This window comes from Cotesia typhae, unplaced genomic scaffold (assembly GCF_013202065.1).
Source record: "Cotesia typhae breed Kobodo isofemale line unplaced genomic scaffold, CoteBio_Ctyphae contig_30, whole genome shotgun sequence".
Lineage (NCBI taxonomy): Eukaryota > Metazoa > Arthropoda > Insecta > Hymenoptera > Braconidae > Cotesia > Cotesia typhae.
Window position 1 is genome coordinate 456,502 of NW_027423739.1, and position 136,287 is coordinate 592,788.

At 29.3% G+C, this 136,287-nt stretch overlaps 7 protein-coding genes across 15 annotated transcripts; 5 read left to right on the plus strand and 2 right to left on the minus strand.

Moving 5' to 3' along the window:
* Positions 1-206: 206 nt before the first annotated feature.
* On the minus strand, positions 207-56,934 carry LOC141526016 (zinc finger matrin-type protein 5). Of its 3 annotated transcripts, none has more exons than XM_074240739.1 (4): positions 56,685-56,934; positions 50,661-50,794; positions 15,828-15,965; positions 207-568 (listed from the first exon to the last, which is right to left on the minus strand). In XM_074240739.1, exons 2-4 carry the CDS (start codon positions 50,785-50,787, stop codon positions 330-332), a joined length of 504 nt encoding a protein of 167 aa, XP_074096840.1. In that variant the 5' UTR covers positions 50,788-50,794; positions 56,685-56,934; the 3' UTR covers positions 207-329. The 3 variants fall into 3 exon arrangements, with proteins under 3 accessions (XP_074096840.1, XP_074096838.1, XP_074096839.1); XM_074240737.1 differs by lacking the exon at positions 56,685-56,934 and adding an exon at positions 50,867-50,930; XM_074240738.1 differs by lacking the exon at positions 56,685-56,934 and adding an exon at positions 50,903-50,923.
* LOC141526012 (uncharacterized) lies at positions 27,567-32,407 on the plus strand. 6 transcript variants are annotated; one of them, XM_074240730.1, is made up of 8 exons: positions 27,567-28,651; positions 28,741-28,857; positions 28,954-29,175; positions 29,252-29,382; positions 30,852-31,056; positions 31,131-31,505; positions 31,789-32,249; positions 32,308-32,407. In XM_074240730.1, exons 3-6 carry the CDS (start codon positions 29,002-29,004, stop codon positions 31,299-31,301), a joined length of 681 nt encoding a protein of 226 aa, XP_074096831.1. In that variant the 5' UTR covers positions 27,567-28,651; positions 28,741-28,857; positions 28,954-29,001; the 3' UTR covers positions 31,302-31,505; positions 31,789-32,249; positions 32,308-32,407. The 6 variants fall into 6 exon arrangements, 5 of the variants coding, with proteins under 5 accessions (XP_074096831.1, XP_074096830.1, XP_074096829.1 ...); XM_074240729.1 differs by having other exon boundaries at positions 27,575-28,651; positions 28,741-29,175; XM_074240728.1 differs by having other exon boundaries at positions 27,577-28,857.
* On the plus strand, positions 32,402-33,929 carry LOC141526015 (uncharacterized). Of its 2 annotated transcripts, none has more exons than XM_074240736.1 (3): positions 32,402-32,458; positions 32,700-32,876; positions 33,092-33,440. In XM_074240736.1, the coding sequence occupies exons 1-3, from the start codon at positions 32,435-32,437 to the stop codon at positions 33,407-33,409; spliced, it is 519 nt and encodes a 172-aa protein (XP_074096837.1). In that variant the 5' UTR covers positions 32,402-32,434; the 3' UTR covers positions 33,410-33,440. The 2 variants fall into 2 exon arrangements, with proteins under 2 accessions (XP_074096837.1, XP_074096836.1); XM_074240735.1 differs by lacking the exon at positions 32,402-32,458 and adding an exon at positions 33,456-33,929 and having other exon boundaries at positions 32,631-32,876; positions 33,092-33,358.
* Positions 55,117-106,273, plus strand: LOC141526008 (uncharacterized). The gene is given in 13 exon segments (XM_074240718.1): positions 55,117-55,515; positions 86,259-86,390; positions 94,437-94,610; positions 95,488-96,718; positions 96,891-97,833; positions 98,363-98,736; positions 98,812-98,915; positions 98,918-98,961; positions 99,441-99,844; positions 101,151-101,280; positions 103,540-103,707; positions 105,258-105,515; positions 105,608-106,273. Coding segments are annotated over 12 exon segments (4,149 nt in total). The 5' UTR covers positions 55,117-55,515; positions 86,259-86,260; the 3' UTR covers positions 105,797-106,273.
* A 7,610-nt stretch (positions 106,274-113,883) lies between these two features.
* On the plus strand, positions 113,884-114,799 carry LOC141525996 (uncharacterized). Its single transcript, XM_074240705.1, has 3 exons — positions 113,884-114,103; positions 114,179-114,630; positions 114,699-114,799. The coding sequence occupies exons 1-2, from the start codon at positions 113,884-113,886 to the stop codon at positions 114,628-114,630; spliced, it is 672 nt and encodes a 223-aa protein (XP_074096806.1). The 3' UTR covers positions 114,699-114,799.
* A 4,006-nt stretch (positions 114,800-118,805) lies between these two features.
* On the minus strand, positions 118,806-124,784 carry LOC141526037 (uncharacterized). Its single transcript, XM_074240768.1, has 5 exons — positions 124,739-124,784; positions 120,708-120,902; positions 120,017-120,338; positions 119,641-119,911; positions 118,806-119,407 (listed from the first exon to the last, which is right to left on the minus strand). Exons 2-4 carry the CDS (start codon positions 120,867-120,869, stop codon positions 119,757-119,759), a joined length of 639 nt encoding a protein of 212 aa, XP_074096869.1. The 5' UTR covers positions 120,870-120,902; positions 124,739-124,784; the 3' UTR covers positions 118,806-119,407; positions 119,641-119,756.
* A 3,423-nt stretch (positions 124,785-128,207) lies between these two features.
* On the plus strand, positions 128,208-135,834 carry Chd64 (transgelin calponin-3). The gene is made up of 4 exons (XM_074240771.1): positions 128,208-128,416; positions 133,899-134,035; positions 134,312-134,516; positions 134,750-135,834. Exons 1-4 carry the CDS (start codon positions 128,363-128,365, stop codon positions 134,918-134,920), a joined length of 567 nt encoding a protein of 188 aa, XP_074096872.1. The 5' UTR covers positions 128,208-128,362; the 3' UTR covers positions 134,921-135,834.
* The last annotated feature ends 453 nt before the right edge of the window (positions 135,835-136,287 follow it).

Genomic DNA, 136,287 nt, shown 5'->3' on the forward strand with positions numbered 1-136,287 from the left:
TGATTTATTAAACTCCTATCAAACTTTTGAGCTCAGAGAGCTCAAAACTACACGAAAATTAGATTTTTGAGCTCTAAGATCTCAAAAACACAATAAGTGCAATTATGAGCGCTTAATTACGGAAGTAGCGGGAAGTTGCAGGGATGGCCTTCAAGATCAACCGTTTTCCTAATTTTTTTTTTTTTTTTTTTTTTTTTTTTTTTTTATTGAAAAAAGACAATCAGAAATTAAAAAGAGATTTTAATTTGTTATTTTATATTAAAAAAGTAATCAGTAAGAAAGTTTTTTATTTGTTTATAATAAGGGTATCTGTCATATTGAAATAAAAATTATTCTTTAAAACCCCATTTTTCAAAGTTTAGATCAGTGATATGTTCAGGTGATATTAATGACAGAGATGGTGACATATTTTCGTAAGTTTTTAAAGCAGAAGTAACATTCCATGTTGGATAAATGACTTCTTTGCAAGCTGTAACGACTGGATGTTGAAAATATTCATTAATTATATCTTGCGCTTGACGTCCATCTTCGACATTAATTTCACATTGTGTTTGACTCCTCCATGTTACTGAAAAAAGATTATAATTCCGAGTTAATCCTTCCCTCGCAACCTTGAGATTTAGTCCATTGAAATGTTACATTTTTTAGGCCTAACCTTGCATTTTTTAGAGGACGCAATTTTATTTTTTGGATGTGTAGGGGGGGTCAATGTAAAGCTAAAACTAAGTTTGTGGGGTCACCACCCTTGTCCCACGGCCGCCATCTTGAAAATAGGGGTTGAAATGGTTTTTACGATATATCTTTTAAACTATTTATTTGATAAAAAAAATTTGTTAACATTTTTTGTTGCAAATTGAATTCTCTACAACTTTGGCCTAGTAACTTTTTGTCGTAGAACTATAAATAAAAAAGTTATAAGTGAAAATATTCAAAAATTCGACAAAAAAATTTCTATTTTTCGAAATAACTTTTTTTTTTTATCATTTTTCGAAAAAATTAAATCAGACCATTTTTGTAGATCGTTTCTTGAGGAACAACTTTTATACACAACATTTTTTCATTGAGGCAATAGCTAAGGTTTTACAGCGCTCCGAAGTGAGTACTATTTTTCAGTATTCTTAACTATACCTATATTATACAATGTTTTTCAATAATTCGTACCGGTCAAGAATTTTCCGGAAAATGGAAACATTAAAATTTGGGCAACTCTAAGTGAAGAAAACAATAAATAAAAAATTTGGATAAATAATATATTGGAAATAATAAAAAAAATTATTTGTAAAAAAAAAAGATGATTTAAAATTTCGATAATAAAAGAGGTAGTAATGTAAAAATTCAGTTACCAAAAAAAATGCAATTATTTCAAAAAAGATAAGCATAAAATTAGAAAATTTAAAAACAAGATATCCGTGCAATTAGACAAACCATAAAACAAACACGTAAAATGACAGAGATTTAAAAAAATGGAAAATAATAAATTTAAACAAGTCAATAAGAAGACAATTGAAAAATTTAGAAATTTAGAAAAATAGACAGTTCTAATTATTTGTAAACTTAATAAAATGGACATCTCTAAACATAGACAAGTAAATTTAGATATCTTTACTTTTTGACATCTCTAAATATTTACAAATATAAATTCTTACAATTTATAACAATGATGATTAAAAACGTAGTAATCATACGAAATAAGCGCTAAGAAATTTAAAATACAAAAGATAACTGAAAATTAATTAATTTTCTTGTAATTGCTGCTCCCGGAAGCTTACAGTTATTTTTGATCGATTCCCGGGAAAAAATGATCAGACCTGATCAGACATGAACAGGCATGAGTCTTCAGCCCTGATCAGACATGAAAAATGACCATGCCTGATCAGGCATGAATTGACCTGATCAGGCCTGATCAGACATGGTCAGGTCTGAAAACCCATTACTATTTTTAATTAATTATTTTGCTTAATTTTATGGTTGTAGTACTTGATAGAGTCGTACGCAATTCTCTATAATAAAATAAAATAAAAAAAAAAATAATTACATATTATTGTAAGGATGTAACACCAGCGGTCAACCATCCAACTACCAACCATGCTCAATGCTGTTTAACTCTGGTGTTATCCGTTTGCCTTGAATTTCCCGCCTGCTGTGCTGCTATATTAGATGTAACAATTCTATGAAGTACATAGAGTATCGAATAAGTTTATGATAAATATAATGTTAAAATTGGTTTTATAATATATTTTGATAGTCCTAATTTATTTATGTAACCGAATCTCATTATAATATCACATTTATTTAAATAATATAATAAGTAATGATTTTCATATTAGGCAGGAGCAGAGCAGACCATAACATCCCATAGAAAATGTAATAAAATTTTTTATTTCAAAATTATTTAAATAAACGTAATGTTAAAAATAATTTTGCACTTTTTTAGATGACCAAAAAATTTTTTTCGTCAAAGAAAAATTTTTATCATATCTCTGACTATAGTCAGAGAGGAACAGTCATAAACAGGCATGGTCAGACATGAATAGACATGAACAGGTATGAACAGGCCTGAGCGTATTTAACACTTCAGACATGAACAGGCATGGACAGGTCTGATCAGGCATGGAGAGGTCTGATCAGGCATGGACAGGCCTGAACGTATTTAACACTTTAGACATGAACAGACATGAGCAGGCATGGATAGGTCTGGTCAGGCATGGACAGGCCTGATCAGGCCTGAGCGTATTTAGTACTCCAGATATGAGCAGGCATGAACAGAACTGATCAGGCATGATCATGTATAACTTCAGGCCTGGTCATACATGAACAGGCATGATCAGGTCTAATTTCAGGCCTGATCATACATGAACAGGCATGGTCAGGTCTGATCATTTTTTCCCGGGTTGTCTTTTAATTATAAAAACACACCAAGATTTTGCTTTTAATCGTGGTAAAAAATATTTTTGAAGACCAGGAACTACTAACAGCTTCTGTGACCGCTGTTCCAGGAAGTTGTAAAGTTATTTTTGACTCTAAAAAATGCAATCCTAAATGTAACTTTTCAATGGACTAATTACTGTGGAAGCACCGTGGAAACTCTACAGGCTCACCGTAAATGCACTGTGGAAATACCGTGGATTTGTTCCATTTCTACACGATGAATCAACAGTATTTTCATACCAATGCAACTACGTTTCCATAGCTTTTCTGATATGTTTCCACAATGTTCTCACAGTAATTTCACAATAACTTCACGGTGTAGCAATGATGAAAACTCGCTTAATGTACAATGATTACGTTGAAGTTTGTCAACGATAAGTCAATGGGTTTGCAATTATTATGCGATGAATTCCCCGACTAGAAATTACTTCGGGAATACCCAGAGTATATATCTGGACCCTATTGGGTTCCAAGGAGGCATTCCCAATAGGGAAATCCCTACAAGAGCCTAATTAGCCCCAATTGGGCAATCCCAATGTAAAAATTATAATTTTTATTAAATTTTTCCCAATAGGGTCCTGTGTGGAACTTAAGAGGGATAACCCAACGAAAAATAAAAATAAAAATTATTTGTTAAGAATAGAAAAGAATTAGAAAAAAATTCATCTAACATTGAAAAAAAAATTTTTTTTTTTGACACAAGAATTTTCACTTATTCCAACAAAATTAATTCCCTTGCTTCAAGAAATACATATCTAGATCCAAAAAAATTTATTTAAGTCAAGAAAATCTTGTTTTAAGAAAATTCTGCCTCTTGCTACAAAAAATTTAGTTCTTGATAGAAGTAAATTTTCATTAATATTTTTATTGATTAACATGTCAAATGGGAAGATTTTTTTCTCAGCTGAATTTGGTGGCGCTATTTCCCTAAGGTATCTAAAAATCTTGATCAACGATAAGAATTTTTTGTATCAAGTATTTATGATGATTTGAATTAATAAAAAATTACTTCCACCAAGAATAGAATTTCGAGAAAAAATTTTACTTCGAGCAGCAAGCTTCGGTCTTCTTTCCGGTACCCAAAAATTTTCTTGAGCCAAGAATTTTGTTCTCCAGTCAAGAAATTTTTCTTTCTGTGCTGATTAAATCCAAATACTGAGTTTTTAGACTGAAATACATTTTAATGTTGCTGAAACAAAATTCATACTCCAAATTTTTTTCTCAGTATGAAAAGAAATTTTAATTGAAAAAAAATTTTCATTATCGGTATTTTTCATAATTAAATTTTTATCCATATAAAAAATTTTTTTATATAATATGCATTTCAACAAAATTTTAATCTTGAAAATAAAAGTTCTTTATGTTAGCATAAAGAGGATCCCAAATCAAATCGGACAGTTTTAAGGAATTTTATTTTTAATTCTTTCAATTTTTTTGGATTTTTCAGTTGTTTTTTTTTTTTTATTTTAAAATTTTCTATTTAATTTATACAAAAATTGTATTTTCACGCCAGAAAAGTGAATAAATAAAAAAAACAATTTTTAAAGCTTGAGCATAGCATGAATAGTGTCAGTTAACCGATTAAATTGATCAGCATTCCTGCTTGGACCAGCGGTAACGTGAACGACTAAGGACCCTAAGGACGCAAGTTCGAGCCCAACTCTCGACAAGGATTTTTCCGACCAATGATTTCGTTTCAATTCAAATTAAATAATTACTAATGAGTAATGTAACATGAGTATCTAATTCTATATTATTTTTAATCTTTTCGAAGATCATAATATTTTTTCTTTAAAAATTCGGATTGGGTTCTGATGGGGTTTTCCCCATTGGGACCTGAGAGGAATTTCCCAATGAGGGCCACATAGGACTTTGCGTGACATCCCTATTTGGGGTCCCTATTAGGCAGCCCAATGAGGACTCAATAGGTCTTACATTAACATTTTTAGTCGGGATCACCGTAAAAACATTCAATCGAATTCAGACAGCCATACTCTTGTGTAAACAATTCTTTGAAAAAACTTTTCCCTTAGTATATTTAATATCATATTTTTTTTTTCAAAAAATTTACTAATCATAACCCGACCAGAAATTTAAAAGTAAAACCAATAGGGTCCCCATTGGGATCCCCTGTTGGGGCCCCACATTGGGATGTAACGCAAAGACCAATGGGGTCCCCATTGGGCAATCCCTCGGGCCCAATGGGAAAATCCCCATCAAAGCTCAATTTAAATTTTGGAAATAAAATAGTACAATTTTTGAAAAAATTAAGAACAATTTAGGATCCGATACTCATATCATATTTGAACTTATTTACGATCTTTATTTGCATTGATACAGACCTATCGATTGAAAAAATCCTTGACGTGGGTTGGGCTCGAACTGGGGTCCTTAGTTTCGTCAGTCCTTCACGTTACTTCTGGTCCAAGCAGGAATACTGAAGAATACAATACTCATTTGGTGCACATCAACTCGATCGGTTGACTGTAATATACTTTATGTTATGTTCAAGCTTCAAGAATGTATTTTTATTTATTTAATTAACTGACTTGAAAATACAATTTTGTAGAGGTTTTCTGTTGAAAATTATTTTGGTAAACAATTTTTTTTCAAAAATTTGAATTTTTCGAAAATTTTGATTTTTCCTCTAAGTGGCATTTTACGCGAATTTGAACAGTTTTCAGAATTTTTATTATCATCTACTGGGTGCTTTACCTTTCTTAACGATTAATTTTTATTTTTATTTCTATTTTACTTATGACAAATATATACAACTAATATAAGCACACACATATTTGGATGATTGTTTTTATCTAAATTAACGATTGGTTAAATTTACAGATTATTTATGAATTTCGCAATCCAGTTTTTCAATAGATCTCAGATAAAATAAACTTTATGCCATGGCAATTATTTATTATTTCTACGTTAGGTTTTCCCAATGAGGTCCCACAGAGATCCCAATTGGGAAAAACTGGCAATCATTTATTATTTTTACGTTAGGTTTTCCCAATCGGGTTCTCATTGGGTCCTCGTTGGGTTTTCCCTCTTGGGCATGCCCCGTTGAAACCCAATGGGGCCCCAATGTATACCTTGAGCATTCCCAAAGTAATTTCTAGTCGGGAATTGGAGGAAATTGAAAATAAAACTTTTAAAAAGAATTAATGCAATTGTTTGGCAAAAAATTTTTTGTATTAATATTTTCATCACAAAAATACTTGGATGCGCATCGAATTACTCATAGATGAGCAAGTTAAAACATCACAGCAAATGATGTGCACTTGCTTTTAGAAACAAACAATACTCAAAGTGTAAATCCAATCCGAACAAAAACAGTTTCACTGTAAAAAATTGCGCCAAGTCCACGTTCATAAAACTCATCTCAATAACATCTGCACTTTGCAAAAAAAATAAGACTCGTTACAATAATTTTCATTCTATACAAAAAAAAGTTAAATACAAAAAAATACCAAGAAACCGTCATAATGTTGAAAAAATTGAAAAAAATTTGTTGAAAATTTAAAAATTAAGAAAAAATTTTTTTATCGTACTTGGCGCGCGTCATTGAGTACCCCAAATTTTTTCAGGATACATGGACATCCTTTTAATGTTTCAACATTTATAAGTAAGTCAACCTATAAAATGCATAAATGTAATTAATGAAATATTATTTTATGATACGTTTAACAAAAGTTAGGTAAAATCAACATGGCATACGTATTTTATTTGAAATTTTTAAATTCTCCGCATATCGTTTATGATTTCAATAAAACGCCCTCTCCTGTTCGGTTATGTAATTTGCTAACAAGTGAATACACCTGTGTACGTTGACTCTGTAGTGGAATCACTGCGAAAATTGAGTTGACTAAAAAATAAAACATATGGCCGACTAAATTGAGAAAATGCGGTGTGATTGCCAATCAAAATGTTTTAATTACAATTAAACGAAGCACGATCAAGTTTCTTCATGAAAGCTTAATGACGGAACTGAAAAAATTGAATTAAAAAATTTTGTGTTATTTCAGATATCTTCACCAGACTACCATATTGACAGTTATTTTCACTAAAAATCTGAAAAAAATTTTCGAAACGGATTTTTTCACTGAAACTGATATTAATCCAGTAAGCAGTGTTTTTAATTCGTTGAGTATACTTCACTGATGTGAATCTATAAACATAACAATGTATGAAATCAAATATTATATAATTAGAGCTGATAAGATATAATATATATATATATATATATATATATATATATATATATATATATATATATATATATATATATATATATATATATATATATATATATATATATATATATTATATTATATAATTATACATATTTATATTACATAAATTCAAGCGAAATCGTTTTTTCTCGGGTTGAAATTCGTTCGACAAAATTTGGGGTACTTAATGACGCGCGCCAAGTACGATAAAAAAATTTTTTCTTAATTTTTAAATTTTCAACAAATTTTTTTCAATTTTTTCAACATTATGACGGTTTCGTGGTATTTTTTTGTATTTAACTTTTTTTTGTATAGAATGAAAATTATTGTAACGAGTCTTATTTTTTTTGCAAAGTGCAGATGTTATTGAGATGAGTTTTATGAACGTGGACTTGGCGCAATTTTTTACAGTGAAACTGTTTTTGTTCGGATTTCATATCTTTTTGTTAAGTGTAATTTTTTGCTCGCCTCTTAATTTTAAAATTAAACTTTTCCCGCGTAAAATTAGAAATATGTAAATAAATTAATTAATGCAGGTAAAGCTATTATCATATAAAAGGTTATTTGTTCGTTAATTTTGAAAATCAAATCCTAACAAAAAATTAAAATTCTGTTTCTCTCATAGTAGCTAGTAGCATTAAAAAACTTAACGTGACTGACCCGTGTAAACTCTTCGGTTTCAATCAATTAACTAGCTTATCAATGGGGATTTTAAATTTTTTATGTATATATAGTTAAAGTTTAACATTTTTTTGAATTAAAAAGTTGTTAATCTAGATTTAATGCTCTACTACACATTAATTTAACAATAACAATAATTATTTTGGTAAAGATAAACAATGATAATGATACTTTTAACATCAATTTATCATTACCGATATAATAAATTTCATTTTTATAATGATTATTATTGTTATTGTTACAATGACATTATTGTTAATAAAGGGGACAATGCATCATACGAATAATTGTAATACCTATGGCCTAAAAATTACAATTATTTGAAATCCGCTCGATTGAATAACAATGCCACCTACAGGCAACGACTATAAAGTCGTAGAATGTGTACACTATCCAATGAGAATTGCCAAAATCTTGAACTGCTGGCCTGAAGGAAGAAAGTAAAACTCAAACAATCTTTAGCCTGTTGTGTATTTAGTCTAGTTAATAAATGAAATTCAATAGAAAGAATAGGTTTGAAAACCATCCACATATGAAGTTGTTTGATAGTTTGTTCTAGAAATTTTGTATTTATAAAGTATGTTAACATTCTTAATTTCAAAATTAAATTTTTCCCGCGCAAAATTGAAAATTCATAAATGAATAAATTAATGCAGGCAAAGCTATTCTAATATGATAGGTTGTTTATTCATTAATTTTGATAATCAAATCCTAATAAAAAAATTGAAATTCTGTTTCTCTCATAGTAGCTAGTAGCATTAAAAGACTTAACGTGACTGATCCGCGTAAACTCCGCGGTTAAAAGCGATTAACTATCTTATTAATAGGGATTATACATTTTTATTTATATACACTAAAAATTTTAACATTTTTTTGAATTAAAAACGTTGTTGATTTGGATTTAATACTCTAATACACATTAATTTAATAATAACAATAATTCATTCAGTAATAATAATGATAATGATATTTTTAACCTCAATTTGGTATTACCGATATAATTAATTTCATTCTCATAATTTTTATTATTAGTGTTATTGTTATTATGACATTGTTGTAAGTAAATGACACAATACACCATGCTCATAATTGTAAGACTTTTCACCTAAATCCATTTGATTGGATAACAATGCAACCTATCGGCGACGACCACAAAATCATAGAATGGTACACTATCCAATGGGATTAACCTCTGATTATGATTGTTCATGTACAAAAAACCTTAATTAAACTAGAAATAAACAATTTGAAGTTGGAACAAACATTTTTAATAAGCTGATTATTTGTATTCTAAATATTTGCACTGCGCATGCGTCAACTTTACGTTTAGACTTTCAGCGCGGACTTTTGAAAATTATATTGACCAGCACAGTGATTAGAGTAAGTGTATTTTTCTTGTAATTTTAATTATAGAGGTCACAGGACAAAAGGGCAACGTGTAGTTTTTAATAATTTTATAATAAGTTTTATTTTAATAAAGTATTGAAATTTTTGTTAATTGTTATGGATTTTTTTTTTTTTTTTTTTTTTAATAGATCGTAGTATTGATGAAAATAGAATTGATGAAAATAAAAAAAAATGTACATGCATTGATTAACAATTCTCTCGATATTTTTAAAAAATTTAGAATGAAATGAATATTTATTTACTTAATGACATTGATATTGGCTGACGTCTAACAATTTTTTTTTAATTATTTGAATTAATTAAATGGTAATTCCTAAAAAATTACACCCGTAAATTTTTTAATTTTTTATACATGAGATGTGCTTGTTACTATAATTTTCAAAAGACCGCGCTAAAAGTCTATATACGTAAAGTTGACGCATGCGCAGTGCAAATATTTAGAATGCATGCATACAGCTAATTAAAAATGTTAATTAAACAACAAATAAAAAATGTGAAGTAGGAACAAATGTTAAATATACATGAACAATCAAAAATAGAGGCTTGATGACTCAAATTGCTACCAAAATATTAAAAAATGCGACAGGGGGGCTAACTTAAAGGTACATTATTAATAAATTCTTTTTAAAATAAATGGAGAACGATCAAATGTTGAGAGTGAATAATAAAGAACAAACGAAAAGCTGAAAACGTGATAGAAAAAAAAATCAAAAATTAAAAGAAAAAAATTTGGGGTTCTAACTTCAGTGAGCTATCCCGTTGAATCTACAGTTTATATAGAAATAATTCCAGTGCACTCTGGTGGTTGTAGATGCAAGCTGTGAATTAACTTTTTCAGTGTAGTTGCGTATCTATAGTAAGATTACTACACATTTTTATTTTATCTAGTCTGTGGCGGTGACTTTTCTCCATGAAAAAAAGTCAGGATCGAAATTTCTGGGCTTACTATAGTTTGTGCTGATAAAATTTAATAATTTTAAGTGAATTAAATGTTATAATTGATTATAATTAATTAATATCAGTAAAATAGAGTATGACTTATTTTTATGATATATCATTTTGGAAAAAGGAGTACCATATAATTAAATAAAATTTTGCAACCTTGAAATACCATTCTGCTTACAGTAAACATAGTCGGTAGTCTGGCGCTCCGTTTACAACGGAATTTTTGAACGGAACTTGGCGCCAGATTATACCGAATCTGTGGATAAACGTAAAGTTGACGCATGCGCACTGCAAATATTTAGAATAAAAATATTCAGCTAATTAAAAATGTTGATTAAACAACAAATAAACAATGTGAAGTAGAAACGATTGTTATATATACATAAACAATCGAGAAGAGAGGTTTAATGAGCCGTATTGCTAAAAAAATATTAAAAATCCAATAGGGAGGCTAACTTAAAGATATATTAATAAGAAATTTTTTTAAATAAATAAATAGAGAACTAACAAATCAAACAAATGTTGATAGTAAGCGATGAAGAACAAACGATGAACTAACGATGTGATAAAAAAAAGTTCAAAATTAAAAAAAAACTTCTGGGGTGCTATCTTAAATCTCGCATTGGTTGTATTGTTTACCGCAAACTGTCTACAGTTTATGTGGATATAATTCCAGCGCACCCTGGCGGTCGTAAATGTAAGCTATGAATTACTTTTTTAACTGTAGTTTCGTATCTTTAAAAAGATTACTACACATTTTTATTTTATCTAGTCTAGGGCGGATATATTTCTCCAGCAAAAAAAGTCAGAATTGAAAAATCTGAGCGAGCTATAGTATGTGCTGATAAAATTTAATAATTTTAAGTGAATAAATTGTTGCAAGTATAAATAATTGATTAAAACGGTAAAATAAGTGATTAATTAATTTTGATGATAACAAATTAAGTTAAAAAAGTACCTCAGAATTAAAATAAAATTTTGTAACCCCGAAAAGCCGTTCTGCTTACAGTAATAACATTCGGTAGTCTGGCGCTCCGTTTTGAACGGAACTTGGCGCCAAATTCTACCGAATTTGTTGATCGGTATGTAATTTGGACTATCACATATTTGAGTTAACTTTCTCGGTAGGAAAGAATTATCTAACCATACGCCGTCTATTAGAAACTAAGAATACTCAAAGATTTTGACCGTAAATTCGTGGACTAAGATACGTTTAGTATCAATTAATTCTAGCAGCATTTACGTCCAAAATTATGTCCAACAGCAAGTCCACTTTATTAGCTGTTGATGTTTTGACTTGTTCAACTATGAGTAATTCAATGCGCATCGAAGTATTTTCGAGATGAAAATATTTTTAAAAAAATTTTCACAAAACATGTATTAATTTTTTTTTTAGTTCTATTTCCAATTTTTTCCAATTATGATAAGTAAATCTTTTATAAAGAAATATTATCTTAAACGTAATGATAATAGTAACAGTTATTCTTATGATTATATTTCACAACTAAAACATTAATCATTCTGTAATTTTAAATTTGAATTATATCCAGTTAAAAATAAATGAATTCTAAAAATTTCAATAGAAAGTAGAAAGAAATCGAATTATAGGAAAAATAGTTCAATACATTTTTATTAATTTTAATAGAAATTGTTGAACATAAATATATATAAGCTGTACATTAAACTATTATAGGTAAGTGCTCATAACCGCTTTGATTTTAATTATTCAATCAGATAATATTGATAAAAGCCTGCTCAGTCAGTAGATGCCACACGTTTGATTTTTTATAAGTTAATTTCTTATAGACAGAACATACCATGGATTCTTCGTGTAATCATTTGTAACGGAGTACACGAGACCTTCTTTATCCGGTGAAGGTCTTCGATCCGAGCTAAAATTATCGACCAATTCCCCAGGGCGCTGTGCTCCGAAGTACTCGCGCCAATAGTCTTATGCTAGTGAGTAAGTCCCCGAGAGGGTAGCGCCGGCGCTGAGAGAGAGAGAGGGAGTGGGGAAGACAGAGCCAAGAAGAAACGAACCCACAAATTTTGAATAAAATATTTCCTGAGGATTAAGTTACGAAGTGGCGATTCAGGACCGTGCTGCCAATAAGACCTCATCGAGGAGAACATCAAGGAAAAACGAAAAATTTAGGAATAAAAGCGTCGAGGGATTTTGAGAAAAGAAAAACCCAAGAAGACTCCAGGTACAATAAATATGTCTAAATAGATTCTCGGTGAAGCGGCATCAGCCAGGTCTTAAGTCGGCTGGAGGTTATCGCCATTTCGCGTTCGATCACAATCGTTAGTTACCCAAAATTTAAGTAATAAAATCAAGTAGAATATTAAGAACAATTAACGAAATGTTTAAGAACAAAATTTGGTAAACTAATCAGAATAAAAGTCCGAATAAAATTAAGAATAAATTTCAGAACAAGTCAGAAATAAAATAACTAAATATTTAATTAATAATACCAGGAATTATTTCGGGTTATTAATTAAACACGTAGGCAGAGTCTGGATTAATCTTACTAGGAATTATTTCAGTTTGTTAATTCATGATTTTGGTGTCACGTGAAAATTTTATCTCTGGTAATTGGGTTTGAGTAAAATCATCAGAAGTTAAAATTAACTAAAGTCAATATAAATAATTTGGAACGAATTTTAATTGTGTGAAATAAAATAGAAGTAAAATTAGAATCGTAAAAAAAAAAATCGTTAGAATAATTGTTAAAATCATTTACATAAAAGTAGAAAATAAATCAGTTGTAAATTTCACTTGAAGAAAAATTCAACAAAAGTTGGGAGAGGGTCTGCCATCTTGTTTCGAGCTAAAACGCTGAGTAAAGGGCGTATAAGGTCGAGACTAAAAATCTCAAGGCGTTGTAAGGTGAAATATAATCCTCAAAATTAATATAAAATAAATTTCAAGTTTCAAACAACACAAAAGTAAAATAAAGTAATTTAGCAAAAATAAAATAAACTCAGTTATTCAGAGACAAGTAAAATAATTTAGTTAAAATTGAGTGAAATAAAACCAATTGTCAATTTCTTAATTCAGAGATTAAAACTAAATAAATTAATTAATTAACTCTGACTAATAATTTGGACAAAATTAAAACAATTAATGTAAATAAAATAAATTACAAAATTCGGCAAATTCAATTCGAAGAAAACAATTAATAAAAAGAAGCTAAATTAATTTTAAGGAAATCAATTAAATAATTAAGTAAAATCATGTTATAAAATTTGGCGAAAATAAAATTTGCAAAAGTAAAATAAATTCGTAAGATACTAGGACGTAGCGAATAGTTTGTCGGCAGATTATTTAGACCTCTGTCGTCAAATTTTAATCTATTAATACGAGATACGAAGACCTCTTAGTATTAAATATTTATTGTTGTATTATTAAGACCACGGCAGTAAATTAGTTAAGAATTTTAAAAAGGAAATTAATCTCTATAGGAATTTGGATTGGGAATGAATGGAAAATTTATTCAAGAGAAAATTTAATAATTGAAATTTAATTTGGATTTAGAAAATTTAATAATCAGATTTAATTTGGAAAATAAAAGTAAATAATAGTCTTGGAAAATAATTAATAAAGTATGGAAATTTTAATTAGTGTGTTTGAATGATAATAATTATATTGTGGGTGCGTGTGGAAAATTATGAAACTATGAAACTATAGCAAATTATGGAAAATGGAAATTATGGAAAATTATGGAAAATTGAAAAATGGAGGAAAATAATTAGAAACCGCGGTATGGTCGCTCCATAAGAGGGTATCGTCGGGATTAGGAGCTTTGATAGGAAACCGTCTTATAAACGGGAATAGGACTTAGGATTAAGTGTTAATTAATTGTAAGGGGAATATCATTGTAATGGGGTGGGTTAAATAAAATTTCTTGAAAAATGAATTTCTTTGATGGTTTCTGTTTTCTCCCCAGCAATCTCTCACGACCCTGTAGAACTTACAACTTACTCCATGCTCTGGTCCAGTTTCTGGATACTGTGTCTAAAAATCCAGTGGCGCCCTAAATAAATTTAAGGGTGACCAAAGAGGACGAGTGGGCTTTTCAAAAGAGTCACATACCGTCACACATTGTGAAAACTAATTGCATACCCATAGTAAATATATCGTATTTTCACTGTGGATCAAATACTTAATCACAATGTAACCATCGTTGAGTGACTGCGGGTTCAAAGTGTAACAAACGTGGATTTAGTATAAAAACGCCGTGGGTGTTAGGACTTCACTCGAGCCGAGACAAGACAAGATTTGGAAAGTCTTGTCTTGATCTCGAAATTTTTAATCGTGTGTTGATTATGACTTTAAAATTCAAGTCTTCTATTGATCTTGAAAAATATGTAATTTTGACTTATCCAGACGATATTATAGATGACAATTCAAGACCAAGAACAATATTATTTAAAATATCTTGCTACGTCTTGACAAGACACATAAATACAATGAGTATTAGTATATGGGAATTACTCTTATTGAGACTTCATGCTTTAAAAAAGTTGTGTTAGTCTGTGGAGGTCCATTTTTCCTGGCATCTTTTTAAAAATAGTTGTAGTTTCTGGAGCTTGAGTTGACCATAGGTGCCTATTAATGAGCCTAAAAACTCGCAGTCCGAGACCTCGTGTGGGTTCCCGAATTCTTCCCGAATTTCAGATAGATGAGGGCAACGAGCGATGACGTGCAGTAATGTTTCAGGTTCCTGTAGTTGGCAGTAAAAGCAGGGCTGGAATGGCAGCAACTTGAGTGTAGCTTTGCGATCTTAAATTGTCTGTTTCACAGAGGTGACTGGAGTATTTACTAATCATACCGCTCACTTGAGCTTTCCACAGTTGAGGGTTTAAATTGTCCAGAAGATGGTCTTCATTAATGGTGTTGAAAATGTCTTTAAACTGCTGAACCCAGTTGTGTTTGCTGGAGCCTTTTGTAAAACTCCATTTGGGACGATTCTAGCTTGTCAACATTTTTCTAATATATGAACCGACCGATTCATATGACTTGACCACTTCAACCGGATCTCCCTTGTATGTGAATATGTCGTTTTTACCAGACCGGCCGCTCGAGCTTTCATTTTGAGTATTTTCGTTTTATACGTATTACACTATATGAAGAATTGATTATTAATAATCTTAGGTTATTAATTTAAGCTTATGTAATTTTTATTTTGTTGTCTATTGGGATAAAACAGTTTTATAATTATTCAAAACAATAAATTATATAAGATTTAAAAAATAATAAATTTTGCCTACTTTATTGAAAAATTAATTATCAAATTGTATATTAAATTTTGACTCGGTTAAAAAAAAAATATAAGTTATTCAAAACCAAGGCGAGATCTTAACAAGACAATACAAGATGTTATTGCAAATTACTTATTTTTCAAGATCAATACAAGACTTAAATTTTAAAGTCAAAATCAAGACACGATTAAAAATTTCGAGATCAAGACAAGACTATCCAAATTTTGTCCTGTCTCGGCTCGAGTGAAGCCCTAAGACTAATAACTGACAATCTGTGAGTAACGTAAAAAAATGAAATTTTTCAACGCTGAAAACTCATATTTAGATGCGAGGTTAATGCAAATATTTTTTTATTTATGATGAACTTACCGATTTTTCCGAGTGCTTGAATTTCTGAAGACGAATAATGAGAGAATTTGCAGTTATTTCCAAACGCACATTCGCCACTAGTGAAGAACTTTTTGCATGGTATTTTACAAACCTCATCTTTAAGAATATCTTCAGGTTCTGGATTGAGAAAGTAATTAAATAATTTCATAATAACAACAAAAATATTTCATGAAATTTCTATTAAGCAGCCGTGTTTGCTAGCATTTCGAATTTGGTGCATTCATTTTTTTTTCCTATGCATGTGCAACAAAAAAAAAAAAATAAAAAGTTAAAACTAATGGAATTAGAATTTTGAACTCCCCGCAATGAAAATGATCGATTTTCCAAAATTGGGATTATCGGTATCGGCCAAATTTTCAAAAATCAAGTTCATCAGATCGCCGCGAGTTGAGATCCTTAGGCTGTTCTCACTAATTCTACAGCTCGCATGGAAAAATATATATCTATCCATGCATATATATTAGGTCGGGCCAAAAAAAACTTTTAATTTTTTTTTCTTTAGCTACCGCGAAAATATCGTCCAAGATGACAAAAAAAAAATTCTGGTAGAGTTTGAGCTCTTAATATTAATATCTAAAGGTGTCATGTGGTGATTTTTGATATCCCATTTAAATAACACGGGAATTTTTTTTTTTTTTTTTAAATTTTGATGTATCTCAACGAGTTATTGTGTGGTAAAAATAAATAGATATTTTTGTAGGTAATTGAACGGCCTACAAAAAAGGTCTGATATAATTTTTCGCTAAGTCAACTCGGTTACAAGTTATTCGCAGTTAAAGTTCAACCGAAAATAATATATGATGACTTTCACAATCTTTTATAGTTTTTTTACAAAAAAATGCCTTAAACACATAAAACAACATATTGTTCATGATTTTTATTATTTTTATTTCCCAAATTTGTTACTCGCAAAAAACGATCCACAATTCATTATTGCTTACAATTAAGGCAAGCGCGTAGCGATATTCAAATTCCCAGTTCTTATTTAAAGTTGATTATTAGGTAATGTAAAATAATAAAATTGGCTTCATAAAAATTATAGACGCAATATGATATTAGTGAAGTTTTCTGATACTTCTCGCCTTTATTAAATAATATAAGTTAAATTTTCTATGGATTCTTTATAGGTTTGTCAACCGAGAGACGATTATAAGGAGCTTTTAGAGCTCATTAATTTTTTTAGGAGAAACGCCAAAAAATAACTTTTCATTTAAATATATCCGGGTCCAGTTCGTCATGCTCGTTGGATGGCAAAAGTAATTTATTCTCTAAAGATATTTCTTTTTAGAGAAGAATTCGATTTAACACGGCGAGAAAGCAACGGTTTGCGTGAAATATGTATTTTCCTTGTGAAAATATATTTAAAAGCTTGGTTCACTGCTCCATCAGCAATTACGGCTCCAAACAATGACTTGACCTTCATGCAAGATTTAATTAAGTACAGAGATATTAACAGTGCCGTATCGAAAGCAACTTGTTTGAAAATGGTGAATCATCTCTGGTATTTAAGTGAACATTTAGCAATTATTTCTCTTTTTGATGAGAATGTGCCACTAATCGTCAAACAAAAAATAATTCAAGCTTTGAAAAAGGATGGACGCACCGATTCAAAGAAGAAATTTGAAATTGAGCCAACAAATTTAGATACTTTACTATCACAAGATATAAGTAATTTTATTTCGAAAAGATCATTGATTACATTTCAAATATTTGATTTACCTGTTGACTTTATTGATAAAGACGTACAATTTTGGACTCATGATGAAAGTTATCAAGACAATCTGGCATTTTTTAAGCATCTTAGTGTTGTCAATGATGTAGCAGAAAGAGGAATTGCATTGATAGAAGAGTACAACAAATGCCTCACTAAAGACGAAGAACAGCTGCAATAATTATTGCAAGTGGTTAAAAATCACCGTCAAAAATATCCTAATTGTAACTAAAAAAATTTGATTTGATTCTAAAATAATGCAAAAACACAAGTCATGAAAATAAAAAATTTTATTTTGATTGAATAATTGTTTGAAGACAACTTTCGTTATTTTACATTACCTAATAATCAACTTTAAATAAGAATTGGGAATTTGAATATCGCTACGCGCGTGTTAACATATATGCGTGCATACAATTGTTTAGATATACACAGAAAAAATTTTATTTTGAATCAAGTAAATAATTTTTAAGAACTTCACTTTCTTGATTTGATTAAAAAAATTCTTAAAATAAGAAATTTTTTTTCAGTGTATGCTTACTAGGTTGGTCCTTAAAAGGGGTGTTTTTGAATTTCTTTGCTCCCAGGGGCTCAAATGCTTCCAAATTGATAAAAAAAATTAATTCCCGCAAAATTAGAACTCTTAATACTAATCTTAATTTCTCACTTTAAGAATATTTTTCTTTTGAATATTTGATAGCTATTTTATATTATTTTAGCGTGCAATTATAAATATTGAATAAAAAAATCTGATTTAATATTATTTGATCTTCCCATTTGACATGTTAGTCAATAAAAATATTAATGAAAATTTACTATCAAGATACTTAATTTTTTGGAGCAAGAGGCTGAATTTTCTCAAAACAAGATTTTCTTGACTTAAAAAAATTTTCTTGCATCAAGATACATATTTCTTAAAGCAAGAAAATTAATTTTTTTGGAATAAGTGAAATTTATTGTGTCAAAAAAAAAATTTTTTTTTCGCTCAAGAAGATAACTAGAAAGAAAAATATTTTCTTGGCTCAAGTGAACCTTTTTTCCGTGTGCATTTCACGATGAACGATAGATGTCAAAAGCAATTTATTCGCTGACAATATATATTTTTCGAGACATTTTCGAGTTAGATCTTAAAACATAACAAAATCTTTGGGATATTTGTTCATTTATACACGGATAAAAAATGTAACTCGACTCAAGATCAAGAATCTTGAACCAAGAACACTATTTTGAAGAAAATAACACTCTTGAATGAAAAAGAAAAATTCTTAAATCTAGAAAATTTTCTTGAACCAATTATATCTTGACTAGAGAATTTTTCCACTTGACTCAAAAGAAATTCTTTTTCTCCAAAATTGTTTTCTTGGTTCAAAATTCTTGCTCTTGAATCAAGTTAAATTTTTTATCAGTGTAGTAGTTATTTATGTGTCATTTTGGTTTGTGGCACCTCTTGCAGCATCAGCTCCATACCAAGATTTAAATTATATCAAGACTGTGTATCAATATAGGATGACTGATAAGAAAATTTCTGACGCAGTATTGCACAAAATCAAAAACCATCGGTGGTATTTAACTGGTGAAAAAACTGCTTTGGCTTTTTTTGATCCAAATATATCACTTCATGCAAAACGAAAAATGATTAAGGTAAATTATATGCATCACTCGAGTGATGCAGAAAATTTCAAACTAACGTTACTATCTCTCTAAGCTTCTGCATGTAAATTGTGCAATTTCGAAAATTAATTACTCAAAAACGGTGGGGAAAATTGATTTGAAATTTTGGTGGTGAATTATTAAAATATTTCTTTCAAAAAAAAAAATTTATAATTTTCTTGACATATGCCTTGCAAGATTCAACTACCTTGAAACATTAAAATGTGATGAAAATTTTAATTTTAATTCCCCCCACTCGCTGTATAGTTAATCCGAACAAAAACAGTTTCACTGTTAAAAATTGCGCCAAGTCCACTTTTCATAAAACTCATCTCAATAACATCTGCACTTTGCAAAAAAAATAAGACTCGTTACAATAATTTTCATTCTATACAAAAAAATACCAAGAATCCGTCATAATGTTGAAAAAATTGAAAAAAATTTGTTGAAAATTTAAAAATTAAGAAAAAATTTTTTTATCGTACTTGGCGCACGTCATTGAGTACCCCAAATTTTTTCAGGATACATGAACATCCTTTAAATGTTTCAACATTTATAAGTAAGTCAACCTATAAAATGCATAAATGTAATTAATGAAATATTATTTTATGATACGTTTAACAAAAGTTAGGTAAAATCAACATGGCATACGTATTTTATTGGAAATTTTTAAATTCTCCGCATATCGTTTATGATTTCAATAAAACGCCCTCTCCTGTTCGGTTATGCAATTTGCTTACAAGTGAATACACCTGTGTACGTTGACTCTGTAGTGGAATCACTGCGAAAATTGAGTTGACTAAAAAATAAAACATATGGCCGACTAAATTGAGAAAATGCGGTGTGATTGCCAATCAAAATGTTTTAATTACAATTAAACGAAGCACGATCAAGTTTCTTCATGAAAGCTTAATGACGGAACTGAAAAAATTGAATTAAAAAATTTTGTGTTATTTCAGATATCTTCACCAGACTACCATATTGACAGTTATTTTCACTAAAAATCTGAAAAAAATTTTCGAAACGGATTTTTTCACTGAAACTGATATTAATCCAGTAAGCAGTGTTTTTAATTCGTTGAGTATACTTCACTGATGTGAATCTATAAACATAACATATATATATATATATATATTAGGGTGGGTCAAAAAAATCGAATAATTTATTTTTTACTTTATACTCTGAAAAATAGGTTCGTAGACACCTAAAAAGAATTCTCTCCAAGTATAAGCTCTTAATTATAACGGGAAGGTCCTCCGCTTTGCGGGTTTCTATTTTTTTCGAATAATCAGATAAAAAAATTTATATCTCGCTTCCAACTGCTTGGAAAAATATTCCGTGGCATAGATTTTGTGAGAAATTGAATGCTTTACAAAAAGGTCTCTTATGACTTTTTCAAAAACTCAACCGATTAAAAGATATTCATAGTTGAAGTTTGGCTATTTTAAGGAAAATATTCGTTTTTATTATGAATTTTATAAGTCGATGAAAAAAATTATTTCGGATTGCGGAACTCATGATTTTGTAGGAAATTTACTGCTCTACAAAAATGGTCTCTTATGATTTTTGATTAAGTGAAGCCGTTACGAGATATTCATCGTCAAACATTAACGAATATCAATATTTCCAGTTTTTGATCAGTAATTCGATAAATTTTAATTTAAACTATGAGTTTCAGGAAAATTTACATAAATTTGAGTTTCGATCGATAAAGAAATGTTATAATAAGTTAGATAAAGAATTATTGGAATTATCATTGATTTTCCTTGGAGAAATGCCTCAAGAAAAGATTTCTTTCAAACGTCCTGGTGCTGTTCATCATGCTAGATGGATGGCTAAGGCCATTTATAGTTTGAAAATGTATCTATTCAGAGATGAATTCAAACTCTCTCAGAAAGAATTGCATGGTCTTCGTCATTTCTGTATTTTTATAGTCACATTGTATTTAAAAGCTTGGTTTTCATCAACTTCTGCAACAACTGCTGCTTATCATGACTTGCAGTTTATGAAAAATTTATTGGAGTACAAACATATCAATCCTTTGATTTCTTCAGCTACGTGTGAAAAAATGATTTCGCACTTATGGTATTTGAGCGATGAACTTGCCATTTTATCACTGTTTGACGATGGCGTTCCATTAGAAGTAAAAAAGTATTGTTGAAGCTGTTAATACTCGTGAAGGTACAGATTCTAAAGCTAAAAGATTTGTAATTGATAAAAAAGATTTGAATTCATTGGCGCAGAGAACTCTGAGTGACTTTGTGTCTAAAAAGTCATTAAATCTTTTCAAAATCTTCGATCTACCGTATGACTTTCTTGATGTCGATGTTGAATTATGGCCTACTAATGAGAGTTATCGCGAAAATAAAGAATACTTTCAACAACTAAAAGTTGTCAATGATTCAGCAGAGCGAGCTGTTGCATTAGTCAGTGAATATAATCAATGCTTGACAAAAAATGAAGAACAATTCCAGTACTTATTGCAAGTTGTCAAAGAACATCAAAAACATTCCCAAATTGTAATAAAAGAAATTATTTATAGTAATAGCGTACTGTTATGTTAAAAATATAGACAATTATATTGCAATTGATAATTCAATAAAAAATTTATCTATAAAAAAGTTAAATACTGGTTGTTTCTCACTTGATTCAATACTTTTCATATTAAATTTGACAAAGAAATATGTCATTCACTTCAAATTAAACTAATCATTGGCTATATGTCGAAAAAATGCTCTAATTTCTTGTTTTAATGCAATCAAACAAGCTCAAGACTGAAAACAATATTAAAAAAATTGTTTATAACATTTCTTTATCGATCAAAACTCAAATTTATGTAAATTTTCCTGAAACTCATAGTTTAAATTAAAATTTATCGAATTATTGATCAAAAACTGGAAATATTGATATTCGTTAATGTTTGACGATGAATATCTCGTAACGGCTTCACTTAATCAAAAAAAAAATCATAAGAGACCATTTTTGTAGAGCAGTAAATTTCCTACAAAATCATGAGTTCCGCAATCCGAAATAATTTTTTTCATCGACTTATAAAATTCATAATAAAAACGAATATTTTCCTTAAAATAGCCAAACTTCAACTATGAATATCTTTTAATCGGTTGAGTTTTTGAAAAAGTCATAAGAGACCTTTTTTGTAAAGCATTCAATTTCTCACAAAATCTATGCCACGGAATATTTTTCCAAGCAGTTGGAAGCGAGATATAAATTTTTTTATCTGATTATTCGAAAAAAATAGAAACCCGCAAAGCGGAGGACCTTCCCGTTATAATTAAGAGCTTATACTTGGAGAGAATTCTTTTTAGGTGTCTACGAACCTATTTTTCAGAGTATAAAGTCAAAAATAAATTATTCGATTTTTTTGACCCACCCTAATATATATATATATATAATTATACATATTTACATTACGTAAATTCAAGCGAAATCGTTTTTTCTCGGGTTGAAATTCGTCTGAAAAAATTTGGGGTACTCAATGACGCGCGCCAAGTACGATAAATAAATTTTTTCTTAATTTTTAAATTTTCAACAAATTTTTTTCAATTTTTTCAACATTATGACGGTTTCTTGGTATTTTTTTGTATTAAAAATTTTTTTTGTATAGAATGAAAATTATTGTAACGACTCTTATTTTTTTTGCAAAGTGCAGATGTTATTGAGATGAGTTTTATGACCGTGGACTTGGCGCAATTTTTAACAGTGAAACTGTTATTGTTCGGATTTCATATCTTTTTGTTAAGTGTAATTTTTTGCTCGCCTCTTAATACATTCTTAATTTTATAATTGAACTTTTCCCGCGCAAAATTAGAAATATGTAAATAAATTAATTAATGCAGGTAAAGCTATTATCATATAAAAGGTTATTTGTTAGTTAATTTTGAAAATCAAATCCTAACAAAAAAATTAAAATTCTGTTTCTCTCATAGTAGCTAGTAGCATTAAAAAACTTAACGTGACTGACCCGTGTAAACTCTTCGGTTTCAATCAATTAACTAGCTTATCAATGGGGATTTAAAATTTTTTATGTATATATAGTTAAAGTTTAACATTTTTTTTAATTAAAAAAGTTGTTAATATAGATTTAATGCTCTACTACACATTAATTTAACAATAACAATAATTATTTTGGTAATGATAAACAATAATAATGATACTTTTAACATCAATTTATCATTACCGATATAATAAATTTCATTTTTATAATGATTATCATTGTTATTGTTACAATGACATTATTGTTAATAAAGGGGACAATGCATCATACGCATAATTGTAATACCTATGGCCTAAAAATTACAATTATTTGAAATCCGCTCGATTGAATAACAATGCCACCTACAGGCAACGACTACAAAGTCGTAGAATGTGTACATTATCCAATAAGAATTGCCTAAATCTTGAACGGCTGGCCAGAAGGAAGAAAGTAAAACTCAAACAATCTTTAGCCTGTTGTGTATTTAGTCTAGTTAATAAATGAAATTCAATAGAAAGAATAGATTTGAAAACCATTCACATATGAAGTTGTTTGATAGTTTGTTCTAGAAATTTTGTATTTATAAAGTATTTTAACATTCTTAATGTCAAAATTAAATTTTTCCCGCGCAAAATTGAAAATTCATAAATAAATAAATTAATGCAGGCAAAGCTATTCTAATAGGATAGGTTGTTTATTCGTTAATTTTGATAATCAAATCCTAATAAAAATATTGAAATTCTGCTTCTCTCATAGTAGCTAGTAGCATTAAAAAACTTAACGTGACTGATCCGCGTAAACTCCGCGGTTAAAAGCGTTTAACTATCTTATTAATAGGGATTTTACATTTTTATTTATATACAGTAAAAATTTTAACATTTTTTTGAATTAAAAAAGTTGTTGATTTGGATTTAATACTCTAATACACATTAATTTAATAATAACAATAATTCATTCAGTAATTATAATGATAATGATATTTTTAACCTCAATTTGGTATTACCGATATAATTAATTTCAGTCTCATAATTTTTATTATTAGTGTTATTGTTATTATGACATTGTTGTAAGTAAATGACACAATACACCATGCGTATAATTGTAAGACTTTTCACCTAAAGATTACAATTATTTGAAATCCACTTAATTGGATAACAATGCAACCTATCAGCAACGACCACAAAATCATAGGATGGTACACTATCCAATGGGAATAACCTCTGATTATGATTGTTCATGTGAAAAAAACCTTTGTTTCAACTTCAAATTGTTTATTTCTTGTTTAATTAACATTTTTAATAAGCTGAATATTTGTATTCTAAATATTTGAACTGCGTATGCGTCAACTTTACGTTTAGACTTTCAGCGCGGACTTTTGAAAATTATATTGACCAGCACAGTGATTAGAGTAAGTGTATTTTTCTTGTAATTTCAATTATAGAGGTCACAGGACAAAAGGGCAACGTGTAGTTTTTAATAATTTTTATTTTAATAAAGTATTGAAATTTTTTGTTAATTGTTATGGATTTTTTTTTTTTTTTTTTTTTTAAATAGTTCGTAGTATTCATGAAAATAGAATTTATGAAAATAAAAAAAAAAATGTACATGCATTGATTAACAATTCTCTCGATATTTTTAAAAAATTTAGAATGAAATGAATATTTATTAGTTATTTATTTATTTACTTACTGACATTGGTATTGGCTGACGTCTAACAATTTTTTTTTAATTATTTGAATTAATTAAATAGTAATTCCTAAAAAATTACACTCGTAAATTTTTTAATTTTTTACACATGAGATGTGCTTGTCACTATAATTTTCAAAAGACCGCGCTAAAAGTCTATATACGTAAAGTTGACGCATGCGCAGTGCAAATATTTAGAATGCATACATAAAGCTAATTAAAAATGTTAATTAAACAAGAAATAAAAAATGTGAAGTAGGAACAAATGTTAAATATACATGAACATTCAAAAATAGAGGCTTGATGACCCAAATTGCTACCAAAATATTAAAAAATGCGACAGGGGGCTAACTTAAAGGTACATTATTAATAAATTCTTTTTAAAATAAATAAATGAAGAACGATCAAATGTTGAGAGTGAATAATAAAGAATAAACGAAAAGCTGAAAACGTGATAGAAAAAAAAATCAAAAATTAAAAGAAAAAAATTTGGGGTTCTAACTTCAGTGAGCTATCCCGTTGAATCTACAGTTTATGTAGAAATAATTCCAGTGCACTCTGGTGGTTGTAGATGCAAGCTGTGAATTAACTTTTTCAAAACACATTTTTATTTTATCTAGTCTGTGGCGGTGACTTTTCTCCATGAAAAAAAAGTCACCCTGATAGCCACCTTACCTATAACTTACTGTCAATCTACGTCCGCAATTTGAAGCAAACTTGACGGAAAGAGTTGGCAAATCGAGCGATTTCCTATTAGTTACCTATAACTTAGTCTGCAAATAGACGTCAAAACTTGCTGTACAAGTATTTCCTTCAAATTGTAGTAAAGTTGAAAGGAAATTTAACTACAAGTTTGATTGTTAACTTGTATTCAAGTTGCGGCCGTAGATTTCCGTCAATTTGCTTACAACTGTTGTTGAAAGAAGAATTACCGCTAACTTGATGTATAAATTAACCGTAACTGCTGGAAGTCAACACTTACTGAGAAAGTGCTGGCTATCAGGGCAGGATCGAAATTTCTGGGCTTACTATAGTTTGTGCTGATAAAATTTAATAATTTTAAGTGAATTAAATGTTATAATTGATTATTATTAATTAATATCAGTAAAATAGAGTATGACTTACTTTTATGATATATCATTTTCGAAAAAGGAGTACCATATAATTAAATAAAATTTTACAACCTCGAAATACCATTTTGCTTACAGTAAACACAGTCGGTAGTCTGGCGCTCCGTTCACAACGGAATTTTTGAACGCAACTTGGCGCCAGATTCTACCGAATCTGTGGATAAGAATGTTTATTAGTTTATACGAAAAATTTTGTATTCATATAAAAATTTTAACATTATTAATTTAAGGTTTGTACTTTTCCCGCGCAAAATTAAAAAGTCACAAATAAATGGATTATTGCAGGCAAAGATATTATTATATAAAAAGGTCGTATGTTCGTTAATTAAAGAGCTCAAATCCTGATCAGAAAATTAATTTTTTTTTTATAGTACTAGTAGCATTAAAGAACTTAATATGACTAAGAATCGTTTAATCTTCAGTTTTAATCAATAAACCAGATGATCAATGGGAATTTTAAATTTTTTATATACACAAAGAAATTTTTAACGCTTTTTTTTAATCAAAAAAATTGTTAATTTAGATTAAATACGTCAATGCACAATAATTAAATAATAACAATAATTATTATAGTAATAATAATAATAATAATAATAAATATTAATATTACTATTATTTGTAACATCAATTTATTATTACCGATATAATTACTTTTAATATATTGTAACTATTATTATTTTTAGCTTTGTCGATATTATAATTTTAGTATATAACTATTATTACTTTTGGTTTTGTCGATATTACCATTATTATAAATATTACTATTATTATTTTTATTTGTTATTATGATATGATTACAATTGAGGAGCTGATTTTCAAAAGGGAATCTTTTCATATTTTAAAAAAAGCAGTTTTTTGAATTCTTAAATATTTATTACTTCAAGAATTATGAAGATTCCTAAATCAAAATCAAATTGTAGCTTCATAACCGATAGCACTTTATAGCAAAATTAAAAAAGTTCGATAAAAATATTTAGAATTGGAGATAATCAGTTCTGTGTCTCGATTAATCAAAAATGAAAAGATACCATTTTAAAAATCAGCTCCTAAATTATCATTTATTATTATTACGATATTGTTGCTAGTAAATAAGACAATGCATCAAACGCATAATTACAATACGAATTATCTAAAAATTATGAATATTTGAAACCCACTCAATCGAATAACAATGCCACCTACAGGAAATGACCAAAAGATCATAGAATGTACACACTGCTTAATGAGAATTCTCGAGACCCTGAACAGCTGGTATATCGGAAGAAAGTAAAACTCAAACAATGTTTAGCGTATTATCTATTTGGTCTGGTTAATAAATTAAATTAAATTAGAACAATATGTTTAATAACATACACATAGGTTGTTGGATAGTTTAGTTAGTATTTTACTCTGTAAATTTTTTTGTATTCATAAGAAATTTTTTTACATTCTTAATTTAAAGTTTGTACTTTTCCCATGGATATGAAATGTTCATAAAATTATTATAAAAATAAATTAAACTGTTATTTTCCGTAAAGAAAGTAGTAGCATCGATAAAATTTCATGAAAATTAGTCGCGTATATCTTTTGAATGAGATTGATAGACTTGAATTATCAATCATAATATTTATATTTTATAAAATCGTAGGAAAAATTTTTTATATTTTTTGTACTTTAGGAAATTGTGAATTTGGATTTAATACCACAATCCTTAATAATTTAATAAAATAATCGTATTGTTCAATATTATGAATGCAATTATTTTTAACATCAATCTATTGTTATCATTATAATAACTATCAGTATTATCTTCATTTTTATTGTTATTATTAGCATGATCATTTTTATTACATATTATTATTATCATTATTATGTTGTTAGTAAATAATACGATTCATCAAACTCATAATCACGAAGGCTAGATAGAAGGAGGACGCTCGCGATAGGATTTTTAGCTCTATCGGAGTCCCTACATTTGCGTACAGATTTTAGTTCATAATTGATCACAAGATGACAGTTGTGTTGCGGAGGTCCCCTTGAGGCTTCAACTGCGCATGGTCATACATGAAAATTTTTTTTATCTCAATAACAAAGTTGTTATTAAATTCTATGAGTTTTATAATATTTTACACTTAGGTATATTTTAATTTAAAAAAACATGGTGAAAAGTTGTTCAGTGCTTAATTGCCACAGTGGGAGAAAAAGTGAACGCAAAAAAAAATGATAATGGCAATCTTCGTCAGACTTCACTATTTAAAATTCCTAAGGTAACCTAAAAAATTATGCTTTTTAATTTAAATAACAAATGTATTTATTTATCATATACATTTAAATGAAATTATTTAATAATGTTATACTTTTACGACGATTAAATTTAAAATAATGAAAACATTTGTTTTTATATTTTACATAGGATCCTGAAAAATTAAAGAAATGGAGCTCAGGATTAGGTCAAAATTTAACTGCTAACAAGTTCATCTGTGAATTGCACTTTTCCGATAATGATATTTTAAAAAAAGATACTGTGACGATATTTAATGATAATTTTATATCTGATAGGAAAAAATATTCATTAAAACCAAATGCGATCCCGACACTAAATCCAAATAATACGTCTATAGAAAGAGATGATTTACTGTCGAAATCGAATAATGTAAGCAAAAGATTTGCTTTAAGATCTTTATAATTAGCTGAATCTATGTAATTGATATTATTAAAATAGAATATATTGATTAATTTTAGAATGTCTCGACACTTGGCAAAGAAACTGCTACACTTTTTGACAACGAAACTTGCATAAGTACTGCAGATCATGATAAAGATTTAAATAATCAAAATACTTCCGATCTCAACGATAACGTTAGTATTAATTAATGGTGACCTGTAAATTGAAATTTTGCCGTTTTTTGTTTGTTTTGTAATGATTTTATTTTATTTTTTTTTTTTTTTATGTAGCTGCCATGTGATTCTCTAAACAAAACTTCATCTACGGAGGACACTCTCATGATATTAAGCAGTTCTCAATTATTGGAAATTTTAAAAACTCAAATGTTACCCGAAAAATGGAGTTGGGCCAGTGATGTAAAAGATTGCCAAAAAGTTTATTTATTTTATGCAGATCCTAAATCTCTTTCTCTAAAATTTCATACCCAAATTGATGAGAAGTTTAACATTATGGTAAGCATTTTAATGATTTTTATTCATTAAATGCATGTTAATTTAATATTTTAGTAAAACGATATTTTTAATGTAGGTAACAAACATTAAAACCAACAATTCAACTAAGATATCGTTTGATCTGCTGATTGTTGAAGATTTTTGGGATTTGTTGAAACAGTTGGAAAATATTATTTTCTGTGATGGCACAGGATTTGATTGTGAAAGGTAATAACTATTTTTTGAATAAGGGCTATGAAATTTTTTTAAAATGGAACTTTTTTATATTATCATTGATATTCCTTACTGGAAAATGTTTGAATAATTTACTGATGAAAAATTATTCTGTGATGTTGCGAATTTTTTCAATTTTGGGCTATGCTTCATTAAATCATAATAAAGTATACTAAATAATTATATTTAAAAAAAACATACTTCTTAGTTGAGTAATTAGCAGTACTTAAAATTTACTTGTTTTAAAAATAAATGAATTATTCAATAGCAAATACAAATACTTGCTGGTGAATTATCGATTATCAATTAATAGTTTAGTTTAACATTAAAAAAAAATATTATTTTCATTATCATCCATAATTATTAATTATAATATGTATATCAGGAATGTGGACTAGATAGGATCATAATAACAAATTACATTATTATTTCTGCGACGTTTCGGTCATTTATTAGACCTTCATCAGGCATCTGAAAATTACACAAATTAATAACTAACAAAATAACATAACGATTGATATAAATTACAATATTTACCATAATACGAATTCTAACAATCACTATCTTACATTGCACAGTTGCCTTAGTCATATAAATCATCACAAAATTAACAAAATTGATAGATTCATTAATTATTCTTATTATTAACTCAGAAATAAAGTATACACGACACTTATAAAATTGTTATTGCGTGGTAACAGTTAACTCAAATTCAAACTTTATGTACTATACTAAAAGCAATCGTCATACAAACTAGTGACTGTTGTGTGAAATATTCAATTCAATTCCATATATAAAATATAATCCCAAATACCTCAAATAAATTAATCTCGAAGGTCAGCAGATTAATTTATTTGAGGTATTTGGGATTATATTTTATATATGGAATTGAATTGAATATTTCACACAACAGTCACTAGTTTGTATGACGATTGCTTTTAGTATAGTACATAAAGTTTGAATTTGAGTTAACTGTTACCACGCAATAACAATTTTATAAGTGTCGTGTATACTTTATTTCTGAGTTAATAATAAGAATAATTAATGAATCTATCAATTTTGTTAATTTTGTGATGATTTATATGACTAAGGCAACTGTGCAATGTAAGATAGTGATTGTTAGAATTCGTATTATGGTAAATATTGTAATTTATATCAATCGTTATGTTATTTTGTTAGTTATTAATTTGTGTAATTTTCAGATGCCTGATGAAGGTCTAATAAATGACCGAAACGTCGCAGAAATAATAATGTAATTTGTTATTATGATCCTATCTAGTCCACATTCCTGATATACATATTATAATTAAAAAAAAATGTAGGTTAATTTTTTAATTTTCTACATAACTAGTTTTCATACTTACAATTTTCTAATTTTTCTCGATATTTCATTCTTTTTATTTTTTCTTCTGTATGATTTTATACCAAGGAAGTTTTACAAAGATGAGATTTTTCTGTAATAGATGTGCTTCAGATTGTGCAAATATATTAACTGCTGGAAAGTATCACCATTACCAAGGTATTAGTAGATGCCAGCCTTGTCGAGTTCTCAGACGTCAATTGCAAAATCGTGAAAATAAATCGACTAAAGACGTGAAATTACAATGCAACAGTTTGAAGCATCAATTAAAGTTGCAAAAACGAAAATCCAGACGCCTGCTGCGAAAGGTAATACATGTCATCCATAGTGTGTTCTAGTATTTCAATTATATTTTAAATGTCTTATTTATTTTGATGAAAAGAATATCGAATTGTCTCAATTGATCGATGAGCAAAAATTAAAATGCGCTGCTGTGGAATCTAAAGTAATTGAAAAAGCAGTAGCAGATTTGCCAGAAATTCAACAAAAAGCTGTACAAGCCTGCTTTGATTTTGCTAAACTAAAAATTCAAAACAAAGGCGGTATGATATAGAGTGGGTCTATGAATGTTTATTGATGAGAATTAAAAGTCCTGCGGTGTATGAGCGTCTTCGAGAACGACAAATTTTACCTCTTCCCTGCAAAGATACTTTGAATTCTTATATTCAAAAACTAGATAGTGCGTTTGGCTTCCCTAAAGCTATTTTCGATACCCTCTCTTATAAAGCTTCACGCATGGAAGCTCCTTCTAAAAGGGGTAATGCGAATTTGATTTTTATCAAGCTACAGCAGTAACATTAATATTTTATGAGCACTCGTAGTTACTAACAATAAAAATCAATTGACTTCGCCTAATTTCAAAAGCCTAAATTATCTTCAAAGCATCCAAAATTTTCTAGCTTCGTTGAAGTTTATGCTTATATTCTCTGCTTGCTACTATAGAAGCTTTTAAATAGTTTCCTGTATTGCTTCTTTTACGCTTTTTTATTATTTCTATTAATTATCATGAGTTAATTATATTAAATATATTTTTTCATTAGGTACACTTCTTATTGATGAAGTTGCCCTAAGTGAAGGAGTTAAGTTGAATTCGCGAACAATGAAATTAGATGGTTTTGTTGACTTGGGTGAACACACACCTCAAAAGTTTATGAATACAAGAGCTGATCATGCTCTTGTATTCATGTTTCAACCCTTTCAAGGCAACTGGGTACAAGTGGTCGGAAGTTTTTTAAGCAAGAATTCTGTCACTAGTGATATTTTACATAAATTGATAACAGAGTGTATACTCCTGATTGAAAAAGCTGGATTTCAAGTTGACTGTGTGACTACTGATGCTGCGCAATGGAATCGGGGAGCCTGGAAACTATTTGGAATAGAAGACCAGAAATTTAGTTGTGAGCACCCTTACAATAGTGACAGAAGATTATGGTTTGCATCAGATTTCTGTCATTTGTTGAAAAATTTCAGGAATGGAATCATCAAATTTTCTTCTTTTTGGGTAATAATAATTAAATGTGAAAATCATGTTAATATGTATTGATAAAAATATTTTTCAGACTCCTGATGGTATCGTCAAAATGCTACATTGGCAGGTGCTCCTCAAGATTGAAGCATATGGAAAAATGAATCTCAAAATTGGTTTTAAATTATCCCCCATCATTTAAAGCCTGAAGGGTTTCAAAAATGAATGTGTTGTTGGCAACGCAGGTATATTTCATATTATGATATTAAAAACTATTGAAAACATCATAATTATTCAATTGTAAATAAATAAATAAAATAACTAAAATATAAAAATAAAAAAATTCACGTGTAGATTTTGGAATTTTCTAAATGTGCATCTTTTTATGTTTTACTTATTTTTATTTTAATTAAACAAATGTACAAATGTCTACTAAATTCATATTCGTTAAAATTAATTTTCTTTATTTTATTCTGTGATTTTCAGTTATTTGCGCGTCAATTAAGGGTAGCAATGTCGATGTATAAAAGTGAAAATCATGAACTTCATGACTGTGAACCGACCATTGCTTTTATGGAGAAAGTCGATAATTTAATAAAAGCTATGAGCTCGCGGACATTTGAAAACGCTTTACGACAGGATACTGATTGCCCCATGAGAAAGGTATTTAAACTAATGTTTAATAAATATAGTAATCACATTATTTCAGTCTTATGACATCACATTTGAGTGGGTTAAAACGAACTTGTTCGGATTTTGAGGACGAACTCCCTGTACCTCCTAAAATAAAAAAAAAAAATTTGATAGAAAATTTACAAATAAATTTATTAAAAATAAATATTATTCATTCATTTACATTAGACTAATTTCTTTGATAGGCTATTATTGATTTTGACAAGTATCTTCGTGATTGGGAAGAAAAAGTTAATGAAGAAAAAGCTAAAAAAAAATTGCAAAAAAAAAAAAAAAATTCTGATGCAGATGATTATAATACCGATGAAGAATTCAATTTTCCTATTACAGCTAGTACTTTAAGTGGTTTTAAAGTTACCTTAGGAACCACTCTAGAGTTATCGGAGTTCTTGCATAATAAGTGCAATTATAGTTATCTTATGACATCTCGTTTAAATCAAGATGCTTTGGAAGTGAGATTTGTCATTTTATCATTTCTTTCATCGATCTTTTTACCACGTTAATTACTGTTTTATACTTATTATTTATATTCGACTTTTTATATTGCAGAAATTTTTGGAATCATGAGATCAGCTTGTGGGTGTAATGATCATCCGGATCCAATTCTGTTTGGCCAAATTTACAGGCTACTCTGTAGTTATTCGTTAGCTACGCCTCCGAGGGGTTCCAATGTTACTGGCGGTGAATTATTGTCATCACTAATGCAAACCAAGGAATCATTAATTGCATCAAACAGTAATAAAAAAAATTGGCTGCAAAAAATTGATTCCATAATCGAGAAAGGTATTTCGGATGAGCTTCGAGGTTTCTATAATGACAAATTTAATGATGGACATTTACCTTTTGAGCACTGGGTCGATGAGTCAACTAGTAGTGACAGTGATGACAGCACTGAAACTTCCGATAAGCTTTGTACTCAATCAATTGATAATATTGACAATAATAATAATAATAATAATAATAATAATAATAATAATAATAATAATAATAATAATAATAATAATAATAATAATAATAAGATGTCGGAATGTCTTTTGGGTTGGACAAGTGTGCGGTCGTACATCTGGCGAGGGGTAAGTGCTCTGATACTGGTGATGATGTCGAATTAGTGGATGGGAGCGTCTTAAGCCAATTAGACGCCGGGGAGTTGTATAGATATCTAGGAATGGAAGAGCACCGCATGCATGCGGTCTCTGAAGTCCGAACAACTCTCCAGAGCGAGTATGTTAGGAGACTCCGGAAAATTTGGTCCTCCGAACTTTCCGGCAAAAACAAAGTCTCAGCTACTAACATGCTCGCTGTCCCAGTCTTACTATACTCTTTCGGTGTCCTGAAATGGACCCGAAAGGATTTACGAGATCTCGACATCAAAACCCGTAAGATCATTAATATGAATCGGAGCATGCACCCCAATTCATCAGTCGCCAGATTATACCTCTCCCGGTCCATCGGTGGGAGAGGTTTGCAGAGTTTGGAGCGGCTTCACGACCGTTTGGTCCTGGGTTTAACTCACGAAGTTGTCAATTTCACTGCAGACGAGGATGACTTTCTTATGCAAATTGTACATAAACATGAAAATGCGCATAAGGGGTCATTCTTGTATAAGGCAGCAATATATGCGGCAAGAACCCTTGGTCTTGGAGAAATAAACGCTCTTATGGAACTCCGAAAGGAGGAATTTAAGAGCGTCATCAGGAACGCCGAGGAAAAACTACTCCTTGGCGAACTGATGGACAAGTCCATGCACAGCGTGTTCTTTAAACACGTGCGTGATCATGGCTTGTCCATCCAGCTGACGTTTTCCTTCTTAAAGTCAGCGGGCCTGATGTCCGAGACTGAAGGGTTCATATTTGCCTGCCAAGATGGTGTCATTAACACTCTTGAGTACCGTAGCAAGGTGCTCCAGGTGCAGCTTCCGGACACGTCCTGTAGGAGGTGTAGACAACATCCGGAGACGCTTATGCACCTTTGTCGGCATGTCCAGTGCTGGCGAGAGGTGCATATATCCAGCGTCACAATGCTGCCCTGAGAGTACTGTACTACTATCTTCGTCATTGCTACGGTATTGACGTGACACCAGTGCTGCCTTATTTGCCAGGAGATATTCCCCAGGTTGTTGAGAATGACAGTTGCAAAATTTATTGGAACATGCCATTTGCAACAACCCGGCGGATAGATCACAACAAACCTGATATTGTGCTCTTCGACAAGGCCACTCATGACATTTATGTCATTGAGTTCTCGGCCCCGGCTGAATACAACATCTCAGCCAAAGAAGAGCACAAAAGACAAATATATCAGGATCTCCTGTTTGAAATTGGTAAACTTTACCCAGGTTACCGTGTCAAGCTTGTCGTCCTGATTGTTGGCGTCCTAGGAGGGATGAAGCAGTCTTTTGTATCCTCACTTGCCAAAGTTCCAGCTTGCTCATCAAAAGCTGAGTTCTTGGCAGTTAGGATGCAGAAGGCTGTTTTACTTGGTTCTCTCCGTCTCTTAAGGGAAATGACTTTGGCCTGCTGTGATCACTAACCGCCTTGTTGTGCGGAGTGGTCCAGCAGTAACGGACGGAGCTCAGGCTGGGCCCTCGGAGAATCGGACTCCGGGGATAACCCCCCTGAGCATTTAATAACAAAATAATAATAATAATAATCAAAGTGTTAATGATCTGATAGAATTAGATCACGATTATGATATAACACAAACAAGTGATTATGTCATATCATATATTTCTGGGTTCATGGCACGAAAAGTTAATCGTTTCACAAAGTGTTCTAATTGTAAGGAAATGTTAATTTCTTCAAGTTGCACAGATCGTGACAAATTGATTCAAGAAATGAACGATGGAAACTTAATTTTTCCTAGTGAAGCATTATTTAGGTTAATTAAACAATTAGAGAACCAGGTGCTGAGAGTAGTAGGAACAAAAAATTTTACTTCTAATACCATGTTTCAAATTTTAGAAAAAATTTCGGCAATTGACGATTTACCTCTTTTGGGGTGCAAAGAACATACTAAACAGTTTATGAGTAAAATTATTGATAATTTCATTGTAATGAGAGGGCATTTTTTGGCAGATTTCTTCAATAGAAATGTAAATAATCGTCAAATAATGACTAAACGAATGCGGAAATTCGCAAAAAAGTAAAATTGCGTTTTGTCGTAGTTTGAAAAAATGTGTTTTATATTTTGTAACTCGTAATTTAAAGATCTCAATTTTATAACATTCATTTTCTGTGATAGTGATTCGCATTAAGATTTTATAATTATAATTATTTGATTATTGTTATAATAAATATTTTGTCAATAATGTTAGTTTACAATTTTCATAATAAATTTATTAGTCATAAATTTAATATAAAGATTTCAAAAGTCTATTAGTACGATTTTCGGAATATTTTTTTTATTTACTAATTGAAATAAAAAAATTGTTAATTTTTACTAAGATTTATGTTACTATTTATTATTTTGAAAAATTTTTAAAGTTTATCTATCAAAATAATATTTGCTAGAAAAATAAATAAAATTAATTTAGAAATATTATGGCTCCATAGGTTTTGTTTATATTTTAAATCTAAGGGGACCTTCGCAACAACAGCGCACTCTACCATCTGTATCCGTTTTTCGTACCACAACTTTAACATTGCGATCGTCCTCCTTCTATCTAGCCTTCGTGCTCATAATGAATATAAGCATTATGTACAGAATATTGTCGTTTTGAATGTCCGCGCAGATCGGTCGCAGTATAGCAGTGTCACCTATATCTGTAAAACACTCGACCAGAATTACTTAGGCAATGATCAGCTGACTATTACATAGAAACTAAACCCAAACAATGTGAGCTCTTGTAGATATTGACTCTAGTTAATAAATAATACTTAATTTAAAAAAAAGTTAATTAAAAAAAATTCATATGTAAAGTTGATAGATAGTAAATTCTAGAGATTTTATTTAAAAAAAAAAAATTTCAACATTTTATGTGATTGAAAAAATTTTCAATTCAAATTATGTACTTTTGCCGCAGAAAATTAGTGCACAAACAATTTTAACAATAAAATCACGTTAAACTTTTATTTCTCGTAGAGTAACTAATAAGCATTAATAAAATTCCATCAAGTATATCTTTTGGTTTAGATTGATAGACAAATTATCAATCATAATATTTATATTTTATAAAATCGTAAAATAAATTTCCATGGTTTTTGTAATATTGATGATTGTTACTATTTCTTTTATTTTCGATTTCGAAGTTTCTAACTACAGTTTGTGTTAGAGTAACATTGACGAGCCCTAGTGAGCATCGACGCAAGCTCATATCTTTTTTTTTTAACTGTAGTCTCCCATCTAGTAGAGAGTTACCATACATTCTCGAATTATTTAGTCTGTGGCATGTCACTTTCTCCATAAGAAAAAAGTCAAAATCTAAAAATCTGGGTCGCTATAGTTTGTGCTAGAGAATTTAATTAATTTTAAATAGAATTTATTATTTTCAATGACCATTATCAATTAATATTGATAATATAACATATAATGTATAATTATAGAGTAATATTGGAGAAAAAAAAGTTCTGTAGAATTAATAAAATTTTACAACCTAAAAATATCGTTCTGCTTACGGTAAACACATTTGGTAGTTTGGCGCTCCGTTTTCAACGGAATTTTTGAACGGAACTTGGCGCCAGATTCTACCGAATCTGTAGATTTAGATAATAAAATTATCAATTTACAAAAAAAGGATATTGATTTTCTCATTAAATAACTTAATTTTTGTTAATTCAAATTCGATTGAATTTTTTGTTTGATTCAACATAAATAAAAATTTCCTAGAGATTAACTTCGAGTTGTTATGTCCGAAAAATATAATCTTAGAATTTGGTAGCTGGACTATCGGAGGTTCGGATAACAGATGAATTTCCCTAACGAAAGAATCGTTAGGTTTTTAATTTACGGGTTCGCGAAGGTGAAAACCCCGGAGAGGGCCCCTTGGAATAGACAATCGACCTCGGAAATAGTGATAATATCCTCCACTTACTATTGCGAATGTTAATTCCAACGATGATTCGGTCTTTGATTGGATTTTGTACCTTTGAGTTCCGCTGCTTGGCTTCTCTCTTCCTTCTGCTGACTGGAGATCGAAGGTTGAAGGTTGAAGGTTCTTAATTTAGGAATGATGATACACTTCGATTCAGGGTTTTAGTTTATATATTCTGTTTAACTGGCCCTATGGGCAAACACGTCTTAACTTACACTGTTCACTTATTAACTATTAACAATATAGAACAAGGATTGAAAGTTAATGAGTTCGTAACCGGAGTAACGACTCCGGCAAACAAAAGTTCGCCGATTATAAATTTACAGACGAAGAAAATAATTTGAGAGTGGTACCAGGTCACTGGAACTGCGGGAATCTCGATTATCGTCAAAACGAATCGTGGCTCGAAGAATCACTATCACAGAACTCAGAAATACCGTTAAGGAAATCGAAATGAATAATTAGGGAAAGGATGACTAATTAATTTAATAATTGAAGTCTGCCTATGCGTGTCGGGGTATAGGACTCACCCGGGCTTTAAGGCAGAACTGTTACCTTGTAAAATAAGCTGGTGAATTATGGTGTTCGCGGTTTTTATCACCTCGGTCGCGATTTGAAAGAGGGGCTACTAATTAAACAATTGGTTCTTTTGATGAGGTGACAATGCGCGATAATGTGTATTCTTCAGCCACGAGTGAGTTGTCGCGCAGTCCTGGTTGTGGTTCCCTAAATATGCAAGCGCTGCACTTTTCGGCGGGAATGGGAGGCCCTGTATTATATACGGTATGCCGGATATAACAGAGTCATGGGCTACCAAAAACGATTGTTTGGGAAGATTAGACATCGTTACTAATTTACTAATGTAGTAGAGCGCTTCGAGTAACTCAAGAATATATTAATATTTTAACTCATGAAAAAGAACTAAAACAATATTCTGTAACGGGTTAAAACCGTCCCTTGGTCACCCCTTTATTTGAAATTTATAATTAAGGGCGCCACTGGAATTTTTATCACGGTTTCCAGAACCGGTCCAAGCAAGAGAGATATCACAAGGTCGAGAGAAATCGAAAAAGTTTGACATAAATAAAAACAATTAAAATTGGCATCAATTATCAATTTATTTTAACAATCTGACAACAATTAAGTCTTATTTCAATACTCACACACACACTCATACTTATAAAAGTTACTTATTCCTACGATACCCTCATATGAAGCGTCTATATCACAGTTTCTATAATAGTTCCCTATTCCTGACGGTACCCTCATAAGGAGCGTCTATACCGCAGTTTCTATCAAAATTTCCTATTCCTACGATACCCTCATATGGAGCGTCTATATCGCAGTTTCTATCAAAATTTCCTATTCCTACGATACCCTCATATGGAGCGTCTATACCGCAGTTTCTAACTAAATCGCGCTGTCCACAGGACCCTCACGCTCTAAGACTCTAGATATGACCCTGGGTGGTCGCCCGGACCCCTGCCCAAGGTTCATACCGTCCTTAGCCCTTTCGCTGTCGCCCAGACCCTCACTACGGGACTAAGGAACCTGAAGTCGACTAGGACAGAGGAGGATACCATGACACTAGTCGACAACCTGCTAATACTAACCTCCTCGACAGCCCGTGAACGAGGAGTAAATACTGTAAATTATTTTTCCACACACACACACACACACACACACAATTCTCAATAAAACCATTTTTATCCAATTACATACTTGACTCTAATTTACAATTATTTTAAAATCCAGAATACTTTTTACAACATAACTTCCTGGGAATCAAATCTCCCGGTCCCTAACTTGACTTCGATAAATAATTTTATTTAAATTCTGGTTGCTTAGTTATTAATATTACAGTAGCGTTTTGTTCAACCAAAATGTTAGATTAATTAAAATTTACTCGAATTCAAACTGCCTGAATAATCGGCTTATGTCTATTTTGAATTCCAGTCAAGATTTGAGACTTAGTCTTCAACTTGGTAAAATTTTCCAAGGCTAAATTTTCTACGTTAATTAATTTTGAAATCATCGTACTGGAATTTGACAAATTTATTTATCGAAGTTTATTGAACAAATTTTCTTTTGTTGATAATTTTACTTTTGTAATTTTGTTCTATAAATTAATTTACTGCTTAACAATTTTAATATTCTAATTTAAGGAATTTGTGTCTATGGTAATTTTATTTTATAATTTTTGATAATTTTCCAGAAGTAAATTTCAATTATTAGTTTTAATTTTAAATTTTAATTTATCTTTACTTGTTGATTTTATAGGTCAATTTTAATCTAACTTGGACAATTTTCTAATTTTAATTCCCTTTAGTTTTATTTTAATTTCAAATTTGTTAGAAATTTAATCGACAGAATTTTACTTAGATAAATGACGCAGTTCAACTCAAATTGTCGATATTAAAATTTCTGATTCGTAAATTTTAATTTAATTTTATTTGACCGATTTTATAGTAATATTAATTCTAAATTTAACCTCCTTTATTCTTAAATTTGAAATTTTCAACTTATTAAATTTCTATTTGTTGGAATTTTATTTTAACTAAATTTTAACTTCGACTTAAAATTAAGATATTTTAATTAAATTCGAATAATTAATTAATTAATCAAGTAGGATGATTGGAAGACGGAACCTGGCCTGTGCCTAGAGTTTCCGGGGACAACGCAATAATTTACCGAGGTTAAACTTTTGTACCTGAGAATTTTTTGACGATTCCTTCTCTTAAGTTCGGCTCTCTTTGTTGTTCTCGTAGATTTCTATTAGAGGCAACTCTGTCAGCCAAAATCACGGTGTTCTCGGTACTCGGTTCGCTTGCGTCGCAGTTCGGGATTTTCAGCAATATTTTGTCTGGGATTTCCAAAATCTCGTGCTGGTTGCTCGGGGTCCGGCTTCATAATAACGTTTTTCCGTGCGGCAACTTCACTTGTCCCTCGTGTGGGATTATCCCCACCCGCGGAACGTTTATTCCCTAGGCCCCGGAACTTATGTAACGTTTATTTCTACTGCGCGAGCATCTGTAATGTCATCAGCGGAATCCGTAAGATGACGCTGCAATCAGGAGGCGCGAATTTAAATTGTCCGATAATATGTAAAACTATAATTGTTAATAACAAATAAAACATCCGGTTAAATCAACGTCCAAAAAGGAATCTTTATGGCTCATAAATTTTGGGTAACACTCTTTTGGAGTAAACAATAAATAAATAAATCCTTGTAAACCTCTTCAAAACGAAAAAATATACACTCGAATATGACCCACACGTGTCGCCTAACAATTAGACCTTTGTGGAAACACAAAAAAAGAAAACACATGTTGAACCTTTCAAGGGGTTCCCTTAACCATTTAGATATCCTACAACAACATTTCCCAAAAGCAATAAAATATAAATACAAAATAAGAAAACTTAAAATTATAAAATTCAAATAACAATGGCACGGTTGTTACATGAATAATTAAGGAAATATTAAAATAACTTTTAAATATTCATCGTAAATTGGAAATTGTACTTCTATAATTAGTAATATATTTTTATAATCGATTCATTTTTATACATATATGTATCGACATGGGTTTTCTCTGTGGTTTCCCCGTGTTACTGTTCCAAGAGCCTGAGAGAAAGGGGTGAGGAGCAGGGCAAATGCGATACACCATGCACAAGTCGGACCACAGCCGCAACAATAGAAATTAATTAATGAATAATTATGTTATTATAATAATATCACTGTTGATAAGTAAATGATAGTATTCAAAATTAACAATAATAATAATAATAATAATAATAATAATAATAATAATAATAAGTTAGTATAGTAGTATTATAATGTTAACAATAATAGTAATTACAAAATACAAACATACGAATAATTGTAGTAACAATAATAATAATTAGTGTTGATATTAACGATATTTAAAGTAGATATGATGATAGTAATCTAAGTTAATTAATAAGATAGAAACTTAAGGTATAAGAAACTTGGTGTAATAAGACAACCCCTACTCTAATATATATATATATATATATATATATATATATATATATATATATATATATATATATATATATATATATATTTTTTTTTCAGTTTCTTATATTGTAGTTATACATGTAAAAAGCAATAAGCATAAGTGTATTTCGAGATAAGTTTAGTTGTATGTATTAGTGTAAGCGTCAAGCGAAGTACGAATTGTAATAGTTTGAGTATATATGTGTGACGTATGGAGGGGAGACGTGAGGTCGGAGGTTTCAAGCCGACATTTTTGTAACTCACTTCTCCTTGAGAGCCCAGAACTGTATAATCTACCCTCTGTAATTCAAATCATAATCTTATATTTAAATGTTTAGTCAATAAATGAAATAAGTACATTTTACACGATTTAATAACCAAATAACAAGTCGTTCAATATAATTAATTTAAATTCTAATTACCTTTTCCCGCACTGGAACCGAGTATTTTAAGACTCCCGGGCGAAAAAACGACGGTAGGTAACGCTCGAGTCAATAAAACAATTCGCTACTAGATGGAGGCATAACACATCTTAGACCACAGCGCCCTGTGATCCGTCGATAACTAGCCGCGGCTAGGGTGAGGACCTTCAACGGGTAATGAAGGAGCCCCGTGACAATTCAGTGCAAATTATTTATACAAATAAAAATACTTATCATAATGCGACTAAAAATTGCTCAACAAATAAATGTGAATAGAGACAGAAAAAATACAAATACGCAGCAATATTATTTAGAATGTATTAAATACATCGGATTGTTAACGTTACTGTAACTATTAATCATTCTAGTAAAAGTTTTGGAACATTTATAGACGGAATAAATGATTATAACACCCCGGGAAAAAATGATCAGACCTGACCATGCCTGTTCATGTATGATCAGGCTTGAAATTAGACCTGATCAGGCCTGTTCATGTATGACCAGACCTGAAATTAGACATGATCATGCCTGACCAGGCCTGTTCATATCTGAAGCGTTAAATACCTCAGGTCTGCCCGGGAAAAAATGATCAGACCTGACCATGCCTGTTGATGTATGATCAGACCTGACCATGCCTGTTCATGTATGATCAGGCCTGAAATTGGACCTGATCAGGCCTGTTCTTGTATGATTAGGTCTGAAATTAGACCTGTTCATGCCTGCTCATGTCTGCTGATGTCTGATTTTTTTTAGTTCTATTTTTAAAATTAATTTGTTCCGTATGACGCATTAATTTCTATCCCCTTATTAATTTTAAATATACAACTTTCATTGAAAATATCGGCTTAAGCATAAAGTTTTTGATTTCCCATGCCAAAACAATGATTTTTAACTATGATTTTTGACAAAATGACACAAAATTTCTTACTGTGTTCCAAAGAATACGCGAAAAACAAGATTTTGAGTAAAAGTTTGAGTTTGATTGCGTATAAATACCAAAATAGATCAGTTGATATCGATAGGCGATAAGTCCTTTCAAGGTGTCTGTTATAGTCTTAAGCTACGCCTTGGTTCATTGCTGTAGTATGAAAGATTATTGAATTGTAGAACACACAGATAATTCTTAGTTGACTATACGTTTTGAATAAAAAAAAAAAACTTTCAAATTAAAAGAAAACAACAAAATTATAATTCTGGAATAAACCTTAAAGAAATTTTTTTTTATTACTGTGCATAGAGCCACATGTTAATGGAGCAAAAAAATACATAGCCGTTTTAAACAAATAACTCTGATATATAATAAATTATTAATAATTAATAAACTAGGCATAGTTAACTTCCTTAACTGTAAAGATAAATCATGTATGAAATTTAAATTACTTGAAGTAGTTTGAAAGATACCTTTACTATGAGAATAAGTCATATGGTCAGGAGGTAAAGTAACAGTCGGGAGAGCGCGGCGTCTACGTTTCGAATCCCCACAGGTACAACTTCTTTTTTTTGGACCTGATCGAGTCAGACATGAACAGATCTGATCAGACCTGACCAGGTCTGGTCATTTTTCATGCTTGATCAGGCCTGAAGACTCATGCCTGTTCATGTCTGATCAGGTCTGATCCACAGATTCGGTAGAATCTGGCGCCAAGTTCCGTTCAAAAATTCCGTTGTAAACGGAGCGCCAGACTACCGACTGTGTTTACTGTAAGCATCACGTTTTTTAGAGGTTGCAAATTTATTTTTAATTCTACGGTCCTTTTATTCTTTAAATTTGTATTATAACGGTAGTTCATACCTTATTTTCCTGATATTAATTGATTATATGCAATTATAACAATTAATCTGCTTAATATTATTAAATTTAATCAGCACAAACTATAGCAACGCAAAAATTTCGATCCTGACTTTTTTTCAATGGGCAAAGTGATCTGCCACAGACTAAATAATTCGAGAATGCATAGTAATCCTTCGATAGATGGGAAACTACAGTTAAAAAAAGATATTTGGCAGCTTGGATCTACACTCGCCAGGATGCACTGGAATTCTTTCTACATATACTGTAGCTTCAAGTAAACTCCAATCTTGAAGGGACTCACACACATATGTTCTAATGAACTACGGTGATTCGCTTACAATTACCTTCTTATTTAATTGCTTTGATTTACTTTAAACTTTTATAGATAAAGTATTAATAAATTCAAATTGAATGTGCCTAAAGGTACGGCAAATGAACGATACGGCTCCGGATGTGTACGGAGCAATATAAATTCCCGGGAAATTCAAATTTTACTCGAAAAACTTCGCATGTATACGGAGCCGTATAATAATAATAATAGTAACGATAATACTGAAAATAATAATAATGGTAATACTAAATTAATGACAAAAATAATAGGAATAAAAATATTTATCTCTATTCTTATCATGATTGTTATTAAATCATTAATCATTGAATTATTAAATTCAAATTTACAATTTTCTTAATTATAAAAAATTTCAAAGTTACTTAATTTTCTTTTAAAATTTATCTGAAATGGAAAGCTTCTAATTGATAATTTAGTTCATCAATATAAACTATTCTTCATTTCATACTTATATTTTTTCGTGAAATAAGTTTATATTTTATTTTGAATGATAAGTATTCTTCTTATCACAGAAATAAAAAATGAAAAACAAAAAATTATCTTTTTATTACAAAAATATAAAAATTAAAAAATTAAATTCATCTTTTGATTTTTCAATAGCAAAAGTGCTAGGGAGAAATTTTTTTATGAAAAAATGATTTATTTTAATAAATCAGAATTATTTCGATTCAGACAACGTTGAATATAACTGTTTAAATTAAATTTTTTTATTCAAAAATCTCTGCATAGAAACACTTCTTAACTAAAAATCTAATTTCCAATGTTTCATATTTTTAGACTACACTTAAAAATGAGTGTGATATTTTTCGTCGCGCTCAGATGTCACTACCTACGTTGTCATCTACAGATTACTACGGTAGAATCTGGCGCCAAGTTCCGTTGTAAACGGAGCGCCAGACTACCGACTGAGTTTACTGTAAGCAGAATCGTATTTCGAGGTTACAAAACTTTATTTAATTATATGGTACTCCTTTTTCCAAAATGATATATCGTAAAAGTAAGTCATACTCTGTTTTACTGATATTAATTAATTATAATCAATTATAACATTTAATTCACTTAAAATTATTAAATTTTATCAGCACAAACTATAGTAAGCCCAGAAATTTCGATCCTGACTTTTCTTTCATGGAGAAAAGGAGAAAAGTCACCGCCACAGACTAGATAAAATAAAAATGTGTTTTGAAAAAGTTAATTCACAGCTTGCATCTACAACCACCAGAGTGCACTGGAATTATTTCTACATAAACTGTAGATTCAACGGGATAGCTCACTGAAGTTAGAACCCCAAATTTTTTTCTTTTAATTTTTGATTTTTTTTTCTATCACGTTTTCAGCTTTTCGTTTATTCTTTATTATTCACTCTCAACATTTGATCGTTCTTCATTTATTTATTTTAAAAAGAATTTATTAATAATGTACCTTTAAGTTAGCCCCCCTGTCGCATTTTTTAATATTTTGGTAGCAATTTGGGTCATCAAGCCTCTATTTTTGAATGTTCATGTATATTTAACATTTGTTCCTACTTCACATTTTTTATTTCTTGTTTAATTAACATTTTTAATTAGCTTTATGTATGCATTCTAAATATTTGCACTGCGCATGCGTCAACTTTACGTATATAGACTTTTAGCGCGGTCTTTTGAAAATTATAGTGACAAGCACATCTCATGTGTAAAAAATTAAAAAATTTACGAGTGTAATTTTTTAGGAATTACTATTTAATTAATTCAAATAATTAAAAAAATTGTTAGACGTCAGCCAATACCAATGTCAGTAAGTAAATAAATAAATAACTAATAAATATTCATTTCATTCTAAATTTTTAAAAATATCGAGAGAATTGTTAATCAATGCATGTACATTTTTTTTTTTATTTTCATAAATTCTATTTTCATGAATACTACGAACTATTTAAAAAAAAAAAAAAAAAAAAATCCATAACAATTAACAAAAATTTCAATACTTTATTAAAATAAAAATTATTAAAAACTACACGTTGCCCTTTTGTCCTGTGACCTCTATAATTGAAATTACAAGAAAAATACACTTACTCTAATCACTGTGTTGGTCAATATAATTTTCAAAAGTCCGCGCTGAAAGTCTAAACGTAAAGTTGACGCATGCGCAGTGCAAATATTTAGAATACAAATATTCAGCTTATTAAAAATGTTAATTAAACAAGAAATAAACAATTTGAAGTTGAAACAAAGGTTTTTTGTACATGAACAATCATCATCAGAGGTTATTCCCATTGGATAGTGTACCATTCTATGATTTTGTGGTCGTTGCTGATAGGTTGCATTGTTATCCAATCAAGTGGATTTCAAATAATTGTAATCTTTAGGTGAAAAGTCTTACAATTATGCGCATGGTGTATTGTGTCATATACTTACAACAATGTCATAATAACAATAACACTAATAATAAAAATTATGAGACTGAAATTAATTATATCGGTAATACCAAATTGAGGTTAAAAATAACATTATCATTATTATTACTGAATGAATTATTGTTATTATTAAATTAATGTGTATTAGAGTATTAAATCCAAATCAACAACTTTTTTAATTCAAAAAAATGTTAAAACTTTTACTGTATATAAATAAAAATGTAAAATCCCTATTAATAAGATAGTTAATCGCTTTTAACCGCGGAGTTTTCGCGGATCAGTCACGTTAAGTTTTTTAATGCCACTAGCTACTATGAGAGAAGCAGAATTTCAATATTTTTATTAGGATTTGATTATCAAAATTAACGAATAAACAACCTATCATATTAGAATAGCTTTGCCTGCATTAATTTATTCATTTATGAATTTTCAATTTTGCGCGGGAAAAATTTAATTTTGAAATTAAGAATGTTAAAATACTTTATAAATACAAAATTTCTAGAACAAACTATCAAACAACTTCATATGTGGATGGTTTTCTAACCTATTCTTTCTATTGAATTTCATTTATTAACTAGACTAAATACACAACAGGCTAAAGATTGTTTGAGTTTTACTTTCTTCCTTCAGGCCAGCAGTTCAAGATTTAGGCAATTCTCATTGGATAATGTACACATTCTACGAATTTGTAGTCGTTGCCTGTAGGTGGCATTGTTATTCAATCGAGCGGATTTCAAATAATTGTAATTTTTAGGCCATAGGTATTACAATTATGCGTATGATGCATTGTCCCCTTTATTAACAATAATGTCATTGTAACAATAACAATGATAATCATTATAAAAATGAAATTTATAATATCGGTAATGATAAATTGATGTTAAAAGTATCATTATCATTGTTTATCATTACCAAAATAATTATTGTTATTGTTAAATTAATGTGTAGTAGAGCATTAAATCTATATTAACAACTTTTTTAATTAAAAAAAATGTTAAACTTTAACTATATATACATAAAAAATTTTAAATCCCCATTGATAAGCTAGTTAATTGATTGAAACCGAAGAGTTTACACGGGTCAGTCACGTTAAGTTTTTTAATGCTACTAGCTACTATGAGAGAAACAGAATTTTAATTTTTTTGTTAGGATTTGATTTTCAAAATTAACGAACAAATAACCTTTTATATGATAATAGCTTTACCTGCATTAATTAATTTATTTACATATTTCTAATTTTGCGCGGGAAAAGTTCAATTATAAAATTAAGAATGTATTAAGAGGCGAGCAAAAAATTACACTTAACAAAAAGATATGAAATCCGAACAATAACAGTTTCACTGTTAAAAATTGCGACAAGTCCACGTTCATAAAACTCATCTCAATAACATCTGCACTTTGCAAAAAAAATAAGAGTCGTTACAATAATTTTCATTCTATACAAAAAAAAAATTTAAATACAAAAAAATACCAAGAAACCGTCATAATGTTGAAAAAATTGAAAAAAAATTTGTTGAAAATTTAAAAATTAAGAAAAAATTTATTTATCGTACTTGGCGCGCGTCATTGAGTACTCCAAATTTTTTCGGACGAATTTCAACCCGAGAAAAAACGATTTCGCTTGAATTTACGTAATGTAAATATGTATAATTATATATATATATATATATATATATATATATATATATATATATATATATATATATATATATATATATATATATATATATATATATATATATATTATATCTTATCAGCTCTAATTATATAATATATGATTTCATACATTGTTATGTTTATAGATTCACATCAGTGAAGTATACTCAACGAATTAAAAACACTGCTTACTGGATTAATATCAGTTTCAGTGAAAAATCCGTTTCGAAAATTTTTTCAGATTTTTAGTGAAAATAACTGTCAATATGGTAGTCTGGTGAAGATATCTGAAATAACACAAAATTTTTTAATTCAATTTTTTCAGTTCCGTCATTAAGCTTTCATGAAGAAACTTGATCGTGCTTCGTTTAATTGTAATTAACACATTTTGATTGGCAATCACACCGCATTTTCTCAATTTAGTCGGCCATACGTTTTATTTTTTAGTCAACTCAATTTTCGCAGTGATTCCACTACAGAGTCAACGTATGCAGGCGTATTCACTTGTAAGCAAATTGCATAACCGAACAGGAGAGGGCGTTTTATTGTAATCATAAACGATGTGCGGAGAATTTGAAAATTTCAAATAAAATACGTTTGCCATGTTGATTTTACCTAACTTTTGTTAAACGTATCATAAAATAATATTTCATTAATTACATTTATGCATTTTATTGGTTGACTTACTTATAAATGTTGAAACATTAAAAAGATGTTCATGTATCCTGAAAAAATTTGGGGTACTCAATGACGCGCGCCAAGTACGATAAAAAAATTTTTTCTTAATTTTTAAATTTTCAACAAATTATTTTCAATTTTTTCAACATTATGACGGCTTCTTGGTATTTTTTTGTATTTAACTTTTTGTTGTATAGAATGAAAATTATTGTAACGAGTCTTATTTTTTTTGCAAAGTGCAGATGTTATTGAAATGAGTTTGATGAAAAGTGGACTTGGCGCAATTTTTAACAGTGAAACTGTTTTTATTCGGATCATTTTTTCCCGGGACATGAGACTTCATAGGAAAATTGAAAAACTGTAATTATAACCGTAAACACAACTTAAACCACAAATCACTTTTAAAGAATTTATTTTATCGAAAAATTATAAGAGAACTTTTTTGTAAAACATTTAATTTTCGATCAGAATACGCATCGATCATAGTTGTAGTGGCATTTTTTTCGAAGTAAAATAATTAATTCCAAACAGTTCCAAATTCCTAGGTTATTTAAATGGGAAATGTAACTCGATTTGGGCACCGTTTAATTTGGTAATTAAGAGCTTATTTATGGCAGATATTTTGTTTTAGGTTGAGAACTAAAAATCTAGGGGGCGGCAGCGAAAAAACAATCAACTTTTGGGAAATAACGGATACCCTAGTGTATATCTATAGCACGGAGCTTAGATAGAGCTCTATCTAAGCTCCGTGATCTATAGGATAAAAGTGCTCTTTGTGGCCAATGTACCTTTGATGGCCACTTCATTTTCAAATTATTGGATAAATATTTTTGAAAGCGCAAGACTTTATGAATTCGATCCGTATAAACGTACTAATTAATAAATTATATAATATATAAATTAATAAAAAATACTACTTGAATAGTTAAATTTTTTACAAATTTACTAAAATATCAAGTGACCAAAAATGGTCTTAAGCTGGCCAAAACCGGTACTTAGAAGTACTATAGGGTACTATAGACCCTCTAGTATTAAAAATAACATCTTTTTCAAACATTTTAAATGATTTTAATTATTTTGAATGTTTTTTTCCAATTAGGGAAATTTTTTCACTTTAGTAATGGTTTTGAGTATTGGTTTTTTTTTTTTTTGACTAATTAATATTTTAATAAGTTTTTTACGATAATATTATAGCGTATATGTTGATTTATATCAATAAACTTATGATTCGTTCATATTTTTATATAACCTGAAAATTTTCAGCCCATGAGGGGTCAAATAATAAAGATTTTACGACATTCATCTTTTTATTTTCAACAACAAAAGTGCTCAATGAATTATTAACGAAATCCAAACGCAAATCAAACACTCTAATATCATTAACTTATTAGGAGAAGAATTTTATAACGAACCTTTAAATTGTTGATAATATTGCGAATGTTTGTTTATATGTTGTGAGCTAGATAGATGTTTCTTTCTAGCTTCTGAATCATCTTTGAAGTGGCGATCACAGTAATCACAGTAATATCTTTTTCCCATCTAGCTTCTAAAATAGAAAAATAATGATTTTCTCTTTAAAAATATTACTAAACATTAAATTTCAAATTAAGACTTCAACCTCAAAACCACACAATAACATTTAAAAGTACGACACCTTGGATAAATCCACAGATAAGTTACCCTAAGAGCAACTGCAGCACTCATTGGTTATAGGTATATGTCTAGAGAATTAGTACCTTTATCTTTCAAGGAGAGCACCACTATACATATTATATCCCCAAAATATAAAAATCCTCACCCACATAAAAATGCATGAAAGTCTTGAAATTAAAATTTAAAGATTAGTCATACTAAATTTTACGAAAAATGTAATAAATATTACATAAAAATTAAAGTCTAAAACAAAGTTTCCCATGTTATTACTTGTAAATGTTTCAGATGTCATTGTTGATAGATTAAGTGGTAATTTTGAATACCAATTTTCATCCAATAAGCCGTTATAATAATCTTTTGATATTTTATAATTAATTGTTTTATAATTACTTATGTTAATACATACTACTTAAATTAAATAACTTGTTGAAGGATAGAATTTTTCAAATAATATGATTTTTGTATTTCAATAAAACACAAACGAGCTGAAAATTAAAGCGTTCTTTGAAGAAATATCGCTGTTCAAGTATATTTTAAAATCAGTTTTATTTTTTCTCTATTTATTGATATGAGAATTGAAAATTTTCAAGTTATAATTTTCAGTTCGACGTTCGAAAATTCAGTCTCCATCAAATAATATTATTAAATAAAAAATAAAATAAAGTTATTAAATAAAAAAATAAAATTTCGACATTTTGAGGTCCAACAGAAAACTATTCCAATAATTTTCTGACTAATGTACGATGATCAATTTAATAATTTTTGAAAAATTTCAAACATAATATTTTCCCGGTCAACTAAATTTTCGAAAATTACTTATTTTTTCGGCCTTTTTCCACAGTGGCTATCTCCCTCAGTGTGGCCAGATCGTGCGATTTTTTTACCCCCACTTTGTACCGCTTTCAATGTAGTCAGACGAGAGTGTCCTACAAAGTGGGGGTAAGAAAAGAGCACGTTCTGTCCACACTGATCTCCCTCATGAGCTGATTAGATTTTAGGAGCAATCGGTCTATTAATTTAAAAATTATTTTTTTGAAAATTTTATTTTTGAGATTTCTTAAAATCTGTAAACCTAAATTATTTCGAACTTCCAGGAAAATTTTTTTCAACAGTACCTAAGTTATAATTCTTTAGGATCAGTTAAAATTTAAGGAATTAGCATTATGAACATTATTGAAAAGCCATTAATTCTTTATATCGTTGAAATATTTAGCTATTTTTAGACGATACTCGAGAGAATTAAATCATTATATTATTTCACTTCCTATAAAAAAAAAAAAAAAAAAAAGGGTGCGTGTACTTATGTACACGTGTAAGAAGTTATACTTCTTTGGCATAATAATTTTAATAGTTTTTTAATACTTTTAACATTTAAAAAAAAATAGTTTTTGATTGTATGCAAATAATTAATTACAATAAAATAATCCAAGACTGGAAAAGGAGTTATTATAGTCAATAAAGTTCAGTTTACATTTGAAAAATTAAATAAATAAATATTTATTATTATTCTCTTACATTAAGTGTAACATAAATTCTATTATTATTCGAATGTTGTTTTTAAATTATGTTTATTATTATTAATTATTAATTATTTTATTATATTATTCACTCAATTTAATAATAAATATTAGAAATTAATATTTAAATTTGATGTTCAATTTTAATTTTTTATCACAAATTTTTCACTTAATGTTTTATTAAATTTATTTATTTTTTTTTTTAAATATTAAATAATTAATAATAAATATTTAACGTTAATAATTTAATAATATTTAGTATGAATTATATTAAATAATAATTTTGTCATTTATATTACTAAATAATACATACAGATAGAGTTAATCTAAATTGTATTGGAGCACTTAGGAAGGTTGATGAGCCCAGTTTTTTCACAAATATTTTCTAATATTAATTAGTATTGATTTAAATATTTAATTCAAATCACTTCTGATTATAACACGTGTTTTAAATGTAGAAACTCAAAGCATGTGGATAAATAATATAAATATAAATACACAGTGAACACAAGCGGCGTGCGTGCCAACATGCGCCACTAATAGAGGTTCTATTTCTGTTTTGTTGGTAGCATTTTTTCCTCAACTTAATGAGCGATTTAGTGGGCAACTTCATTTCTGTTAATTTTGTGTCACGGGTGCGCGCGCATCGTAAAATTTCACTCTCATCAATTTTTCATAACGCGCCTAAAGAAGTATAACTTCAAAAAAAAAAATTGATGCAGCATCAATATTCGTCAATTAGAAATTGTGCATTTTAATCAAATACTATCTCCACGTATTTATTACACCTAAATCAAAATAACTATTTCATTTCTGATGAAGTAACTCATTATATGTTAAAGAGTAAAAATGCACACAATTTTCAATATGTATGCATAGTTTGTGAATATTTTACTAACGGATAAATTTTAATAAAGTAAAAAAATACGATGCTATAATATCTTGGGCAAAATATACGTAATAAAATTGTTATAGTTATTATGGAATTTGTCTTTTTGATAAATTATTACAACTTTTTTTTTTATGAGTTTAAAAAGTAAAACGGCGTGCCATAAATGAGTCTGATGGGTAAATAACAAAGTTAGACAAAAAATGCTAATATAACGTCACTAATGATGTTCAATAAAAATTTTTTTAAGAAAGTTTATTCAAGAAATCACGAATTTAGTGTCAAAATCATTAACTATTATAATATTTGTACAGATCACTTTAGTAATTATGGAAATAAAATAGAAGCAAATGACAAAGTATTATTTATTATTATATAAATTTTGGCTTAGTTCATCATGCTCCGAGTATTAATATATATAATATCAATCTTAAAGATGTAGGTACAGTAGAATTCTTATAAACTCGAACTACATACTCGACTTCTAGAAAGAAAGAGAGAAAGATATTTTTGTCTAATTTTACTCGCTCACTAATGTAGGCTCCCGTAAATTCTAATTCTGAGGATTCTCAGTTCCGTAGTTCCGAATTTACAGGAGTTCTACTGCATGTGTTACACACTTATAAATAGATATAGACATATAAATTCGCAAAGATACATAAATATATATGTAGATGTTAGCTGGGTATTTAACTAAAACAACAATTAAAAATTTACCTTTTTTTTTTTAAGGTTTTTTAATCTTTAAACAGGAATTTTTTCAATTTTCTAGATGTAAAGTATGCACAATTTTAAAAACCTCTTTATTTAAAAGTTAAAATTTCACCAAAATAGGATAAGTAGTTCCAGAAAATGGACAAAAAATAAAAACATGAAAAGGGTTGTTTGAATGTTGGTCATTAATTTTTAGTTATTTTGAGGTCGCATGCAGGCATTCTAATTTTCTTTGTAGATATAAATTAAAAATTCAAAATTCAAAACAAAAATTTTACTATTAATAGTAAATAAAGATATTACTTGGAAATCCCAATTTCGTACCTTATAAGAATCATTCATTTCCGGGTAGGTATCACTGAGAAATCCGTTTCTATTTCAACTACCAAATGGGATTTCCTTTCAATTCTAAATTGTCATCATAAATATAGCGTAACAGGAGCAATTTTAGATTTTACTGAAAAACATTTTTCTATGTCGAAGTATATATATATATATATATATATATATATATATATATATATATATATATATATATATATATATATATATATATATAATATGTGGTATATGTATAATATGTTCCTTTCAGAACTAATATCATAATTAATAAAAATAATGATCTGAATTGTAATAATTAAAAGAAAATTGAATTTTTATCAACCACAGATGTTTTTACGAATTGTAATTTTATTTTTCTTTATGTTGTAATTTTAAATGTGGTTATATTTATTATAAAATTTTTTTATCCGTGAAGAAATCTATTAGCACCTGAGAAAAAATTTGAACAAAGATATTCTTTAATCTGCATATTAAGTTGATTTGCTAAAAATATTATCTGGAATTCTTCTGTAAAATAAAATGTATGAGCAAATAACTTTTTTATAACTCATAAAAACTTGAAAATATAAAATTAAAAAGTGTAGATGACATCACGGACTTAATAGAGTCAATTTTTATTCAGATTTATCTGTTTTCTAAGTATGTTAACGATTTTATTATCTTTACTGTATGAATGAATGAAAAAAATAAATATTTTATTAAAAGCAACGGTGCAAACTATGGATTCTCGGAAGTACTCGGTAATATTCGTGATCAGTCGTTAATTTCCGCGCTGCCATCTGCCTCAACTAATCTCCTTTTACTTCACCTCCTGGTTCGTATTTTGCCGTCATTGGATCAAGCGGTGAATACACGTAAAACTCTCATAGTGTTATGAAGTTTGTTGTTACAGTCGAAATCAACCGTCGACGTTTAGTTTCTAAATCAGTGTGCTGCTGTCGTTGAAATAAATTCAATTGACATAGTTTAAAGTAAAAATTTGTGTTTTAAATAATGGAAATATAGCGTATGAAAGCATACATTCAAAATTGAGTGTCGTGTGAGCTACAAAATGAATTTTTAAAAGTTCAGACAACTTTTATCCGTTGCATTTGACGCCGCTCGCGTTGTGTGGTTAAGATCTTCGATCGACACACTGACTCAATCCCACTAGTAAGTCTTTTTTTATTATTTGACTTGTTAAATATTCTCAGTACGTCAATAGAAAGATGATTGTCAAAATTTGAATCATTTAAGTTGAACATAATTTTATTTAACAAACACTAAATTAAGTAAATAATTATAAATAACCTCCATTACTACCAATAAGTATTATTAAAATACAATTGATAAACAAAAATCACTACTCCGTTTTTTAACTATTTTATACATAATAATTTAGGTCGTCTGTGTCTATTTCAATTATTTATTATTTATTTAGATTATGTCATGATTCATCAACGATAAATGAGAGAATTGATAAAATTATAAAAAGAAATTTTTTAAGAATATTATCAATGATATCAACAGTTAGTGGCATAGAATATAATTCTTTTATCTTAAATTAAACTTTTTTTTACTTTTGCGGATTGTTATGCAAGTTAAAGTTAATTATCAAGAATACGAGTTGATTACATTAATCATGTACTTATATATATTCAATTTTTAATAAATACCAAATAAAATAAGATATCGTGTTTTATTATAAGTTTAATTTTTTATTCACTATTGGTAAACTTACACCTCCGCAAATTAATATTTTCAATAAAATAAAAATTTCAAGCTCTTAATTGATTATATATATATATATATATATATATATATATATATATATATATATATATATATATATATATAAATGCATAACTATCAATAGGAAAAAAATACATATTTTCAGTAATAAAATAATGACGTATGCAGGTTTATTATTTCATAGTATAAATTACTGCATTTTTATTACCAATATGTGTATAGATATTCTCTTTCTTTACAATATAACAAATTTTTAAGGTCATTTTTTGTGTTTATTTTTCTTCTCAATAACCAAAGTAAAAGTGATTCAAGTATTTTTTTCATTTTGTACACAACAAATGAAAATTATCATTGCAAAATTTTGTTTTTACTCATCTATGAATAATTCAAAATTTTTGTGAAGAACAGCTATATTTATATGTTATACTGTTATGTTATACTTAAATAGATATTATTCATTTATTAAAAATGATAATAAACTTTCACATCACCGCGACAATCTTTACGCTAAGATAAAGAATACGCAATCGTGGTTCCATCCCAAAAATGCATTTACTGGTTTGGCATTTTACTAGATTAAGTCGACATACCTCTTTGGCTCGATTCCACACAAAATTATAATATATGATATACGCATATCATAGCAGCTATATTATGAAAACTGTAATCACAGACAAAAGTTTTTTCTAATAATTTACATTTTGATTATCCTACACTTGAGAGATTTATTATTTTTGAATAAATTTCTCGTGAGTATAATTTCTGGCATCCGCGCCAGAAGATCTTTGCAAAAAGTCTATCTGTACTTGCGGAGATTCAAATGCGTGTCTATCCGGTACATAAGTTCAAAGGTAACTATTTAGCTACAAGTATAGCTGTATTTAATTTGTTTGGTGCAATTTTTCATTACATAAAATTATTTGAATATAGTAACTATTATTGACATTGATATTTCTGTAGTATACTTTCATTAATCTTCTAATCTTTGTTGATTTATGTCCAAAATTATGTTTTTTTTTTTTATATATATATGTCAACAGACTATGAAACTGATTTATTTATAAAGTTATTTTTTTTTACCTCAATCTTTTTTCTAGTTTTCAAGGACATATGAGTGATTAATTTTTAATTGTTCTTATATTGAGTATATTTAATAATTATACACTGATTACTTTTTGTTCGGTTTCTATTAAAACTGACAAATTAAATATTATTTGTTTTAAAATATAGGCAGTTAGATTTTTCCATTAAGAAAATTTTTCATCAAGCCTAATGCGGACAGAAATGTTGTAATATACTAGCATGTGCTATCTCAGTATGATTTGATCTAGCCTAACACATCCTGACATATATGATTTTATGTTATAATCTGATGTAGCCTAATATAACTAATACAATCATATCAAATGATAATAATGATGACTGAAAAATGTATATTTTTATATTTAATCTAATGAAATTTAGATATATACCCATGGATAATTGTTTTTAAATTACCTGATATGGCCTGACAGACATGTAAGACCAACAATTATTATATCTGTTTTTGTTAGGCTTAATTAAGAAATTTTTTTACAAAATATACATAAAAATATCAAAGTATATACACGCTCAGAAATTTATGCTAATGATTATCATCAAATTATGATCAAATTCACAGTTTCTACATGATAGTAATTAATACCATTATAATTATAATATTTACAATGATAAATAATAATATTTCTAATTAAGATAGTAATAGTTACCATCGTGGATAGAACGAAATATATGATAGCTATTATTATCAATAGATGATATATTATAATCTTGCATTGAAAGTACAAATTTTTAATATTGAAAAATATTAATTATTGGTTGACATATTGTAAACAAGAAGTGCGGTTAGATTGAAAATGAATGTTGAAGAGCTAGAAAAAAATAATCTGTCATCTCTTGACAATATCTCCGTAATAATTTTTTCATTTCAATTTAATTTTTAGAAATGTAGATTCATGTATATTAATTCTATGAGTATCTCATTTATTTTACTTTTTCTTTTACAGATTATTATTATAGACAACTAGCTATTACCCGCCCGCTTCGCTGGGCATTTTACAGAATTGTATTTTTAGGTCTAAACTTGAAATTTAATTGGAGTATTGTTTTGATTTTCACAAATTCCAAATTTCATCAAATTCGCATATACTTTTTATCCATGTAATTATTCCAACTAATATTCATTGTAACTTACAATGTGCAATCATTATGATGTTTGCGTGGCTTTTTTTCAAAAATGAATAACAATTGACAGGAAGAAAAAAATTTGAAATGAGGATTTGGAGTCTATAGGAGCCATAGCTTGGAAATTAAAAATTTTTAATGTTAACATCCACCTTCGCAAATCGTAAAATTTGTTTATATAGTATTTCTACATCTCTTACAAAAGATTACTACTAAATTAGGAGTCGATAGGAGCTATAGTTTAAAAACGGGAATTTTTCATTGTTAACGCCCCCGCAACCCCCCTTGTGGGTGGAATTTTGTAAAATCCGTTCTTAGCTGACCTCTACTCGGCGAAAAGAATATTCCTGCCAAATTTCAAGTCTATAGGTCTTATAGTTCCAGAAATATTGTGATGAGTGACTATATCTATAGAAAGTCTCCTATATGTATATGTATATGTATATATATTTTCTGTTGAAATTTTTCCTGAATTTTCTTTGCTATAAACCTCACGGAGCCCGAGACCTTTCTCACGAATGCAAAACCGTGAAAATCGGTTCGTGCGTTCTGGAGTTATAGAGTCAGGAAGGAAAACCCGACTTATTTTTATATAGTAGATAATGATTCATATAATTTGGAATTGGAGCGATCAAACTTATTTGTTTTCACTAGTTTGCAGCAAGAACTGATTCACGTCAGTAATACTGATAATAGTTCTGCTGAAATATGTTTAACAACATCCCTAACCGTAAGATGATTATAAATTTAAATATATATATATATATATATATATATATATATATATATATATATATATATATATATATATATATATATATAATATACTATATATAGTATAATACTATATAATAGGATAATAAATAGTTTTATATTATTTATTGTCGTAATAAAATATTGTCAATTTTTTTAAATATATGATGGTAACCATTAATAACGTCATGATAAATTTTATAATCGTGATGATAACCATTACTATCTCTATGATTAATCATTAAAATTGTGGTGGTAATCATTACCATCGTCAATTTTAATAATTATCATCGAATATTTTAACTAATAACATAAAAGTCCGTAATAGTTAAATGATCAGCGAGGATTGTAATTATTAAAAATGATAGATGGTAAATATTACCACAAAATTCTCACCGTGTACGTTCATATCAGAATACATTAAGCCATATTGAAAAAAATCATATACGGACACAGAGGCCGTTCACATATTAAGTCACGGAGATAGAGAAAGGGAAGAGGGCATACTAAACATGACAATATAAGAAGATGGAAAAAAGCGTGGCAAAGTAAAAGGAGAGGCCCTGAAAAGTTGATATTTTTTGTGACGTAATATGTGAACAATCCTACATCCCATATGAGGTTATATCAAAAACTGTATGTGGGCATATCAGACCAGATACGAATACATCTGCTTGTATTATATTTGACCAGAAAATATTTTTGTAGATATCATTTTTCACTTATGTAAATATCTCAACATCCGTTTGTGTAAGCTACATGTTCTTTTCTAAAAACATGAATGTCCTTTTCTAAAAAGTTAAGACGAGCATTCACGTAATTTCCGTTATCTGTTTATTAAGTCTGTAATTAGTTATGGTTAAATAAACAGAGGTCGATGTAGGATTTCAAGAGCAATAAAGGAGTCCAAAGTGCACGTGATATGTCTAATTTCTTAAAATTGTAATGATATCATTAGATAAATCATCAACCTTAACGAAGTAAAACTGTGAAAATTAAGTTAACCGACATCTAAAAATTTTTATAGTTTTTTCTATTGAAAAAATTAGTAAAAACAAGTAAGAAAGAATTTTCGTTTATAAAAAACTGTAAGTGCAATTTTTAAAAACATTTTTTAATTTTAATTTAATAAATGAAAAAAAGTTAGGAAAACGGTTAACCCTAAAGGCCATCCCTGCAACTTCCTGTTAATTTCATTCCTAAGTACTTGCACTTATGACATTTTTGAGCTCTTCGAACTCAAAAATATAATTTATGTGTTATTTTAAGCTCTTCAAGAATTCTATGATTTACTTTTAAACACAAATTGATCAGACCGAAAATTTCAGAATAATTCGAAAAAAATCATTTTTTTCGTCAACGACAACTCACAAACAAATCAACCGATTTTAATCAGCCCGGCAGTAATCAAGGTGCGGTTTTTCGTTTTTAAGAGCTGATTAGTTTTTGGAATCGATCGATAAAGCCGTTTAAAAACTATTCCAGAAAAAAACAATTGAAAAAAATTTTTTTCGTCGTTTTTTTGTGATTTTTTAAATTCTTCTGGTCCAAATCGATCCAAATTGTGTTAAAAATCTATTTTTGATGATGTCCTTTCGAGTAGTGCTAACTGCGATCAAATCGGCCTAGTTCTTTACAAGTTATAAGAGGTTCACACACACACACACACACACACACACACACACACACACACACACACACGCGCGCGCGCGCATCATCTTAAGAATTTTTAATTTTCTTAGCGGGAAGTTTAAAATTAGAAACGTCGGCTAACTTTAGTATAATAGGGAAACTACTTTTTCTTAACCCATATTCATAAACAGGAAAAATCTATTATTGAAAGAAAATAAAATTTTCTTTTTTCCAAAAACATTTTCCTTAAGCCAAGACTATCGTGATTTTTCTCGTTAATTATTTTGCTTCATGTCAATTTTTTTTTCTGAGTATGTATACATATATGTATACATATATGTAAATATTATACATAGAACTTGGAATCTGAAAATTATCTAAGAAAAATATGTTAGAAATTGAAATATAAATTTCAAAATTGATTAATTTATAATTCATTTACAAAAAAAATCATTCGAAATCTACAATTTGATGCTTAATGTAATGCTGCTAATGCTTGGGTTGAGCCTTGGGTAACCATTGGGCCAAGCCTTGGATGATAACCATGTCCCAAGCCTTGGGAAACCAAAAAACAAGGCTTGGGCCAAGCCTAGAGGAATCAAAATACAAGGCTTGGGCTGAGTCTTGGGAAACTAATGACCCAGGGCTCAGACCAAGTCTTGGGGAACTAATTTGCTAGGATTAAAAAAAATGCGAATGTCATTAAAAAATTTGATTTAATTTTAATTGCAGTCGTCGGTTTATTATCAGCTTTACGTTATCGTAGCTCGTGATTACTCCAGATTACCTTGAAAAAATCTTTGCTCACGATGGAAATCGAACCTGGTTAGCAGGCGTGAAAGTCTCGTACTGTACTGACTTCGCTGCACGTGGTAGTAACATCAATAGATTAATTTTAGTTACTTAAACATCAGTCAGTCGTCTTACTTTATTACATGATGCTCCATAATTGAAATTAAAATTACAAACTGCTTAAAATTTTGTATACTTCAGATAGTATAAATTATTGACAGAATAAAGTTATGAAATGTATTTTTTTTAATTCATTCGATTTCAACGAAGTAATTAAATTTTCTACTACCAAAAACTAATAAATGATTGTAGTTGAGTGCATCTAAATTAAGAAATTGTAATTTTTCATTTATAGAAAAGTAACTACTTATTACAATTTCATTTAATAATTTTTTTAAAGAAATGTTCTTACTGTTATATAAGATAATGTGACTATAAATAACGAACCATAGAAGCATTTTTTAGCGTTAGATTTTCTTAATAAAAAATTAATTTTTTTTATCATCAAAATAATTTTTTCTATGATTCAATTAAAGCACCAAGCTAGTTCCGAATTTATATTTGGTCCAATAGTAACTTCCCAAGGCTCAATTTGGAAATATCGGACCACTGGACCAAGTCTCGAGCTAGACCTGGGCCCAGCCTCGGGTGTCAGTAACTTCCCAAAACTACAGTTTCACTAATAGAATAAATTTATGTTTCTATAAGAGAGTGATAAATAAACTTACTTGTTAACATTTTTTTTTTCAATATTTTTGTTGGGGAGAAATAAGCATTTTTAAATAATTCACAATATTTATCAGCATTAAATTTGTCATTATTTAGTCGCATGGAAAAGATTTTTTCAGCAGTTTTGAGAGTTCTATATATTTTTCAGCCTCAAATAAATTATATTTAAAAATAATTTGTTAACGGTTAATTGAACTCGGAGAGCTCAAAACTACATGAAAATTATATTTTTGAACTCTTCGAGTTCAAAAACGTATTAAGCGCAATTTTGAGCACTTAATTACGAAAGTAACGGGAAGATGCAGGGATGGCCTTCAGGATCAACCGTTTTCCTAATTTTTTTTTCTAAACCACTTCAGAAATTCATTAATGTTTTAACGAAAAATTTGTAAAATAAGTAGCAGACGATACTATTCTACTGTATCAGATATAAAAAGTATAACTTGATCAATTTTTCATTTTTAACAAAGTAGTCAATGAAAAAGTACCATTTGTACTTCTGATTAACTTAATAGTCTCTTTGAGTAAAAGTTTATGTTAATTTGGAAGTTGCATTCGAAATGTGTAACTTTTGTACTAAGTAACATATTTTTGTGATATCAAATAAATTAGTCAAATCACACTAAACCATTTTTGTTGAATTAACCCACCAAAATGGCAAATATCGAACACAAAAATTTCAATACTGTTTTTTTTACACAGTGACAAAAACGTTCGTATTGTGTACACTGATAATAAATTTGCAATGAACTGCTGTGCTCATAAACCGATAGTAAAGTAATCTCTTATTCTCAAGTTGATTTATTAATTAAAAGCAAATGATAGTTGTATTCTTGAGTAGCTATCTTGTCACTTTTATGATTTAAAATCTAATGTTAATAAAATGATATTATCAAAAACAAATTTATCATCAAGTTTCAGCTTGTGGAGATCGGAATACTTTACCCGTAACGCATATAAAATCTTGAACTGAATCAAAATTTAATGTGAATTCGAAGTATTTTATCTTCATTTTATTTCATGAAAAAGACCCCTGATTTTAATCGTATTTAATAACTTATTTTAATCTACTTAGTAATGATAAATTTTTGTTTTCTAATATTTTCATCAAATCATATGTGAATAAATCCGGTGTGACTTCCCGTCTTGATCAAATTAATATCTTATTTCGTCTACACAGCTTATCTTTAAAATTATCGCTGCTTGTGGAATATACTGTAAGATCTAGTTACCAACTTAAGGAGATACAAAACGTCTACCGTGCATTCAAAAAATTTATTTCTTCATAGTTTTCTATAGTTAGAATGACATGTAAGAGAGTTTTTGTTGGTTTACTTTTGTTGGAACTGTACTCTGAATTATTGGATGCTATTTCATGCTTTTTTTGCTTGGTGAAATAATTTTTCTATTCATATAATAATTGAATCACTACAGGACAACCTCAGACTAATATTAAATTTAGAAATATTTATGAAGAAATAATAAGAAAGTCGACAACGCAGGTAAACTATCTTATCACTCGTAAACATACATGATTGAGTCTGACCGCATGAATAGTCATTAATGATCATGCAAGGTTACTCATATTTTATCTTTTATTTGATTGTAGTATATGATTGTAGTATGTGATGACTACATATGATTAAACTAGCTGTTACCCGCCCGCTCCGCTGGGCATTTCATAAAATTGTATTTTTAGATCTAAACTTGAAATTTAATAGGCGTATTGTTCTGACTTGCACAGATTCCAAATTCGATCGAATCGGCCTGTAGCTTTTATCCATGTGATTATTCTAGCTAATATTCATTATAACTTTCAATATGCAAACATTACAACATTCCCGTGGCTTTCTTCCAAAAAATGAATAATTGATACAAAGAAAAAAAATTAAAATAAGCATTGAAAGTTTCAGTCAAAGTAATTGCAGGTTTCGTAAGTAAAGCTGAAACCTGCTTAGCTTAAAGTGCAACGAATTTAGCCGTTAATTGAAATTTCCTCCGTAAGATTAATTTTTTTTAGAAAATTATTCGTACACGTTTTTTACGAATTTTCTTAAAATGAGCAGTCAAATTCCTTTTTGATACCTCAAGTGTTTAGGAAATACATTCATTTTAATCTGTTACATTCCCGCGATCCCGTCTGGTAATAAGAACAATTCATCGGTTATATGTGATCAGCAAAAATAAAATGTATGTAAAATTTTTAGTCCGTTGACTGAATAGCTACATCCGAACAAAAACAGTTTCACTGTTAAAAATTGCGCCAAGTCCACGTTCATAAAACTCATCTCAATAACATCTGCACTTTGCAAAAAAAATAAGACTCGTTACAATAATTTTCATTCTATACAAAAAAAAGTTAAATACAAAAAAATACCAAGAAACCGTCATAATGTTGAAAAAATTAAAAAAAATTTGTTGAAAATTTAAAAATTAAGAAAAAATTTTTTTATCGTACTTGGCGCGCGTCATTGAGTACCCCAAATTTTTCAGGATACATGAACATCCTTTTAATGTTTCAACATTTATAAGTAAGTCAACCTATAAAATGCATAAATGTAATTAATGAAATATTATTTTATGATACGTTTAACAAAAGTTAGGTAAAATCAACATGGCATACGTATTTTATTTGAAATTTTTAAATTCTCCGCACATCGTTTATGATTTCAATAAAACTCCCTCTCCTGTTCGGTTATGCAATTTGCTTACAAGTGAATACGCCTGCATACGTTGACTCTGTCGTGGAATCACTGCGAAAATTGAGTTGATTAAAAAATAAAACGTATGGCCGACTAAATTGAGAAAATGCGGTGTGATTGCCAATCAAAATGTGTTAATTACAATTAAATGAAGCACGATCAAGTTTCTTCATGAAAGCTTAATGACGGAACTGAAAAAAATTGAATTAAAAAATTTTGTGTTATTTCAGATATCTTCACCAGACTACCATATTCACAGTTATTTTCACTAAAAATCTGAAAAAAATTTTCGAAACGGATTTTTTCACTGAAACTGATATTAATCCAGTAAGCAGTGTTTTTAATTCGTTGAGTATACTTCAATGATGTGAATCTATAAACATAACAATGGATGAAATCCTATATTATATAATTATACATATTTACATTACATAAATTCAAGCGAAATCGTTTTTTCTCGGGTTGAAATTTGTCCGAAAAAATTTGGGGTACTCAATGACGCGCGCCAAGTACGATAAAAAAATTTTTTCTTAATTTTTAAATTTTCAACAAATTTTTTTCAATTTTTTCAACATTATGACGGTTTCTTGGTATTTTTTTGTATAGAATGAAAATTATTGTAACGAGTCTTATTTTTTTTGCAAAGTGCAGATGTTATTGAGATGAGTTTTATGAACGTGGACTTGGCGCAATTTTTAACAGTGAAACTGTTTTTGTTCGGATTTCATATCTTTTTGTTAAGTGTAATTTTTTGCTCGCCTCTTAATACATTCTTAATTTTAAAATTGAACTTTTCCCGCGCAAAATTATAAATATGTAAATAAATTAATTAATGCACGTAAAGCTATTATCATATAAAAGGTTATTTGTTCGTTAATTTTGAAAATCAAATTCTCACAAAAAAATTAAAATTCTGTTTCTCTCATAGTAGCACAGTGATTAGAGTAAGTGTATTTTTCTTGTAATTTCAATTATAGAGGTCACAGGACAAAAGGGCAACGTGTAGTTTTTAATAATTTTCTAATAAGTTTTATTTTAATAAAGTATTGAAATTTTTTGTTAATTGTTATGGATTTTTTTTTTTTTTTTTTTTTTTTAATAGTTCGTAGTATTCATGAAAATAGAATTGATTAAAATAAAAAAAAATGTACATGCATTGATTAACAATTCTCTCGATATTTTTAAAAATTTAGAATGAAATGAATATTTATTAGTTATTTATTTATTTACTTAATGACATTGATATTGGCTGACGTCTAACAATTTTTTTAATTATTTGAATTAATTAAATAGTAATTCCTAAAAAATTACACTCGTAAATTTTTTAATTTTTACACATGAGATGTGCTTGTCACTATAATTTTCAAAAGACCGCGCTAAAAGTCTATATACGTAAAGTTGACGCATGCGCAGTGCAAATATTTAGAATGCATACATAAAGCTAATTAAAAATGTTAATTAAACAACAAATAAAAAATGTGAAGTAGGAACAAATGTTAAATATACATGAACAATCAAAAATGGAGGCTTGATGACCCAAATTGCTACCAAAATATTAAAAAATGCGACAGGGGGGCTAACTTAAAGGTACATTATTAATAAATTTTTTTTAAAATAAATAAAGTGAGAACGATCAAATGTTGAGAGTGAATAATAAAGAACAAACAAAAAGCTGAAAACGTGATAGAAAAAAAAATCAAAAATTAAAAGAAAAAAATTTGGGGTTCTGACTTCAGTGTGCTATCCCGTTGAATCTACAGTTTATGTAGAAATAATTCCAGTGCACTCTGGTGGTTGTAGATGCAAGCTGTGAATTAACTTTTTTCAGTGTAGTTGCGTATCTATAGTAAGATTACTACACATTTTTATTTTATCTAGTCTGTGGCGGTGACTTTTCTCCTTTTCTCCATGAAGAAAAAGTCAGGATCGAAATTTCTGGGCTTACTATAGTTTGTGCTGATAAAATTTAATAATTTTAAGTGAATTAAATGTTATAATTGATTATAATTAATTAATATCAGTAAAATAGAGTATGACTTACTTTTATGATATATCATTTTGGAAAAAGGAGTACCATATAATTAAATAAAATTTTGCAACCTCGAAATACCATTCTGTTTACAGTAAACTCAGTCGGTAGTCTGGCGCTCCGTTTACAACGGAATTTTTGAACGGAACTTGGCGCCGGATTCTACCGAATCTGTGAATGTAATGTTAAATTTTGGAGACCTTGCTATGAATTTTTTGCCTCTGTCAAAGAGACAATTTTTTTAAGAAAATGTATTAAGAAATAAAACTATGTAAATCCGTTGACTTTGGAGGCCATTCCAGTAAATTGTCTGTTTCTCTTGAAATTCTATCAAATTTTAAATGCGTAAGAACTGTATTTAGAGAATGTGAATAATGTAATCTATTTGTGGATATTCTCTTCATGAGAAATAAGAGATTGATACGAAATTTAAAGTATTTAGAAGCTATATTTTGGAAATTAAGATTTTTTATTGTTATAATAAAATTTTTGGAACATGTATAGATGAAATAACTGACTATAACACATGAGACTTCATAGCAAGATTGAAAAACTGTGATAATAACCATAAACACAACTTAAACCATAAATAACTTTTAAAGGATTAATTTTATCGAAAAATTATAAAAGAACTTTTTTGTAAAGCATTTAATTTCCTATCTGAATATACATCGATCATAGTCGAAGTGGCATTTTTTTTCGAAGGAAAAAAATTAATTCCAAAAAGTTCCAAATTCCCATGTTATTTAAATGGGATGTGTAACACGACTTGGGCACGTTTTAATTTGGTAATTAAGAGCTTATTTATGTCAGATATTTTTTTTTTTAGGTCAAGAACTAAAAATCCAGGGGGCGGCAGCGAAAAAAAAAATCAACTTAGGAAATAACGGACACCCTAACGATCATGTGTAAACATTAATGATTCGCGTATGCCTGTAAGGATCTATCAAAAACTTTGGCTATTATATTCAAGAATGCTCTGAAAACATCATTCACGATGTTGAAAAAGTAATTTTGAGAAAGTTGCGGCTTTTAATTTTTATATTAAAAGGTGACTTACGCGATTTTCCACTTTCCATTCAATTGACCTTAGGAAATTTTTTAGCTTCCCGCTACGCGCGCGCGCGCACGTGTGTGTGTGTGTGTGTGTGTGTGTGTGTGTGTGTGTGTGTGTGTGTGTGTAACCCTCTCATAACTTTTGCGCGCCTCATAAGCGAAGCGTTGAGGTGGGTACTGTTGTCACTTCACGCAAAACAACTGATTTTTCAAACTTAAAATGTCTCTATTTATCACATATTGCACTTGTAAAATAATATATACACACACATATCAAGAAAAAACCTTATTTTTAACATTCATGATATTTTTGTTATTTAACTTAGTTAAAAAACTGTTTAAAAAACTTCTGTCTTGGACGTCCGTGTGGCTGTACGTGCGGATCTCGTATCTTGTGGTCATGGTAACGAGTGAAATACTTCACTTATCGAGTTGGTTTTTTTTTATAGGCTTCAGTATTTTGAGGAATAGAAGCCTATTACTTTTCACGGTATAATTTGATGTAGTTTAGTTATTATTTAATAAATTAAATATCTTCTGTTTTTTTTTTTTAGCACTGTGGTATGTCTATATATATTGTGATGCACCTAGTGCATCCAGCAAGTAACGCTACCTGTTAGAGCGCTATCTATTACGAGAGCGCGAATTCAAATGAAATATTTACAAATAATCTCAATTTTATTGTAATGAATGAGATTATGAGGCGTGCACTTTTGAATTTTCCAACTATTTAACGGCTTGGCCGATTCGATCGCGGTTAGCGTCGTTCGAAAGGGCTTGCGCAAATACAAAATTTTTTAAAAAATGTTTTTTTGAAATAACTTTCAAGTGGCTGTACCGATCAATTCTAAAAACTAATTAGATCTTAACCGTGAAAAACCACGTCGATCGGCTACAAGAACATCAAAATCAGTTCATTTACTCGAGAGAAATTTTTAGATAAACGAAAAATTTGGAAAAAAGTTTTTTTGAAGTGAAACTTCTTTGCGCGCGTTGAGGGTAAAATTTCAAGGTCGCGTCACAATAATAATAATATGAGCGTCACAATAATCATAATATGAGCGTCACATTAAAAGACGCATATATGTACGTAGTCGGAGAGAAAAAGATAAAAATATAAAGGAATTCTATACTTTTACACTATAGAAATGTTATTTTCATGTGCACATGCGTTGTATTTTAGATTGTAGGTACACTGCTCTTAAATGTTATTATTATTATGTATTTTATAACCTCGTGTTTGTTTATACTGTTTTATTAACGTTTTTATTCAGATATTTTAATATTCGACACCATTAATTAACTTTTTATATGAAAAATTTAGTCTGCAATTAAATAATAATCCTAACATGTCGACAACTAAATACGGAACCACAATAGATGCCATTTTTACACGATATTTAGAAAATATTGAAACAAGAACTTATGTTTCATATTTTAGTTACCATCTAAGGCTTTAGTGACAACCATATCATTACAAATATCATCAGATGATGTTGTACATATTGAAGAAATAAATTGAAAGAATATGTGACATAAATAGTGTAAATTTTTCTCATTTAATCCTTTCAATACTATATATCAGTTAAATTCTTTCCATACTATATATACATAAATCCTTTATGTACCTGTCTTTGATATCTATTAACTATTAATTAATGAATTATAAATTGAGTTTGCCAAAGAAGTTTCACTTCTAACATGTGTACTCTGTACACACGCTCTTTTTTTTTTTTTTTACACAACTCTGACAGTTCTTTTCGGATTGTTTTTGATGCAACAAAATAATTATTAGAGCTCAAAAAAACGACGTTGATCGCTGCCAAGAACGTGAAAATCGGTTGATTAGTTCGAGACAGAACGTTGACGAAAAATTTGGGAACAGGTGTTTCTTTCGCATAACTCCGATATTTCTTTTTGAATCGTTTTCGATGTAAAAAAATAATTATTAGACCTTAAAAAACCACATTGATTGCCGTCAAGAACGTCAAAATCGGTTAATTGGTTCGAGAGATGCCGTTGATGAAAATCAATTCATGTATGTTTGGAGAAACTATGTCGTATGTTACAAACCTTATAAAAACGATTGATCTGTTAGAAAATATCAAAATTCAAAATTTCAAAAAAAGTTTGTTTTCAACAGCCACTAGTTTTTCGAGCTCGGAGAGTTCGGAAAATAAGTAAGAAAGTTGTGATTTTGAGCTCAAAAAGCTCAAAACCGGAATAGATAAAATTTCTTGAACTTTATGAGCTCGTACATAGCGGGAAGTTCCAGGGATGTTCTTTAAAATAATTAAAATCTCTATATCAAAGGTCATTAGTAATTTTTTAATAATTGTATTCTGTTGAAAAATATTTAAAATTAAAGTTAAACTTACTAAAAATTCTAAGATTTTTTTCGATTTTTTAATTGTGATATTATGAGGCTAATTGCGAAATTTGCTCTAAATCCAAAAAATCTATGTAGTTTAGTTAGATAATACAATATTGTAATATAGTATATTACACACCGAGGGAAGTAAAGTAAGAAATGTCTCAGATCACATGTAATTGTTGGCCGAGGCGAAGCCGAGGTCAACAAACATGTGATCTGAGGCTTTCTTACTTACTTCCCGAGGAGTGTATGCTATTTTTTTGCTCGACGAAGGCAGAAAGTGGCAACTTCGTTTAGCGCAGCGGGCCGAAAGTTGACGCTTTCTGCCCGTCGAGCAAAAAAATTATTTCGTTTTCTGACTTTGAAAAATATACCCTACAAAATTTTTACAACATTCAACAAGATACGAACAAATATATGTGTAAATTGAGAAAGCAACCCACACTATATGGTCTGGTTATATCATTAAGTCTTTTATTGCTTGTTAACTAAAGTAAATGATTTCAGTCCGGTCATTGACATTGACTGTTTTTATTCCATCTGTCGTTAAATTACTTGGATGGTTTATTATTGTATTTACTTTTACTCTCACAAAATCATAATTTTTAAGTTCCATTTAATGCAAATAGTAACAGGTAGAAAAATTTTAAAAACATAATTTTAATTGTTATTAAATCTTTTGAATAACAATTTTTAATTTTTATAAAACATTTTTAGATATTTTATCAGATAATCTCCGATGATACTCAATTAATAATTATTGACTATGATTTAGGCCACTTGATTGACTCATTTCACATAAAAATTAATCTTATGAGAAATACGTATATACTTATGTATTAAATATGTAACACAATGGGGAATATATGTCGGTAATACAAGTATACCGCAAATCCTCATTTCAGTAATAAATTTTGAATTAGAAATAATCATTTCTATGAAACCTTGGATTAGTTACTGACAACAAAACTTTTATGTCAAAATTGCGATAATATTTTATCCATGGATAAAACTATACTTCCAAAAGATTTGAGTTCAGCTATTTGGTTTATTTAACATGAATTGATCCATAAAAAAAAGGACAAGTATCATAATCTTTACAGCCTGTACAATTATTTTTTTACATCAATTATAATATGAAAGTTGACTTTAAAAAAATTGATTTAAATAGCTGCATTATATAGAACATTTAAAAGTGCACAGTACATGAACACTATGACAAGAACTTCTACTTCAGACTCATAAAATAATAAAATAGGTTGAAACTATTTTTATGAAGCAAGTTATGATGGGTCATTCTGTTGATCTTTGTCTATTATGTATAAATAAAAGCAGAATAAGCTTAATAAGTTCTATAATTAAGATTCATTCAATTTTTTTTTTAGCTTTTATAAGTTCCAGAATTAGTTTTTGCTTATCAACATTGTAAGATTTCAAAAATAATATTTGTTGATCATACAGCACTATCGACACTGTTAAGTTCAACATAATCAGTTTTTTTTTTTTTTTTTTATTTATTTATTTAAAGTCGCTTAAACTCCTAAGGTATGATGTGTTTTCTGATATTTCTAATATTTCTACTTGGTAGACTAATCAAATTTAGATACTTTTATCTTTCACAACTTTTGCATTTCTCATCAAACTATTTGAGTTAACTAAAAATGTATAAATTACTTATGTTTCTAACACTATAAAAGTGCAATTTTTCCGAAATGACTCTTAGCAAGCATTTAATATAGCCAATGACTCTTAGCGATGTATTTAATATAGCCTGCTAAAAACAATTGATATTATTTATTATAATTATGTCATAGTTTTTTTACTGCATTTATTATTTTGTAAGAACATTCCATGTAACTTTTGTTTGTGATGAATAAAAATTAAACTTAAAAAAAAAAACTCAGTAGACTAATTCTTTACCTGTTTACCTACACGGAAAGAAAATTGAAGGAATTTTTACGATCTACTATTGTAAACTTTATCCAACAAATAATGCTACCAAGAAACTTAAAAAGTCGAATAACATAGAGCAAATTATACAATGTGTATTTGTAAACTTAACAATTCAACTATTGTAAAAATTGACACCCGGTTTTTTTAAAAGAAATTTTAGGGAAGGAGAGAGATAGGAGGTTGTAGTAATTGGTATCCATACAGTAACCGAAAAAAGAAATCGGAATCTCCGTCCTATCCGGGAATCGAACCCAGAGCTCTTTGTCGGCAGCCAGGACTCTCCCTCTACGTTATCCGAGGTAGTAGTAGTAGTAGTAGTATTCTTTAGGCTCTTGGCATTTTCCCATTCGGCCGCTGTACTTGATGGTGGAGTAGTTGTGGGTTTGTAGTTCCTGGGGGTCAACGGTAGGTGTCTCAGTCTGTACGAATTTGAATTTAAATGTTGAGGTCACACTTCGTGAGGAAGTTACAGAATATGTATGCTATTTTAGACGTAAGAGTGGCCAGGAGAGTGGTGATGTCGGTTGGGATAGGATCACAAATTTTGACCAATATGTTGTTTAATGTTCTTCGTTAGTTTCGGTAGGTTGGGCACTCAAAGAAGATGTGGTTGAGGTCTTGTTCGGGCGATCCACATGGACACTCAGCTGAGTCAATAAATTTTTTTCTGTGAAGGCTCGAGTTGAGGTTGTAGTGATTGAGGCGCATTCGGATAATTGTGGTGACGACTTTCCTAGGCAAGTTATAGTGTGTGAACCAGGGTTTCTTTGTGCTTTTGTATATTTTCTCGAAGTATAGGACTCCTTTCGTTTTCCCTATTTCTTTGAGCTTTTCCTCCGTTGTCTTGATGGTTTTTTGTTTGCTGTTGTTAGCTAGATCTTTAAAAGGAATAGGAGTGAAGGTTCGTCGTGCATTGGTCGTAGCTTTCTTAGCAAGTCTGTCCGCCGTTTTGTTCCCTGAGATGCCAAAGTGTCCAGGAATCCAGACCAGATGTACTTGGAGTTGTTGTTGTGCCTTGACCATTTTTGCGGCGATTTTGTAGGTAAGATAGGACCGTTTTTTGTTATTCTGCTGCTGTAGGAGAGATTGGAGCGTGTTTTTGGAGTCACTGAAGATTACTGTTCCTTCCTGCATCTCAAGTGCCAACTCAATCGCCTTGAGGATGGCTAGTGCTTCTGCCGTCGTTGCTGAAGCTTGTTGGTTGATTTTGAAGGCTAGCTGAGTGTTGAGAGTGGCATTGTATATTGCTATTCCAACATGGGGCTCATCGGGGCTTTTAGAGGCGTCCGTATAGACCTGCGTTAGATTTTTGTATTTTTCGTTGATCATTTTCTCAAATGTTTTAGTTATCTCTCTTTGTGACATGTTTGTCAACGTTGCTACAGTAGTGAGATCAATATTCAGAGGATGTTGGAAGATGGAGTATGTGTGTATGTATCGAGGATGTGCTATGCTTTGATAGATGATGTCATGTTGCGGGATGGTGTCGTGGTACGAACTGATTGCTGGAAATCTTTTGTATATATTTTGTTTGGACTTGTTTTGAGTTAGACACTCGCCTAGGGTTCGGAGTGTGTTTATGACGGGATTGTTGTTGGTGCTTAGAGATTTCAAAGTGTAGCGGTCCGAGAGGTCCTTGAGTCGGATTTTTAAAGAGATTTCTCCGTCTTCGGCCATCATGGAATTGATTGGAATTGATATATGGAGTCCCATGCATGTTCTTATGGCTTTATTCTGTATTTTCTCCAGTTTGCTGAATAGTTTGCTGGAGATAGCGTTCATTATGTGACTCCCATACTCTATTTTAGTTCTGATCAACGCTCTATAAATACTAAGAAGAGTTGCTGGGTCAGCCTCCCATTTGGTTCCGCTCAGTGATTTGATGAGTGGAAAGACTTTGTTAATCTTCGCTAGGATCTTCTTTTATCGTGAATAAGATGTCTTGAGGATTGTAATCATTATGAGTGAAAATAATTATTTTTGTTTTTTTAGGTGAGAGCTGGAGATTTAATTTTTCTAAATACGCGCTGTAGCTGTCAAGAGAAGCCTGTAGAGCGTCGATTGCATATTGTAAGTTTTCATTCCTGCATCTGATTGCCTTGTCATCTGCAAATTCTGCGATTTTGCTGGAGCTATGGATATGTTTTTTACCATTCGCTGTGTATAAAGTGAAAAATAGAGGGGCTGACACCAGTCCTTGGCCCGCTCCAGAGTTAATCAGCTGTGGTTCTGTTAGGCCATTATTGATGACGAAGTAGAGTTTGCGTTGCTTGATTAGAAAATAGAAGAAGAGACAGTACGCAGTAGGAATGCCAATGTTTACTAGGGTTTGCCATAGTATGTCTGGGTTAACGTGATCGAAGGCTCCTTTAATGTCCAAGAATGCGGTGATGGTGTATTCGCCTGCAGCTAATCCAGTGTATATGTCCCCGACAACAACCGCTAGGTTGTCCGTGGTGCTCTTACCCGTTCTGAAACCAAATTGTGTGTCTGGAATCTTGTTATTGTGTTCCAGCCACCATGTGGTACGGTCAACCACTATCCTCTCCATCACCTTGAGGAAACAGGGTGCAAGAATGATAGGTCTGAATTTTCCTGTGTCTCCTTTGGGTAGAAGGTAAACCAGATGCTCTGTCCAGGCCGATGGATACTTGTTTCGTTTTATGAAGTTGTTGTAGTAGTCGAGGAGATGCTTTTTTAAACTCTCTGGCAATCGCTTTATAATTTCGTAGCTGATTTGGTCCATCCCCGGGCTTGATCCAGATTTGCTGCGGTTGATGGCAGAGTTCAGCTCTGTTAACGTGATGGGTGCTTCGGGAAAGTCGTCAGTAGCTGGTAGAGCTGTGTTATTGTTAATTTGCCGAATTAGCTGTTGAGCTAGCGTATCATCCGAGTCGATTCTGCTTTCTTGACAGTATGTTTTGATAAAATCTTGCTTTTTTGGCTCAGCCGAGAGCTCTTGTCTTGGTAGTGTGTGCGGTGAGGTAAGTCTTCGATTTTTAAAGGCCTTGAATTTTTTCCAGATCACGGATATTGGGATGGTGCCGTTGAGCGTTTCAGCGAATTCCTGCCAGGCTTTTTGTTTAGTTTTATAGAATGTTTGTTTTGCTTTTGCTTCGGCCTATTTATACTCCACGTAACTTTCTACGGTTAGTTGCCGCTTCATGATTTGGAGTGCTGCTTTCCTCTCTTCTAGGATTGTTGCACAGTCGTCATTCCACCAGGGTGCTGGCGTACGGATCTTTCTGACGCTGGAATTGTCTCTTTGTGGTTGTGTTTGGTTTTGCTCACCGCTGTTGTTTTGTGCCTTATTCCCTGGCTTTGAGGCTTCTAGAAGGGAGTCTTTGATTGTTATGCAGGCATAATTCCGCTTCTTGGATTGCTTCAGCTAGCTCTTTGCCTTGAGGTGAGTTTTTATGGCTACCCCAAAGAGTGTGATAAGTGTTGAAGTCACCTCCAATGAGGAGAGAACCGTTGTGAGGTTGTTTTAGTAGCGACTCCCACGTATTTTTCCGGATCTTGAGGTAGGGCGAGACGTACGTAGTTGCAAATATAATTGGACCTTGATTGGTGTTGATTTTTATAGCCAGGGTGTCGATTTGGCCTTCAATTTCGAAGAAGTCACTTAGAACTTCGAAACTTATGTATGTTTTAACGGCAATTGCTAGGCCTCCGCCGTTGGTGTCTTGTCGATCTATTCTTACAATGTTGTAATTGCTGATATAGAATGGCTCCTCTGGTTTAAGCCATGTTTCAGTGAGGAGAATAATGTCGTGGTCTCGGACCAGGTTCATAATTGTAATTTCTTTTTTTTTCCCCTTACGCTGCGTGCGTTTCATTGTAAAATTGATGTTGTTGTTTTTTTATTGTGTCCTGCTATTATGTTGAGGAAGAATTTGTGTTGGTGCTGGTTCTAAGTAGAGAAACTGGTAGTTTTGTTCTGATTCGTCTTCGCCTTCACTTGTTGCCGGGAGAAGTAACATGTCGGGCTGTAGCTGCTGGGTAGCGTCAATTACGACTTCGGAGAGGTTTTGTGTTGCTTAAGTGAAGTTCTGAATGATTTTTTGGTTCTGGGGGGCTGTGACGATTGAAGATAGTTGCGTCATTATTGCGCTTACCTGTACTAGTAGGTTCTGCATTGTAGTTGCGAAATGTTCTCTTTGTGCCTGAAATGCTTCGATTTGTTGTTGTTGATATTCCATTGTTTTCGCGATCGTTTCGTTGCACTGGCGTTGGCATTTTTGCTGATTTTGGCCTGTTGATTTGCATTGATGTCTGATTAGGTTAAAGGTTCCATGCACTGGCGGCTTGTTTTGAACGCTTAATCTTGGGATATTCTTGATTATTTGAGGGTGGAGGTGAGCGTGGTTTACTTCAGTCCTAATTTTATAGGCATATACGAACTTGGGCTTCACTTGTCCGTTGAATGTGATTATAACGGAGTTTGTTGGAACGTATTGTTTCTCTTCGTTGTTGTGTATAGCTTTCATGCATCTACTGATGCTGCTGATGGTAATTTGGTCTGATACCTCGATGCCCTCGTAGAGCTCGTCTAGTGTTAATTCTTTCGGGACTTCGTGGATGACCCCTGTGATGAATTTTCGAAATGCTGAGACAAAGGAAGAGAGTTGTTTCTCTTGGAAACTTGGGTAGTTTACGAGGTGATTAGCTACGTACATGTCTTTAAGCGTTATTAATATACTTTGACCTACCGCTTTTGTCTCCAGTACATTGGAGTGGATCTGTAGTTCAATGAGAATGCTCAGAGTAGTCTTACTTAGATGGAAGGGGTGCATTTTGACTCCTTCTTGTTTGTTGGCTGGTTGGACTATGATTTGATACGGACCTAGGTCGTTATCAGTGTACATGAGGGTTTCATCTGATGCCTCGTCCGATTGGTCGCTTTCTGTTTGCATGGTTATGTTGTTTTTAGTGTTCGGTTCATTTGTATCAGTCATTTTCTTCCTAGACTCAATGGGATTAATGCTGTCATTACTGTCGTGTGTACGGGATCTCTTTCGATCCTTCTCAGAAATGGTTTTCTGAATTGGGTCTTCTGTGCTGTTGTTTTTGTCGTTGTTTTTATGAGCGTTAAGTGGGATTTTTGTATTTGCAACTTTATTGTTGTCTATTTTTTGATTATTTTTTGCTTCTGTCAATGGTTTAGATTTTAAAAAAATTACTTGTGCATTGTCTTGAGTGTCTTTGTTGCTGGGCCCTGTTCCGGGTCCGTTTGGTTTTATTTTTGGCGGAATTTTAGTGTCTCCTTTGTTTAACGTATAAAACCATCACTAAGTGAAGACAATCTTCCGAAAAGAAATTTGTTCTAGTTCAGATTAATTATTGTAATAAGTCCCGTTCGAAAATAAAAAGTTAGAATGTTTTTATTTTATTTTTAAGATTTAAAGTTAATCCTTCAACTCAATATCAAAGTTGATCTCCTTCTCCCAATTCGTTATCCGAGGTAAACTAGTACTCTTATCCTTTAACATTTACACTGTTAAAAATTTTTGTAAAATTACAATCACATTAAAAAACAAATAATAAGTAAAATTACAAATCAGTGTATAGCAATGCAAAATAAAATACAACTCATGTAATTTTCCTACACCTGTCAGGAAATCTACTAAGATGTATTGTAATTTTACAATTTTCATGTATAAACCTAACACGCATTGTAATATTACAGAACCGTTCGTCAATTTTTAAGAAAAAGCTTTTTAATTTTGTAAACATTATTTGTGATCTGATTCAACATAATTGTATGTAAAATCACAAAAAATTATTGTAATTTATATTACAATAATCTCATAAAAAATTTTAAAAGCTTTTTTTTATTTTTACAATGTTCATTGTAAAATTACACAGTGCATTGTAATGTTAGCAGACAATTTTAATTATATTACACGAATTGTAATTCTACTTCACTGGTTTCTAATTTTAAAAACAATACTTTTCAGTTTTACAAAAATGAGACTGATGTATCAAAAAACAACAATGTCCTTCATATTTATTTTTACTAATTTTTAGTCTATGGTTGTATATTTGTAATAATAAATTCGAGGCATCATTTATATTTTATAGATTTTAATATTACGCTAAAACGATCATTTCGAAATCTATATATTTGAATAAGCATATGTTAGACTTTAATTTTTATAATGTTCAATGGATTATAAATAATGTAAAAGTTAATTATTTTCCATCAATAAACAGCATTAAATAAAACAAATAATGTAAATAATAAATACTAAGCCGTAATGTTTAATCACCACATAGGATTAGCTTATAAGAATAATAAGATGTTATAACACCTATCGGTCGAGCGGCGTAGGGCTTTAGGTATCGAGATGGCAAGCGCGCGGCTCGCGTTCGATTCTTAGTTTGGGTAAATATTATTTTCACATTATATCATCTGAGTTGTTAAAATTAGGTCTACGTGAGGTACAAAATCAAGTCAGCGCTTCATAAAAATCAACCACAACAAATATTAAGTAAAATTTTTCTTTTTCATCATTTCAATTCAAGTAAAACTCAAGAATAGTATATTACACACCGAGGGAAGTAAAGTAAGAAATGTCTCAGATCACATGTAATTGTTGGCCGAGGCGAAGCCGAGGTCAACAGACATGTGATCTGAGGCTTTCTTATTTACTTCCCGAGGAGTGTATGCTATTTTTTTGCTCGACGAAGGCAGAAAGTGGCAACTTCATTTAGCGCAGCGGGCCGAAAGTTGACGCTTTCTGCCCGTCGAGCAAAAAAAATATTGAAATTTTGCAAACTTTGCTAATTTTCAAAATATTTGTAAAATTACAAAACCGTTTTGTAAAATTAGTAACCTCACAGAGGTATAGATGTTTTGTAATATTACTATACCCGATTGTAGTTTTAAATTAATGTTTTGCCTATTAGCTTCCAATACATTTTCTGTAAAATTACAATAGAAATTTTTAACAGTGTACATGAACTCGGAGTCTAGCGCTGTGCACGGCCATCACTCGTACTAATTGAGAAACATTCCAATTCTACTATTGTAAAATTTTTTATAGTTCTATCGGAAAGGTATAGAGGTAGCACTGGAAATTTTAATCTCTTACTTTTTACAATAGCAAGTTGAAAAATTTCATGAATAAATAGTAAATTTTCTTCTAAAATATTTGAAAATTTATAGTAATAAAAGTACAGTCCAACTTTACAATAGTTGTATCGTAACTTTTACCAGAAATTTTTTTCTGTGTACGAGACTTCTTTGAGGATCAGGGTTTGTAACAACTACAAGTAATACAAATCATATACATGATCGATGCGTAATAAACAAAATTTTTTATCAAATTTGTAAATTATTAATTATCAATAAACACTGATGGAAAAATGTATTAACTACTAATAAATTAATTTACTCGAAGACAATTATTTAATTTATTAAATTTTAATAGATATGTTTTAACATTCAATAAATATTTATTTGGGAGGAAAGTATATTTATTAATAGCTAATTAGTATTTATTAAGAGTTAACAAATATTCATTAACAGTTAATAAATATTTTGTTGAGTAAATTTGTTTTGCTTGCACTGTCATGTGATATGACAATAACTTATAAACAAAAATTATCATTATAAATTATTTTCATTAATTATATTACATCATAATAACGTTTATGGTAAAATACCAAAATCTATCATAGCTCATAATTATCTTCTATATTTTTAAATATTAAAAACATTATTTATTTAGTAAATTGAAATATTATCATGGATTTCGGCTATAGGGTTATAAAAAGTGTCAAAAGAAAATGGCTATTTTTATTTTTTATGTTAAATAAATATTGATTAACAGTTTACATAAATTATTTAATCATTAATCATTATTTATTAATAGTTAATAAATTGTACTTAATAAATTACTTATCAACTATTAATAAATATTTGTTAACTGTTAATAAATATTTATTAAATCCTTTGATGCAAAAAAATTAGGGCTGTACAATTTAGCCGGTTAAGTCGGCTAAAAAAGTTAGCCAAGCTAATTATCTAACTGGATGTTCGACTTAGCTGATAAACTTAAATTAGCTGAGCTAATTAACTAAAGGCTAACCCGATGAAAAAAGATTTTGTCTAATCATATATAATCATGCATAATTGTCTATATATGATCAGATCCAAAAATTGGCCAGGTCTAATTATATATAATCATGTATAACTATATATAATAATATATAATTCTATATAACAATATTTAATTATATATTTTTACTTCTAATTAATTATTTGGTTACTTTTATGGATGTAGTACTTGATATGGTCGTACGCGATTCTATATAACCAATTAAAATACAAAAAAGAAAACTTTATATATAATTTTGCGGCTATAACACCAGCGGTCACCTATCCAACTACTAACCACGCTCAATGCTGCTTAACTTTGGTGATATCCGTGCGCCTTGAAGTTCCCGTCTGCTGTGCTGCTATCTTATATGACAATGATTCTATGAAGTACATAACGTATCAAATCAGTTTATCATAAATACAATATAAAAATTAATTTTATAATATATTTTGAGTCTTAAATTATTTATTTTATCGAATCTCATTATTACATTAGATTTATTTGAATAATGAAGTAAATAATGATTTGCCTGTTAAGCAGTAGCAGAGCAGTGGCAGAGCAGTAAGTAGCAGAGCAGACCTAAATATTCCATAGGAAATGTAACAAATTTTTTATTTCAGAATGATTTAAACGTAATGGTAAACATCATTTCGCACTTTTTGTAAAGACCAAAAAAAAAAATTTTTTTTTTTTCAAAGAAAAAATTTTGATGACATCTGACTACGCAAGTCTGATCAGATCTAATTATATATAGACCTATATATTATCAGATCTGATCACATATAGACTTATACACTACTGGAAAAAATTAAGGGATCAAAAAAAAATTCCAAATTTTTCGGTAGTTTTCAACAGGCCGTAACTTTGAGAGAAATGGTCGTACAGAAAATAAAAAAAAGGAAATTGTAGCTCCAAGTGTCTAGTTTTTGGATTAGAACTTCAAAATTTTGTAGCCTCCGCGGTTTCTGAGTAATCGTAGAAAAACCAGCAACAAAAAAATTCTCAAAATTTTTTTAGTTTTTTTTTTTGGTCTACGGGCGTGGAAAAAATTTTTTTAGCTTAACTACCATAAGGATCGGATACTTTGTTCATTTAGCTTTAATTTCTTTTTTTAAACACCCTGATACGTCCACTCCTCGCTGAGATATCGGTCTTCAAATGGAAAAGGATCTTTTTGTCTTTGATTATCGATATCTCAGCAACCAATGATCGCACAGAAAGTTAAAGGTGAGTTTCAAGAACTTGAATGAATTCCCCTTAACGACTGTTCATTGTTTTTTCGAAAAAAATTTTTTCTTTCCGTCACATGAATTTGAAAATGCAACAAAAAAGGGCTTTTAGTGGTTTTTGGAAAATCAAGCGCTGGATCGAAAATATTGAGGAAACCACTAATGTTAAGTGTGCCTTTTACAGTTCAATATGTCCACAAAAACCCTACAAAGAATCAAATTAATCCAGCCAGCCGTTTTTTTGTTTCACTTGATCGAATTTTTGAAAAAATTAAAGGATCACGTTTTTGCTCTGAAAAGCTCATAATTTTTAAAAATGAGAAAAATGGTTTTTTCGAGCTTTTTCCACATTTTCGTTCCAAAAAGTGCTTAAATTGAAAAAAAAAAAAAAAAATTTAAAAAAATTTTTTTGAAATTTTTTCTCTTGAAAAGTTTAAGAAAACAATTACCGCCGGCATTAGCGTTATCCAAAGCGTACCACGTGGAGGTCGCGCGGTCGGATTTACGCGTGTGTGTGTGTGTAAGGTATTTCAGGAGAATTGAGACCCGGTGGCTCGTCAGTTCCACCGTATTTAATGACTCCAAACTCATTCTCTGAAGGTTTTTGTTGGTTCAATACCGGGTATTACCACCCCTGTTTTCAATAACGGCTCTCAAACGTTCAGCCATGTTTATGCAGACGGTAATTTGAGGCTGCGGAATGGTATTCCAAATGTGCTGAAGCGCGCGCTCCAAAGCAGCTAAGTTCTGCAAATTTGGATACTCTCTGCGCAACCGACGGTCCATTATGTCCCAAACGTGATCTATGGGGTTGAGATTTGGACTCATTGCTGGGTGTCGCAACAATGTGATGTCATGCCGCTCAAAGAAGTGCCGGGTAATGTTGGCTGTGTGTGGACGTGCATTATCTTGCATCAATATGAACGACCTCAGATGTTGTCGTCTGCGCAGAACAATGGGCCTTAAAATTTGGTCGATGTCACGTCTAGCTGTCAAATTTTCGCGTACAATTACCAAAGGTGTTCTCCAATTTCGTGAAACGCCGCCCCACACCATAACTGATCCACCGCCGTAGGCAACGACTGGACGGACAAAGTTCTGGCGAAAACGTTCTCCACGACGGCGCCAAACGAGAGGACGTCGATCGTTGCCATACAGATTAAAACGAGACTCATCAGTGAATAAAACATTTGTCCATTCCCTCAAGTTCCAATTTCGATGATCGTAAGCATACGCTAAACGAGCTCGACGATGTCTTGCTGTCAACAGGGGTACACGATTAGGATGTCGTGCGTGTAACCCAGTTTCACGAAGACGGTTGATGATTGTTCGAGAGCAAATGTTTCGCACTTGATGCCGTCGTCGCTGTTGCTGTTGTTGTTGCTGTTGTCTGCGATTGGGGAAGTTTCGAGCGACAATATTCGCATTGACGAAAGGTTGTCGTCGAACTTCTCTAACAATTGTTCGATCATCGCGGGCATTAGTGACTCGATGGCGACCTTGTCCGGGGCGACGATGATATTGATTCGTCTCTTGGTATCTGGTATAAGCTCGAGATACGACAGATTGACTTACACCCATCCGGATAGCAACTGCATGTTGAGTGTAACCTTCGTCGATAAGAGTCACTAACCGAGCGACTTCCACCTCCGATAAATGTCGTCTAACCATGATTAAGAATCAAAAGTCAGAAATTTTCAATTTTGACCAAAAAATTAAAAAAATTTTTTTAGCGCAGAGGGATTAGTTTTGAAAAAACTGTTGAATGAAGCGATTTGCTAAGGATTCACAAAAAGAAAAGAAAAAAAAACTCCGAAAAGCGTATGAAAAAATCGAAATTCGATTGGGGGTATTAACTTTTTTATTAATTTAATTAAAAGGAGATCAGTAGAATCAAGGAATGCAGCGGTGGAAAGGTGATAAAAATCATTGGGCGATGGTTTTTGGGTTTCTTAACTTGTTAAAAAAATTTTTTTGGAAAAATTTTTTTTTAATTTTTTTCGAAAAAATTTTTTTTTTTTTGAAAATTTTTTTTTTTGAATTTTTTTTTTTTTTTGAAAATTTAAGCACTTTTGGAACGAAAATGTGGAAAAAGCTCGAAAAAACCATTTTTTTCTCATTTTAAAAAATTATGAGCTTTTCAGAGCAAAAAACGTGATCCTTTAATTTTTCAAAAATTCGATCAAGTGAAAACAAAAAAACGGCTGGCTGGATTAATTTGATTCTTTGTAGGGTTTTTGTGGACATATTGAACTGTAAAAGGCACACTTAACATTAGTGGTTTCCTCAATATTTTCGATCCAGCGCTTGATTTTCCAAAAAACCACTAAAAGCCCTTTTTTGTTGCATTTTCAAATTCATGTGACGGAAAGAAAAATTTTTTTCGAAAAACAATGAACAGTCGTTAAGGGAATTCATTCAAGTTCTTGAAACTCACCTTTAACTTTCTGTGCGATCATTGGTTGCTGAGATATCGATAATCAAAGACAAAAAGATCCTTTTCCATTTGAAGACCGATATCTCAGCGAGGAGTGGACGTATCAGGGTGTTTAAAAAAGAAATTAAAGCTAAATGAACAAAGTATCCGATCCTTATGGTAGTTAAGCTAAAAAAATTTTTTCCACGCCCGTAGACCAAAAAAAAAAACTAAAAAAATTTTGAGAATTTTTTTGTTGCTGGTTTTTCTACGATTACTCAGAAACCGCGGAGGCTACAAAATTTTGAAGTTCTAATCCAAAAACTAGACACTTGGAGCTACAATTTCCTTTTTTTTTATTTCCTGTACGACCATTTCTCTCAAAGTTACGGCCTGTTGAAAACTACCGAAAAATTTGGAATTTTTTTTTGATCCCTTAATTTTTTCCAGTAGTGTATATGATTATATATGGAGTTATAACAGCCAGATATGATCATATCTAATTATATATAGACTCATATATAATCAGATCTGATCATATATAGACTTATATATGATTATATACGGGGTTATAACAGCCAGGTATGATCAGATCTAACTATATATAGACCTATATATAAATGGATCTGATCATATATAGACTTATGTATGACTATATATGGGGTTATAACAGCCAGGTATGATCATATCTAATTATATATAGACATATATGAACATATATAATCATATATAATTAGACAAAAACTTTTTTCATCGGGCAGCTAAATGGCCAGTAAAAATTTTTGTGTCGAATATTGATTGTTGGTTGTTGATTTAACACACTAGAATGTGAAATTCTACACTCTAGAGCGTAATATTCTACACCAAATTTTTAAACTTTACATGATGAAAAATTTTTGACTGTGCGGAAAGAAAACTAAAATTTATTAGATCATGCGATGCCTAATTTCCTCAATTGAGGAAAAATTTTTTCATTTAATCAAAAGCTATTATTCCTCGTTCAATAAAAAAGTTAAATAAAATGACTTTCTTGATTCAAGTAAATTTTTTTTGTGTATTCTATTTTGAACTTTTAGAACTAAAAAATATAAAATTTTGTCTATTTTCGAGCTCGAAAAAATTAATAACATACGGAAGGTTATACTATTCAGATAAATAAGGGGGTGTCCATAAATTACGTGAGGTGTTTAAGGGGGGGGGGTCTCGGCAAATATCACGCAATTTTTTTTCTGATTGAAACAAAAAAAAAAATTATACAATTTTTGTCCATTTAATCCAGATCGTACATGCTTAAGATTTTATCTTAAGTGTAATCGTAATACGATTAAAATCATTTATTCATTCGTTCGAAAGAAAATAATTTCATTCATACTTCGACGTCATACATTTACTCACTGTCAAACCACCATATTTGTTTTATATCAAATAGCTCAATTTAATCTGAATTTACGGTACAGTCTAACCCGTCCTTTGTTTTCGCACCACTGTCAGCTGAACGCGCGACTCGATGAACGAGAGTTAAATTTTTTCACACTTATAATTAAACTCTCAGCAATACTAATTACTAGTCTTAAATAGTCGTAAATAAAAGCATGAAGCAAATTTGTTTTTTTCTTTTTAAAATAACAATGCAACGCGTTTACGTAAGAAACTCAGATTTTGAAAAATCTCACGTGAAAATAGAGGATGAGGGAGGGGGTTGAATAAAATCTCAAGACATCTCACCAGGGGGGAAGAGAGGGGCAGAAAATAAAAAAAAACACCTCACGTAATTTATGGACGTCCCCTAATCGTACTCAAGTTTTTTGTATTCTTGTTCACTTTACAACCTTTAAATATATCAAAAACAACTAAAATACCACAATAGACAATATTTTAATTTTTTGTGATAAAAATACTTTTTCAATAAATCAAGCGATTCGAACAAGGGTTTTAGAATTAAAAACAGTGATTCCTAAACTCAAAAAATAAATAACTTATGAAAATCGATGACGGAAACCACTTAGGCACACGAGCATAATCTCATGAAAAGTTAATTTTCAAAAATTAGGTTGAAAATAGTGGTTCGAAATTATAATAGAAATTAAAAATAACTATATTATTTGACTGCGCGAAATTAACAGAAACTACAATTGTTGATTCAAGCATTTGTTTTGATTTTGTTTCAGTAATGGCAACGGCAGGTTTAGAAGTAAGAGAAGCAGGTCGAGCTCTAAGGGTACAAGCAGAAACTCCTCATTTGGTTTCAATGGGAAGTGGAAGATTGTCGACAGCAATTACACTTCATCCATTACCCGAAGGTAGATATTTATTGTGGAAACTCTACAAAATAGTTAACGACACAGATCGATCACTCTTGAACTTATAATCTTATTAATCACTGGTCGTATAGATGTTGATAAACTTAAAAAAAATACAATTAAAAGAAAAATCTGTTTTTGAAATAACTCTGGAACCGGTGTGTCCATCAATTCCAAATTTTAATCCATTTTACATTTTCCGAAACTCCAAAGAAACTTCAAACTGCATATAAAATTAGATTATTCATTCGAAAAATATTGTTTTCAAAAATGTGTTTTTCGGGACTAATGCTTCGAGAGTCTATACTGAGCAAAACTGTTTTGAGTACAGGAAGCCCGATTTTGATTGATAAAATTGTTGAAATCTAATGAATACTCGATTACAAAAAATTGAGGTAAAAAGAATAATTTTAAAAATAGAAAAAAAATATCAACAGCATTGACAGTAAAATTAAAAAAGATTATTTTACTTCTTCGTCACATTATTTTTTTCGGATCCTTTCAAAGTAATTACTCCATGAATACCTATTTTTGAAGTTTTTTAAGCTGAAAATATTAAATGCATAATATACAACTAGATCAAGATTTCAACAGAGTTTCTATTTGATATGTATACATAATATATAATACATATATTATGAATTATTGAAGAAATGAAAAAATCACAACTTCAAAAAATTTCTAATTACGTTATTCTAATCTGATGAATTATAATGATGGAATATTTTTCAGCTTTTGATCAGATAAAGTTTTATGATTAATTAATAATGCTAGTACTGTTTGGAAACAATCGTTTACATTTTGTATTTGACCACACATACTTTGACTTGATAACATAAATGATTCATATACATGAGTCATAAAACGTGAAATTTCTAAATCTTATCACAGATACTTGGGATCACAATATAAATTTCAAGCTTATAATACAATTCCAATAGTGATTGTTTTTAATATTTTTTGCCGCTGAGAAAATCGAAGATTTTCGAAAATCGGGAAGTTATTGGTGTTACCCTGTTTTACAAAAATCGAGTTTTCATCAGATCTCGACGTTTCAAGATCACAAGAAGCTTCTCTGACTACCCTCGCGATGTTGTCACTATGTATGTATGTATGTATGTATGTATGTATGTATATATTAGGGTGGTCCTTATGTTGTGTTTTTTGAAATTTTTTTTCACGATAGTTCAAAATCGGTTCAAAATCTATAAAAAAAAAATCATGCCAAGTTATAGCTCTTAATTTTAATATTAACCCGCGCCCCCCGACGGTCAAAGTTTTAAAGGAAAATAACATGGGAAAAGTTATATTTTTACTTTGGAATTTTTTACGTCATAAACTAACCAACAAATCACATCAAAAATATTTTTTCTAATGCAAAATTTAACGGTCTACAAAAAGGTCTCTTATCATTTTTGATAATTCTAACGGTTTTGAAGTTATTCGAGGTCTAAATTGAAACTATAATCTTTTTCATAGTTTTTTCTGGTCATTTAATAATTCAACAATCATAGACGGGTTATTATTCATATTAGATTACTTTTTTACTTATGCATATAATTTTGAACTATAATTTACGTGAAAAGTATTAATCAATTAAAGAAGTGTATTATTAATATTTTAATGAATCGAAAATGTACAAACATTACCATTTTTATTTTTAATTACAGATACTTTCATGAAGTTTTTACATTAGTTTTTTTAAGTGCGTCAGGAAACATTTGACGATGATCTTTAACCAATTGTAACACGTAGTGCATTTGTTTTTCATCCTTAGTATAACGATTACAAAAATCTTGCACTAGTTTAACTCCTCTTTCAGCACAGTCATTCACAACCAATAGTTTTTTAGCGAATCATAATGCAGTTTTATAGTGTTCATTATGAGCCCATTCAGAAGGATGAATCTTTAAAAATTCTGTTTGTAACTCGAATCTATTGAAAAAATTGATCGATTCTGCAGTTACGAAAAAGTCAATATCATTATATAATAATTCAGTTATGCTCTTAGTTTGAAAGCGTTTAACACTACATTTTTCACTAGTATAATCCAAGTCTTCTTCCGGAATATCATCAATCACAATTGTTTCTTCTTCTTTACGCAGCTTAGCGACAATTTTTAATTTTGTTTCTTGTGAAACTTCCTCATCAAAAATAGCCATGATTGCTAATTCTGGTGATAAATACCACAAGTGATTCATAAATCTACTAATTGCCACAGTAGCAAGATTACTGTTGATTGCCTTAAAGTTGTTGAGTTCTTTTATAAACTGTAGATCATGGTACGGAGCGTTGACACTATTTGACGACGAAAACCAAGCTTTACCATAAACCATTGTCACAAAAACACATATTTGCCGTAGTTTATTATCTTCACCTTTTTTCAATGACAATTGCTCCCGAAGCATGTACATTTTCAATATATAAATAGCTTTTGCCATCCATCGTGCATAGTGACAAGCTCCTGGCTTACGAAAACTAAATTTTTCGGGGATGACACCGATAAAAACTAAAGTAAGCTCTAATAACTCTTTGTAATCATCACGAGGCAGTTGTGATGCAAGAGTTTCAGTCGCAAAAGTTCTAATAGATTCAATTTTTTCATTTGTCAAGATATTATCATTTTTCGGATCATCTAAACCTGTTTTGTAACTGAGTTTATTTAAATCTCCCCATTGCTTTTGGAATCGGATAAAAAGTGGAACATTAGGACCAACAGTATTTGGAAAAACAGCTTCGAAGACATATCTTAGGACTATTTCAAATATATGATGCCTACATGGAAGATACAACAAATCTCTTTCTAACAATTTTTCCAGTAATGCAGCAGCACCATTACGAAGGCCTAAATTTGAAGGAGTAGTGTCACAGAATATTGCTTTTACAGATATGTCGAATCCCCAGTCACATAATGTCTTATGAACTACAGAAGTTTGTGCCATTCCAGTTCCATCTTCACTCGTTGGTACACCTAACATAATTTCTTTACTTTCTGAAGTAATTATTACAGGCAATCGATGAACAGTTTCTATATTTAACAAATTAGGTAATAATTTTCCATCCCAATGTACAACAATAGATGATAACTTTAAGTCTTGGAAATGTTTTTTTATTTCTATTGATTTTGACTCTCGCATAGTAAGCCGACATCGGCGAATAGATGATCGATTGACAATAATGGAATTAATATCCACTTCTAATAATTTTAAATCGATAAGCAACTGACAAATAACTGTAGTTATAAACACAGCATCTCTGTCGCTTACTTTACAACGGTCAAAAGTAGCTACAACTCTTTCGTTGAGAATATTGTGAGTTTCTCTTATATTTCTTGATTTAAATTGGCCGGCAGTAGTTGGAATGTATACTTCTCCACTAGAGACTGATTGAGCACTTCCTTGGCTTGATAAGAGTTCAACGTTTTTGTCTACAAAAAAGGATAATGATAAGACAAAAAATATCTTCACTATAAAATAATAAAATATCAATGAGTAAGTTGATTATTATAATTTACCAAATAATGATTTTTCTTTTTCACTTTCCAATTTAGGTTTTTCGAAATCCAATTGTTTCTCTAATTTTTAACACCAATTTCATCGTCATCGCATTTCGTCTTAATATTTGCAATAAAACCAATTCGTTCATCTGATCTCTGATTATTCAAGAATTCTTTGGAATTTTCATCAACCATTTCAAATACATTTGACGGTGCGATGTCAAATAATTTTTTTAATGAACAGGAAAATTCATTTTGTTTTTTCACAGCAACTTCACTCCGATTTCTATGTTTAAGAAGTATGCGCCACTCATCATACAGTTTTTTCAACTTATCTCGACATCTTTGCACATCTTGAACGGGAATTCGAGCTTTCTTCCAAAACACAATAATTTCATCAATCACTGCAGCAACACTATCTGTGATAGTATTATTTAAAATACGTGTATAAAAAAATAACACTTTCAAAGCTTGCAATTTCGATGGTAATTTGTTACCTACGATTTGAACGTCAACATCACCAATCAAAAAAATGTTTTGACGTAAACGTGATAACTCCATATTTAACTGATTACTTAAATATCGGATAAATGAACTCAAAAAATTTATTTATATATCAAAAAGGCATCAGTACTAGTAATTGAACGATTTTGATCAAGCTGAGAAATAAATGTAGGTTATGAGTAATCTGAGAATTAATTTTAGTGTTAGAGATTGAAGTAAAATCTAATAGATGGCGGCATGATCGGTTTCTAAAATGTTTTTAACCAGAAATCAAAATTTGAAATTGGAGTTTGTTGATATTTGTACCAATAACAATAAAAATTGAGACAATAGGTCCCGAATTTCTTTTGTATCCAAAAAAGTTAAAAATCTTTAAAATGTTCGACAGTTCAGGCTAAAAAAATAAATTGGTGTTACTATTATTCCAAAGTTACAGTTACTTTGAAAATTTTCTAAACAAAAAATCGAATGAGATTATAAAGAATAACCGGTTCATGATTTATGAACTATTAAATGACCAAAAAAACAGAAAAAACTATGAAAAAGATTATAGTTTCAATTTAGACCTCGAATAACTTCAAAACCGTTAGAATTATCAAAAATGATAAGAGACCTTTTTGTAGACCGTTAAATTTTGCATTAGAAAAAATATTTTTGATGTGATTTGTTGGTTAGTTTATGACGTAAAAAATTCCAAAGTAAAAATATAACTTTTCCCATGTTATTTTCCTTTAAAACTTTGACCGTCGGGGGCGCGGGTTAATATTAAAATTAAGAGCTATAACTTGGCATGATTTTTTTATAGATTTTGAACCGATTTTGAACTATCGTGAAAAAAAATTTCAAAAAACACAACATAAGGACCACCCTAGTATATATATATACGCGCGCGCGCGTGTGTGTGTGTGTGTGTGTGTTTAAGTATGCTTACCGCTCATAACTTTTGAACGACTAAGCCGATCGGAATCTACGAAACGGCGTTCCAAAGAGTTCCCTCTAACTTTAATTTCTTGTAAACCTGAACCCATTCGGACCAACTAATTATGAGAAATCTCAAAAAAAATTTTTAGAAATGTGGTTTTTTCGAAATATTTTTTGAACGGCTTTATAAATCCGGTCAATATCGGTTGATTCGTTCGAAAGATATCATGAACGAACAAAGAATTTTTATTTAAGTAATACGACAATAAAATTATGCATACAATTTGAAATAAAATAGCTTTTACGCAATACATAAATGTTGATTGACCTAATGCTATTATTTTATTTATATTGATAAAAACACTTGGCGATGATGTTAAAAAACTATGCAATACTTATATGTTGACATCACTCGCCTTTGGCTCGTGACGTCACAGCCCACTCAAGCTATATCAATTTAGTAGCATTAATATACACTATTCTAAAATTAATTCTCACTCAAAATTAATGACTAGCTATTAATATTTTAATAAGGATGTGATATGACAAAATAATTTAGAAATAAATAAAAAAACATTAGTATTTTAGTTTTTGTTATTTATTCAAAACGTTAATTTGATAATGACTATTAATAATTATCAACCAGTTGTAATACGTTTCTTCACCAACTTTTACGGCAAGAGTTGCCGCACATTAATGAAACATATTGTTGTAGACGTTATTAAATAAAAGATTCGAATGTAAACATTTATTTTTAGTTTACAACTATAAAATTCTGATATACTTAACTTTTTTTTTTATCTAATACGAGTTCGTTAAAGTTGATGATGCTTAAAAAAAGTTTTTATTAGAGAGCTTTTATAAGCATACACTGTCTCAAACATGATAGGGTAGGGGGGAAGGATGGGCCCCTTAAAAAAAATGTTGAAATCCTTAGTATTTTTAGCTGGTTTTACTTTTTTTTAGTCCCTTGCCAAGTATATGACCTTTATTTGCTCTGTTCATTGAAAATAAAAAATTGAAAATGTGAGGCAAAATGGGCCACCTTCAGAAAATTTTTATATTATGAGTTTTTCAGCTTGTTTTATTTTTTTGACCTTTTACTGAGTTTATGGAATTAATTTTTTTGTGTTTATCAAAATTAAAAAATTGAGAATAATGGGGTAAAACGGGCCCCAAAAAAAAATCAACACGTTTCTTATTTGTTTTATACTTTGAATCTTTTTATTATGTATTCAGTATAAAAAATTAGGAAAACGGTTGACCATAAAGACTATCCCTGCAACTTTCCGCTAACTCCATATCTAAGCGCTCAACATTTCACGACAAGAACAATAATAAATCAGGTCAAAAATGTCGAAGTGATTTATAAAAAAACGCGTTTTTTGAATGATTTTGACAACGATATCTCTCGAACTAATCAACCAATTTCAATCGCGTCGACGGCGATCTACGTGGGTTTCCAAGTATAAAACTCGATTAGTTTTTAGGATCGATTGATAAAGCCAATTAAAGTTTATTATAGAAAGAAAATTTTTTTGAATTTTTTCGACAATGATGTCTAGAACAAAAAGATTATTACTTACCAAACAATTAGACATGAAATTTTAAAGTTATGTTAAAATAAAATACTTTTTTTCAATTTTTTAAAATTAAATCTCTCGAACCAATCAACCGATTTTGACGATCTTAGCGACAATCGACGTAATTATTTAAGCTCTAATGATTATTTTACCAAATCAAAAACAATCCAGGAAGAAATGTCGAAGTGACGTAAGAAAAACACTTTCCCAAATATTTCGTACACCATATCTCACGAACGAATCAACCGATTTTTATCGCGTTGACAGCGATCGACGCAGTTTTTTAAGGTTGAAAGCAGATTAGTTTTTAGGATCGATGGATCTTGCAGATTAAAAGTTATTTCAAAATAACCATTTTTTGAAAATTTTATTTTCGAGATTACTCAAAATCTACTCGCCCGAATTACCTCAAATAGTACGAAATATCTAGAGGCGAAGAAACTCTTTCGATTGCTGCCAATTCCGTTCCAATCGGTTGAGCCGTTCAAAAGTTATGAGAGGTTTACACACACACACACACACATCTTTTAAAATTAGAATTTCGAGTTCCGCTTTTGGCAGGAGCTGTGTTTGGGCATTTTCTAAGATATTTTGGGGTGAAACGATTTTTTTGATTTTTATAGAATTTTTTAACAGGAGTTTAGTTTGGGTATTTCCGCTGAAATTTTAAATTTTGGCCGGAAGTGCTCAATATATACAGTACAACCTGGTTATAAGTTACATCGGATGATTTACTCACTCTCACGGCAGTTATATCTATATATGAAATTTTCCATGTGAGTAAAAGAGAAAAAGAAATATAACTTATAACCAGGTTGCACTGTACATACATACATACATACATACGTACGTACATACATACATACATACATACGTACATACATCCATACATGCATACACACATACATACATTAATTAATATAATTAAGAGACTAACAAAAATTTAGTAACGGGTATATCTTTATCGTAAATTGGGTTTGATATTTTTTAGCGATAGTTATAATATGATTTAAATAATTGAAAGAGAAAGGAAAATTTTGTAACGAGTATATTATTATTTTTGAAGAAATTTTATAGCTTAATTTGGTATCATCAGAAAGATCAAGACAAAAATTAGTGCATTTACAAGGTTTTATATATTTTTCAGTCATAGTCAATTTTTTATGTCAAGAGTTTTTGGAAGAGTTTTTAATAGTTTTTTGGTTCTATAAATTTGTTCGGTCACATTTGTTCATTAAATTATTTGTAATTGATCCTGTGATAGCACTATTATTTTTAGAATTTATCGATAAAGTACCTAAACTATGTACACTGTGATTATAAATGTAAAAAAATCATTAAGCCAAAATGTCCTTATTCATAATTCGTAAATCTTCACAGTCGCATAGTGACTGTATAGGTTGCTAGATAACTGTTAAACTGTTAACATATAACATTCAAATACCATCTTTATAATTTCCCATTTTTTAATTGAAACAAGCAATTATTATGAAGATTAAAAATATACAAATTATATTTTTAAAAAATTTGATCTATTTTTAGGACAAGTCATTGTAGGATCTCAACGGAATGCTGACATTCCTATAACAGGAACAGGTGTTGAACCTATCCAATGCACAATTGAAAATAATAACGGTATTGTTATTCTTCATCCTGTAAGCGGAGATACACTAGTTGATGGTGTAATCGTAAGCTCGCCCATTAAACTTACTCAAGGTAAATTTATTATAAATATTGTAGTAATTATCAGAAGTTATTTTAATACCATAAAAATATCTACTATTAAGATAATAAAAAAATAGTGTATTCTTGACATTTCTTAAAGTTTTTTATGTCATTAAAATAGAGATATATTTATTATATATCTCTATATATAGTAATAGGTAGAAGTAATAAGTTCATCAATTAATTTTACATGAGTGTTGATACATACATTTTTGTCATTGTTTTAACATAGCTATTAGCTGAACATAATTCAATCTGACAGATTTGAACATCAAGATTAATTGTTATTTAATCTTTTTTAAATATTATGTACAAACAAAATCTTAATGCTTTTATAGTAATGTATAAAAAATAGTATATTTTTTATACACAAATCTATGAATAATTGATATTTTAAAAATAAATAAAAAGTTCTAAATAAGTACTTGAACAATACTCAATATTAAATTTTAAAGACGAAATGTGAGAAATAAAAAGCAATTGACAGTCAACGATAATGCTTCGTTTTATCTTATCAAAGTTTCTCTAATTTATTCACAATTAATTTAAGAATAAGTCTATTATATAAATCTGAGTATTCTCTTTGCAATTGAAGAAATGTTCTCAATTATAGAAATGGAGTTAATCAATTAGTAACAAAAAAACAAAGATAGAGAAACTTTACAGATTAATGTAGATTAAATAAAATGCTACAATGGCTTCATTTTTTCCAGTTATCAAAACTTTAAATAACTCTCATTCTTAGTAAAAATAGTTTTGTCTCAATAATCCTCCAGAAATCTTATTCATTTATTTGGAATCAAAATTTATAAGCATAGTAATCACAAGATATTGTACTTTGCATCTGATAATTTTTTTTTGTTTTCAGGTTGTATATTGTCGATAGGAAGATCAAATTACATGCGCTTTAATAATCCCGCAGAAGCAAAACAATTGAAATCAGCTTTACCGAGTCCAAGACTATCGATAATGCCCAATAATTTCTGCGTACTATCGGAAAACTCATTTGAACATCTGGAACGTAAACCACCAGTAGGACCAAAGAAATCTTTCCATACTACATGTCTCGATGATGAGATAGGTTTTCAAGGGAAATTAACTAAATTTGAAATGCTTGCAAGACAAAGTAGGAACTGTGTATCACCTAAAGTCTTTCCAGCAGGTTCGTTAACGACAAATGTTCCTGCAGTTCAGATTCTTGGGCATTCCAGAACGACAAATTTAATTTCTCTCGGTAAAAATGAAACTTCTCCACTCCGAAATCTCACTAATCTCGATAAAAATCGATCAAGTACACCCACTTACAGTAATTCCAACAACAATCTTAATTATATTGATGATCAACAACAAAAGATCGACAGCAAATCTTCCAGTCGTTCAAATATTTCTTACTCTGATTATGGTGTTCCAATATCTAATCATAATCAAATTCAAATGTATGCTACAACTGAGGCTTTTTTCAAACACTACAAACCTCAATATAACGAGAATAATAATGAAACACGAAACTCCCCAACACGTTCAAAATCGTTTAAACATGAAAATAATTATGATTTGATGTCTAGAAGTTTAGTGTGTCAAGTATCTTCTGACTTGGATAAATACGGCCGTAAATTTGATATGAGTCAGAGCCTGATCGTAGCTAAAACTACAATGACAGAATATTTTCAAGTAGACCAATTAAGATCAAATCCCAATTTATGTGATCGTCTTTCGATTCATGGATCCCATTCATCTGTTAACAATATAAGAGGTAATTTAAATTTTGGCTCAAGTCCTAATATTAAAAGAATTCAAGCACCTAGCCCATCATTTAATCGCAATCCGAAGTATAAAGATAATAAAATACTTAATGAAAGGATGGTAAGTCCAACACTTAGTATAAGCAGCAATTGCTCACTTCAAGAAATTAGAGAGAGACAAATAGACGCTGAAATAAAACAGAGAGAAGCGGAGGAAAAAATAAAAGTCGTTCAAGAAGAAAGATTACGAGAGCAAGAAATTGAAAAACAGGAGAAAATAAGGCTTGAAGAAATATTAACTTTGTGTGCAGAGTATGATAAGCAAAATACATCAGATAAACCAAAACAGCCCAATAGGTATTAAATTTTATTTGATCTAACTAAAAGAAAAAAACATAAGTTCGAATCATCGATCCTGATTTCCGCTTTAAAGGTTTAAAATTTTATAATCAGAGATAGATGATCGAATATATATCAAGCTTTTCATGCATTGTCTTTCTGAATAAATTTTATATTTTGTTTCTTACAGGATTAAAACTAATGGATCGTTACCAAGAGATAAGAGACCAGGTCAAAGTTCACCATTTAATAGCTCTCAAAACTCTCCAAGCAGCCAATCTTATTTTTCTTTTGACTCTTCAGACCAAAATTCATTGCTCAAAACTATACAGCTTAATGGAACGTCATCTTATAATAGACATCAAGTAACGCCATTATCAGATGAACTAGTTTATCACCATAATAATAATAATAATAATAATAATAATAATAATAATAATAATAATAATAATAATAATAATAATAATAATAATAATAATAATAATAATAATAATAATAATAATAATAATAATAATAATAATAATAATAATGATAATGATAGTCAACAAATAACGTGGCAAAATAATATTATGCAACTAGAATCCAGCTTATCACCTGTATCACAAACACAATCACCCAGTAATAATGAAAATAATGAGACTGACAACAACACAAATATTGACACCACGTATGGTATAATTCCATTTGATGGAGCACAAATGAATAATAACACTTTACCTGTAAATTCTGATAATATGAATCATTATGAAAATGTGGTGCATATGTCACAGCAAAATAATAATCCAATTTATGCAACAATTTAAAAAAATAGAAACTTAACGAATCCATGTGGAATTATTGAAAATAAACTCGCAATATCGAATGATGATCTTCTAGAAGCTATTGAACAGCTTTCTATGTTATCAAAATCCAAAGAAGCTTACACTAAACCAAAGAAAAATAACATTGAAAAAAATAATACGAAATCGAATGAATTAAAAGCTGATAAAGAAAGAAAGGAACTAGAAGATGAGGATAAGAGAAAATATATTGCATTTTTACAAAATGAAAAACTCCATATTCTTAGCAATATGGATGCACTTAAACGGAGTATCGCTGATATCGAAACACAAGAAGAAGAAATTAGCCGCGAGGTAATTTTTTTTTCTTATTAAAACTGCTTTCTGCAATTTTATTATTAACAATTTTTTTTTTTTTTTAATCGAAAAAGTTGATTATAACTTACTAATAACTTTTTTTATACATAATAGTTTTTAATAAAAAAAAAGTTCAATTCTTGATAATTGTAAAATTAAAATATTAATCAAAATATTAAAATATTTTCTCACTAAAAAAGTCAATTTTTTTCCTGAATATAAAAAAGAAACAGTTGGACTGTCATTAGTAGTCTATGAAATCATACTCAATACTAGTGTAAAAAATCTTAGATTTACGGTTCGAAAGTTAATTGATTGTAATAAATAGAAGGTCAACTTTAAAAAAAAAAAAATTTATTTAGAACAGTCGAAACGAAGTGATTTAATAACTTTGCAATTATTGATTTAAAGTCCGATTTTTTGTTCTTTCAACTTGTATTAAACTCTAAATTTCTCGTTAGTCATTTTAAAATGATTCTAAAAATAAGTTAAGTTATACAATAATTTTAATAATAATCTATTCTAGCTTGAACTCGAAAAAGCATTGCTATCAGCTGAGTATGAATCGGAATCATTGAAGTTAACGTCTGATGAGACTGAAAAAATAAGCATTCAAATAAGAATTAATAAACTTGAACAAGAAATGGCGGAAGATACATCAATACAAGCAAATCTTCAAGCTGAAGCTAAATTTCGAGTTGAAAAAGTACAGCAGTTGTGTATTCAATTAGGAAATGAATTGAAAAATTGTTCTAATGAAAGTAAACAGCAATTACTAACAGACAAGTTACATGTACAACAAAATGCACTTGAAACAGAAAAAAAGACATTTGAAGATCTTGAATTTCAACATCTGGAAGAAGAAGCCAGCAAGTTAGCAACCAGAGAAGAATTGCAGAAGTAAGATTTTTGTTGGATGTTTTATTTAATTTACTTATAAATACAATACTAATGTTTAAAATTGATTTCTAATAGGTGCCTAAGTGAACTTTCTCATAAAATTGAAGTACGAAAGGTGCAGCTCAATAATTTGGAATCACAGCGAAATGATGCTAAAACATCAGCAATGAAGGAATCAAAAGCCTTGAGCGTCAAAAGGTTGGACTTATGAGGAGACTGGAAGAAGTAATGTTTTTTCATTATTTATCATAGTAGTAACAAACGTCAGTTGGCTGTAACAAAGTAGCTATACTTGAATCGAATTATTTGTCAAATCTGTTAGAGAAATTTAACATTTTTGCATGTGCTTTTAAAAAGATTAGTACATCTCTCAAGTACTTTTATTGATTTTTAATTGAGAAAGGTGCTTCTTCCTCACAAAACAGAGCAAGAATTTAAACTTTCAATATATTTGTTATGTTTAAACTATTTTCTGTGTACTAAAAAATTCTGACTTAACACAGAATCATAAATTTCATTTTAAAACTTTGATTAGCAAGAAAACACTTTACAAACTGGGTTCCATAACAATTAATCTGTATTTTATTCATAAAAATACTAGCTTTTACCCTCGGCTTCGCTCGCGTTGAAGCCCTTAGATAAATGTCAAAGATTGACCAATGTTTATTACGATTTTTCATTACATTCTTAAATTAATTTTTTAGGGTCGCAACAGATTACGTGCTATAGACGATGAATTACAAAACCTAACTAAAAGTTCAATAGAAAATGGAACGGAAAATTCTGAAGAAAAGCGATCTCCAAGCAGAGAAGATTTTGATAGAATTTCGAAAGTTACACATAACTCACCAATTGTTAATAGTCAGGGAAGTTTAGGTAGAAAAACAATCGAATCGCTTAAAGAAATTGAAAGAAATCGGCAACTACACCTTGCTAAGCAAGGAAGTCAAGTTATCTCAGAAGAGCGCCGAAGAGTTGAAGAGTTAAAAAGAAGAGTTCAAGATGAAGTGCGATCACAATGGGAAGAGAGAAAATTGAATTGTGCTTCATTTAATAGTGTTGAATCAGGTGAAGAATCGTCTAATTATTCAACTGGTCCTACTGAAAGGTAAATACGAATTTTTATTTCTTAAAAAAAAATGAGGAGTTCTCAGCATAAAAAATGTCATTATAATAATCGGCTATAAGTAATCGATAAGTAAAAAAATTGTGAGACCTTAAATATTAACTGATCAAAAAATCTGAAAGTTATTTTTAAAAATATTTCTTTCACAATTTTTCGTTCACGATAACTCTAAAACAAATGGATATTATTGCATAATTTAAAATAATTTAAGTACTTCTGGGAGATATAGATTGTGCTATTGTTTACTTTCCTACTTGTTTGTGCTATCTTTCTCACGACTATCACTTACTCGCTTCCACTCATGATTATTTTTAAATATTCCTAATTGATTTAAAATTTTTATAAAGCCATGAGTCAGTAATTGCCAATTTTTTAGAGGAAATTATAAACACACTATTCTAATCAATATCGATTTTTTACAAAGATGCTAATATTTTTTTAATACAGAAAAAAAATTCGTCATTTTCTCAATTTTTTCTAAATCTATCTGTACAATAAATGCCGATTTCAATTACAATTATTTAATGTTTGCTTCATTCAATCGAATTTAAATTTTATCTATGCAAAAGTAACATTTTTATAACAATACTAAAATTTTAATGATATAATCTATCAAATTTTTTCGTTGATATAGGTAGCAAATCGATTTGTTATTAATTTCAAAAAATTTTTAAATTACAATACATGATGAGTAACTTTTCATAAAATTTGCTCAGTGGGGAGTTATCATATCTGGTACGATAAAATTTAACTTGGTATAATGTGTTAACAGTCGTATCAAAAAATCAAGATAAAACCTTAAACGCTAGTTTAATAGGTATTCATGCAATATATCAACATAGATATATTACATGCGTATAATAAATATTTTTACATAATAAATAGTTATTAGTTATTATTATAAAATGAATCGTAACATTATTTATCTAAAAACTCATTATTTATTTACAAATCTTCATTAAATACGATAAAAATTTAGGAATTCGGTGAATCAGAGCGCGAAGAAAATATGTGAAGATGAACGCGCGGGAAATGGGCGCGGCTATAGTTGATGAAACGCGTGTACTAGGATGTAATTTAATTACAATAATTACTAGCAATAAATTCTATATGGTTAGTAGAGACTGGTTCGTTGAAAATTGTTATCACCCAACCCAAAATTACATATTACAATACCATAAACAATGGTTGTAAGTTATTTCAATTTAGTTAACAAAAAATAAAATAATATATATTTTTTCATTTTATGATTATTTCTAGTCAATTAAAGTGTTTATTAATATTTCAGTGGAAGCAGAAGTAGCGATGGTGCAGATATTGGTATCAACGAAAAGCTGTCACCATGTAAACTTGAAGAATTCAATTCTTCAAGCCCTGAAACGTCAAATACTTCTTGTCCACTCTTAAAAAGTGATACCGTAAGTTTACATTTTTTGTTATGCTATAAATTCTTCAAGTTATGTATAAAAATTCTAAGGGGGGCATTCTAGTCTGGACACAGCAACTTTCAGGCATGTTTTTAGTCCGATAAAAAAATAAAATAAAAAAAAATTTTGCTATACATTTTTCTTACCAAAATAATAATAAATAGTGTCAATCAATAATATTATTTTAAAAAATATGTTTAACGTTTCATAAAGAATAAGTATTGATTAAAACTCTTTCACATAAATGATTTTATACCGTTTTGACTCTCCGTAAGGGGATTATTTGAAAGAAAAAACTATGAAAATGGTGGGGAATACTATAGTGGTCCACTGAGGAGGGGGTAGAATGCAAACATAAATGATGTAAGAGGCATACAATTTTACTGAATCAATGTTTTAAATCATTTACTGTCCAGCTTACAGAGAAGTGCAGTTTTATTTTTCCGTAAGCAATAATTAATTTTTAAAAAAATCTAAATTTTAAAATAAAAATTAATTTAATCGGTCTGTAAATAACTTGACTATAAAATTTTGTGTAAAGTTTTTGTTAATCGACAAAAGTTTCCAAACAAAACACAATAAAAGCCAAGCAACTTGACTATAGATTTAAAAAAACAAGTTTATTCGAAATTGTATGTGTATACAACTTACAACTTCTGTGATTAAAAATCGATATGTGTCGTAAGTGAAGGTATTTTTCATAACCAAATACTAAGAGAGGGGAATATGTACTTGGATAGTAAATAATAATTGTAAACTTGTAGCTGTGAAATACAGTCACTACTATACTGCCTTCATTACAACATGACGTACTTTATTATCATAAACAAAAAAGTGATTACTTTTTCATGATATTCGTTAGCTAGAATAAAATGTCAAGTTTATAATCACGATTAAAACTCATAGTGTATTCACAATATTTATCAAGTAAGGACTAAAATAATAATATTTGTGAATTTTTTTAAATATTAATATTAATTTTACGACACTATGTCTTTGCTGTGGATGAATTTTTTGAAATCGTCGTACAGAAAAAAACACCTAAGGAAGAAAAATGTAAGTATATAGTAAAAAAAAAAAAAATTGTTTTTTTTTCTTTCTTTTTCATAAATTATCTTACTCTTAAAAGTCGTTTCATAAATACTATATTGAAGAATTTTTATTTAATAAATTAATAAATTTATTTTCTTTTTATATCAAAATTTATGAGTATTCATTGTATAAGAAATATCATTTGAGTTTTTTTATAAAAGTTTGTTGAGTTATCATCTTATTTAATAAAGATCCAAAAATTGGTTTAAAAAATTTTTTCAAGAATCGCTCAATTTTTCAACATTTTGAAAATCGTCAAAAATTGAACTTATTTTTTTGTTTTAAATTCTTATTGTCAACAATTTATCATTTTTCAAGATGAAAATGATGTATATTTTGAAATTCCAAATCGACATTTTGATTTATAAATGTTGATCAGGACAGTTATTTTTTAAAGTAGTATAATTTTGATGTTTTCAAGTTACCAATGAACTATGAATATCAAAGGATTTTTTATTGTTTTCCTCAAAATCATCATAAACCAATAAAAAAATTAATATCATTCAAGAAAAAAAATCTTGAGCCAAGAAACTTATTTTAAAGAATTTAATTGTTTTGAATTGATTAAAAAAATTCTTGAATTAACTAAAATTTACTTAAATCACAAATAATTTCTATGTTCGAGAATTTTTCTTGATTGATTCAAGATATTCCAATTTTTCAAAGTGATTCTCTTGGTTCAAGATTTTTTTTTCCTTTTAAATTAATTTTCCTAGTTGTTATTTCGTTTATCTACACTACTTTGGAAGTTAAAAAACTTTAAACAGCTTACAGAAATCAAAAAGTTAACTTAAAATTTTCAGAACATATACAATTGCGGAAATTTTTTAAAATCTTAAGCGCTCTTATAAACTTATATTATTTTATAGAAACCTCGAAAAAAAATAGTCAGTTTTTAATGCCACGCCCCATTATACATTATTAGAAAAGAATAAGGAAGCAGAAAACTTCTGCTAAAACTTATTAAAACTTCGTTAATAAAAACCGTATACGGTACATCAAAAGACAAAAAAAAAAGCATTTTGAATTCAAAATTACGATTACTGGGTACGGAACGCTTCGTGACTAAAAATAATTTTTTGACGTTGTTTTTCGTACTGCAGGGACTTTAAATTATATTAAATCGTTAATAATTTTCGATTTAATCATTTTTTACAGATAAAAGATGGTAAAAGAACTTCTTCAATAGAAGGAGAACGAGTTAGTACCAGTAGCATAGGAATTACTGATGGAGACAGAAGTCGTCCACTTTCACAATCCTCCAGTGAAGTAGAAAGTATTGGATCGTTGCAAACTGTTAAGCATCGTGATAAGACTAAACTTCAGGTATTGATAAAAAGTAGCAGTAGAACAAAAATAACATTTGTTTTTACAATATTAATTCTTCGGCTTTTCCATCTCAAACTAAAGTTACTGCAAAATCTTCTAGTTTGATTATTCTGATTCTTATTTTCTCAAAATATTTTTATCACTGCATATTTTATTAATAAATCAAATTTTTTATCAATCTAAAAAGTGAGGGTTTTTGCGAGGTAAATTTAAAATATCAGTTACTGTGTTTTGAAATCGGACAACTGTGTTGTATGGATAAATTGTTATTTGTGATTGTGAGTTCGCAGAAATAAAAATATTTACCTCTGCGCTTAAAAAAGGTCTGTGTTGAGATATTAAATTTTGCTAACGTTTGTAGGAATAAAATACTATACCATTTCATTCTGATTAGTAGATTTTTTAGAACATTTAAAAGAGTCTTAATTTTTATGTCTATCGATAGATAGTATTAATGTAAAAATAATATAATAAATTGTGTTAGTCGTTTTTCTGCACGAAATTACCTGCAAATTGACCTAAATTTTCTCACTATGAATATAAATATGTAACTCTTTTATGGTTTGCTTTATTGAAGAATTGTATTCACTTTAAGACTTTTCCATGTCAACAAAAATATGCGATTAATTTTAAAGAAGTACTTATTAAAAATAATAAGTTACTTAAAATATATTGTCTACGAATTAATTTCAAAAATATAATTTTTCAATTTTTTTTCACGGTAAACATTTGTAAACTCTTAAACGAAATAACTTTGAAATCAAGACATTTTCTTATTACGATAATCTCTTTTAATAAAATAGCTCAATATTAGATGATATGCAAGTAAACCGTTAATTTAAATTAAAAATTGTAAATGCAGATATTTCGATGATATCAGAAATTATAACGGAAAAATTTTCTCAATAATATAACTGAAAATATAATAAAGTAAATATTATAAATTTATATAATATTATTATAACAGCTGTCTAAAAATTATTTAATACGTAAAAAAATTTTGTGATCAAATTTTATGCCAAAAATAGCCTTATAAAATTTTTTTTAAGTTTTGTAAAATTTTTTAAAAATAAAATCAACTTAAAGCTTATTAAACCTTTATATCGAGAATAATTTTATAAATTTGTTAGAATCAACTTTTTTTATCCATGTCTTTTTAATAATTTGTAGATAATTACTAATCAGGTTCCCCCACTAGTAATTGAAGTGAGTAACATCTCGTTTCAAAAATATACATGACGCAAAAATATACGCAATTGCAATACTGAAGCACTTATAAATCAATAAAAAAAATTTTTTTTTTCTTATATTTTCTAGTGTACATTTGAATAATGAATATTCTGAAAGGAATTTGCATCGATGAACACAGCTGTAGAGTCTATTTTATGTTATAGAAGTAAATACTATATTGCTGTATCTTTTATTTTCTTGATAGCATCAGTATAATGATGATTCTCATATAAAGTTCTTACAAAACTGACCTGAAAAAAAATATTTATATGAATTTATTAGAAAAGTCAGATTTCTAAATAAAATTATATTTTCAGCGTCCATTGACACGGTATCTTCCTATAAAATCAGAATCATTAGATTTGAGACACCACATAGAAACAGCAGGTCACCAGCTATCTCTTATAAGCGATGTCATTATTGACACAACAACTTGTAGTGGCTACCTATCAAAGATGAGCAAAAAATTTCATCATTGGAACAAACGTTGGTTTATATTTGATCGGAAAAGAAAAACTTTATCTTACTACAGTGATAACTCATCAAAAAAAACTCGTGGACTGATATATTTTCAGGTATGTAGAAAATAATTGACATGGAAATGATTTTTTTGTTATAAAAATTTTTCTCAAGATTGATGATCATAATTTTTTTTTTATTTTTTCAGTCGATTGAAGAAGTATATGTTGATCACATGAATACTGTTCGATCACCTCAGCCATCGCTTACTTTCATTATTAAGACATCAACAAGAACTTATCATTTGATGGCGCCAAGTTCAGAAGCGATGAGAGTTTGGGTGGATGTTGTATTTACTGGAGCTGAAGGATACCATGAATTTGATCATCAAGTTTAACTGATAATTTAATTCTTGATACTTCTCGGAGGATCTTATCTAATACGAACATTACAAAGCCTATTCGTGCCTAAATACTTTTCCGCCATAATTTAATAAAATAAAAGAGACGATTGAAATTCAGTGAATTCAATGAGTTTGATTCGTCGAAAGTAAAGCACTATTTCAAATGATTCACATTATGAGATGTGCAGTTATATAGATATAATTATAGTTAAATATCATAAGTTTTATCAAACTTAATGAATACTTGAATTATATCAAGGTAAAAATAAAAGACTAGGTAATTCATGTTCTCAATCTCGGAAAGTTCTCTATATTTTAAGAGATTAATCAGAATTTATAAATTAATATACAATTAATTAATTAATTAATTAATTAATATACGATTAATTAATTTTTTTTTCAACATTCAAAATTTTGATTTTATTATAATAAATAATGTTCAATCTAGTCTTCCAAGTTCGTAGTAATTTACAATTCGTAAGTTATCAACTTATATAAATAATATATTTTTAAGATAATGATGAATATTATAAAATTTTGGACTGAATAGTACGTTTTTCAGGCTTAAAATTAATGTTTTACGTATTACTTAATTTAACAGCTTTTAATATTTGATAAAATGAATTTTAAAATCTAGAATAAATATTTTATATGTGTGTATTTTTTTGAAAAATTTACCAATTGACTTCTTGTATTCAGTTATTACATATAATGATTATTAAATTATCAATAAACATTGTTGAAATTTTTTTCGTAAAAAAATCGTTTTTCCTAAAACACACATCAATGTGAAAGTTATCAAATTCGGCTTATAAAGTGTCTGACCCATCGCATGCCAGTGGAATATCACAGCACAAGTCGATCTCTTTCCATTTTTTTTATCTCAAATGTCATTCTGTTGAAAATCACGCTGTAAAAAAATTTATACAATTCAGTAAAAGTGTTTTATTTTATATTTTTACAAGGTAAAAAAAAAATAAACTTATTTACGCTTACCAAAGGTAGAATGTTAATTTATGAGTATTGTAAGAATTTAAAAAATCTCTCAATAGAATTTGAGAAAAAAAAATGAAGTATCAGGTTTTATTGCGAACGTGTCGCTTTGATCGAGCATCAACTAAAAATCAATATTTCTCGATTTCCTCGCACTAGTCTGTATCTTAAATGCTTACAATGAATTAAAAGAAACAGACATAATTACTGTAATAAATTAAAATTACTCTTAAATTAATTGATTATTCTTTTATAGAAAAAAAAAAAAGTGGTTTTAATAGTTTACGGTGTGGATTTTGTAAATTTTTGCTGGAGGCGTAAACGTTATAATTTTTAAAGAATACATTTTACAACTTAATTATTTTTTAACTTTTATATCTTAGTAATATCTGTGAGCTATAATATTTTTATAATTATAAACACCAAGATTTACTAAAAATTTTCATAGGATACAATAATTGTTCTGATGACAAAATGTTATATTTATTCACTCGGACATTAAAAATAACAAACCACAACTAATTATATACAATTCATATCATTTTATTAGTAGGAAAATATTTAATTTCTTAGTAAAAATGAGTTATAAGATTGTTGAAGTGATTGAGATCGAGGAGCATCACTAAAAGCATTAATAAGTATTTCCAAGTTTTCGTTTTCAAGAAACTCAATAATCCGAACAAAAACAGTTTCACTGTAAAAAAATCGTGCCAAGTCCACGTTCATAAGACTATTAAGAAAAAAAAATTTTATTTCTTTACAAAAAGATGTAAAATAAAAAATTAAAAAATCCAAGTAACCGATATGGTTGTATATGATTTTCGAAAATTAAAAAAAAATTTTTGTATATTTAAAAATTAAAAGAAACAATTTTGGAACGTATTTAGTGTGCGTAGTTACGAAATATTTCACTTTTTATGAAATTCCTAAATTGTATCTACTAGGACACTTAAAAAAAAATTGAAGTACACAATAACGCACACCAAGCACGTTCCAAAATTGTTTCTTTTAATTTTTAAATTTACAAAAATTTTTTTTTAATTTTCGAAAATCATATACAACCATATCGGTTACTTGGATTTTTTAATTTTTTATTTGATATCTTTTTGTAAAGAAATAAAATTTTTTTTTCGTAATAGTCTTATGAACGTGGACTTGGCACGATTTTTTTACAGTGAAACTGTTTTTGTTCGGATTTCAGTTTTTTTTGTAATTATAATAAAAATTGACAATTTTAATTTAATACATTTCCGGTGGCAAACTATTCCCTTTAAGCTATAGTTCATGTAAAAGTTATTCTTGCGCTGCCTGGCGTGTGTAATTGCATGCTGTCAAATATCTTTTTTTCACTGTAGTTTCCCATCTATTATAAGATTAGCATGCATCGTTATATTATTTAGACTCTGGCCGCCCGCTTTTTACATAAGAAAAAAGTTAAAATCTAAAAATCTGGGTCGCTATAGTTTGTGCTGATTATTTTTAATAATTTTAAATAGAAATTATACAGATAATTGATAATAATCAAGTAATACGCGTAATAAAAAGCATGAGCTACTATTATAAAATATTATTATAAAAACAGTTCCACTGTAAAAAATTACGCCAAGTACACGTTCACAACTCTTGATTTACAAAAATGCCAAGGAGAAATTATCCTTTTACAAAAAGATGTAAAATCAAAAAGCAAACAGACCAAGTAGCTGTTATGATCTTTCATAATTGAAAAAATTTTGTGATAAATTTAACGAATAAAAACAATTTTTTAGACGTACTTGGCGTGCGTCATTGAGTACCCAAAATTTTTTCAGATGAATCGTGATAACGTGATAATACCCCTCAGGTAACTCATTGATGTCAAATATCAGTAGTTCAATAATCACCTTATCTGCTGTTCTTTCCCTCTTCACAGCATTACTGCATGTCTGATAGAAGTTTGATTAAACATCGTTTTAAATGTACAACTTTTAATAACTTTCCAATGAATGAACTGATTTTCAAGTGGCTGGCAGCATTCAACGCCGTTTTTTAAGCCCCGTAAAGAATTTTTAAGTTCGCATTGATCGAACGTTAAAATTTAGGAGTACTTCCGAAAAAAACACTTTCTTCAGTTTTCTTTCGTTCACGATATCTTTTGAACGAATTAACCGATTTTGACTGGTCAAGCGGCAATTGACGTGATTTTTCAAGATCAAGAGCTGATTAGTTTTTGGAGATAATCTACTGAGCCGTTTAAAAGTTATTCCAAAAAAGCAACTTGAAAACAAAAATTTTTCTCAAATTTTTTCACGGTTTTTTTGAGATATCTTGAAATCCATCTATCGGAATCGGTCAAAATTGTATTCAAAATCCAAGTTCGTTCATGTTTTTTCAAATGGGCCAACCACGATGAAATCGGTAAAGTTGTTCATAAGTTATGGGAGGTTTACACACACACACACACACACACACACACACACACACACACACACACACACACACACACACACACACACACACAGTGACACCCCCGTGGGGATACTCATGTAAGTTTTCTGTGACCTTCAAAAAATTTTCAATTTTCTTAGCGAGAAGTTAAAAATATACTGGTGGCAAGAAAAATGATTACTGAATTAATTATAAAAATTGCTTAGTAAATTAATGATCAAATTTCGTGATAAAATCCTGTTTTTTTTTTATTTATAGTAGAAATAAATCTTACTTTAAAATAGGGCTCCGATGTTTCTTGAACGTTTATTAATGCTATATTTTCTAATGAAGTCAATTTAATTAACAGTTCATTCAATTAATAAACTGATTCATTTTTTCTCGATGTGAATGAAATATTCGGAAGCTATTTAGTTGTACAAATATCAATCTTATCCGTGAAATAATGAAAACAAGCATGAATTTCAATTGTTATCGATTCATATGGTTGCATCAAAATGATCATGAGTAGGGTTAATGACTTGGTGAGGAAGGGCTGAAAGAATTGTCCGTAAAATCGCTTTTCATATCAGTTCTCTGGCTCAGTTATCAGAAATGAAAAAATGTTGGGTACTCAATGACGGACGCCAAGTACGTCTAAAAAATTGTTTTTATTCGTTAAATTTATCACAAAATTTTTTCAATTATGAAAGATCATAACGGCTACTTGGTCTGTTTTTTTTTTATTTTACATCTTTTTGTAAAATGATAATTTCTCCTTGGCATTTTTGTAAATCAAGAGTTGTGAACGTGTACTTGGCGTAATTTTTTACAGTGGAACTGTTTTTGTTCGGATTTTACATCTTTTTGTGAAAATTTCTTCTTTTGACGTGATGGGCACTCGATTTTCGAAATACGAGGTAAAACCAATGACTTCACGATTTTTGAAAATCTTCGATTTTCTTAACGGATAGTTAAAAAAATCATCAAAGTAAATTTAAGATTTTTTTTAGAAATTATATTTACATTGAAATTTTTTCTTAATTACAATTTCTGCCATTTAGAAATACAGAAATTACATATTTTATAAAAAACGTTGCATTTGTTCTTTCGTTTTTTACATTCTCACAGAGTATTTAAAATTTGTCCCTTGTAGAGACTGAAAAAAATGGATTTATCAACCATATACATAGGCAGGCTTAGTAGAGGGTTCTATTCATAATTTACTAACAAATAGTTGTTACATACATAATATCTCGCATTTTTTGTTACAATCACATCTTTTACGCTCTTATTCTCGTTGTACTTCACTGTAAAGAGAGAATGATAATAATTACATTAAAGGAAAAAAACAGAAGTCGATAAAAAAATTACTTACTGATAATCATATTATTCACCATGTAATAAGTCACCGTACAATATTTTGCAAGCTTTTCGTGCTTGGTATATATAACCTATACTATCAATAATAACAATAAAAAGAATCATGAAAATCAAACGTTAAATAGAATAAAATTACAATTTTAAATAGACTAGATTTGAATTAACCGCCTATTTTATCAAACTTTCAATGGGAATAGTTATGCCTCCATCTAGTTGCGAATTGTTTTATTGACTCGAGCGTTACTTACCGTCGTTTTTTCGCCCGGGAGTATTAAAATACTCGGTTCCAGTGCGGGAAAAGGAAATTTGAATTTAAATTAATTATACTGAACGACTTGTTATTTGGTTATTAAATCGTGTAAAATGTACTTATTTCATTTATTGACTAAACATTTAAATATAAGATTATGATTTGAATTACAGAGGGTAGATTATACAGTTCTGGGCTCTCAAGGAGAAGTGAGTTACAAAAATGTCGGCTCGAAACCTCCGACCTCACGTCTCTCCTGCATACGTCACACATATATACTCAACTATTACAATTCGTCCTTCGCTTGACGCTTACACTAATACATACAACTAAACTTATCTCGAAATACACTTATACATATTGCTTTTTACATGTATATCTACAATATAAGAAACTGAAAAAATATATATATATACATAGACACACATATATACATACATATATATACATATATATGGGGTATTCCATGCCAAATCGACCACTTTTGACCCCGACCCTTTTCGATTTGGCCGAAAGTTTTCCATCCTTTTCTACCCTATAAAAAACGGTTCTCAGAATTTTTTTGAATTTTTTTACCTAACTCCAAAAAAGTTATGAATTTTTCAAAAAAATGGCTTTTTTATTTTCAAATAGCCATAACTTTTTCAAAACTAAACATTTAGGTACCTTTTTTTTTTTTAAATTTTTGTTTTTAGATGTACTTTCCGATAAAAAATATTAAAAAATTTTTGTAAGTCAATACATATGGAATTTTTCAGTTTTTGACAAAAATCAATGATTTTTCGAAGTTCGACATTTTTTTTTTTAATTTTTTTTTCTAAAATAAACTTTAATCAATTCCACAGTTATCCCTGTAGAACCCAGATTGGGCCGATTTCTCTTTCTATTTTTTTTATTCAATTGAAAAAATATTGTTAAATTTTCAAAAATGGAAAAAAAATTTTTTTTCATAAATTTTATTTATATAATGAGATAAATACAATTCAACGATTTCACGGCATTATATTCACAATTTAGAGGCTTCATCGATGACTGTAATTTGTAAGATCAATAATTGATGCAGCTAAAATTAATTACTATTCTCTCTGTCGTTTAAATATTTTACAAATTCTGTGTTCATTCGAATTCGAAAAGTTTTTAACTAGTAAACAACCATTTTTGTCCGGAATTATACAATGTAGTTGTTGAGTTCCTGTAATCGGTTTCGTTTTCAAAAATCGATCATTTAAATCATTTACTGCTGTGTCATAATCTTCTTCTGGGGAAAACTTCACTATAATATTCGGCAAGTTATCCGGTGCAGAAGCCCATTCAAAAAGTTCTTCTGGTGTCGTTATTTGTTTGTCTACCGCGAGTTGGAGACTTGCTCTCGCTGCAAGTCGTTTGAGAATACCACCGATTCCACCACACGGACCTTTCCCATGGGCAGTCGCAAAAAAATGCCATTCAGCAGGAATATCAAAATCATCTTCGTGGTAATATAAATTTACAAAGTTTTTAAATTGTTGAGGAGCTCCATCAGAAAAATAATAAATCTTGTTACAACGTTCAGGAAGACTTTTCACGTAATCAGTTATTATTTCGATGAAAACATGAACAGCAACGGCATCATGTTTGTTAGAATCTGAGATAATTACTAAACTTTTGTGTTCAAGTTTGTTATTTACTGTATAATAAATAACGACTGGAAAAACTGTTGCCTGATTATTATTCCAGTGAAAACCAGCTGCCGCATTTTGTACTACGAAGGCATAATTTTCTGCAAAATCACAAATAATAACGTATTCGTTTGGTTTCAATGTTTCTTTCAATGTCTTCAAGAATTGGGCTTGCTCCTTAGCAATGAACGAATGAGGTAGAAGAATTTCTAACTCACTACAAAATTTTTCCACAAATTCTTCTGTAGGCTTAATAATAGTTTCTAAACTACTTCTCGGTTTTGATATCCAATATTTATATGTAATATTCTCGATTTCCCGGTCCTCAAAACATTTTAGTAAAATTTTACTCAACTCATCGACCCCAGTACAGTTTTTACATCCACCTAAATAACACTGAAAAGATGGATTTTCACATATAATCATGCTCAAGTAATCGCTGTAGTGTTTAATGGGCTTTTCTGTGTTCCTTGTCAAAGAATAAATATTTGCACCTAAAATAACAGTAATTTAGTAAACTTAAAATTCACGCATTTATAATTATTAATTAATTTGATCATTACCAAGCATCATTAACTTCACGTTTTGATGAATCGTATTTATTTTCATAAATTTTATTTATATAATGAGATAAATACAATTCAACGATTTCACGGCATTGTATTCACAATTTAGAGGCTTCATCGATGACTGTATTTAGTACCCTGATAGCCAGCGTTTTCTCAGTAAGTGTTGACTTCCAGCAGTTACGGTTAATTTATACATCAAGTTGGCGGTAATTCTTCTTTCAACAACAGTTGTAAGCAAATTGACGGAAATCTACGGCCGCAACTTGAATACAAGTTAACAATCAAACTTGTAGTTAAATTTTCTTTCAACTTGACTACAATTTGAAGGAAATACTTGTACAGCAAGTTTTGACGTCTATTTGCAGAGTAAGTTATAGGTAACGAATAGGTAATCGCTCGCTTTGCCAACTCTTTCCGTCAAGTTTGCTTCAAATTGCGGACGTAGATTGACAGTAAGTTATAGGTAAGGTGGCTATCAGGGTAAGATTCAAATTTTAATATATCAATTAGATCGATAAACTAGGGATAACAATTATCGACTTACCTATAGCCAGTAAACTAGATGCTATAAGCTAGTATGTTTTGATTAAAAGTGCGGCTTTTTCATTTTGAGATCTAAAACATAACCTATAAATCTTTTGTGCAATCTAGTATTTTATAAAAGATTGTCATTACATTTGTTGTATAAATAAATAATTTCTCTAGTTTATAAGCGCTTTTTTAATTTGTCTTTATGGCGTCAAAAAAGGTATTTGATCGGTGTTGTAATCCTTTTGAGTTGGAATCTCATTTTAAAAAATTGGTTTACGTCCGGCGACTGATATTATGAAAGTAACGTTAGGATTAGATGATAATTATTTATTATGCAGTTCATGTCGAAAAAAAGCTTCAGAGTTAGTGAAGCAACAAACAAATGTTCGTAATGATCCTAGTGGTGATGTAAGTGACCGTGAAGACAACTATAGTGACAATAATGACAACAATGATCAGGCTGATAATGATAGTAATACAACTGCCATGGATCTCCCATTATCCTTATCATTCCGTAAGTTTTTTTAATTATTTATACGTTACTTGAATACATTTCTAGTAGTTATATGTTTCACTATTATTTTTTAAGGTTCCATGTCATTTGATAGCGAACCCAAAGCATCACAATCAAGCTCAGGATCCCAAGTTAGCGCTGCAACTCAATTACCCGTAATAAACCATGCATTAGAATTGTTAAATCAATCACCGATTCCATCGAAGAAATTGAATGATAATCAATTTTTGAACAATAAAATAAATCGGGTATCCGACAGCTTGAAAAAAGTTTTGCTTTCTTCTTCAGATGAAGAATCGATTGATGACGATGGTGAAAATTTTCGCTCTCTAATTAAAATGTTGTATGATAAATTCAACGATAAAGAAACTGATAAGTCTTTGAAAATACAAATTTTAACATTATTACCTGTAAAATGGAGTGAGAGACGTATTTGTGAAACTATGAATACATCAAGACATTTGTCAAGAGTAGCAAAAATTTGGTTGAAGAAACGGGTTTACTTTCTACACCTGAATCGAAATTAGGTATGGGTAGCGTAAAATCGATGTTTTAAATACACTTGAAAACTAAATTACTCAACATTTTTGTATAGGAGGACAATTACTGATCAGGTAAAATTAAAAGTTGAAAATTTTTACAACGATGATGAGTATAGTGCTCAAATGCCCGGTATGAAAGACTTTGTATCACTTCGAAGTGATGATGGTAATCGGATACACGTCCAGAAAAGACTTATCCTGTCTAACTTAAAAGAATTATACCAATGTTTCTGTGAAATAAATCCTACTGAGAGAATTGGATTTTCAAAATTCGCTTCTTTGCGACCAAAACATTGTGTGTTAGCAGGGGCAAGTGGAACACACACCCTCTGCGTGTGTACGATTCATCAAAACGTGAAGTTAATGATGCTTGGTAATGATCAAATTAATTAATAATTATAAATGCGTGAATTTTAAGTTTACTAAATTACTGTTATTTTAGGTGCAAATATTTATTCTTTGACAAGGAACACAGAAAAGCCCATTAAACACTACAGCGATTACTTGAGCATGATTATATGTGAAAATCCATCTTTTCAGTGTTATTTAGGTGGATGTAAAAACTGTACTGGGGTCGATGAGTTGAGTAAAATTTTACTAAAATGTTTTGAGGACCGGGAAATCGAGAATATTACATATAAATATTGGATATCAAAACCGAGAAGTAGTTTAGAAACTATTATTAAGCCTACAGAAGAATTTGTGGAAAAATTTTGTAGTGAGTTAGAAATTCTTCTACCTCATTCGTTCATTGCTAAGGAGCAAGCCCAATTCTTGAAGACATTGAAAGAAACATTGAAACCAAACGAATACGTTATTATTTGTGATTTTGCAGAAAATTATGCCTTCGTAGTACAAAATGCGGCAGCTGGTTTTCACTGGAATAATAATCAGGCAACAGTTTTTCCAGTCGTTATTTATTATACAGTAAATAACAAACTTGAACACAAAAGTTTAGTAATTATCTCAGATTCTAACAAACATGATGCCGTTGCTGTTCATGTTTTCATCGAAATAATAACTGATTACGTGAAAAGTCTTCCTGAACGTTGTAACAAGATTTATTATTTTTCTGATGGAGCTCCTCAACAATTTAAAAACTTTGTAAATTTATATTACCACGAAGATGATTTTGATATTCCTGCTGAATGGCATTTTTTTGCGACTGCCCATGGGAAAGGTCCGTGTGGTGGAATCGGTGGTATTCTCAAACGACTTGCAGCGAGAGCAAGTCTCCAACTCGCGGTAGACAAACAAATAACGACACCAGAAGAACTTTTTGAATGGGCTTCTGCACCGGATAACTTGCCGAATATTATAGTGAAGTTTTCCCCAGAAGAAGATTATGACACAGCAGTAAATGATTTAAATGATCGATTTTGAAAACGAAACCGATTACAGGAACTCAACAACTACATTGTATAATTCCGGACAAAAATGGTTGTTTACTAGTTAAAAACTTTTCGAATTCGAATGAACACAGAATTTGTAAAATATTTAAACGACAGAGAGAATAGTAATTAATTTTAGCTGCATCAATTATTGATCTTACAAATTACAGTCATCGATGAAGCCTCTAAATTGTGAATATAATGCCGTGAAATCGTTGAATTGTATTTATCTCATTATATAAATAAAATTTATGAAAAAAATTTTTTTCCATTTTTGAAAATTTAACAATATTTTTCAATTGAATAAAAAAATAGAAAGAGAAATCGGCCCAATCTGGGTTCTACAGGGATAACTGTGGAATTGATTAAAGTTTATTTTAGAAAAAAATTAAAAAAAAAAATGTCGAACTTCGAAAAATCATTGATTTTTGTCAAAAAACTGAAAAATTCCATATGTATTGACTTACAAAAATTTTTTAATATTTTTTATCGGAAAGTACATCTAAAAACAAAAATTTAAAAAAAAAAAAGGTACCTAAATGTTTAGTTTTGAAAAAGTTATGGCTATTTGAAAATAAAAAAGCCATTTTTTTGAAAAATTCATAACTTTTTTGGAGTTAGGTAAAAAAATTCAAAAAAATTCTGAGAACCGTTTTTTATAGGGTAGAAAAGGATGGAAAACTTTCGGCCAAATCGAAAAGGGTCGGGGTCAAAAGTGGTCGATTTGACATGGAATACCCCATATATATTAGAGTAGGGGTTGTCTTATTACACCAAGTTTCTTATACCTTAAGTTACTATCTTATTAATTAACTTAGATTACTATCATCATATCTACTTTAAATATCGTTAATATCAACACTAATTATTATTATTGTTACTACAATTATTCGTATGTTTGTATTTTGTAATTACTATTATTGTTAACATTATAATACTATTATACTAACTTATTATTATTTGTTATTAATTGCTCAGGGGGGTTTTCCCCGGAGTCCGACTCTCCGAGGGCCCAGCCTGAGCGCCATCCATTACTGCTGCACCACTCCGCACAACAAGGCGGTTAGTGTGTGCAGCAGGCCAAATTCATTTGCCTAAGTAGACGCAGGGATCCCAAAATGACAGCCTTTTGCATCCGCACTGCTAGAGACACGGCTGCTGAACTGCAAGTCGGTATCTTCGCAAGTGAAGACACAAAAGACTGTTTCATCCCTCCAAGGACGCCGACAACCAAAACGACGAGCTTGACACGGTAACCTGAGTAGAGTTTGCCAATTTCAAACCATTTATTATTATTATTATTATTATTATTATTATTATTATTATTATTATTATTATTGTTAAGTTAATTTTGCATATTATCATTTACTTATCAACAGTGATATTATTATAATAACATAATTATTCATTAATTAATTTCTATTGTTGCGGCTGTGGTCCGACTTGTGCATGGTGTATCGCATTTGCCCTGCTCCTCACCCCTGTCTCTCAGGCTCTTGGAACAGTGACACGGGGAAACCACAGAGAAAACCCATGTCGATACATATATGTATAAAAATGAATCGATTATAAAAATATATTACTTATTATAGAAGTACAATTTCCAATTTACGATGAATATTTAAAAGTTATTTTAATATTTCCTTAATTATTCATGTAACAACCGTGCCATTGTTATTTGAATTTTATAATTTTAAGTTTTCTTATTTTGTATTTATATTTTATTGCTTTTGGGAAATGTTGTTGTAGGATATCTAAATGGTTAAGGGAACCCCTTGAAAGGTTCAACATGTGTTTTCTTTTTATGTGTTTCCACAAAGGTCTAATTGTTAGGCGACACGTGTGGATCATATTCGAGTGTATATTTTTTCGTTTTGAAGAGGTTTACAAGGATTTATTTATTTATTGTTTACTCCAAAAGAGTGTTATCCAAAATTTATGAGCCATAAAGATTTCTTTTTGGACGTTGATTTAACCGGATGTTGTATTTGTTATTACCAATTGTAGTTTTACATATTATCGGACAATTTAAATTCGCGCCTCCTGATTGCAGCGTCATCTTACGGATTCCACTGATGACATTACAGAATGGAACAACTCTGATACTATACAGTAGTATACTATTCGGGAGCCAGAAACGTCCTCTTGCGGAATATGGAACGAAAAACAATATAAGTAAAATTGAGAAAGGAAGGCGAAGAAATTTACCGTAAAATAGCTATTAGAGTGAATTGAATGTAGAATTTAATATCTTTCGAGACGATCATCCATTAATGACATTAAATGTCCGAAAATTACATCACGATTGAAATTTCAATCAAATGACATATTGTTCGAAAAAATTTTTAAATTATGCGTATTACTGATCGAAAATTTAATGACAAAATTGATTGCTGATGACTGTTGATAATGTAAATTTCACGTCAGCTGAATTGGTAAAACAGAAATCTTTAAATGAAACAGAGAGTGCGTAGCTTTTGGCTCTAATAATTGAAGTGTTGAAAAATTTATTTATACAAAACATTACAATAATAACTTATTATTGCAAGTAAAATAATGTTATAAAAATTATATTATATTAATCATCACTAATTAAAAATTATTATTCAATGAAATTATTTGTTATTAAAAATCAATGAAGTACACAGTAGATATTGTTTTTCTTTTTTATTTAATATTACAAACCGTTTGTTATGAAATTATAATAATTATCATTCAATAAAATTATTTTTTATTAAAAATTGAATAAAGTACAGATAATTGTTTCTCTTTTTTTTTTTAGCATTATAAGTCACTTTTAATGAAAACATTTTATGAAGCTTTTTTTTTTTATTTTATACTCAACTTTTTTTTCAATAGATATTAATTTTTATTTATTTATTATTAAATTTAACAAAATTTAATTTATGATTTTTTTTATTAAATTTAAAAAACTGTTTATGATAAAAAGGGTTAATCTTGATTATAGACTTGATTACATTTTCTTACGGAAAGTAGCCTTTTTCAAATCTCACTTCGTGGTCGCAGGCAGGACATCTTGAAGCACCGCTTGCAATGATTTCTTTGCAACAGTGCTGACAAAAACGAATGTGTAAGCACGGCACACACAATTGATATATCCCTTACATTATACTGCTCGCAAATCATCAAAACGCTGCCGTCAAAATTTTGACGAAGTAGACCTTGTTCAAATCGGACAGGCAGATTACAAAAAGGACACTGAATGTTCCTATCTCCTGCTGCATTTCTTATGTTCTCGGAACATTCTCTACACATTTGAGTGTGTAGACAGGGAAGACAAACAATCTCAACCGGATTCAATATACAAATAGCGCACATCATTCCAAGAACCTCTTCGTTCACAATTAGATCTATAAAAAAATGAAAAGAAACGGAAATAAAATATCAGCAATTAATGAAGATTAAGTTAATGTTGATCAACTAACACTAATTAAGGAGAGTCTAGTGGCAATGATAATATAGTATAGAAAATTAATTGAGGAGATCTTAGCGAAGTTGATAATAAATCAATATACTTTTATTATCAACTTTGCTAAGATCTCCTCAATTAATTTAACTCTTATGAATAATAGTTTATTATTACCATTTTCGATGATGATTAATTGCTGTGCAAGCATTAATTCATCATTGAAAATTAATCCGTTGCAGTAATCCTCTTGCAGATGCATGGTTCTTTCTAAAAAATCATCAGCAGAAAGTTCACCTCGATTCAGCAGTGTCCACAATCGGCGTAATAACATTTTTTTTTACATATGAATTGTTAGCTCGAGGGAATTGATTAATTGTTGCTGTTGGATTCTGCCGGAGCTTATTTAAATCCGCTTTCATGGTATTCATGTATAAAATATATTTTTCTGGAACAAAAAAAAAATTAAAAATATCTTTCGAATTCTTTGAGCTCGAAAATTGCAGAGATAGCCTATTAGATCAATGTTTTTTTTTTTTTTTTTTTAACTTACTCATGAAATTCCAAATGGTAGGATTAACTCCTACACGGTTTTGTAGATCTTGTTTTGCCAAAATCCCTGCATTAGTAAACGCATCTGGAGAGTTAAAGAAATTTATCAACTCAGTTACATTAATACACTCATTTTCGATGTAATTAATAAAAGCTTGCAGCGCCAGACGGTTTGAAGGGCTCAAAGCGTCGACCGACTGATTAAACGCATCGGCTACTATATCTTCAGGAAGTAGAGTAAGCGCCATGATTTTCATAAAAAATTCTTTTTGATTAATGTCGTGGAAATCGACACCATGATCAATTGCTTGCTGATAAATCATCTAAAAAAAAATCGATATTGAAGTAAAACTTTTTTTATTTAATTTAAGGATGTTCATGCGTAAAAAAATGATATTTTAGAATGTTGACAAATTCAATTATGTGATAATTGTCCACCAAAAATTTAAAACTCTTTGTCGATAATTTCAAAAAGTTATGAACAATTTACAAATAAAAATTTAAGATAGAATGAACATGAGAGAACAGTATTTTTTTTTGTATTGAAAATTATATTAATTATATTATGAAAGTTTTATTATCTACTAGTCAATGCTATAAAAAAGAATAGTTAAATGTATTATTTGATTCATACAGTTTACTTAATTGTATTAAAACAGTAGTATATCAACAAATAGTTAAAATCTACTTACACGAGCAAAACTGTCATATGTACTAATAACTTCAGCTTGTGGAAAAGCTCTTCGTAAACAATTTTTGAAGCATAAATCCGTATAAATACGTTTAATATTTCGAACACCTAAAAATGATTGACGCAGTTGATTCAATACTTCAACAACCACGTCTGCATTCATGTCTTTCCAAAAAATGGTAATCACCGGAAAAGCCTGTAAAATTTTAATAATTCTAAAACTAATTAAGCTTGTATTTTTCCAGTTGCAATAAACGAAAATTTATATGTTGCCATCGATGAAATTGAAAACAATGTTCCAGAACATATTATTTTCATACATGAAAATTAATAAACAACCTGTCACTTGTATGAGCTAATGTTAAAATTTTATTGATTGATAATATAAATATGATTTTATATTATATTTAAAATTTAAATAATATAAATATAATTTTATATATTAGTATTAAATAAAAAAGAAAAACAATATCTACTGTGTACTTCATTGATTTTTAATAACAAATAATTTCATTGAATAATAATTTTTAATTAGTGATGATTAATATAATATAATTTTTATAACATTATTTTACTTGCAATAATAAATTATTATTGTAATATTTTGTATAAATAAATTTTTCAACACTTCAATTATTAGAGCCAAAAGCTACGCATTCTCTGTTTCATTTAAAGATTTCTGTTTTACCAATTCAGCTGACGTGAAATTTACATTATCAACAGTCATCAGCAATCAATTTTGTCATTAAATTTTCGATCAGTAATACGCATAATTTAAAAATTTTTTCGAACAATATGTCATTTGATTGAAATTTCAATCGTTATGTAATTTTCGGACATTTAATGTCATTAATGAATGATCGTCTCGAAAGATATTAAATTCTACATTCAATTCACTCTAATAGCTATTTTACGGTAAATTTCTTCGCCTTCCTTTCTCAATTTTACTTATATTGTTTTTCGTTCCATATTCCACAAGAGGACGTTTCTGGCTCCCTACTATTCTAACAAAATGGAATGTACCAACTTGAAAATAAAATATCTGGAGCAGAGTAACTATCCGGAGAGGATCTCAGGCGTCAAATGGAAACGGACTAACTCTCATACTCAAAGTGATATACTATTCGCAGAAAATTGAACAGTACCAACTTCGAAATAAAAAATTCGACCGAAATTAGTAAAATCTCTCGTAGTATCGAAAAACGAGGGAGCGAAAATTTTATAAATTAAAATAACGCTAAAAAATAAAAAAAATTATATAATTATTGCTGTTTTATAGAAAGAACTAATAATTAAACTATTTAAAGCGCGTGACAAGTGTTGACATGTATACAGTAATAAAATAAATCAAGTTGAAAATAGAGTGAGGTTATGTTGACATCTGACTCGAGAATAGAGGCACTGTAGCCTCACGCCTACACGCTCACACACATTTTATGTGTGTTGTTGAACGTGTACTTGGCTTTAGGCACGACAGTGCCTCCGGATAAAAAAACAATCAAATTAAATTTGAAAAAAAACTTGTAACCTCAAAAAACGATTCTGCTTACGGTATATACACACTCGGAAGTCTGGCTTGAGAACGGAACTTGGCGCCAGATTCTACCGAATCTGTTGATCTCTAATATAATTTCATAAGGCAAAGATATTGCTTCAGTCAATTGTACAATTTCTTTAACTTTTTTCAAAAGTTAAATCCTTATTTGGCCTTTTTCAATTTTTAGAGCGAGCATGACTAAAAATTCTTCATTTCGTATGTCATGGGACTTCATTTTTTCATAAACATCTTTGAAAGCAATAATGAAGTTTTCATCTCTTACCAATCGTAGTAGAGTTTTGGTGTTGAAAACTCACAGCCAGATCATAAAACGTCATATTTTGATTTCCAAATGTAATTGTTGCTTTCTTCAAAATTCCATGGATAAAACATTTCACGTGATTACATATAACGTTTCTGATTTCACAACTTTTAACCATTAATCTTTTCATAAATTTTTTTTCTTTTTTGAGTACGGGTAAACCAAATGTGCATCTGTTAATCAAGTCTGTTAGAATGCATTCAAGATTCGATTGTCTCTGACTATCGATTTCGTCTCTAGAATAATTGTTACCAAATAACTTTTTGTGCTTACGAAAATATTTGTCAGGATCTTCAACGGGGGGAGTAGCATAGAATAAAGTTCTGGATTTTCCAGCAAAAGAGTAATAAGCCTGTAACAATTGTACAATTTCTTATCAACCTCTATAAGCTGCAACATTAATGAACAATGTGCTTCAATCTTCTTTTACAGTTGCATGAATATCAACATAGGCATGAATTAATGCATCTAAAGCATGTAAATGGTCATCCTCATGCCACTATGTTTTTTTTTTCGTCAAATCGAAAACCTCCATACTTGTACGCGTCCGATATATAATGTAACACATGTTTGTCATTATTGTATCAATAGTGTCTTTTTATTAGTACTAGTGACCTTAATATTAGCGTTGTGTTTTAATTAACAAAGCTTCAATGTATTCAAATCGATCATTAAAAACAGTAAAAGTTAGTAGCGTTATTTTACCATTAAAGTCATTAGCTCAGCTTCAACATTAACACCAGGGTCTAATAACTTACAAAAGATCTTTTTATTTCTAAATAAACAAGCGATATAAATCGGTTGAGTTCCGTCGTCAGCCATTACATTGACATCTGGACTGAACGTTTGTAACAATTGTAATGCTTTATAAATGCTGCGTAACCAGCTTGAGGACCACTTGATACCAAACTACCATTAATATCAGCTCCATTTTTAAAAAATTTTTTTATTACACCCCAATTCTAAGTCTTAATGGCATGATAAAAACGATTATCTGCGTCGTAATTTGCAGAGTGGCTAGTTACTGTATTTGTATCCATAACTTTAAAATTGGCATTGGATCCTTGAATCATTTTTTTTTATTTATCGTGATAATGGTTATAAAAATAACAGGAAAAATATTTTTTGGTGCACAAAGCTACTGTAAAAAAGTTAACAGTTGATAATTATTTAATGTTTTTATAATAAAATTTTTTTCTTCTTTCAATTAATTTTATTTATATATTGTAAGAAATCAGGAGTATATTCAGAGGATCTAGAGTTTTTTTAGAGGCGTAATTCCGGAGTTAAACTTGATTTTATTCTGGAAAACATCCAAGTTCTTTTGGAAAATTGTTTTTGTCGGTATAGGGATGAGAATTCAAATGGAAAAAAAAATGTTTTGTTCTGTATAGATAAAAAAATTTGAAAATCCAAAAGTCCACGACTCAAAATGCTCATTTAATTATGAAATAATAATCAAATAAAGTGAATGTGAAAAAAAAAATATCAAACAGCTGAAACGGCACTATAATGCGCCCTAGTGGGATAAATATACACAATATATATTATATAGATAAACAATTATATATTATATATTATATTGTATATGTATTATAGATATACAATCTTTTGGCTTTTTTAAAAATTTTATTAATTGCAAATAAACGACTCCGAGTTACCTATGCTAGCTCGCCATCCGCATTTGGTGAACTACAATTCTTTCAAAGGATTAAAAAAAAAAAAAAAATTTTTGACTTAACCAATGGATTTTTTCACAAGTTACAGTGTTTTCAGGGTTTCATACATGACGGACAGACAAGCGCGCGCCTCACATTTATTGTCATGATATATTTATATGTGTTTATGTATATTACTATAAACTTAAATAGCGCGCTACGAGCGCGCCTTAATTTCGACCAATAAGAAATCAGGTCCTATTTTTTGTGAGTTTCGATTATTGACTAACTTCACACTGTCATGTATTTTTATTTTAAGGATATTCACTTTCAACCAATCCGAATGAGAATAGTCATTTTCGACCAATCATATCACAAATAAATTGGTTTCACATCCATTTCATCTCAATTTTATATTTGAATTCTATTAATATAACATAAATTACTCTACATTCACTCCAAAAATTTTTCACGGTGTATGCATTATTTTAATAGTTAAAATAATAAGTAAATACCTTTTTTATTTTTACTCCTAACTTTTGCAACAAATCGTCAAATAACAGTCATTTGGATTTTTTTTTTTAGTAATCCTGAAACTTAAATTTATCTTAAAAATAATTGTAGTTCTTAAAAAAAAATTATTAAATTACGACGAAACAGAAAAAAATTCATTAATTAAGAAAAATAAATAAATACAAATTTCGGTATTCAAAATAAAACTATTAAATTTTACCTTACAAATTTCTTCGCGTTCAAAAAATTATATCTTTCAACTAAATTTTCACTAAACATGTTAATTATGAAATTCTTTTATTACTTCTTAGCTAATTTTTTACTGAAATATATGTATTTACAGCTAAATTTCAATTCGATAGTTCTTTCTGATTTTGAGTTTGTAGAAAGACTAGACTAGTGGATAGATACTTGCTCATGATGTTTCGTTCGTCTAAGTGCAAATGCCGGGTACAGAGAATGCAGGTAAGCCGGTTCTTCATCTTTTAGGTATACTATGATCGTTATATTTATTATAAATAGAATAATGTCAAAAAAAAAAAAAAAAATTTACTGATCAAGCCAACCAGGCCACGCTTCGCCATGCCTTCCCGAGTCGAAATAAAAAAATTATTTGAGCCTCATGAGCCTCCTTTCTTTTGTTGTTGGATTTGCATTGAAATTTAAAACTGTATTTTTACCCTCATCGGTCTAAAAATAGACTGTTGAGGTCGAAATCACAGATTTAAAACTATATTTTGAGCCTAAAGAGTCTACCTCGAGGGTCTGTAGGTTGTTTCCATCTTTTTATTTTTTAGAACCTAGCATTTTTACATAACAGAAAAAATTTTACAACTAAAAAATTGGACTTGGAAAATTTTTAATTGTTGTTTGCAAAAAAATTTTTAAGTGTAGAGTTGAAATAAAAATTATAACTACTGTGATTGATGTTGCAACAATTGATCAATAACCCATAAAATATACGGACGGTAATAAGCAATAACATCTCAACTCATACTTTTTCTAACGTTTATCGTTAGCATATTCGGGTTTATACATGGGGCATTTCATGCCAAATCGACCACTTTTGACCCCGACGATTTTCGATTTTTCTGAAATTCTTCTATCTTTCTCTACCCTACTAAAAACAATGTTTAGAATTTTTTCAAATTTTTTTACCCAACCAAAAAAAAGTTACAATTTATTTAAAAAAAAATAGCTTTTTTGACTTCTCTAAAAAAAAATTCAAAATGACAATCATCGATAAGATTGGATTATTTTTTCGCATTTTATTTTCCAAAACTTTAGTCTGATTGTGAGAGAAGTCTCCTGCATTTAGGATATGTAAATTATTTAAACGTGTAAAAAAATAAAGTCACATTCCATTCAAGTCTACTATTTATAAATTATTCAACAAAAATGTTTTTAGCTCGGTGAATAAAAATAAATTCAAACAAATTTTGTTTGAAATTAATTGCCTCAAAATTTTTGAAAGTTCATGCGTTGCTTCAAAATGGATCGAACAAGAATTTCATTTTTTTGTTTTTGCTCTAACTTTATTGAAAAATAATCAAATCTTTTCAATAATTATCATTTTTTATTTTTGTTTTTATTTTTTTTTCGAATTTTGAAGTTTTCTAAATCTTTCGAAAAATTTTCAGTGGTATAACGAAAAATAAACATTGAAATTTTTTTTTTCTTTTTTAAAAAAGAAAATAGAAAGAAAAAAATGCCACTCTGAAAATCGCAGGAAATTCGCAGAAGATACTGAAGTACTTTATAAAAAAAAATCGAAAATCAAAAATGGTAATCATCCCGAAAATTTCGTTTTTTTCCGAAAGTTTAAAAAAAAAAACGTTGAATATGAATCCAAATAATTATTTTCATTTTTTTTCTAAAATGTACATGTTAAAAGAAAAATTTTCAAATAAAAATTTCCCAATAAGTTAATTTTCAAAAAATTTATGGTTATTTAACAAAAAAAAAAGATATTTTTTTTAAATAACTCGTAAATTTTTTTGGTTGGGTAAAAAAATTTGAAAAAATTTTGAAAATTGTTTTAAATAGGGTAGAGGAAGATACAAAAATTTCAGAAAAATCGTCACCGTATGGATTTAGCTTATGAGAATGATGAGATGTGAATTAACTCATCGTTCGAATGAACGATCAAAACGAAAAATGAAATCGACAACTTAATTTTAAAAAATTTTTAAGAAAAAGTAAGATATCAAAAAAACTAAGTTTCTTAACCGCTGGGTCAACTGTCTTTCAGTTTTTTTTTTTTTTTTTTTTTTTCCTAAGTATGATTATTTTAAGTACCCTCATCTAATCCTCCCAACTATATTAATTATTACTCATTTAAAATTTAGTAACATATTACATGTGACACACAATTATATACTAGTATGATTCATTACAGACCAAAGTGACTACTTTTAAAGCAAAGTATCAGTCTAAATATAGAAAAAAAAATTCTCGCCAAAAATTTGTCATTCCGTTTTAATATTGAGTAAGCTCAATAATGCATCAATTTAATAATTATTTCAATAGTTCAACAATATGGAGGAAAGAATTTCTAACGTGTACCAAAAAACTTCGTGAGATCTCGGAAAAAGGTGAGGTACAACAAAAAATTTTCTGGTAACGTTAATGACTCTCTTACTGTAGTTTTTTATATCTATACTAATACCATGATCTATCGCTAATATGTATGATTGGTAGATTTAACTAAATTCGATGGTTAATGGAACCATCCAGATGATAATTTTTTACGATCGCAAAAATCGTTGATAGTACAATAAAAAATAAGATCATCGAATTTTAGCTTAAATATAGTTAATACTTAAAAACTTCAACTTCACATAAATTATTGGGAGTATTTATTAGTAATATAACATACGAAACGTATTTCAGCTAATTAAAATTTATTTTAGTTTAAAAACTCCGTATTCGGATATTTTTCAGATTGACATCCGTATTTACTCCCAACTTTTGACAGTGTAATTACATTTATAAATTTATCTGATGTCGTTTATCTCGAAAAACAAATTAATAAAGCCGGTGTATTCATATTTTCTTGAATTGATCTATTTTTTTCTAATTCCTAAAAAAAAAAAGCAGTTGATATGCCTATCAATGGTGATCATGGTTGTTAAATAAAAATAGTAGATCATTGATTGTGAATCACGGTTTACTACACGAGTACTTTATTCCAATATGATATACACGACCTCATTGCAAAGTGAGAGGGCACTAATATATAAATAAGAAGCTAAAAAAGAAAAAAACAAAAACTTTAATAGTCGCATCCCTGACTAAGTGTTGAAGGACTACGAGAGCCCCTCTCAAGAAAGAAGACGGTAATTTCTGGTGAATGACATCATCTCCAGGTTTGACTGGATATCCGAGGCCACGTGCCTTGCTCACGAAAATTCAATACACGAGCTCCTACATCGATAAGTTGTTGGGCGGGGAATTCACCAGCTTAACAGTGACTCTCTAAGCTGGTATTCAGTTTAACTTCGACTGTCAAACAGTGGAGAACATTTGAAGTACTTGTGAGATCTCGTGTTTAAAAACAAATTCTATCAAATTTTTGAATAAATATTCATTTATAGTAAAATATAGTTTCTAAAAAAATAACAAATATGGCAAACAATAGAGCAGCTAAGTCTGGATTTGCCGCAGAAGCGCAAAAAAAGGTTAATAGTTATTAAAGTATTTTTACTTTATTCTATAAGCTTGTATTATTTTAGTGTTTTAATTAAAATTTTCTACAACAATTATTACTTTAAGACTCATTTAAATGAGTACATAATCTTATCTCTCAATTATCATGACCTAAAATCTTTACCAAATTTATTCTGACTATCTTATTTACGTTTAAAACGTATGAAGCTAAATAATATTTTTATATTTTTATTGTAAGATAAGTGGAATATTTTATTAAGTTAAAATTTATCAAGATAAGAAAATTGTTTTAAAAATCATTATTAAATCGTGTAGTAAAGAATGCCAAGTATTGATATATACTCATTGTAATTGTGATATATATAAAAATTACACCGTTATACTAACAAGAGACTAAAAAAGATGTAACAGAGAAATAATCGCATGACAGAAACAACCGTATGTAAACTGTTGGTCAGAGAGAATTAACAAATTTTTATTTCAGTTTCTCAAAAAATATAACGTTCTGTTACTGGCTAACTGTACTATGTATTTCGGTCACATATGCCTTGAATTTTATACAAAATTTTAAAACAATATAAGGGTTATAAGTTGTTAAACCATAGAATAAGTTTTTTTACGAAGATCAAAAAAATGTATTTAAAGTTATCTAACATCACACTTTTTTTATTGAAAAATATTTTTATGCGTGATACAAAATAGATTTATAAGAAACGATGATTTCATGCATTTTTAGGAGGTTTTCAGAACCTCCAACAAGGTTTGGTATTACGAAATTATGTATACATACAAGTTTTTAGTTCTAAAAACCTTGAAATGTTCACTTACCATTATAATTTTATAATCTGTTCATATAAATATGTTAGGTTTGTTTTGTCGTAGGTATGTCTCACTTATTCTCAGAAAAAAAACGATACTTTATCACTTGTGGCTTATCATCAAGAAACGTAAAGTTTTTTTTTTGTTCTGAATAATAGTGGACGATTTTGATATTTTTATTGGAAAAATGGGTATTCTAATACAATAAAGAATTCAAACTGTTATCTGAGTAATTCAGGAAACCGTTGGTAGTAAACACCGCAACATTCTTTTATCTTTGATATACAATAATATTTATCATGATTTAGCTTCATAAATTTACGCAAAATATTCACTTTTAAATAACAAACTCATTGAATACGAGGAATATATGTAAAAAAAATATCGAAATCGCAGATGGAATTTTATTATTTTTTGTTTTTGATGAGTCACTTAAAATTGACCATACTTAATTTAATTTTATTTATGAAACTGTCGTAATACATATATTTATAAATGTATTACTCATTTATGTCATTCACTTTTATTGAAGAAATTAACTGTAAATAATTGATACTCGATAGTTTAAAAAAAGGTGATAATGGTTTGAAAAATATATCAATACGTCACATTACTTTTAATAGCATCGTCTTATCATACCAATGGAGATACTTCGCTTTATAACAATTCATTTTATTTTACGTACTTTTAGAAATCTGGAACATAAAAATTGTTTGATGGATTTTTTAATCATAGACATTAATAAAAATTTTTCCGTCATTGCGCTAAAATAATTTTGTGTAGAAAATATTATTTCAAGTATTTATTATCTTTGTGTATCGAATTAACGTGATTTTATCAAATTAACACACTAATATTTAAAAGCGAAATTTTAACCGATAATTTTTCCGCGCAACAATGGCATATTTTTTAAGTAAAAGTATTGATTGTTTTGGATTTATAAAAATGAAGTAATAAAGAAATTCGCTAGTAAGAAAAAAATAAAATAAATACGGAAAATAATTATTGCAGTTGGCTTAATTGGATCCAGACATTTTTATAAACAACAATATGATAAATCAAATTTATTTACAATCTGCCGGCTCAATTATCAATTGAATGAATTTTTTATTATTTGTGAAGCAAACACTTTATACAGAAATGTGTTTAAGGTTTTAAACACGAATGATGAAAACTTATAGTTACGTACAGACGCTGTAAAAAATTTTTTCAAGAGTTACAGATAATTTTTTACTTACTTATTACGCTATTTAGGATTGATTCATAACATATGTTACCTTTAAACTAATCGCACGCGTGATTGGAATAATTTTTCTATTTATTTTAAAATAAATTATACATAGATAAAAAATCTTATTCCAGTTTTGGTAAAGCATGGTCAAAAACACTTATACTTGAATGATTTATCATTAAAAAAATACATATTCCAACATAGTCTGTTTGCAAACAATGACCTTGAAAAGTTGCTTCAATACAAGACAGTGTCTATCACTCTATAGTTTAAGTGTATAAAGTACAAGTTTTTAAATATTATTATCGATTCAGCTAGATTAAATATACCTAATTAATATAATTATCCTTGGGTGCGGTGTGAATTTTTTTAAAGATGCAGCAATATTAGTTTGTAATCCAAAAGAAATAAACACATCATATATTCGTATGCTCGCCTTATATGGAGAAAAAATGAAGGCCATTTTTACTGCCAATCGTTTTCAAGCTATAGTGAGAATCATGACTTGCAATGGATGTCCTTGACTTGTGAAAAATTCTCAACAAACACACCATTTTTATGAAGTGGGTCAACAATTTTATTTGTAAATGATTAACTAAACAGCTATTAATTGGGGCATCGTAAGATACGTCAATGTTTTATTCCTAATAAAATCCAATTCAATGCCAACATTGAAACAAGGGTATTTAATGGTTCAATTAAATATCTCAACAGTTCCAATTATACCATTACTTTTCTAAATTTCTATTATTGAAATCAATGATTTCCAAAAATTGGGAAGTTATTGTTTTCACCCCGATTTTCATTGTCGAAAAAATTCTGTAAAAGTGTTTTTTGTTACACTATTTTTGAAGTAGAATAGTATCTTTTTTTTTTTTTTTTTTGTAAAAAAAAAGGCCACCGTATGGCGTGAACCGCATAAGAATCGGTTGATTCGTTTGGAAGATATTACAACTAAAATTTTTGAAAAAAAGCACTTTTTAAAAACGTTTCGAGCTCGAAAATACAGGAAAAATGCATTTTCAAACTCCAAGAGCTCCAAACTTTGTGGTAGGAAATTTTTTGAGTTATTAAGGAAATAGTTAAGTAATTCAATAATTAATGGTCGTATTTCTTTTGTTAATTTTCTTCCTTTAACTTCCGATCTGACAAATAACTATATATTATTAACCCTCGGAGCACACACCTTCAGATAATAATACTTTAAAGTGTGCACTGGATCAAACTTTGATCCTAGCTTGGTTATAAAAAGTTATGGCAATTATCTAGAAACAGAAACCACTCTATTTTTGTCAATAAACAATCGAAAAATAAATGTTTTCAAATATTAATTTCATCTTCCAATTATCCGATTTTTTACGGCTAATTCAAAATAAAAGTCATAAAAATCATAAGAAATAAATTTTTCAATAAGTTTTAACAGGATTAATGTTAAAAATAAAAGAAAATACTTACCAAAAATTGTTAATAGAATTTACTCAAACAAATACAATGGTTTTAAATACATTTTTTTGAAAACAAACAATTTAAAGAGAAAAAAAAAAATTTAAGATTTCAACTTTTTTTTCGGACTCAAATAATTTTATTTTTGACGAAATTCGGAAAAAATCAATCTCTTAATTTTAGGGTCAATAAGAATAATTCTCCACTTAAACAATTATCAAACTTAAATCTAGAAAACAATGTATTATTGTTATGTATTATTTGTTCATGAATAATGAGTATCCTGATAAGATTTATTATATTCTCAATAACTTATTAAGTAGTTACACAGGTTTTTTTTTGTAATCGTTTGACTGATAATTTAGGTTTATTCTTTAATGTATGTGAAAAGTGAATATCATCAATCATCACTGTTCTAATTTCCGAATTCGATCTGCTGGATTGCGGAAGTAAAACTATATAATATGTTTCTGTACTAGAAAAATCATATATTATCATAAAAAATATGAATGTACATAATTAATTTAAAAAAATTAAGCAACATGTAAAACTAAAAGTAATTTTGAACATTTTGTTAAAAATTTTTTGGTTATCTCTCGTGTTAGTCGGGTTTGTGGATTTCAAAATTCAAAATTTACTTAGCTTACGTACAGCTAATAAAGATCATTAAAATTAATTTCCCAATATGGCTTCAGAATATAAAAATTTCATTACAACTCGACTTTCCAAATTCGCAATAGAAGCAATAACTTTCCGACTTTGAAAAATTAAGTTTTTCATAATAGAATAAAAAAAAAACTAGAAATTCAAATTGCGCGCGCTCTACTCCTGTACCAATAAAGAATGTGTGTGTGTGGTGGCAGAATATTTTTTTTTCTTTTAAAATTCGTGAAATCGATCTATTAGGGCTTAAAAAAATTTTAATTAGACAATGACGCACACCAAGTACATTTCAAAATTGTTTTTTTTTTATTTTCAAATTTACAACAAAATTTCTTTTAATTATCGAAAATCATATACAACCATGTCAGTTACTTGGATTTTTTAATTTTATATTTTTTGTGAAGGAAAAAAATTTTGTTCTTATAATAGTCTTGTGAATGTGGACTTGACGCTATTTTTTACTGTGGAATTGTTTTTGTTCGGATTTTAGTATTTTTTGTAATTATAATAAAAATTGACAATTTTAATTTAATAATTTTCCACCGAAAATTAAAAATGGATAAATAAGAGAATAATTGCCGACAAAACACTAAAATCTGGTGAGTGTAGATGCAAGCTGTGAAATATGTTTTTTTAACTGTAGTTTCCCATCTACTGTTGGATTACCATGCATTCTTAAATTATTTAGTCTATGGTAGATCACTTTGCTCATCGAAAAAAAGTCAGGATCGAAATTTTTGCGTTGCTATAGTTCATGCTGATAAAATTGAATAATTTCAAGTAGATTAATTGTTATAATTGAATGTAATTAATTAATATCAGTAGAATAAAGTATGAATTACTGTTATAATATAAGATTTAGGAACAAGAAGTACCGTAGAATTAAATAAAATTTTGCAACCTCGAAATACTGTTCTGCTTACAGTAAACACACTCGGTAGTCTGGCGCTCCATTTACAACGGATTTGAAAGGAACTTGACGACAGACTCTACCAAATCTGTGGATTCGTTAAGGCTACTTTTTCACAGATTAGTATCTATATAATTTTGATACTGAAATAACTTTATTTTAGTCATCAATTTTATATTATAGGAAAAGAGAAAAGATAGTTACATTAAAAAAGACTCAAAAACGTCGTGAGTGCAATTTTAAGCGCTTAGGTATAAAATTAGCGGGAAGTTGCAGGAATGGCTTTCTTCAGGCTCAACCGTTTTCCCTAATTTTTTTATTTTTTTAAAATGTGAACAAAATCGAAATTTTTTTAAATTTACTCATAATGGTAAATTATATGTTAAACTAATTGTTTTGTTTATTATTATTATTTTTTTTTTTTCAGATAAACAGTAAATATAGTGAAGAATTAGCGCAAGAAAGTCTTGAATGGATTAAAATGATTACAGGCGAGGATATTAAAACGAGTGGTGACATGGATAATTTTTATGAAACTCTTAAGGATGGAACTCTTCTTTGCAGGTATATACTATATAAATTAAACTTTTTTGCATTATTATTGTACAAAAGTTGATAAAGTGAATGACAATCACAAAAAGATGAAGAAAGTTTTTTCAGTCTATTTTAAATTTATTAATTTCTATATTTGAGTTTTTAAAATAAAAATTATTGTATTTGACTGAAGTATCAATTATGCAAGTACTATCTTAAAAAGATAATTAACAACCAGGAATCTGTTAGAATGATAATTTTAAAAAGAAACTTATTATGATTACTATAATTTGACCAATTGAATAGATTAATCAACAAAATCCAGGAAGGTTCAATAAAAAAAATTAATCAATCGAAAATGGCTTTTAAATGTATGGAAAATATCAATGCTTTTCTGGAAGCAGCGAGAATTCTTGGTGTTCCAGCTCAGGAAACATTCCAAACTGTTGATCTTTGGGAACGACAAAATCTTAACTCTGTCGTCATTTGCTTACAATCACTTGGAAGAAAGGTACATATTTATTTTGATATACTTGAAACAAGTAATTATTATCAAATCAATTCATGCACCTGCTATATCATTTAACTTTATACAAATTCACAATTTGATTGACGACAGCTTTAATTAAAAATGCATTATATGTCTTCATTCTTTCGAATGCAAAGACTGGGTGGACATAACATGGATTAATGTAAGCACATAATTTAATTCACTAAGTATTATACATATTTTTTTTTATTCAGGCTAAAAACTTTGGTAAACCAGGTCTTGGACCAAAAGAATCTGAAAAGAATGTCCGTATCTTTTCCGATGAGCAATTACGAGCTGGACAAACAGTTATAAGCTTACAATATGGTACCAACAAAGGAGCGACTCAAAGTGGTATTAACATGGGAAATACCCGGCATATGTAGATTTGGTTTTTAGAACTATCAAATCTAATTTTTTTACTCATTTTTTTTCTTTTTTTTTTTTTATTAGATTTTATGAATTCATGAAATGTGTCAGTTATAAAATAACAAAATAATTTTGTACAATTTACAAAGAGTATGCAACTTTGGATAACACGGATTTATAATTTATAACTTAATTTTTTAATGGTTAATTTTTTTTAATTAATCTTTTGTCTCTAATGTAATAAGCGTGTGACCTTTTTTCATTACTTTTTTTTTTCCTATTTCTCAACTGAGGTCAATAAATAAACTTGATTTGAAAAGAATGAAACATTATCTATTCCTGTTGGAGTCAGTATTATATTTATTGTTAAATATTGAAAAATACAACTCTATCAACGAAGATATATAACTAGCAAAAAATAATTCAGTAATTTGCATTTAAACAGAGTAGCACGGCGTTTACCACGACAATTTTGAAGTCTGGTAAAATTATGTTATGATGAAGGATTAAAAGATAAAAATTATGTAATTATTAAAATTTATACTGTTGATACATAAAAATATATAAAACTCGTTCAAAGTCAATAAAATTGACCGGGCCGAATAATTCTATTTTTGTACTTAAAAAATAATTGATTCTCAAAAATTTTTTCTTCCCTGGCCAAATTATATGACTTTCAAGTCATACTTTATTCTAGAGATGCTAATAACATAAAGCGTTCAAATGTCACTTCTTACTATAAAATAATAAAACAACTAGAGAACAATAAAGAAAGTGAGGCACAACTTTTTGAAAATTAAAATTTATTTAAAAGAGTTTATATTAAAAGATTTTTTTCACAATAGCATTGTAAGTGAATAAAAAACATTCCTAAAAGATTTTGTAATTTGATTAATATACTATATAATGGAATAAAACTATTATGAAAATATTCATTGATTGTTTTGTTTTTTTTTTTTTTTTCGATTTTGAATAAAAGCCATAATATTAAGCCATCAATTACCTGTGCGTTTTTCATATAATTTTAGGATATAAAATTTATTGATGCTATGAAACATTGTTACAATATAATGGAAATAATTAAAATATAAATTATTAGCAGTTAGGGGGCATCCATTAACTACATGAGGTGTTTTAGAGGGGAGGGGGATCAAGCTAAATCTTACCAAATCTCACTTAGGGGAGAGGGAGGGGGATCAGCAAATATCACGTAATTTTTTAACTTCCCGCTAAGAAAATTGAAAATTTTCAAAAATCGGGAAGTTATTGGTTTCACCCCGTTTTTCGAAAATCGAGTTCTCATCAGATCTTGACGTTTTGAAGTCCTAGGAAGCTTCCCTGACTATTCCCGCGATGATGTCCGTATGTGTATATATATATATAT

What these genes read in the sequence shown, in the direction of transcription:
- LOC141526037 (XM_074240768.1), bottom strand. Translation starts at nt 120,869, where the DNA reads ATGAATGCAGACGTGGTTGTTGAAGTATTGAATCAACTGCGTCAATCA. An exon ending in CATATGACAGTTTTGCTCGT is followed by an intron (nt 120,339 to 120,707) that starts GTAAGTAGATTT and finishes ATTTTTTTTTAG; the next exon opens with ATGATTTATCAGCAAGCAAT. An exon ending in TACCATTTGGAATTTCATGA is followed by an intron (nt 119,912 to 120,016) that starts GTAAGTTAAAAA and finishes TTTTTGTTCCAG; the next exon opens with AAAAATATATTTTATACATG.
- Chd64 (XM_074240771.1), top strand. Translation starts at nt 128,363, where the DNA reads ATGGCAAACAATAGAGCAGCTAAGTCTGGATTTGCCGCAGAAGCGCAA. An exon ending in GATGGAACTCTTCTTTGCAG is followed by an intron (nt 134,036 to 134,311) that starts GTATATACTATA and finishes CCAATTGAATAG; the next exon opens with ATTAATCAACAAAATCCAGG. An exon ending in TACAATCACTTGGAAGAAAG is followed by an intron (nt 134,517 to 134,749) that starts GTACATATTTAT and finishes TTTTTTATTCAG; the next exon opens with GCTAAAAACTTTGGTAAACC.
- LOC141526015 (XM_074240735.1), top strand. Translation starts at nt 32,631, where the DNA reads ATGTACAAATGTCTACTAAATTCATATTCGTTAAAATTAATTTTCTTT. An exon ending in CTGATTGCCCCATGAGAAAG is followed by an intron (nt 32,877 to 33,091) that starts GTATTTAAACTA and finishes TTTCTTTGATAG; the next exon opens with GCTATTATTGATTTTGACAA.
- LOC141526016 (XM_074240739.1), bottom strand. Translation starts at nt 50,787, where the DNA reads ATGGGAAAAAGATATTACTGTGATTACTGTGATCGCCACTTCAAAGAT. An exon ending in ATATTATCAACAATTTAAAG is followed by an intron (nt 15,966 to 50,660) that starts GTTCGTTATAAA and finishes TTCTCAATCCAG; the next exon opens with AACCTGAAGATATTCTTAAA. An exon ending in TCAAGCACTCGGAAAAATCG is followed by an intron (nt 569 to 15,827) that starts GTAAGTTCATCA and finishes ATCTTTTTTCAG; the next exon opens with TAACATGGAGGAGTCAAACA.
- LOC141526012 (XM_074240730.1), top strand. Translation starts at nt 29,002, where the DNA reads ATGATATTAAGCAGTTCTCAATTATTGGAAATTTTAAAAACTCAAATG. An exon ending in ATGAGAAGTTTAACATTATG is followed by an intron (nt 29,176 to 29,251) that starts GTAAGCATTTTA and finishes TTTTTAATGTAG; the next exon opens with GTAACAAACATTAAAACCAA. An exon ending in CCAGACGCCTGCTGCGAAAG is followed by an intron (nt 31,057 to 31,130) that starts GTAATACATGTC and finishes TTTGATGAAAAG; the next exon opens with AATATCGAATTGTCTCAATT.
- LOC141525996 (XM_074240705.1), top strand. Translation starts at nt 113,884, where the DNA reads ATGAAAGTAACGTTAGGATTAGATGATAATTATTTATTATGCAGTTCA. An exon ending in CCCATTATCCTTATCATTCC is followed by an intron (nt 114,104 to 114,178) that starts GTAAGTTTTTTT and finishes TTATTTTTTAAG; the next exon opens with GTTCCATGTCATTTGATAGC.